Here is a 144179-nt window from a genome sequence, read left to right on the forward strand (position 1 = left end):
TCGAACTTTTGTGCACATGTGCGTATATTATTCAAAGACGTTTAAATATAATTAAATGGCGGAGCTTGGGGGCCTGGTATTATTAATAAAATGGCGCTTATTTCTCATTTGCATATGCGCTTGGAAAATAATTATGACAAGATAGTTGGTATTCAGAAAATTGTTGTATTCTTTTTTCTTGTGTGTACAGCAATATTACAATAGGTAGGGCGTTGTTGTATTTTTCGTGGTGATATAATGGCGGCCCAGCACCGACTTCGTGCCAATAGACCAGTTAGAACTTAGAAGAAGATTGTGTGTCCCTGAAGACATTACAGAAGAAAACTTAATATGAAATTACAGGCTAGGATATGACGATTTTGATGCTCTCTTCGATGTTTCTAAGAACATATACAAATATGTAAATCCTATGGTAAACAAGAGATGATACCAACTAAAAACTCCTCTTAAAAGAGGAGAACTGGTAATTGCCTCTATGTGGAATTATATCGACCGTTAGGAATTTTCAAAACGCGTTGCAAAATAAAGGCCTAGAAGGTAGTCTGATTTCCAGACCCTTGTACCGCATAGCTGTATATTTGTTGTGATAAGTAAAGACTCGATAAGTTTAATTCTGGTCGTTCTAAGAAGCAGGTCTTGATGTGTACAAATAATAATTACCCTTTACAGCTAATTTTATTTATGTTATTAACAAAATTAAAAGGTTGTCAGTCACTCAACAGTGTCTGGCAGTAAAGTCTAGGGAGTAAAAAGAATTTTTGCTATGCACAGAAAAAATTCATTTACACTTTTATGATTCATTTTGTATACTTGTTGTTTGTATGGAAATACAAATTTAAACTTGCATTTGAACTTTGATACTTTTCATAACGGACGCGGTGCCACGGGCTCAGCTGATATATTTGTATATTCCAGTGAGGACGTGTTTCTGAGATGCTCAAGAAAAACGATTGATATTACACATCTTAAACGGTGATTAGAATTTGATTAATGATTTACGTTTTTCGAGTATATTTAATGTGTTGACGATTAATAACGAGTTTGTTCGATGGACACAAATGGGCGTGAAAAAGAATCATCCTTTATTTGTAGAGGCGTTGTGGTCGAGTGGATACGTCGCCGGACTGTCGATCACAAGGTCCGCGGTTAGAGTCCCGCCGCCGCACTAATGTCCTTTGGCAAGACATTGATCTACACTTGCCACACTCCACCCAGGTGAAGTAAATGGGTACCTGGTAGGAATTCATTCCTTGAAATGCTAGAGCGCTATAATGGCAGCACAGCTAAAGCCGGGGTAATAATATCCAAGTTTGGAAGCGCTTAGAGACTTAATTGTGATTCGCGCTATATAAAAGCTGAATATTATTATTATTATTATATATACAAGTGTTGATTGCTGTGTCAGTGTACGGATCGAGTGTCGGAGGGCTTCTTTGGTGGCATCTACGAAATAGATTACTTCATACGATATAAGCGGAGGGCCGAAGTTAATTTAACGAGGAGATTTTAAGTAAAAAAACATAATATTTTGTGATTGTATTTTTTACCCCAAAAATAAATATTTTTTTACATATCAAGATTGGAGAAGTGTCTTTAGTTCGTTACTTCCCAGGAATTTGCTCATGTACAAAGACAGTATTTTGTGCGAAGGAGAGCCATATATTATTTTTCAGTGTAAAGTTATAGCAACCCAAAGTTATTGACTCGACTTCCTTATACCCATATCTGTAATAACTGCGTGCATACACATGTATCAGTGTATTATTGTAGACTTGATTTTTTGCTATGCAAAGAAAAATAACATGTTCACTAGTATAATTACTTTTGTATACTTTGTAAAACTTTGTTTGTATAGAAATAAAAATTTGAATTTGCAATTGAACTTTGATACTTTTCACAACGGATGCGTTGCCACGGGACCAGCTGATATATTTTTATATTCTCGTGAGGACGAGATTTTGAGATGCTCAAGAAAAAACGATTGATACCACATCTTAAACGGTAATTAGAATTTGATTCATGATTTATGTTTTTCGAGTATAATTATTAGGACTACACAAACTCAAGAAAGAAAGATTATCGAGAGTCCTTTTCAGGACTTCCCAATCCTCCCTCTCTTTCTTATATGGTGCAACTGCAAGCCTACTGTATTTTATGATTCATTTTGTATACTTTGTAAAATGTTGTTTGTATGGAAATACAAATTTAAACTTGCATTTGAACTTTGATACTTTTCATAACGGACGCGGTGCCACGGGCTCAGCTGATATATTTGTATATTCCAGTGAGGACGTGTTTCTGAGATGCTCAAGAAAAACGATTGATATTACACATCTTAAACGGTAATTAGAATTTGATTCATGATTTACGTTTTTCGAGTTTAATTAATATGTTGACGATTAATAACGATTCTGTATAAGGACACAAATGGGCGTGAAAAAGAATCATCCTTTATATATACAAGTGTTGATTGCTGTGTCAGTACGGATCGAGTGTCGGAGTGCTTTTTTGGTGGCAGCTACGAAATAGATTACTTCATACGATATAAGCGGAGGGCCAAAGTCAAATCTTTATTTTCTATATATCAAGATTGGAGAAGTGTCTTTATTCGTACTTCCCAGGAATTTGCTCATGTACGAAGACAGAATTTTGTCCGAAGGATCTAGCAATGTATCTTTTTCAGTGAAAAGTTACAGCAACCCAAAGTTATTGACTCGACTTCCTTAAAAACAGTTTTTTTGCCCATAATGTAATAACTGCGTGCATACACGTGTATCAGTTATTATTGTAGACTTGATTTTTTGCTATGCAAAGACAAATAACATGCACACTAGTATAATTACTTTTGTATACTTTATACAACTTTGTTTGTATAGAAATAAAAATTTGAATTTGCAATTGAACTTTGATACTTTTCACAACGGATGCGTTGCCACGGGACCAGCTGATATATTTTTATATTCTCGTGAGGACGAGATTTTGAGATGCTCAAGAAAAAACGATTGATACCACATCTTAAACGGTAATTAGAATTTGATTCATGATTTATGTTTTTCGAGTATAATTATTAGGACTACACAAACTCAAGAAAGAAAGATTATCGAGAGTCCTTTTCAGGACTTCCCAATCCTCCCTCTCTTTCTTATATGGTGCAACTGCAAGCCTACTGTATATAATTAATGTGTTGACGATTAATAACGATTCTGTATAAGGACACAAATGGGCGTGAAAAAGAATCATCCTTTATATATACAAGTGTTGATTGCTGTGTCAGTACGGATCGAGTGTCGGAGTGCTTTTTTGGTGGCAGCTACGAAATAGATTACTTCATACGATATAAGCGGAGGGCCAAAGTCAAATCTTTATTTTCTATATATCAAGATTGGAGAAGTGTCTTTATTCGTACTTCCCAGGAATTTGCTCATGTACGAAGACAGAATTTTGTCCGAAGGATCTAGCAATGTATCTTTTTCAGTGAAAAGTTACAGCAACCCAAAGTTGTTGACTCGACTTCCTTAAAAATAGCTTTTTTGCCCATAATGTATTAGCTGCGTGCATACAAGCACGCATAGGCGCCGGAAGTGGGGGGGGGGGGGGGGGGGGGGGGGGGGGCAAAACGCAATTTTGCCCCCCAAAAACGCCCCCCCCCCCCCTCCACAAAAAAAAAGCAGTTAAGGAGTAAACTTGGTTTGTATTTTTAACCCAAAAGAGCATAACAATAATAAAAAGCTGAATTAAATCACATATACAATTCCATTAAAAAAAAAGGAAAGTTCACAGGAATTAAATTTCATAAACATTGCGCATGCCACCTACACGGTATTTATCAATGTAGGTCTTTATAATAGCGATAGGCGCATATCGTGGACATATTGTGCGAGTATGGGAAAGCGTGTCTGTTTTTGTTTTTGTTATAGGGGTGAGAAGACATTAGCCCCTGAACGCTGGCGTACTGATGGGGGGGGGGGTGTATTTCTTATTCGATACCAGCAATGTTGCTGTTATGACATGATTTTCCGGTATTTTTTCTCCATTTTTTTTGTAAGTCATACCTTTTTATGCGTTTGTTGGAAAATAAGAAATTCCCAAAATTCAGTCGGGCGAAAAATACGCTTATTTGGAGCCTTTATGTCATGGTCTGCAAAGTGGCTGGGCTCGAGCCCCCCCCCTTACTTTTTGAAAAAGTATGTTAAAGAGAAAAGGAAAGAAAGACGGAGAGAAAAAAATAAGTGACCTGCCAATGTCACAAATAAGATATAAAAAATGCTCATCTGGCGTAATTAAATGCCTAAAACCCTATAGCTTACGGGGGCTCTGCCCCGGGACCGGCGCGTAGCCACGGGGGGGGGGGGGGGGGCACGTGCCCCCCCCCCACAAATTTCCAGGATCGGTTGAAATTTTGTAGACCCCTTTTTTGGACCTCGATCTTCTGTGTGCCCATGCCTTGAGCCATAATGCATGGCCGTCCAGAATTTTTTTTATGTTGGGGACCGGGGTAACATGCAATAAATTATTGAAAATTTATTGCATTTTCTGTTTTTATTTTTATTTATGGAAACTGCCCCCTACCCTAGCCCCCGCTGCGTACAGTCATGGTTCAGTGACAAAACAATGGCCTCGTAACTGTGAGGCCTCAGGATCAAAACCGTGTCGATGTGCTATATTAGTGCCCTTTTGTGGGGCATTAATCCTCATTACTGTCATTTATGACTTGAGAGCGTAAGTCCCCTAGTTAATAAGCATAGTAGCATACACATGCTTTAGCAGTCCCGCAAAACACAAATCGGCAAATTAATATTCAATAAAATCTGAGAATGTATACTATTATCTAGATCTATTATTTTAAAATAATTTTTAAAATAATTCCATAAATTGGGGTAAAACTAAAATATTCCACCTTTATGAGCGACAGTGTATATCGACCGTTATGAATTTTAAAATCGCGTTGCAAAATAAAGGCCTAGAAGGTAGTCTGATTTTCAGACCCTTGTACCGCATAGTTGGACGTTTTGTGATAGGTAAAGTCTCGATAAGTTTGATTTTGGCCGTTATAAGAAGCGGGTCATTGATGTGTTCAAATAATAATGACCCTTTACAGCTTTGTTATTAACAAAAATTATTCAGTCACTCAAAAGTGTCCAACGTTTAAATTTCACAAATAGGGCTTACGTGACAAACTCATGATTCCTGCAATTTCTACAGAATTTGATGTTAGCTGCAAAAGGGATATATACACTACCTTTCAAAATTATCTTTAGAACTCGATTTGAACACACCATATTCGTCCTCAATACGCTTAAGACAGTCATAATATACACAGGCGCGTACTCAGCGGGGGGGGGGGGGGGGGGGGGGGGGTTGGGGGTTGAACCCCCCCTCAATTTTGTTTCTACCATAGGGTGACCCCAAAAAAGTTACCTTACCCCCCCCCCCTGAGTTGTTACGAAATGTTTGGGACCACAAAAAAAAAATGTGCTCTTACCCTTATTGGTCGGCACTTATTTCAAATTTAGGGGGAAAAACGAGAATTTTTTTTTTAGTGCTTGTACACAATTATCTCGGGTTCGAAGTCCAATAGGGCGATTTTTAACCCCTTTTTTCTTTTGCTGATATTATAGTAAAGTTGACAATTGACAATGATTTTTAATGATTGCTGGTGAAACTTGGAGAAAATACAAGTCTTATAGTTTGTATATAGGAAAATATAATTCGCCGGCCGACCGACATTACACATCTCACCGAATTCGAACTTTTGCATTGATATACATGTTGTACACAACGGGTCGAGCGAGAAAACCGACACAGCTGACCAGGCGCAGATCCACGTAGCGATTTCTCCGGCCCGCCCCCGCCCCCCCCCCCACCCCTAGGCCCCCAAAACGGTAAAAAAAAATAGGATGATAACGTAAATTTAACCTTTTTTGAAACGTTTTGGGGGTTTCAGTTTCTCTTTTTATTTCCTTTTATCATGTTTTCCGTTTCTGTCTTATCTTTTCCTTTTGCCCCTCTCCTTTCTCTTTTCCCTTTTTTCTTCTCTTTTTGCTTTCTTTGCTTTCTTTTCCTTTGCAGTTTTTTAAATTTAAATTTTCCTGTCATTTTCCCCCACCCTCTTTTTTCATTTTTTTTTCTTTCCCTCTCATTTTTTTTCATCCCCCTTTTCTCATTTTTCCGACGTCAGCGCAATTTTACCGACAATATCCTGATATAAAGGTAGGCCCCACCCCCCCCCCCCCCGTCTCTAGCGATGCCCCTGACTGCAGCCCTAGTCGCATGCAGACTGATGTTGAACTTCAATTGGTGCAAGCTTTGCCTTGTATGTGAGGCCAGGAAAGAACCCATCTGGGCACCCTCAAGCACCACTTCAGGCAGGCGCGTACGCAGGGGCCGGGGGGGGGGGGGTCGAACCCCCCCTCAATTTGTGTGTGTGTGAGTGTTTTGGTTTTGGAGGGAGAAAAAAAATTGTGCTAATGGGTGACTCAAACCCCCCCCCCCCCCCCCGCTTATTCAGTTTGCGAAATGTTCGGCGCGATTTTCAAATTTTAACCCTCCCCCCCCCCCCCCTCCTTCGAAAAAAATCCTGCGTACGCGCCTGACTTCAGTTCAGGTATACAATGTCGGTGCTTCCATGGAACGTGTATCGATAGATGTGATGGGGCCATTTTATGTCCTCGATATCCTGAGCGATGTGACATCTGACTATGTGCATACCTCGATCATTTTCACATAATGGATAATGTTCTCCATTGTTTCTTCTTTTTCTCCCTAGGAATATCTGACTCGTGCATCATGTCTGAAGTAGGTAAAACAAGTGATTTCTGGATGAGATGTCCGCACTGTAATCACCAATTCAATGCAGTGGAGGACCTGAAAGACCACCTTCAACATTCCCATTCTCCTCGGAAAGAACACGCTTGCAACAAATGCTCCTATACCGCCGATCGCCAATGTGACATCACAAGACATCATGATAGAGTACATGCGGAGAAAAAGAGTCTTGATCATGAATCCTCTTCAGAGATGACAACACCCATTCGTAAAGCGGAAAAACGCAAAATTACTCCAGTGCCTGCTGGAGATGCAGAAAAGGAGAAAGGACAACTGAAAGTTCGGCCGAAGACACCCTTGTCTCCAAGTAGGCCTACTCATTCACGCAGGCGCGTACTCAGGATTTTGTCAAGGGGGGTTTTAACATTTATAAATCGGGCCGAAAATTTCGCAACGACTCAGCCGACCGCTGAATAAGCGGGGGGGGGGGGGGGGGGGGGGGGGGGGGGGGGGGGGGGGGGGGGGGGGGGGGGGGGGGGTGGGGGGGGGGGGGGGGGGGGGGGGGGGGGGGGGGGGGGGGGGGTAAGAGGACAATTTTTTTTTTTTTTTTGGTCTCGAAATTTGAAAATTTGACATCTAGCTCCATTGCGGGGGGGGGGTAAGGTCACCTTCTTAGGTCAACTATGGGAGTATTTTTTTTTTTTTTTTTTTTTTTTTTTATAATTTAAAAAAAAAAAGAAAAAAAAAAAAGGGATCCAAAGGGGGGGTTTTAGGGGGTTTTTTTTGGGGGGGGGGGTTTACACACAAAAAAATACCAAAGGGGGGGTTTAACCCCCCCCCCCCCCCCCCCCCCCCCCCCCCCCCCCCCCCCCCCCCCCCCCCCCCCTGCGTACGCGCCTGCATTCACGTTATGGTCCGTCCACTGCCACTGCCACTGCTGAGGATTTCACTGGTCCTACCGCTCGTTCAATGATAGCGGATGTGAAGAAGGAGGTTGCGCAGAAGGCTGATTTCACCGGTCCTACCGCTCGTTCACAGGTAGCGGGTGCGAAGAAGGAGGTTGCGCAAAAGGGGTTGAAACCCAACCAATCTAAGGAAAGAAAGGGTGGCTACTCTCGTGTCATTGATACAGTTGTCTTACCTGATGGCAGGGTGTACAAATCTGAGACCGAGAAGTGGGATGAATAATAAGACTGTGGACTTTGTACAGCTAGTTTTGTGAATTCGCTTTTTGTATTTTTGTGGTCTGCACGTTCCCTTGGCTGATATTTGACCATGTTTTTGTCTCTGAAAGCAGACGTTGTACATAGTGTGATCAGGCCCAACAGATTTGATTGTTTTGTTGATAAATAATGCCACCTCCCTCCCTAATATATATATATATATATATATATATATATATATATATATAAATACATTATATTTAAACAAATCAGTAATATTGAGCAAAACACACATTATGATTGACCTTATATATCCTAAATCAGTTAATCTAAAATGGTACCTCTAAAGAAATACAACTCCTCCACTTTGGAGAATGGAAGAGTTCTGGAAGCTGAGGAGAAACAAAGGAAAAGAGTGCAGGTAGTGCCATGTGTCAGTTGACATGTTGACACCACTTTCACCACAAGCAACCGTTTTCTTCTCTTCATCGGATCATTCTAGGTATCAGGCTTATTCTCGTTTCTATTTTACATCAAACTATTAGCTGTACACGTAATTTTTGTCATTAATGTCATGTATCACCCTCTTGATACTAGTATATTCCATTTCAGGAATAAATTGACTTTTATGAATGAGACATGTACAACTCTGTGACTTTAAATGTGCATCCAAATGGCTTTGCGAGTGTTTTAATGCTGATTTACTTAAGTGTTCAGATACATTATATATCGCCGGTATATTGTTATTAAACAGTATAATGAATTAATGAGTTTTTGCAAGTACATTAATGTGTACTATTTCAATGTTTTACTATTATACTTTGGAAGGTATAGAATCGGTAGAAGAATGGGACTATGCTTATGATATGAATGAACGGATCATGGAATGGTAGTTGTGTGTAGAAACCCATTTCAAAACTATAGGGTTTTCTTTTGCGGGTTTTGCTCCAGCTAGGGAGATTGTTTTTAAGTTTAAGTAAAGGAAACCTAGAGCAAGGAATTAATGCTTTCACTATGCTTTCTGTCATTTTATTGCAATTATTTATATTCGTTATTTTCAGATGATTCAAAAAATCATTACAAGCCATTTATTTAATTGTCCTTGTGGGTTTTTGAGAGAACATAAAGCTGTTATAGTTCAATATTTGCATATAGTTTTATCTCGCTTATTATGTTTTGCGGATGCACAAGTAATTTGGAATTGCTTGGTTATTGAACGTAAAGGTTATACATATAGCAGGATATATTCTATGCTTAACCTTTAGATGAAAAGATAAATAAGTGCATCATTCATTTACCAGAATTGCAACGCATGTTTTCATAGATGAGATACTTAACTATTAATTGAATCTGTTGGAACTGCAATCAAACCATTTCTATTTCCTGGGATATACTTAATTATTATGTACATAACGTGATATAGTTTACGCCAGGTAAAAAAATTGTATTTCATTGTATTATAGACATAAATTTTAAGCTGTTTATAAACTTAGAGGTTAGATTAGGTTTTATTATCAAAGAAGATCTAGCTCATGCAGATTTATATGATATAGCTTTATCGTTGCATTCGTCATTTTTATATTGATTACTTTTAAATATGGTTATTCTTGCTTATTGCGATGGTATAAGAGTAATAAAAGTCATTCTACATGCTGACACCGATTTCATCACAAGCAACTGTTTTATTCTCTTCATTTTATTATTCTAGATCCCCTGTACCGTAATAGGGGCGTTACATTTGTTTTTCATCTTTCTCTGTTCACCTGTTTCTGCTTGGGGTTGGGGTAACTTGTGGTAAATCACAAACTTTATATCTCTAACGTTGAGAGCTAGGCTTGGGGATATGATCGTTGTGGTGTATGGTGTTGCTCTGTACATACGAAGAAATCTGAAGAGTTGTTCTTTCCGGTATGGGCTGTTCTGATAACTTTGACTATATAGGCATCTCTTAAACGTTCAATGCAGTACATATCCATTGGCTCTCGGCCAGAGTGGGGTTATCTTCCGTTGTCGGAATCCTTTATTGAAGCGATGACGTTTCAGTCTTAGAAGGGGGCAGTGGCGCCTCAACATGTTGGCCGAGGAGCAGCTAAAGGGTGGCAGAGCAATGTTTAAATGGTTAAGGGGGGAGGACCAACAAAAGGGGACACTTTCTGGAGAAAAAAAGGGCACCTACAAAGGGAAACCTCAAAGCGAAAATATACAATTTGTATACATCGGTATAAAGGCCCTTATACCCCTTACATTGTGGTTTGATTATCAGGAATAATTTTATTGTTTGTTTCTCTCTTCACATGGTCCATACTTTGCAGTTTGTGTGATGGTTAAAATATTTATTTGCAAGCGAGCACAAATTTTGAAATTTGTGTGGTGGCAGTGCGAAAATTTACATTTTTTAAAGAGGAAAAATAATCCTATTCACGAAAGATTGAAAAGATCTTCAATACGAAACAAAATTTGTTAATATAAAAATGCGAGCGTACAAAATATAAGGGGCATCTCTCAAATTTGAAAAGAGTTAAAGAGGTGAAGGGGCTCCTATCAGATTTTAATAGAGGCATTTATCAGAGGCGTGAGAAGGGGCACTTATCAGAGATGAATACGGGCACTTATGAGAATTGGAAGGGGCACTTATAACAAAGGAAATGGACACTTGTTAAAGTAAAAGGGGCATCTCTCAGATTTTAATAGGGGCAATTATCATATGTGAAAGGAGCACTTAAAAGAATGTGGCACTTATTAGAAATAAAAGGGGCACTTATTTTCATATATAAAAAGGGGTCACTTTAGGGGTACTTGAAGAAAAAAAAATGGGGGGGGGCACTGTGCCAATAGAAAACATGTTTGGATTACGTAATGCGTCATAGTAATATTCGCACACTCAGAAGGTGATGGACAAGGCTGTTGGATTGCCTTAATTTATATTTTGGAAGTCTTTGCGATCATGTCCGTGGTGTTTCTTACTCTCTGATAAACTACCTAACTGACAACATGGAATCTAATATCATATTCCTACTAGATTGTATATCTCAGCATGTTTGATTCTCTTAACAATCAGGCTCTCGAATCAGATTTTTAAAAAATCAAGCAAAACATTCATCCTCATAAACATAAACTTTCAGTCTTACGATTTTCGCTAGCTCTTATCGAATAACACACAATGAAACAGTATGAAGTCATATATATCAATATTTATTCATAATTTATATAAGTACTCTGCAATTTAATGTCATCCATTAAACGAAAATGATAATTACGAGTGAAACAAAGGGGAGCTACCACAATACAATTCAAAGATAGTACTAGTGTAAAATAATGAAATATAAATCTGTATGCTACTAAGCGCATACACTAGTAGTTTTATGAGATGCGAGCAAATATAAATGCTTTTGATACAATCATTCTAATATTGAGCATTTTTAATACTGTCTATAGATGTAAATCTATTGGATTCGAATAGTTTATCCATGATGGTGCTAGATTATCATCATTCGATGCACACTGTTAGATTTAACCCACAACATCACCATAAAGGATATAAATATGAAACATATATCAGGCATTTTGACACTGAAATAGAAAATGTATTTTGCATGCTTTATTCATTGGTTGTGTGCCTCAATACATCATATACCACTTTTTTGTGGTACATATGTAATTTTCCCATTAGTTTACTGAATATAATTATCATTAATAACAGTATTTTATCTTAATTATGTCTGAGGCAGTTGTGCAAAGTGTGTATTTACACTTGGTACAAAGTGGATGTGCAATGGGTATACATCCTAAATATTACCAACCAATAGTTTCTCTTCTTGTATATGTAAACACAGTGTATGAAATGTATTACTGTAATGCTGTTGGTCAATCAAATCAAATCAGATCGCAATCTAATATTTTGGCTCAGAATGCCTGACATGAATAGAATGCATAACCTAACACAAGGTGGATCTGTAGGCAAACATATTTGTTTGTGGGTCTGCACAATAGACATACATCTTATATTGATAACAATGATATTAGCTGGTCCTACTTCATGGGGATCTTGAATACATTACCTGATACAAAATCCCATTACCCTTGTGGAGGACTCTGGGAAATACAACTCTAGCTTGGGTGATATATTCTTGTACTAAAGTGGAAGTCCATGCTGATAATTAGCTGATATTATTCAAAGCAGAAAAAACAAGAGAGACAAATAATTATTGAAAAATCGAGCAATATCCGATCAAACGTAGGAAAGTTATGAGTTTTTTAATTTGTCATCAGTGAAACACAAACGGGCAACTCTGTGACGTATCTTGCGAGGTCCTCACCAATTTGCTTAGTACAGAAAATTTCATCAACCTCATTTTCTTAGTTATTGATAGCAGAAAAAATTTGTTTCATACAGGGGTCGTACAGAAACAGATTTTGTTAAAGTACAGAGCAAATGGACGGGGACCTCGCTAGATTCGTCACAGAGTTGTCAATTTGTGTTCGATTGATCGCACCTTCAAAAATTCATAATTTTCTTATTTTTAATCAGATTTTGCTCAAACTTTCACTGACCGGTTCCTTTAATTTGTCTGCTTCTATTAAAACCAACGTAATATCATAGCGCACTTCCCCTCTAAGTCCCATGATTTGCCATCACATATTTGCTAAGTTACTGATGTAGTACATGGAGATGAGAGGGATAGTCGTACGGTTTTGATGAAGGCAAATCTACGAGGAATGAATCACTAAAAAAATTCTTTGTTCTAGCATCTAGTTAGCTTTTCTATTGTGTTTTGCCTTTGATACATCACACGATTTTTGCTACATTTTGAGCTTCAGAATAGACAATAGCTCACTACACTTACTACAGCTAATAAAATGATTGTAACACAAACAAGACAGTCTCAATTATTCTTCAATTGCACACTAACATTAAGACAATGCTTTATACTGTACCATGGAATGCTTTTCAGGACATTGAATATGAAATACTGTTTGAAAACTCTCACATTCATGTTATCTGTTTGGAGCCAGAAAAGCGTTGACTCTACTAGTACATTAACGCATGTGAGTTAAGGCCCTAATATAATGGCCCGAATTCACAAAGGAGGTTTAGGTTTAACCCACGTTTTAACGCATCATATGACGACATCACGCCAAGCTTAGACCATGGATTATTACCATGGGTTAGATTTAACCCAGGCTAAATAACCCACGATTTATAAAACCTTGGGTTAAATGTAAACCCCCTTTGTGAATTCGGGCAAATATCTTCCTCATAATTAAACATGCAAGGTTTGAATTCTTAAACACAGCAGTGGTTCTAATTAAAAAAAGAAAAATCTTTCCCAGGTCATCTCAAATACAGGCCATCTAAAACATTGTAATCTTAGGCATATATCAAATACATCTCATACCTGCTGACTCCTTTGTAACAAGAAAACAAGATTTCTGATGTTTTTATATTTGTATAAAACTTGTATGAAACACTTGTGTATTGAAACAAGCTTTAGAGAAAGGTTAGCTAATCTTTGGAAATATACTACATGTCCAATGAGAGACCATGGATTAATAATGGTCGAAAATTCAGAAATGCAACGACTAACTTGGATAATGCATGGTACATAATTGCTGAAATCCATTTTAGAGATAGCATTGCTCTCAAACAGGAACATGCACATTCCTCACATCATGGTATGACTAGATGGGTTTTTTTTGGTGACATAATGGCAAATATAGTCTCACAAAATATTACATTTCCAATGAATGTTAGAAAGTTCAAATAAAACATATCTGCTGAAATAATTTGATATAACGGCTGAGAGATATAAATAGATATACATAGGATAATGAGCCTGCCAGGAATGTAATACACTATGGTGTCCAAAATACATGTATAATTTTGTTCATTTGTCAGTGTACAATCTTTTCAGCAAATGCAGGGCAAACAGAGTCTTTTAATACTCGTGAAAGCCGTCAGTATTTTCAAAATCATCTCTCTTGCTTGCTTAATGAGCAACCTCCCTTTCCCACATGAGAAAGCTAGCAATGGATATAGTCAGAGCCAGAAGGGTGTTATATCTGTATTAAAGGGATAGTTCAGTTCTGTTTTCAGACTGCAAATGCCTTCAAAGTGCATGGTTATTGCTCTTATTCTTATCTATGACATTTCTAGTGCCCTTTTAGAACCTAAAATTGCTATGAAGGTAATTTTAGACCCCAAAATGTGTGAAATTTAGCCAATACGAGCATACCAATTCAGCTCCACTTGCAAAAAAAAATGGTGACCGTTAATTAATTATTTAATTAAAAATAACAATACATGGGCTGGCTGGTTGTGCGTAATATAAGCAACACGAAAATGCCAACAAAAAAGTCAACATCAGCATTGGCTGAAATACGACGTAAAAGGCGTCATTTAGTTTTCTCAACATTTTTTTTCAATTTTTTCCAAAATACCTAATATTTGTGATGGTACACAAGTATTAGAAATTGTTATACCAGCCGTCTCTGAACCGATTTTGATCAAACAAAGATGGTTTTGTCATTTAAATATTACGTTCTTTCAAATTTGACATTCAGTTTTTCATTATCTCACAAAAAATTTATTTTGTGTAGCGCCCTCTGCAACAGAACTCAACTATCCCTTTAAAGTACATAAGTTAATGCCCTTCTCGCTCCAAACGAACAATATGCAAATGACTGCTGGATAAACTCTGTTTCACAAATGACGATATTCTACCACAACACCCACTGAATGAAATCCTATAAACCACGTATTTTGCATTGAATCCTAAATAAAGCTATGGGTGGCATCACGCCTTTCCTAGCGCCTTCTTGATATCTTTGACCAGCATGTTACCAATCACCATCTTCTCGCAGTTAGACGTGATCCTAGCTTTGCCCTCGCTCAAGACCTGCACCGTCAACAGGGCCGACGTCCCGGCGGATACCGTCCTTCCGGAGAACCTGGTTTCACAAGACATAGAGGAAGGTCAACTGTTACTCTTTGGGGTCGTTTTCACAATTTTAAGTTGGACTAACTATGGCAGGCTGTTCATGCCACTGTTTGCTCTCACCGTTTACGGGCATCGGTCTCTCAAGGGATGTACAAATCATGGTCATTGATTATTCATTATTGTAGGAAAATATCTTATCTAAAGATCATAATGATATTTGAAAAACAATACTAATGTAGAACTTCCCCCAAAACGAAAGGGCTTGAAAATGGCTTGTAAAGGCCAAAATGAAACTGATTGAATCTTTGAGCAGCACAAAACGTACGACCATCTTTAATCTGAGGTCTTACCTGTATATGAGTTTACTGGGATCACTGGCTGGGACGATCTGAATGTTGGCCGTCTCACCCACACACCTGATCAAATCTTTCTCTTCTCTGTTGCTTGCGTCTATGTCGCACTTATCGGAGTGTTCATTCATACCCGTAAGCTTAGCTGTCAAATAAAGAAAATAACAATGACATACATACATACATCAGACAATTCAGAGATATCTGTGCATAAACAGATATAGGTTATTGTACCAAATTGGAAAACTGACTGAGAAACCTACTAGTTTGGCTATAAGACAAGGACAATAATAAAAGATAAATAAATGGAGATTAAATTGGGCGTGGGCACAGCCTCTTTGTTGTTCAGTCATACTGGGAGGCTGCTTGAAAGCTAATCTACTGTGCTATCAATCAAGGACATTTAAGCCTTCCAAACCGGTATGAGCCAGGTGGATGCTGCAACTGGAGCCCAAATGTTCGATCCTACATAACTTTCGAAATATAAGGTCAAAATTATGAATAGCACAGTGCCCCAATGTCAGTATGATCTTTCACAATGCACGTTTGTTTATTCCATTTGCTAAGATTACGGTAAATTTTGTCAATGAAGGAGAACAAGTAGTTACAGCCTATCTGCACTAGTTTGGCTAGTAGGGATTAGACCTCCCTGCATGGTCACTGACAGATGGTCATCTCATCAAATCAGCTCTCAATTAACATAAGAAAAAGGGAACCATGGGGGAACAATGGTCACTGATTAGGCATTGTTTGCTATATAGAGGGTGCAAGTATAGCTATAAGTAGTGCAGTGGGGCTTTAAAAGATTCAAGGTTGATTAAAACTGATGATGAGCTTACATTGTTGGCCTAAGAAGTCTCTTTCACTGAGTGCGATGGGTTGTAAGAGTTCTCCTATGGGTGCTTTCACCGTCACACTGAACTTCCGCGATTCAGTACTGAAAAGAAGACAAAAAAGACAAAGAAAATCATACAAACATGAAAGTAAAATGTAAAAGACTTTCCCAAAAATCAACCTTAGGCAAATTTCAATAACCTTGTCCACCATCTTTTAAAATGCTTCAACCTTGCAATGATGTACTACGTAATTGGAACATGATTTCCACGGAAAATACAATAGGGTATTGAAATTTCCCTTAAGCTGATTTTTTTAAAGTGTTTTCGATCGTGTTTGAAGAGCATATTAAATGGTATCTCATTCTTAGTACAGTTGTCTTATACCAAGGAAGTCTCAAATAAAACAAAGTACATAGATTACATTTTTTTTCTGACAGGAAGCCTGAAAATTAATTAAAGTGAACCAATTATGCTCTTAATGTAAGGGGTTCCATGTATTATATACTGCATTAAAAATCTAGCCTTTGAATACTAATTCTACAAAGTTATATTGTAGTTTAAAATACAGTGACAGTGTACACAAGTACTGTTTCTTAGGGGCAGGTGAGGTTACAGTGGAAAACACCCAAGAAGAGATCCAAGGGTTACAGTCACCAACTTTGCTTTTCACCTCCCGGACGATGCTTAAAGTATAAGTGAATAGTTGAGCTGATTAGAAAGACAAAAATCTAAAAAAAACCAATACAACTTGGTTTTGGAAAATGGTGCTCACGACTTATTTTTAATAATTTGTTTAATGAGCAAAACACAAGTAAATGATCGAGCCGGTTCTCCCCCACAATGGATTTTTTGTGACGTGGGGTCCTCACAACACAGATTCGTAGTGTAACCAAATTTAATGCATACGTCTTTGTGAAGTACCTCGATACAAACTATTTCAATCACCTGATAAGATAACAGTATTTCAACAGTCAGAATGCAAACTGCATATATTAAGTGTTGTTAGGTAGGGTAAGTCATAATGTTTGTCTTACCTGGCAGCAACTAATGTTGCAGTTTGGATTCTATTGTCTATTGAAATACTATTATTCTTATCAGGTGAATGAAATAGTTTGTATCGAGGCACATCACAAAGACGTATGCATTAAATTTGGTTACATTACAAAAATACCCTATTGTCAGAATGTATACTGCTGGCACTTTCGTTGTGAGGAGCATACGTCACGTCCGTGCGGCAATTTAAATGTTTTGCTTGAAATATCCAAAACAAAACCACTCTTAAAAATCACCTGATTGAAGTACGCCGTGATATTTGGCAGTTTTAACCTTTGATTTATTTACAACATGCTATTATTTTTGAAAATTGGAGTGGACTTGGGCTTTAATAATTATAATATTAACAATAATTATGATTATAATATTAATAATAATGATAATAATAATCGTCATCATCATCATCACCACCATCATTCCTTAATTATCGCTGAACTTACCAGATCTCAAAATTGGCAGGTTGTGTTGTGTCCCTGAAGTCAATGCCAATGATTGCCGTTGTGGACTGACTGACGGAAAGGTTGGTGATCTCTGGGAACTCGTGCAGTTTCATACCAGCTGCCAACTTGGTCTCTCCTAAAAGAAATGGACAAACAAGATGAATATAAAGGCGTCTTTCATATGCTTCTGGAGTCTGTCTGCATGTTTGTTTGTGCGTTGATGAATGATCCTGTGACCTTTAACATTTGACCATTTGATTCATTTAACCAGACTTGGGGGGGGGGGTGGACGGACGGACATACTGCTTTAAGTCCTATACTAGGGACTTGGTAACAAGAATTAATGTAATCCAACTTGGATCCAAACCTGCATTAAGTCTTTAATACTACTTTAAAGGGATTGGGTAACTTTGTCTCAGATTCTGAAACAAATTCCTGGATTTAGCTCATGCTGCAATGATAATTATAAACCTTTAGGTCAGTCAGGAACCTGTCTGATTATAAAGATATTCATGTTTCGGAATCAAAATCAAATTTTGCGTGTTCCTAACAGTTGTCATAATACTACTGTCTATTGAGTAAAACAAGTTTGGCAAAACCGGTCACTCAAAGATCTTTACTTTTTGAGGCACTTGTTGATCATTTTAAAGGGCAATTTTTTTTAAGGCGTCAATATTACACCATGTCACAGACACTGATAACACAAAGGGCCATGCATCTCAGATTTAACATTGTTAACCGATGCCTTTCAGTCCTATTCTAGGCACTTGGATTAATGAGAAATTAATGCCATCCAACTTGGATTTGAACCTGTGACCTCCTTGCCTAAAACCCCACCCACCACTGTACCATTGATCAGTGCACCTCCTCAAAATATAATTTGTAACTCATTGATGTTATCCTATCCTCCTTCGTACCTAGTCTGCAAGCTCAGACCCTATATTTGACACTTCATTACAATTAAATAATTATTGTTTCTTGAGTGAAGCCTAGCCCAGTTCCTACTTTATTTCATACTTTTATACATGTATTATTGAAAGAAATTTGTATGGCAAAAATATTCGATTCTGACTTAATGCCAAATAAAACCAAAAGAAGAAGAAGAAGATTATGTCAATGTCAGGAGCAGCAAAGGCCTATGAATGTTTGTTGTTGTTGTTTTAGTTTGTATTGGCGTGCATCATTTATTTATGAATATTTACGCCGTAAGTCTCTGTATAGTCTCCTAGCTCAGACCCTGTTTTTACATTACGGCCGACAAGGGTCTGTTCCTGCAAACTACTCCTTACCTATGCTTATGTTCTGTATCTTGGCGCTACTGTTGTTGACGAAAGTGACCTCTACAGCCACCATAGTGGTCGAGTAGATACAGGTCGATCGAGGGAATCGGTAGGTCGCTGATAAACCTCCACTGTTGACCCGATTCAGAAGCTCAAAGGTCTCCTTAGAAGGAAACATAACTCCACCAGCCTGTATGGAAGATGAAAAGTATTGACGTAACTTTTTTAATCATTAGTACTATCTCATAGCAAATTGGCAACACGTCATGATAGAAACTAAACTAGCCTAGAATTGGTTGACTGCTTTGTTTCAGAGGCGTAACAACAATTCATGAACTGCATGTACTTTCATCTAGTACATGTACATGTATCATTAAGAGAAAAAGTACAATGCAGGCGCTATGTATATCTTCGAGTTTTAGCTTAAGAGGGAATTGTGAGTATTTGTAGAAAACACAAAACAAGTTCATTTGTGCAATAAATTTGAAAATTGCAGTTTGTTCATTGTGGCATTATGTGCAAATGCAACATATTCTGCTTTTCTTTCTACCAATTTTTGTGTTGATGATCCTAATTGAAAGCTAGATCAATTTTGAACTTCTTTCAAAGAATCACATTTATTAAAGGCAATGTTACACTTACATGTACAAACTACTGATACTGCTGTTTATGTAACATAAATTTGACAGACATTTTACTTTCTTGCATGAAGGTACATGTATCTAGTACCTCGAGGTGACTTCTGAGAAGTGTTTCTATGAAATTGTAAAAGGCTGATATAATCGTAGTGAAAATCTGTATTGAACACTGGCTGAGCATCTCAAAGGGAAAAGTCATGTAGAATCATCAATCATACATGTATCTGTATATTGTTTTAACCCAAGTTATTCTTAATTATACACATCTAGACACCAATGTGCTTTATGCTACTATAAACTACACACTCTATTGGCGTTACAAGTGTAGAAAAAAGGCCACCAAAAGCATCTACATGTATCCGCTAGTCTAATTATTTATCTAAAGTTTGATAATAAATAAAAATATTATTTGAAAATTATTATTATTACTATTAGTTATCAAAATATCCACAACAATACTATATCAGCTACAAATATAAAAAACAAAAATTAATAAAAACATACAAAACTGACCAAATATATTAAATTTCTAGAAAAAAAAAACAAATAAATAAATAAATAAATTACGTATACACTAAATAAAAGTACAAAATGCAAGAATAGCATTCTCTCCACATGCCCAATCACTATTTCTAAATCTAAACACAAATTCATTCAAATGATAGTGTTTGCCACTATTTTCCTTTTTTAGTTTAGTCAAATCATGAAGATGTCTTTAAAGCAAACACAAATAAAACATTAATTACCAGTGAAGAACCAAGCAAGTTTTGACAATAACCCGATCTTCCCACATGCTTTCATTGATTTTACTATCAGGAGTACCGGTAAATAACTCTTGCTGGGCTTTATATACATTGATTTCCTTTATTGATAATTTTATAGTCAAAACAAACTTGTCAGACAACTCAGAAAATGCCAAGTTCCCTTTGATTTGGAGCACAACAAGTTCTTGAAATGAAATCAAATATGCTGCAATATAATCTCATTTGTAATATTTCCTTGCATGAAACTTTTATAATGCCTCACAACTTTTGCATAACTTTCATGGATGAAGGTTCTGGTAATATATTGTTTTATTGTTTAATTTTTCAGAATGAATATGATGATCTCCAAGAAGATGCAAATGGACATCTTCCAATATCAATTGCAAACAAAATCGCAGTAAATACCTGTAATATATGCTAAATCACACTGCCTTTTTTTGGTAAAATCCAAGGACTATTTGAGCTTTTAACAAACTTATGTGTATGTCAAATAAGCTGAACATTTAAAGGCAGAAAGGGCAGATATTTTTGGGATGTACATGTATAATTTCTGAACATGAAAGCTATAAATATGAATATTGTGAGATATCTAAGAAATATGTTTTATCACTTATTAAACAAGGTACCATTATATAATATTCAGACACATTTCATGTACCACAGGCATATTTCATCTCATAAACTACCAGTCATCACCAATTCACCACCACCATCTTCCAACGATGATACAAATGATTTTTGCTTATCAGTTCTACAAATAAATAGGAACAGCTGTCAAGATAACACATAATTGATAATTCCCTTTCATGTTTATAAATCCTTTTTCCAATGAAAATATGGCTTATATATATGCAAACAAGCATATAATGATATAATAGACATGTATAATGATGAATACATTTCCACACGTGATAGTGGAAGGTTATCAAAATGCATAATTGTGAATGTGTGAATCCCTTTGCTGATGATTCTAGTAACTACAGTGAAGCTAAATCTATTGGATTGTCGAACCTATGTAAAATGCCTTCAGCATTTGATATTTGATAGAATTCTTTTATAATTTACCTATGACATTAATCAATAATCTTTTGCTGGTCCTTTTATAATGACATACTGCAGTTGTTTGCATGACAGACAAAGACTTTGTATTTTTTGGGGGAAAAATTAATCCACTTGAATTCATGCTTAAAAATCAATATTTGATTCTGTCCGTTACCAAAGAAAATTGTATAAAAACTTTAGAAGGTTATATCCTCAAATGTAATCAAACTGACAACAAATCTTTGATATTGGGTCAGTTTTTATTTGAAAAGATAATTCCTTGATTTTTTGTTGTTGTTGGGGGGGGGGGGGGTAATCAAATGAAATAAGACACAGGTTCAACACTCCAGATCTATTCTGTTTAATAGCTAGATGAGTGAATGAGCATGATATACTGTAAAACCAGACAATTTTGCATACATGAAATGCTTCAGATTCAGAGCGATACTTTTCCGTAATTTCGCGTAAGTTTCTTGTCATATTTGCAATTCACCAAAGTTTCATCTTGCAAAGTTTCTGGTTTTACAGTTAAAGTTGTCCCTCTTGAACCCATAATTGCACACAAGTCATTTCAAGAAGCATGGGATGCAATGATTGATTAAAACCATTCTTTCTAGTTCTAGGACCGGTTCTATTTTACCTTGGCCATCTGGGACATCTGCTCTGAACTCTGGTACAAAAAAACATGAAGAAATTCAAAACTTAGGACTTGAAGAAAAAATCAACAAGAAATGGTTGGCTTAAAGGGCTCTTCTCAATCGTGAACTCGCACATGCCAAAAATTAGGTAGTTCTCAAGCCAAAAAGTAGGAATACAATTTATTTTGTTCATGTGTTTTTTTACACAAAAGTTTTGTTCAGAATAGAGAGGAATCTTTGGTTCATAACATGAACATCGAATCAAGCTAAAATAAATTCAAAATGAAGTCATTCCTCCAAAATATGAATGGTTGGCAGCTTTGTGTATTTGATGACAACCAAATGAATGAAAAAGTATTCCATATACCAGCTAAAAAAAAAAAATTAAAAAAAATTCTTTTCTGGAATCAATCATTGTCCAATCTTAACTGAGTAAAATCGTGAAGAGCCCTAACCCTCCTGTGAATACATGAAAAACTGGAAAACAAGACCACTAAGGAAAATATCATGTTAATAGGTATTGAAATTGGGCTATATTTAGATGAAATACAGCATCATGCAGTCAGACAAATAATCAAAGATGGAAAGGGACTGACGTCCAGTTAGATAACACAATAAATCATGCAGAAAGAAGAAATGCACATCAACTTTGTCTATTTTTACTTGTCCTTTCCAAGTTAAATATTTTTCCAATTAATTCAATAAACGAACATAATAAAGTATGTTAAATTTCTAAGAAATTAAACTAATATCTTGAATTCCTTGCGCAAATCCATTTTATAACTTTCTATCCTTATTTATAAGAGTAAAATTAGACTGATATATATTTCAAATTGCTGAAATTTCATATATATAGGAGAAATATTTCTTGTTTATAGATTTTTAGTTCAATATCATTCTTTGTTGACAAGAAATTGAAAGCAACATCATAACCCATAATGGATGCATTTCCTTGCAATACATATCCCAGGATAAGGAGCATTTTCTCTCAAGTTTTAACTAATATCTTCTAAAAGTACTTGGTTTATTCAACAAGAAGTCATTTTGAAATATTAAATTTAAGTGCTAGTCACGTTCAAACTTAAGTATATCATTCAGTTAATGGGAATTGAGAGAGATATTAACATTTCACATTTATATCCCTAAAATAACTGTATGGTTGACAAAGTTCTGATTTTGGTTAGCTTCTGTATGAAAATGTTATATCAGGGATAAATTGCTCGCAGAAATTACAAGTAGAAGAAACAAAAATAACTGCGTAGAGTTAGAGCTACATGCATACATGTATGAGAGATACACATGTTAAGATACAGAAAATTTAAGTTTGTTAGGGGTAATCATAACTCATAGTTTAATCTTCTACCAACCTTAACATCTAGTAGGCAAGCTTTCATCCACTCCTGTGGACTTTATACTCAAGACTGAAAGAACTCAAAAAGCCCCAAGATTGGGTAATCCCTCTCAATCAGCAGTAGTAGAACACATAATTGACCAGTGAAAAAATACATGGGGGCTCGGGGCGAATTAGCCCCCGAAATGCCCAAAAGAGCCCCCGAAAGTCATAAAAGGCCCCCAAAATTTGCATAGAGTTCAATGCAAAACAAATTAAAGAGTGTTATTTTCATGCAAGCAAGCTTGAAAAGTAGCCCCCGAAATTTTTAAAGTATTTTTTTCCCTGTCATTGACACTGGGCATGCCATTTGGATGGGATGATGTCCAAGTTGAATTTGAAATGCATTACTGGAAGGTGAAAGAATCCATGTGAATCCTAAGGATTAATCCCTAGCTGAATAGAGATTCTGGCTATTAACTTTGCCCTAACTTCGCTCAGAGATCGTGAGGCAGCAGACAGCAAACAACTGTTTGAAATAATTACTTGGGCCTGTTGTGCACAAAACTTGCCATTAATGGTAACTACCATGGAAACATTGATGTTGATTGGCTGTTGAGCCTTGTTACCATGGTAGTTGCCATTGTGAAAGTCCACAGGAGTGGATGCAACCTTGAAGACTAGATTTTAATGTTGGTAGAAGCTTAGACTAGGAGACATGTTTAAGATGTTTGAGATGTTCTTACCAAAGGTTTGTCACTAAGTGATAATCCTTGAAGATCTTTGGCTAGGGTAGGAGTTAGCATGCTGGTGGGTCCTGCAGGTGTTACAGGCTGAGATGATTCTCCTGGTGGACCAACTAGAGAAACATAGAGAACACCTTAAAGTTATGAATCAACTAGAGAAAAATAGAGAACACCTGAAAGTTATGGACCAAGTCAAACTGATGGACCTACTGGAGAAACATAGAGGCTGTTCACACCGGCAGATATAGCGCGCGCTATTCCGCGCTATCTCTGCGGTGTGGAAGGTACAACGTCGTTTCAGTCCGCCCAACAGCAAGCCACGGCGAGCCAAAACGGCGTGCCACTGGAGCACCTCTTAGGGGTGGTCCACGAGAGATAGCGCGGCTCAGCGCGCGCTTGAAGAAAGGGGGTGCTACGATAGACCGCGTTATCTCATTGCGGTGTGAACAGCCTCATAGAGAGCACCAAAAACTTATGGGTCTAGTGAAGGATATTCATGAACTTATGGACTGACCTATCTAACATAGAGAGCACCTTAAACTTATAGACCAATTGGAGAAATGTAAAGAACTCCTTAAACTTATGGACCAACTAGAGAAACGTAGAGAACTCTTTAAAATTATGGACCAACTAGAGAAATGTAGAGAACTTCTTAAGTTGATTGACCACATGCAGAAATGTAGAGATCTCCTTAAACTTATGGACTAACTAGAGAAACGTAGAGAACTTCTTAAACTTCTGGAGCAACTACAGAAATGTAGAGAACTCTTTAAAATTATGGACCAACTAGAGAAATGTACAGAACTTCTTAAGTTGATTGACCACATGCAGAAATGTAGAGATCTCCTTAAACTTATGGACCAACTAGAGAAACGTAGAGAACTTTTTAAACTTATGGACCAACTACAGAAACGTAGAGAACTCTTTAAAATTATGGACCAACTAGAGAAATGTACAGAACTTCTTAAGTTGATTGACCACATGCAGAAATGTAGAGATCTCCTTAAACTTATGGACTAACTAGAGAAACGTAGAGAACTTCTTAAACTTCTGGAGCAACTACAGAAATGTAGAGAACTCTTTAAAATTATGGACCAACTAGAGAAATGTACAGAACTTCTTAAGTTGATTGACCACATGCAGAAATGTAGAGATCTCCTTAAACTTATGGACCAACTAGAGAAACGTAGAGAACTTTTTAAACTTATGGACCAACTACAGAAACGTAGAGAACTCTTTAAAATTATGGACCAACTAGAGAAATGTACAGAACTTCTTAAGTTGATTGACCACATGCAGAAATGTAGAGATCTCCTTAAACTTATGGACCAACTAGAGAAATATAGAGAACTCCTTAAACTACTGGAGCAACTAGAGAAACATGTTATCAAAAGTAACTTTCACTCAAAAAAACAAGAAATTTTTAAAAATTGCAAAAATTTAAGTGTTGTACTTTTTATGATTCATTAATTTGTGGATTGAAACTTTCGCAAAAACTGAAATTCTCATGAAATTTGTGAATGTTTCATGACTGTGGTTTCTAGTTTTAAAGTATCAACGATTCCTACATCATTTAGACAATCCCACATGCACATAAAATGACAACAGTTAATTTCTCTCAACTGAATAAATAAATAATCAAATTTCATATAAGAACAGAGAGAGAGACTTACAGTCACCAAAATCTAAGAGTTGCATTGTTGATTCAGCTTTCTGTTTTCCTTTCTTCTGCTCCTTGGATGATTTCTGTGGTGTTTTCTGGTAAAGAAAAAACAAAGAGAATAAAAATAAATATTTACATTGGCACTAAAAGAACACAACTTGCATCAGTATGATAGAAATTGCTTGATTTTTTGTTTCTATGTACAGTCAGTACTCTATGGAGTTTTCCGGTAGAAAAATACAAAATAACAAAATAATTATATCAAAATTGGTGCTAAAAAAACAAAAACAGTATGCATCGTCATCTTAAAATCTAACTGTTCTACTTGTTTAGTAATAGGGTAAAGCAAAACAAGATCTAATGTTCATGTCGATGCTATAACGATTACAAATGAATGACCCCCTAAAAATCTTACCCAGTACCGCAATGTACATTTTGTTTCCATGTACTACTACTTTGCAGTACAGATGCCCTTTCCATTGAATTAATTACATACTTGAAATACTACTGAGGCATTCAAATATTGAAATTGGCAACAAAAAAGCTGGCAAAGGCCAGTAATTTTTCCATTCCATTTGGTAATATGTGCTCAACATTTGAATACTCTCTGACAATATCAATTACAGACACAACATATTGAACAGAAAATTAATAATAACAAATAAAAATAACTTGGCAATGATTAAGAGATATTGTTTTTGCCAATTTGAGAATGAAAAACAGATTCAATCCTTCATACAATATATGTCATTGTCAATATCTACAATCTTCTGGCTGGTTACCTTTTTCACTGGTTTGATCTCCTCTTCACTCTCTGACTCGCTCTCCTCACTGGAGGAATCTTCTGATGACTCTGACGTGCTCTTCTCAGAATCTTCCGATGACGCCGACGCATCTTCACTCTCGTCTTCCTCGTCGCTCTCCTCCTCATCACTGCTTTCATCTTTGTCGATGTCAGAACCCGACCCGCTCTCCGATCCCGAGCCTGATTCACTGGCTTCTTCTACAATATGAAAGTAAAAGGTTTATGTATCAAAGAAGAGGTTTTCCATACTGCATAGAACAAAAAGTGCTCCGTAGCGCACTTAGTCATCAGAATAAGCCAGTTCGTAAATACTATCTGGGCACGGGCTGATAGAGGTAATTTGTTCCTAAATTGTAAAACTCATCGAGACGAATACTGGTATCGTGCTCATGAAAGTTATGTAATCAGTATTCATTTATGCACCAACTGTACATTTATCTGATACACAGGTAGAAGTATTCTTCTCAAGAGGCAAACAAAAGGTATTCATGAAGCCCCTCCATCACCTCGGCAGTGATTTTATTCTAAAATGCACAAGTAGGACGTATCCATCCTGTAAAAGATCTGTGGATATCGTGGGGTCATGCGTACTGAAGCTATTTAAGAACTCGCCTATTTGGTATGTTCCTACACCTTTTGCAGGGCTTCACTCTAGCTGTTTGTGTGAGAGGTCTGGGGCTGATAATCTACAGGGTCTGAATGCAGAAGGCCATGTTAACATTTTGACATTTTGGGGGGGTCGAGGTACCTGTTAGTGTTGAACCTTGCCTTTGTTTTCTAATATACTTTATTAATCGCTTCCAATATTTGTAATAATAATAAAAATAATAATAATAGTAGTATTCATCATAATAATAATAATAATAATAGTAGTCATAATTATAATAATAATAATAATAATCATAATAATCATTAATCACAATACCAATTCATTAACACTAATTAATATTATCTCTTACCTAAAGAGGATTCTTCTTCATCATCATCTTCTTCCTCGCTCTCCTCCTCTGAGCTGGAGTAGAAAGACTTGGTTGCTTTGGCTTTCTTCTTACTCTTACTCCCGGTTCTCTTCTCCTTCTCGTTGGTCCAAGGTAGGGCTTCCTGGAACAAATGAATGGAAACAAACCGATAAGGCAAATCTTCTACGTATGATATAATATCTACTTTAAACAGAAAACATAACTCAGGTGCTCTACTGTCAATTCATTTTGATATGTTTGACATCTGTTTGCATACACACCGTAATTCTAATATTCATTCAAACACTTTGAAATCTTGCCACAATGAATATCACATCGGGCCCTGTTTCAGAAAATTATATCAATAACAAGGCTCACACTTCTATTGCAGATTTGCTCTCAGTGAAGCAAATGCAACATTTTCGATAGAGTATTACAGTTATTGCAACTTATTATTGATAACAAGTTTTATGAAACAGGGCCCTAGGTCACTCAACTCTCTCTCTCTTCCTCTCTCGCTCTCTCTCTCTCTCCATCCCCCCTTGAGTCTATTCATAATGCAGTGCTTTGTGTCATTCTTGAATTAGAGCAATTTAGTTGCAAATAATCATTGAAGTCTCTAAACTGGCAATGCAGTACAAAATATAAAATCATTATTTTTCTGGACAAATTGGCAATTTCTCAATTTAATCAATCTTACATACTTTTATATTGGTCCATTTAATTAACTTTATTTTCAAACTATGAAGGAGTGAAAAATAAGATTAATTGTTGCCAAGTTGAGGAGGGAAAACTGATTAATTAGAAAATAAGAAGACACTGAACTACTATGGGTTGAGAGAAACTCTGTTGACATACCTCCACGACTCTAGCGCTTGGATCCGGGGCCTCTTCAGGGAAGTCTGGGAGCTCGATGTAACCTATGGCCTTTGCATTGATCATGTGAGAGAGAGAACCTAACTGGAACTGGTCCCGGTCTAAACCAAACATCAGAAAAAATAATGTCAATGAATTATAGACTTGTTGGGTGTGAACAAGCAGACAAGGTGATGAAAATACATGCATATTACCATTTCTAAGCATTTGTAAGTGTTCCTTTGTGGCCCCTTTTTTCAGAAGTAAGAGTTGCAGTACATTATCATGAGAAATTTGTAAAGCATGTCTATTATCTACAAAAACAAGTTCATCAAATGAGAGACTGTGTCATGCTTTTTATTCGTACAAATTTCAAGAAAAGTTTCTGTTCAAGTATCATAAATATATTTAAACACAACACTAAATTAGACCCATAAATAATTTACAATCAAGGCATTGTAACCCACTGAATATTTCTTTTTCATTACAGTCATAAAGGAATTATGTTATGTAATAACCAGACTAAATGTATGATGGGGAGCCCAATGTCTGCACACATAACATTTGAATTGATATTGACAAAGAGTTTTTAAAGATTCCTCTTGAGCTTAATCAGATATTATTCCTTACATTCTAAAGAGTAAGTGTGCCAATTTTTTTCTTCAAAATTCAAGCAAGAACAATGTCATTTTCACCTTTTTTGGCATTGCAAAATAAAAAGGTACCCATGTCTGGGCACTCATTCATTTTACACACAGTTATTTATTGTTGATCTGAATGACAGCACTTTGAGGCCAGTGAATAAAATGATCTAACTTAGACTTTTCTCAAAAGCTGTTTCTTGTTTTTCGCATATATATATATAAATATTAAATTTTGTGTTTGTTGCGCAGCACTCATTCAGTTTACACACAGTTCGTAACTGTTGCTGTGAAAGGTAGCACTTTATGGTGTGTAAATAAAATTACCTACCTTAGACTTTCTCAAAAGCTCTTTCTTGTTGTTAGCACAAATATGTATAGAGATGAAAATTTTGTATTCGTAGCGTGTTTTGCTTTATAAGAATTGCACAGTTTCATGTACAGTGGAACCTGTCTGTAGCGACCACTCAAGGGAAACACCAAAAGCAGTCTTTCTAGATCTTTGTAAACAGGTTCCTTTAGTACAAGTTTCAATGAGAAACCATTTCAAAGGGAAACATAAAATGTGGTCCTTGTACACAGTTGGTCTTTATAGACAGGTGGTCACTAAAGCAGGTTTGACTGTATGTGCAGACATGGGTGTTCTAGACCTATCTACTTTACCCTTGAAGACGGATTCAATGACAGGGGCTGGTTTGGTGGCTAGGATGATCTTCTTAGCATGTTTGGAGAATGTGGTGGTCTTATCACCGGGGAGGAGGAGATGTCGGAAGAAACGGGCGCGGTCTCGGATGTCGTAGTTCTGGTCATACTTGGCCAGGTTGAGCACGTACTGGAGCAGGAGTTTGGTCTGTGAGGTGAGAAGGCGATTGGTTCATTTTCATTATCATTATCATCGTTTTAATATTGAAGTTAGCCTTTTCATTCTTACAGGGAGTTACTGACTTTCGAACCATGACGACACTCCCTCCCTCCACTTCTTCTCGTCTCGAGCATCCTCTTCATTTAGACCAACCTTACTGCTTTCTTTGGTCACCATATCTTTCCATTAAATGTTAGATCTTTCTTACCCTCTTATGCCTTCCTTTTTCTTTCAAGGTATTTAATTCTAAACATCATGAGACTTGTCTCTATTTATTATCTAGAGATGGGGAAGGGAAAAAACTAATATAGAAGGAAAATATTTGAAAATCAAAATACTGAAATGACAAAATAAAACGATATTGGACAACCTTTAGATTTCAATATACAAAATCCTACGTTATAGGACTATCAAATTATCAAGTTATAATACAAGAATTGAATTAAAAGGCACGTCTTGTACAGGCTTGGTAACCATACAGTTTATCATAGGCCTGTATTATTACCTCATTTTTCTACCTTCGTATACCACTGCTGTAACATGTATGTATCCATTGTAAAAGAAACTGTAATTCAGTCTATAAGCCGCAAAAATATATATTTTTTTAATCTATAAACCTTTTAAAAATAAATTAATTAATAAATAAATGAATAAATTCTGTTGATATTCAAGCTCCTAAGAAATCATGGCAGAAATCTCTAGAAATTAATGAGTGAGCTTTGCCGAATAAGATAAACTCATAGAAGACACCATACCTGTTTGGAGTTGGTCAGGTAAAGCTTAGCTGCCAGGTTCAGAATCTGAAGTTTGACGATGTCTTCCTCGTTGATGAATCCTTTGGCCATCTTACGCAGTACATCAGGAGCCATCTTAGGTACGTTGTCAGAATATTCTCCAATGAGCCATAGAATACTGGCTCTAGCCATCGGTACCTGGTTAAAAACAGTAAAACAACTCAGCTTTAAAATTATTTGTATTGACAAATGACATACTTAAATGTATTTATGCATTGTGATAATAAATGTCATAATAATAACAATATTGGTGGCTTCTTATAGAGTGCACATGTCTGTCACACCGCGATGCTCCTGTCGCTCCAACATTATTACCCCGGTCATAGCTGGCAGCCAAAAGTATAGCGCTCTGGCACACCGGGTACCCACTTACAGTCATCTAAGTGCCTATTCTAAGGCACCTAAAAAGGGCATAAAATTTGAGCAGCTATTTTGAAATTCTAACAAAACCAAATAACCACGTAACATGGTCTAATCTTTTTGTTGGATGTCAGCAACTTACATTATAAATAATATGCACTGATTTGAATTTAATCATACACTTTTGTATTTCATACTTTGCGTGCCAGTATTTAAAAAAGAAGGTCATAGTTAAAAAGAAGCTGATGCAAATATAAATCCTGCTACTCACTGTGATGGCGTCGGCAAGTTTGGTCATGTGACGTATAATCTCCTTGTGACCTGTAGGGTTCATCTGTAGTAGTTTACGAATCACCACCACACTCTCTGCTACTACAGCCTCTGTTGATTCAACAACATTGCAAATATATGAATGTCACAAGAAAATTCTGCATTTTCTGGGAGACAATAGATGTACATTTATTAAAATTTCTCAACCTTTGTAGTTTTGAAAGTCAGTATTCATCAGCTGCTCTAATGCTACTGATCAGTCATCAGCATTATTTCATGACTGGCTGGTTAATCATTCAGTCGAAATGTCAAGTTGACTCCGGATCTACAAAATTTGGGATGGGGATATTTTATCATATGACAGGGATTCTGGTCACCATTATATAAAACAAATCATACAGATCAATATGTTCTGGCATTAGTGTAATCATCACTACTAAGTACCTTCAAAACATTCCAAACACTTTTCCCAAAGTACCTAGTATAGATAATTCTTATTATAAGATGATGAAGCGAATCCTAATCAAGCTGAGAGCATACACGTGACCAGGCATTATTTTGCCTAACAGGTAATCTTGCTAATGACCAGTCATTAGTAAAATCATGTTATAAAACATCATCCTATAAAACAAAATAATACACATAATTACCCACACTCAGTACCTTTAAAACAGTCCAAACACCCTCGGGTATTGCCTCAAGCATGTTAGACTGTTTCAAAGGTACCTTGTGTGGGTAGTTCTTACTAATGCCCTCACTGCAGTGTATTATTTGTATAAACTCACCGATATACAATATTTTGCTATAATAATCTGAATCTATATAGCGCTTAATACGAAATGCCGTCTCTAAGTGCTTTACAGTTGGTCATCAGATTCATTCATGCACAATGTACACCATCTCCAATCCCTGGAGAGTATTCCTACCATATGGTCACAGTTAAGGCATATGGCAATGTCTATCACAAAGGCTTTTATCATCCTACCAAGTCCCCCATTTGTTTCCTGGGTATGGAGTGGCAAATGTAGATTAATACCTAGCCAAAGGACATTAGTGCCGGGTGTGGCATCGAACCCACGACCTTTGCATTTCAGGTCCAGTGCTTAAAGCCCATCGGCACTAGTTTGGCCAGGGGAGTAGACCTCCCTGTAAGGTCACTGACAGGTGGTTATCTCATCAAAACAGCTCTCAATTAACAAAAGAAAAAGGGGATTATGGGGGACCAACAGGCACCGATTAGGCATTGTTTGCTATATAGAGGGCGCAAGTAGATATAAGTTGTGCAGTGGGGCTTTAAACCACTCAACTCACCATCTCTGTTTGACATGAGGCCCATGAGTCCATTCATGCAAGACTCTGTCACTTCTTCTATGTTACTTGCACATCTCCCGATGGCCTGTATGGTAGCTGCTACAAACGCCTTGTCTGAACTGGTCACATAGGTCTACGCATTTGAAAAACACATTGGAAATAAAAGCGATGACAAGTGCTACAAAATGTAAGAATACATGAAGCAGTGAATAAAGACATACTGAAGGTTTTTTTTAAATCTTGCACACATCAGAATAAATGGTAAAATGAACTGGAGGCTGAAACCAGCTTCTCGTTATTTCTGGCAGCTTTTCAAAGCCGATCTAATCAATTACATACATGCATGTACAGTGTACTATGTTTTACATTTGCTTTGCCAATGCATTTTTAAAAGAAGTTTACTGCATCACATATGAAAGGGGCTTACGACTCATCAAATGTTAATCTGGTGGCGCTAATTTGAAACAATTTGTACAAAAATGATGACAATTATCTAAAAAGGTAAATGTACACACCTGCAATTCTCTGAGTATGGTTGAAATACTGGTTCCACTGGCAATGTTGGTCATGATCTCCAGCTTGAGAAGACGGATGTGGGTCGCGTCGCTGGAACGGACGAAGAAACTCTTGAGGAAAGGTTCAAACATACCCCTGCGGTTGGCGCTCATCGTGGCTACGTTGCTCAGGACGACAGATTGCACTTCCCTGTGTAGGATGAGGAAAAAAAATCATTGTAATGAAGGAAGGCACTGTGCTTTTTAGATGTGACTCGGCATAGAACAGAGCAATATCTGACGCTAATCTTAAACTATAGAGCTTAAAAGAAAAAAAATCAATGAAGATGATTTTGATGATGATGATGATGATGATGATGATGATGATGATGATGGTGATGATGATGGTGATGAGATGAGGATGAGGATGATGATGTTGATGATGATGATGATGATGATGATGAAGATGATGATGATGATGATGATGATGATGATGATGATGATGATGATGATGATGATGATGATGATGATGATGATGATGATGATGATGATGATGATGATGATGATGATGATGATGATGATGATGGTGATGATGATGGTGATGAGATGAGGATGAGGATGATGATGATGATGAAGATGATGATGATGATGATGATGATGATGATGAAGATGATTTTGATGATGATGATGATGAAGATGATGAAGAAGATGATGATGATGATGGTGATGATGATGATGATGATGGTGATGATGATGTTGATGTTGATGATGATGATGATGATGATGATGGTGATGATGATGTTGATGTTGATGATGATGATGGTGATGATGATGATGATGTTGATGATGATGATGATGGTGATGATGATGGTGATGATGATGATGATGATGATGATGATGGTGATGATGATGTTGATGTTGATGATGATGATGATGGTGATGATGATGGTGATGATGATGATGATGATGATGATGATGGTGATGATGATGATGGTGATGATAATGGTGATGATGATGGTGATGGTGATGATGATGAGATGAGGATGATGATGGTGATGATGATGGTGATGGTGATGATGATGATGATGATGGTGATGATGATGATGATGTTGATTATGACGATGATGATGGTGATGAGATGAGGATGATGATGATGATGATGATGATGATGATGGTGATGATGATGTTGATGTTGATGATGATGATGATGGTGATGATGATGTTGATGTTGATGATGATGATGATGATGATGATAATGATAATGATGTTGATGATGATGATGATGATGATGATGATGACGAAGATGATAATAATGGTAAGAATCATAATAATGATACTACTTCCACTACTCATACCAACTATGATTACTCTCTATTTATGTAGTTCTCAATACATCTACAATGTCTCTAAATGCTTTACAGATATTATGAAAATATTAAACATTAGAGCATCCTGAATATCAGATTCGTCCAGAGAATTTGCAACTTTAGACTTTCACGAGTTGTAAGTGGCCACCATATCTGCAGCAAGAAACCTTAAAGTACTGCAAAAGGTCACATTGTAATTCAATCTTTTAGGGACATGAAATGCTAAAAAAACTTGATCAAATACCAATTCATGAAAGATTCTGAGTTTATATGATCAGGTGTGAAATTTTAAGGCAAGCAGTTAGAAGAAAACTTTGACTACTTGACTACTAACAAGAAGCTTCCCGCTTATGATGTAGGCGAATATGATAAAAGTACATTATAGATTATACCTGTGGCTTCTGAGTAGTCTGACCAATGGCTTAGCAATGATTCCTACTTCATTCTTAGGAGCAATGTGATGATAGAGTTGAGCTACTGCCATTACAACCTGTAGGCAAAGAAACAGACAAGAGATCGAGTGACGGTGCATCAATAATTTCCGGAGCACACAGACATTTGGTGAATCATGAAAGAATACGTGTCTGGGATCAAAATCTTCCTCCAAACCCACGATTATGTGTGAGTAGAGAAAAATGTTGTATGGTTATATATGTGCAAGATTTATTTGAGATACTACTATGAATGTGCATTTACATTACTGGTAGGCACAATCAATCACAATATTACTCAGATATATTAAATAAGGCTGCTTACATACATGTGCAGGTTAATACAATTGAGCATAAAATCGACCTGAAATTGGAGCAGAAGAGTTTTGTAATCTGGATATCCCTAATTCTCTGTCTCCTACATAGTTATTCAACGTTCTATATTAGCTGTGCAAGACAAGTGGAAGTGGGCTCTCGTGGGAAATTTTAACAACCAATAACAGGTGTTGTCATTTGCAAGGATTTATAGCCTTCAGTTTTATGACCAACAGGCCTTATGTAATGCTCTGCATTCTCCGCCAATCTCCCCATATAGAAGAGTTCTCATATTACATTTCCCTGACTGGAAGAGTCTCCAAGAGACTAGGGGGTATATCTTGATGGGACAACGATTTGCTGTGTGCAAGACTTGTACTTCCATTAATACAAATATGACTATAATTATTATTATTGTTATTATTATAAAGAGAACTACTTGAAGCTCAACAAATTGACCTTTGACAGCGTACACTTGCACGTGGCGCAACTATAACTCTCAACATGCTATGGTGTCATGCAACCGCTTACCGAAGCATTTCTGCTCTGAAGGAGTGGCTTGACGCTGCGTAGGAGTAGCCTGTGATCAGCATCCATGATGTACGGCTTCTTGACCTCCTCCCCATCTTCCTTTGCTTCTTTCTCATCGCTATCTTCGTCGCTGTGCTCGGAGCCATAGAAAGAGCGCTCTGCTTCTTCTTGTATCATATCCTATGCACGATTGGATAAATAGAAATGAAATTAATCACATCATCTTTCAACCTGTACCCTGCAACTAGAGCTTCCTTTTAGCATTTCTTGCCACATTTCTTCCTCTCTTTCTACTTTTTTTTTCTTTCCCCTCTTTAACCCCCCCCCCCCCCCCTCTCCTCATCTCCCTTTCTCTCTCTCTCTCTCTCTCTCTCTCATCCTCTCAATTTATCTGCATCTGTCTGTCTATTCCCATCTCGACTATAACATGTTTTTCTAACACAAATTTCCATTTTAAAGCAAATGATTTATCATGAGCATCAATATTACGGCACAAAGAATGACATAAACACCATTTACAAACCCAATTTGTCAACATTATTTTATGTTCCCCAAGCACTGTTGAATAAAACTCTTTGTTTTGTTCTTGTTTTGTTTTTGTTTTTTGTGTGGATGTTTTGGGGGAGTATTTCGTTTTAGATTCAGGTAACGATGAACATCAGCGCCTCTGGACCAAAGTCTTCCAATAGCATTACACCAAACAAACGGGGTCAAAGGAACATAATGTCCATGGCTTACTAATGACGAATTACATAGGTAAAAACTATCTTTTTGTTTATGTCTGGTATTCAACAATATGGAAATCTTTTGAATTTCTACTCACGGCTTTGTTGGGGTCTAGGAACTGTGTCCTAGAGTATCTCGTAAGCATGTTGATGATGATGACCTGACCCCACTCTTCCACATCAATCAGCAGGTTGCACAGCTTGCGGAAATTCTTGTGGATGAGGTCGATTCGCTCGGGGCAAACGTCTTCAAATGCCATGACCGTACTCCCAGCTACCAACTAGAAATTATCAAAGTGAACAAGAACAAGATAATTTTATGATGATAACGGAGGTGTCGTGGTATGGTTCATTCACTCTCAACCCAAGGGTTGAGGGTTCAAGTGTATACGCATGCATTAATCAGTCTACTTAACAACAGCAATATCTCTTTGTAGAAGTAATATTTGAACTTTGTATTTTGAATTCAGTATAGCGACATAGCACCCCTTACATCAAGAGCAAAACATCGTCTTGGTGATTGTTACACCTCAATGATTTCCATCTAATAAAGAAATACACATTTTCTTTTTGGATTATATACAAGGACATGCTCTTATCAACTGCCAATCAATATCAACTCACTGTAGTCTTGTCAGCCAGGAGTTTCTCAATCACTTCCACAAGTTGATCTTTCTGTTCTGGATCCATGCTGTATGGAAAATAAACAGATAGGGATGGAGGAATTACTTTACATTACAAGACAAATGCAATTATTTATGCTGTAGCATGGGTATGTATGCCAGTACTCTCAGTGAAACTTTAAAATACAGCATGGAGTATGAAGAAAAAAATTGTTGTTTGTAAAATGCACTGCAGTACTGGTAAGGGTCATATATGTGTAGGGGCAAAAAGCCTACATGAGTGATTTCTCCATGGGAAAGAACCTGCTTTAGTAACCACCTGTCTACAATGACCACATTTTTTTGTTTCCCTTGAAAATGGTTTCTCATTGAAACATGTACCAAAGGCACCTGTCTACAAAGACCACTTTGTGTGTTTCCCTTGGATGGTTGCAATAGACAGGTTTGACTGTAGCAAGATTGATCTAAGTGAGAAGGTTGCTCAAGACATAAAGGAGTGGGGGAGGGAGTGGCATCATAGCGCAAAAGTCAATAATCCCTTATAAGTGGGAAAATGCTGACTTTAATAAAAGTTGATTATGATGATGATAAAAATAAAAATATCAAGAAATGAAGTGATATTTAACCAGCTTGTATTCATAAGTTTTGCAAACAACCTATCAATCAGAGACAATGGACAGTGATACTTACTTATACAGCTTTGGAATGGCATGAGCGGCAGTTTTGCGGACATATGGTGACATGTCATTGACACTTTCCTTGATGGCTAGCATCATGATGGGTACAATCATATGAACACGGATACTGGAGAGAACACGAAGGGCCGATGCTCTAATCAGCTGGTTGGGATCCTAGACAGATAATACAATGAAATGAAGATATGTAATTGATAGAATTAGAACAAATTTCACTTTCCCTGATGGCTTGTATCCACTAGGCAGAGATGCCAACCTTCATCAACGAAAAAAAGTATTCTTAAGAGGAAAAAACAGTATTTTTTGAAAAATCTCTCAACTTAACATATCGCCCAATCGAGTAGCTTAGAAAAAACGTATAAGACCCCGGATCGGAGCGCAACGTACAGTACACGTGGGTTGCTTGCAACGTGCACAGTTTTGGGCCCATATCACCATCGTTTGAAGATGTAGGTGCATAATACACATACGACACAAAGCCAATCATCGGGAATTAAGAAAAACAAATTAAAAAAATATTTAAAAAACGTAATAAAACATACAAAAAACGTACCGCCGTATTCATAGCAAAAAGACGGAACAAATACGGCAAAAACGGAACGGTTGGCATCTCTGGCTAGGTATATACATGTACACTGTATCTCTAATGGACATGCAAGAAGTAAAAAATTGAGAACAAATGAAAGATAGAATCCAAGATGAACAGTGGGTTCACAATACTGATTATGATTCAAAGATAAAATGAAATATTTTAGAGATGAAACCATGCTCAGAATACCATCCACGGAACTGACGTTATTTTTATCTGTTATTCTTTTATATAGTTGTATGTTGGAAGCTTGGCGATTAAAAATTAATCAATCAGGTTAAATCCTGGGTTTAAAAAACGCCCATTTTTCATGTTGCAGCATATTGGTCCTGCATAGGCAGACTGAGATCTTACCTTGAGCCCTTTCTGGAATGTACTGATAGATAACAAGGCTAGGTCTTGCTGCTCCTCGGCATATCGGACCAGGTAAACATACACCAGCTTCTTGATCTGAGGAGAGAGAAAGGAAGGAAGAGAGGTTAAGAGAGAGGGGAACGTGAGAAGGAGAGAGTGAGATTGGGAAGAAAAGAGAGAGGAAGAGGGAGAGAGGGAGGGAGGGAGGGAGGGAGTGAGGGAGAGAGAGAAAGGGGGAGTGGGATTGGGAGAGGGAGAAAGAGAGAACATTCGAGATTGGGGGAAGGAGAGAGAGAGGGGGGAATGAAATTGGGGGAGGGAGAAAGAAAAAAGGCGTGAGATTGGGGAGGGAGAAAGGGAGAGGGAAGGAGAAAGATGGAAGGGAGAGAGAGAGAGAGCAATAACTTAATTACACAGTGTGACGTTACTGCACATATATTCTAAAAATCAATGTTTAACTGAATTTTAAGTTAAAGTTTTGTAACAAATAAAGAGAGAGAGAGAGAGAGAAAGTAAAAAAGGGGTGCAGGAAAATAAACAAAATCTTACAATTTTATTTGTTACCTTCATATCAAGTAGACCCTACTGAAATAGAATGGATGACATGAACAAGCAATCTCAATCTTACCTCTATATTCTTAGAGACCACATTTTTCACCACAGCTGCGAAGAGATCTGATGCATCTTTCCCTTTAGCTATCATCTGCAAAGTCATGAAATATGGAAACATCATGAGTCAAGTAATCCATATCACGGACATGCAACTTCACACAGATTGCTAGGACACAGAAGGTGACATACTCTCAGAAAAATAGTTTTCAGTGGAGCTGGAGCATAAACATATACAAATATCTTTTGGCGAGACATTCATCTGCATTTTTTACACTCTACCCATGTGATGTAAATGGGTATATTCCTGCATGCTTTGAGCGCCTTTGCATGGAAGCTCAGCAAAAGCCTGGGTAATATAGGATGAGATTAAAGGGCCCTCAGGGAGAACAGTATTAGTTTACCCAGGGTAAACAAGACATATTATCATTAAAGTATTATTAACAACTTAGACTTGCCAAATGAGAGTAATACTATCATACTATGTTCCACTTTTCATCCATTGGCTACAAGAACCGGGAAAGGGGGTGGGGCAGGGGACGGGGGCTCCTGTATTAAGCTTATGGAAATGACATAATACAATGGATTAATGAATAGCTTGGGGATGAGAGAGAGAGAGAGAGAGAGAGAGAGAGATAGGGTGGAAGAGAGCAAAGAGACTTTGGATGAAACAAGGATATATTCTACTTTTTTGTATTTGTTAAACACACCAGAAGAATGACTTAATAATTCTGAACCCTGGGCAGTCAGATAAAAGGGTCATCTCGTTCATAATGTATTACAGCCTACAATATTTGTGTACAATGTAGTAATGATTGAAATTTCACACATGCATTCTTCATGCCATGAGCAAGTTTCCTGTACCTCTCTATGAAGAGGAAGTAGAAAGTACCAGAGTACTACAGATATTTATCATCAAGATTGGAAGGCATGGATCAAGCATTCACTCCATACTCATTCATACAATGCACATCCTCATGATTGCATTTTAAAATGTACCAATCACCAAAAAATACATTGTTTCGTGTGTTAGTAGCTCCATGGGGTAATAATATATTCAAAATATGAATTCCAAATATAACTTCTGAAAACAGATTTTGAGAGATTAAATTATAAAAAGATTAAAATAAAAGCAACTTGTGAGGAGGCTACTTCACGCATCCGTACACGCTAACATAAAACAGTGCCCAGACAATTTGATGTTATTCTTTATTTTCTTATACATATATATAAATCCATTAGCCTATACTAGTGAAGAATTTAAATCTTCCTGTCATTAACAACACACTTACGCCAATAATGCGCTTCATAGCTTCCAGTTTCAGCCCATCTTTATTCCCATCCAGCATGGCTTTCAGATCCTCATGCCTATAAATAAAAGCATAACAAATTTTAAAAGAAACAAAAGACAAATGTTATGATGTTTCATGTTACTACAACAAATATGCAGATCCACAGTACTGTAAATATCATGGTTATGGTAGTCTAAAATAGGACAAAGGCCATTGACCAACTAACTGTCTGTAATACTGCACGTCAAATGTTTAGCTGTTGTACGAACCTGTGTGAGATTGCAGTACCGGTATGTCATGTGAGGCTTACACTGTGATACTGTTAGTGGAGGTTAAGATGAAAATGGCTGATCTACATGAACCTTTGGCTCTGTCTTATGGAATTCATTTCAGACATTTCTATATCATACAATTAAAAAAATACATGTGTACAGTGTAGCATTGTGCATTGACGCGAGGAGAGGTAAGTCTGCTACTGCTAGACTCCACTTATAATTTGTATACTTCTTTGCGGGCTATAAAGTTGGCCTATTAAACTTAAGGAACTGAGGTTTTCTTATCAGTGATGCTGACACAAAGACAAAACAATATTTTAGAATGAATTCTTTTTTTTACATCAAATCAATTAACAAGGTTCTAGGAGTTTTGTTACAAATGATGCTTGTTTTCATTCATTCATCACACAATTCACAAGATCTATCCAGTACGCTCTCGTTAAGGCTGTTTATATGCATCTAGTCTAGATCTAGACCTAGAAGCCCTACACCTGGCTTCGCTTTGTACAATAGATTATTAGACCCTAGATACAGCCAGATTTACAGCCTAACTCACATAATCGCATGAATCATTTGAATTGTAATATTTTGTATATTCCATTTACTTAATGAAATAATCACATTGACATCATAGAGTTATTTAGTTAGATCTGTACATTCTACTTGCTTCATGGACCATGATGGACATGGTTTGTGATCTAAGTTTCTGACACTACCGGTGACTACACTGACTGCACGGTACGCCTACACAGAAACAGTTAAATTCCCTTACTTTTTGTAATCCGTGGCGAAAAATCCTCCACTTGCTGGATCAGCTGCGATATCAGCCTCTCCTGATCCAGTAGAAGGGGTCTTTTCGTTAGCATACGACCTGGATGAGTCCGCAGCCATTTTCTCGTAGTCCTGTGTGAAGAATGACATTAAAATAAAGGATTGTAGCTATAGGTCGTTGAATTACATTAATGATGCGAGATGCTATTATATTTATAACGTAGCGTATAATTCCACACAGAGACCGTATACAGCTAGTGTGTGCCACCCAGCGCAGCGCGAGCGAAGACTACCCAGTCAAATACCACACGTATACACGCCGCGCCCCCTAGCTACTACATGTACTCCACGCTCATACACAATTTTCTATGTTGTTATTCTTGCAGCTGCGGGCCTGAAATATAATACCACATAGAAGTAATAGAACACAAACATATGGCATGCTTACTAAATTCAGTGCAAAGCATATGACTATCCATGTCAGAAAACAAAAAGAAAACCAAATTTGTGAATAAAATATTCACGAAAATAAATTATGTTAAACAAAATACACAACTGCATTTATATAAAAAAAAAGGAAAACATAAATTCATAATAAGAAAGTAAAGAACATATAAGAAGAACGCTATATATTACCCAACGTTGCATGATGGAATCACTGGATGACTATTTGATGATATGGTTATTTTTGTATAATTTTGATAACTGCAAAGCCGGATAAATTGTTTGAACAGAACAATTGGCTTTCCGACTCAAAACCAAACCAAGCTGATCCATCCGGTGTCTACTAGGCTCGTGATGGTATGAGCCTCTAATGGAGCGATCACTAGTACAATGCCCTCTCTCACGCACTCTCTTGTTATGTGTCTTTTTATTCAACGATCAATGCATATTAAGTGATTACCAACCAAGTTACCTATTTGCATACCATAGGGTGGGTTTGGCCGGAGGCAAATCAATATTTGCGCTGTGCATGTCCATGTAGTCTAATTGATTTTCTTGTTATCTCTCTCAGGCCATCGATGGCGGAGGAGACCACGGCATGTACCCTGGTCCGAGTCCGGGGTTTAATAGAACTCTATTTTGTTGCAATTTGATTTCAGGATTAGGGTTAGGGTCAGGTTTGGCTTGGTTTTGGTTAGAGTGAGATCGACCTAGAAGCCCTATGCCCACGGCTGTATACATTCCTCCCATCATTAATAGGCTACTCCTAAATGACTGACGAGGGTAATCATGCCTACTTCCAAAGACCCTGTAAAGCGCGCGCTTTGACCATCGGTGGCGCGCCTGATATTCGGACTCAGAAGGAGTTCCTAATAAGAGGCCGCGAAAAGAATTGCAGAGCCAAACTCTTGATCGCCAAAAATTGTCAATAGGAGACAAAAGACAAAAGACAACTTCACGATTGCGATTGGACTACCAGGGATGAAATCGCGGATCATTTTTCAATCCTTTACGTGGAACAAGATACTGCTATTATTAAAGCAACATATACTAGCTGTGCAGTTGGGTGTAACAGTCTGAATTTTCGAGCGAGCGAGCAAAAATGTTAAGATTTGTGAGGTCCCACGGGGCAAAAAAATAAAGAAGGAAGAAAAAAAACCTGATGGGTATTTAGCACCATCTAATGAAGAAAGAGTGAAAAGTTCTTTCATAAGTAACATACTTATAGAGCATCTATAAATGGGAGGGAGCGTAGCGAGCGAGCTCTAGGCAAATGAAAGAAAAAGGGGCTCTAAATCACCTTGAATTAGGGGTGCATGTTATGGAAAAGTAAAAGGAGGCACTTATCAGAAGGGAAAGGACAGTTATTAGAAAAGAAAAGGTGCTCGTGTCAAAGTAAAAAGGGCAAGGTGAAAATGGCACTTCTTGCAGCTGAAAAGGGACAATCAACAGATGTTAAAAGGGGCATTTTGATAAGGGGGAGGGGCTCATATAAAAAAGGGGGGCACTGCCTAAGGAAATATACCATTAGAAAGGAAAAGGGGCACGTGTCAAAATAAAAGAGGCAATTATAAGAGGTGAAAAAGGGGCTTTTAAGAGAAAGGGAAGGGGGTTCTTCTTAAGAAGGAAAAAGCACACTAATTAAAAAGGAAAGGGGCACGAGTAAAAATAAAGAGGGCAAAAATATCGGAGGTGAAAAGGGGAATTTCTCGCACCTGAAAAGACGTACTCGCCAGAAATAAAAAGAGAGGAAAAGGACATTTATTAGAAGAGAAAAGGGGCACTTGATCTTTGTGAAATGGGCTTTTGGGGAGTACCTGAAAAAGTGGGGGCACAAGACGTGCCCCCACTGCCGAGTGCCGCCTCTGGCATAATGGGCAAAAGTGAGAGAAAAAACCCGGAAAATCATGTCATTTCAGCAACACTTGTATACCACTGGTATCGAATAAGAAATAAACCACGTTTGAATTTTATTTGGGGGGTCAACGAATTGTGTAGACCAGCGTTTTCAACCTAGGTGCCGCAAGACATAACGGGGTTGTCGCACGATAAATAATTTAGTTATATACGTACAGTTTATTTTGGAATAACGTCAATTTCGTGAAAACAAAATACCGCTATGTTTTTTCATAAGGAGATAATATTTCAAAAATGATTACTATCTTCCTCGCTTGCTTTACTCGTTCGAAACATTTAGGAACAGGATGATTTCAAGCAGCGAAATGCCTTAATACCCTCATATTTGGAGGTGCCCAAATGTTCTTCTCTACGACAGCGGGGTGCCCGAGTATCGTCATATATTCGGGCAGCAAGATGGATGCCCGAATACATCTTAGGCCTGCATCTTTTTTACCTCACAATTTCAATTTTACCACCCTCGTTCGTTCCACTGATAGCACGGCGTGGGTGAATGATTACAAAATTAACAAAAACTGATGATGATGACGATGATGGTGATGATGTTGATGACAATGATGATGAAAATGAAAATGAAAATATATTGATGTAAATGTCTGACACAGACAACTTACATAAGTAGGCCTATACGGGAGTTATAACATATAGTATGATATAATTTTGTATTCATGTATTCGGTAGCAAGGTGTATGCCCGCATGCGCAATTTTCATATATTATTTTCATGACCGTCTATTTTAGTGCATTTTCATTAAATTTCTACCAAATTAATTTCTTTTTGCTCGATCGCTTCGCTTTCTCACAAATCTTCGAAACAAAATTGCCTGTAGGTTTATGTTTACACTTGATGGGTGCCAGACTGATGCAAAATTTATCTTCTGAGATAAATTTGGGATTGGGGGGGGGGGGGAGAGAGAGAAGCATTAGGCAACGTTAGGAGAAAGAAAATTCTATGGAGGCGGGGGGGGGGGGGGGGGGGCTCGAGGAGGTGGGGATGCAATGTCTGTAGTGAGCACTAATTCTTGTTTGGCCCTCGAAAGTTTGAAAAATCGCACCCCCCCCCCCCTTGACCGCCAGGGGGAGGGGGGGCATCTCCAAAAATGGTAAAATTAACATGTTTTCCCTCCCGGGGGGGGGGGCGGGCCCCCTGGATCCGCCACTGCATAGGAGGGACAAGCATCAAATTTCGTGTCGAATTTTAGCTTGATTATTGTGGTAAGGTAAACTGAAATTGATGAAGAAAAACATGTACCATAAATTATAGTAGATGTAGCGTAAATAAGAGGACACACTGATTTTTGTTTTGTTTCTGTTTTGTGTAACGCTGTAACAGGTGTAGTATAACTATAAGGGCACATCAGATACTGATGCAGGGGTGGATCTAGGGGGGGGGGGGTTAGGGGTTTTTACCCCCCCCTACTGGTCTGGCCATTTTTGTTTTAATGTCGGGGGGGGGGGGCAATTGATTTTTTTTGTAGTGCTTTCCACCCCCCCCCCCTCCCCCGAATGTTGGTCGGCACTTTTTGAAATTCGGGGGGGGGGGGGGGCAAAATGAAGATTTTTTTCTGGTACCCCTGCCCCCTACCCCTACTGAGCGAAATATTGGTCGGCGCGTTTTTCAAATTTGCTGGGTCAACCCCCCCCCCCCCCCCTTAGCAAAAAGCTAGATCCGCCCCTCTGATGGATTGGGGAACCTGCAAGGTCACTGGCAACTATCTGTCATGCAATTATCTCAAGTTTACATTAAAAACAAGTTATAACATGTTTCATAAACCAAGGGAACAAGGACTCAAATACAGGAAAGGGGATTCTCTTTACGATGCTGATTGGTTAATGAAATACGTCTGAGGAAGAAAAAAATGACCGGGGGAAGGGGTCTATCATAAATAAAGTGTAAACAAATAAAAAAGAAGACAAGAAATATAGAAAAGAAATATACACGAAACAAAACAAATCTGAACAAAACAAAACAACATCAAATAATAATCATGAAAGGCAAAAATAAAAAAATGTAAGATTTTAAAGCAAATTGACTTGAAAGATTCAAACGTTTCCAGGGGAGGGAGGCGGGGTGCCTGGGCGAAAACAGACACATTGGCAGCATTGCATGGGTCAGTTTGATGAGAAACCCCTGAGAAACTGATTGTGGGAACAAGAAAATCAATTGGAATGGTAGAGTCGAGTAGATCTACAATGTCTTTCAAACTTGGCGATGACTAAATAATGAATTGAAATGAGGTAATTCATTTTATATGGAATCATATTTTATTCTTTTACCCACTTCAAATCACATGCCTATGATGTCATTTTCAATCTATTATCTTGTGGACACAAGATCTAGAGCGCATGCTCAAATCTATGTGACACGACCAGAGTATCCCATAATTCTCAGCACTATTTGGCTGCACTACAACTTCCGCCGCCTAATCTGTGTGTCAATTGGGAGGTGTTACCCAGCTAAACATTCGAGAATTACAGCTTATTGGAAACAGTTATTTTACATTCGTGTGATTTTTCCAGCCAACTGAGAGCAGGGGAAACACTTAAGATGTCTAACTTTGACAGCAATCCCTTCGCAGATCCTCAAGACTCCAGTCCGTTTCAGGTAAGCCGCTAAGCGGAGTAAAGTGCAGGGGTAGGCGCAGGCACAGGCCCACCACTAGTGCAAAGACGGCCGCGTCTCTGCAGACTCCAGTTTCTGGCTCTGCAGGTAGCGGCTGCTGTGCTGGGCGCTGGCTTGAAGCCTTGAGCGCTAGCTGAGCTGAGCTGAGCTGAGGCTGAGCTGCAGCCGAGGCCGAGGCGCTGTAGCCATAATTTAGCCCTTGCCTAGCTAGGCCAGGGATAGACCGAATTTTCCGTCTCTTTCGTTCGTTAGCCTCTTATTGGGGTAGGGTCGGCTCTCTCTTTAGAGACGGAAGCCGTTTAGAGTAAAGTACCCGGTAATCGGTCAGCTCCGGTTTTCGGCCAATTGGTTGGATACATGGTAAAATCACTTTAAAATACATCGCATAATAGCATAACACATATCCCACACATACCATACCATGCCAGTGTCACTGAAGAACCACATTTGCAATGAAAAATATATCCTAAAATATCACATTTTAGCGATGTAATCGGCGGTCCCGCTACCCAAATGTGAAAAATCGAGTTTCTTACGCGTGTATGTAAGAAATATGGGTACCATAAAATGAGCTTTATTTCAAGTATTTTTCAGATATAGAGCCCGATTTTGTGCTGGTCGCAAGCTCAAAAGTATCTCATCGCATGTATTAAATCAATGCAGCCGCACACCGCGACGCACACACGATATGTCTGTCTAATTTAGATTCCAACTTCCGATCACCGCTGTGCCTGTATTCGGTCAGGCGAGCACCCGGGAGCTCCGGCGTGGGATACCTGCTCCGCCCGCTTGTGCTATACATCAGCGCGGAAACGCACGGCGCGCGCGAGCGCTTCCTATTGACTTTGTACATGCGGCCGTAAACTGAAACGCTCGGCCGATAACCGGCTCCAAAACAGTGAAAATTGAAATGAATATTGTCATGGCAATTCGTGATTTTTTTGGGGGATTCTTTTTTTGTTTAAACAATAATAATATTTGCTTCATGATTTGAACAAGAAATGATAATAAATAGGAAGTAAAGAGTCCAATAAATAGGATTTTGTCTTAAGTGGCCGAAAACCGGGTACTTTACTCTATACACATGTCCTTGCTAACGCCACGGCCAGTCCTGGTCGTAGCGTTTTGCCCCCAAAATCCCCCAAAATGTCATTTTACCTCGAGCATGTTATATTGTAAATTAGGCCTAGGCTATAATAAATCAGTTCCACTTACCAACTTGACTGAAATAATCAGTTTAATAGTCCCTTTTTAGGAAATTATGGGTCAAAATCGGAATCCATGTTGAAAAAGATTTTCAAAATGGATTTCGATTTTGACCCATAATTTCCTAAAAAGGGACTATTAAACTGATTATTTCAGTCAAGTTGGTAAGTGGAACTGATTTATTATAGCCTAGGCCTAATTTACAATATAACATGCTCGAGGTAAAATGACATTTTGGGGGATTTTGGGGGCAAAACGCTACGACCAGGACTGGCCGTGGCGTTAGCAAGGACATGTGTATAAACGGCTTCCGTCTCTAAAGAGAGAGCCGGCCGACCCTACCCCAATAAGAGGCTAACGAACGAAAGAGACGGAAAATTCGGTCTATCTTTAGTCTAGAGACGGAAACAGACTATCCCGCGAAATGTGTAGGTTATCAGTGGCAAATCAGTGCACCAAACTTGCAAAACTTATCCCCGAATTACTCCTTTCACAGGATGCATATCCGCTGCATTTTATATTGTAAATTAGGTATACTGTATGCTTAACTACTTCGGTTCCACTTACCAACTGGATTGAAATATTCTGTTTAATGGTCCATTTTTAGGAAATTATGGGTCAAAATCCATGATAAAAATCTTGCAGCGGTGGTTTCAACTCTCGCTGCGCATGACGTCATCTAAATCTCATCCCTTCTAGTCTACGCACGAGGGCAAAATGATTATAATGGAAAAACTGTGCCCGAGCTACGAGTTCGTAATGACATGCACAGTTTTTCCGTTATAATCATTTTGCCTTCGGCGTAGTCGTAGACTAGATGGTACAATATGGTACAGATTTAGATCTAAATCTACTGGCAGATTTTATTAGAAAAATAAGTTAAAAAGTTAAGTCTTAAGGCCATGTAAAATTGATTTCATGTTGATCGTCCCCGCCCGCTTCCTTTTTGGGGGCCGCCTCCTATTTTTTGTTATTTGTTACTTTTTATTTATTTTTTTTATTTTTTTTGAATTTTTTTTTTTATTTTTTTTTTTATTTTTTAAAGAAAAAAAACATGAAAAACACTGCTAAAATGGCTCTATTTCTGATTTAAAAAAAAAAAAATTGTCGGCGGCCATCTTGAAAAAAAATAGCCTCGACTGTCAGGGAAAATGTACCGAGCGGCCATTTTGAAATATCAAATATCAAATAACATGGTACACCCTCCTCCTCTTTTTCAAAAAATCCGGACGATCAACATGTAATCAATTTTACATGGCCTAAAAATAGGGGTGCGCCTTATACACAGGTGCGCCTTATACACGGAGATTTACGGTACTCTAAATTTAATACCGTAAACAGATACATAAATTGGAGGAAGACTACAATAGTTGTCCAAGAAAAACCACAGAAATAGTGATATTTAAGGAGTTACTATAGGTACAATTATTATCGGAAAGGTCCTGCTGCAATGTCCGTGCAGAATTACATGTTTTAATTGAGCACGAGGCTAGAACCAATATACCGCCCTCTACGGTAAAAGCAGTATAACAATAGATTCGAGTATAGTGATTAGATATATGCAGGCCCCTTGCGATAAAAATGTACCCGGTTACTCCTCGATTATCACAATTTCAGTGGCATTTCTTGGACGACTATTGAATTCTTTGTCCAAGTTATGTATCTGATTAGGATAATTTTGAGCAGTAGTTGTCTTTCCAACTGTGCTCTAGTAGTTTTGAATGATTTCTTGTTACGATCGCGTATATTCGTTTTGGCACGCATTACAGCTAGCGAGGTGCACTGCACATTTTTTCTGTGACTAGTCTGAACTTGCCTTGCAACAGCTATCAGTATCGAAACTTGTTGTGATTACCAAGTAATTTTCCGCTTTTTAAAAAAGCATGCAGTGTTTAAAATAAGATATAAATATTTATTTTGTCTTTAAAAATTTATTCGATCGGTATGTTGTAAAGAAATTTTTTTTAGAGAGCCGTTTTATAATTCTAACATTCATATTTTTTTACCCGATTTAATCAACCTGCATGAATCAAAATGGCGGCTTGAATGTTTTCTTACTATTTTTGCCCCAGTTTTTTTACTTTTAGAGGCATGATAATGTCATTATACATCACCAACAAATGGGAGAATATACCGATCTGAGCCGAGGTATGCATGTGTTGATATATTTGATTGATAAAAAGGTCCAGTGAAAAAAATACACGGGGGCTCAGGGTGAATTTGCCCCCGAAATGCCCCAAAGAGCCCCCGAAAATCAGAAAAGAGCTCCAGTAAATTTGCATAGAGTTCAATGCAAAACAAATTTTAGAGTGTTATTTTTATGCAGGCAAGCTTGAAAAGCAGCCCCCGAAAAATAAATATTAATTTTTTCCCTGAAAAGGTCACTTTTAAGGGACTTACTGATGATATGCGCTTTTTATAGAGGCAAGTGACAAGTCCTGAGAGCTGATTTCGGGACACGGTTTATAAAAGTCCCGACATGACTCAGGCCTACTATATATAACGTGTATTCCCTTCCGGGTTTGATGTGTGATCGGCTAGCCATATCTTCATTCACTAACGTGTAATTGACTTCCCGGTTTATTCGTGCGCGGTCCGAATGCATATTTATGCGCAGATGTTACGCGATGTAACCATGGTTTGGACTGAGCGGAGCGCACACCTCCCTAATTAGCTGATCCGATAAACGGGGGGAAGGGTATTTTCAAACTGTAATCCTTTGTGATCCCTGGGAGCTAGTGAAAAAATTAAGCATATATTTCTTAGGACTGGGACTACTTATCGATCGGGGCGTCATATCTCAAAAGTGGCAAACCTCAGAGTTAGCCAGGACACAATGTTTAAATCGCTGTTTTGACCAAGATATTTTTAGAATTCCGAGATGACGCCCATTTTGAAATATGGGGATTCACCTCCAAGGCCTTAAATTTCAATATTTTCAGTGCAAGGCCATTTTGCTGTAGGTCACATTCCTATATTACAGCACAAATGGGAAAGGGCACAAAAAATCTCCAAGGCCAATGAGAGGGGCATTGAGGCCAATCAAAGGGGCATCCACGGCCATGTCCTTGGTGGCCTTGGATTAATAAGCCCTGTCTGCTCTTTCATATTACACCTCATTTATTGAGTATCACCTTCAGGATCACAAAGAATAAAGGTTTGAATCTCGATTTAAAAAAAAAAAAAAACCAATTTTGCATGATTGCGCAATGCACGTAGACTGCATAGGTGCAATCTCTATCGGAAGAATTTTAGCACACAACATCGGGTGCGCGATCAAACACCCTATTGATACTCAACATTTCAAACACAACTAAAATATAATTAATGTTTTTAGATCTCCGTACAGGCAACAAAGTCTTGCCAATAATTATTGATTTTAGACCATACAGAGATCTAAACACAAAAATTATTGCCAAGACTTCGTTGCCTGTACGAAGATCTAAACACAAGAATTATCGGCAAGACTTCCTTGCCCGTACAGAGATTTAAAAACAATAGTTATTGGCAAGACTTTGTTGCACGTACGGAGATCTGAAAACAATAATTGTCGGCAAGACTTTGTTGCCCCTATGGAGATCTAAAATCAATGATTATTGGCAAGAGTTGTCGGCAAGACTTTGTTGCCCCTATGGAGATCTAAAAACAATAATTATCGGCAAGACTTTGTTACCTGTACTGAGATCTAAAAACAATAATTATCGGTGAGACTTTGTTGCCCGTACAGAGATCTAAAAACAAGAATTATATGCAAGACTTTGTTGCCCCTATGGAGATCTAAAAACAAGAATTATCGGCATAACTTCGTTGCCCCTACAGAGATTTAAAAACAATAACTATCAGCAAGACTTCGTTGCCCCTATAGAGATCTAAAAACAAGAATTATCGGCAAGACTTTGTTGCCCCTATGGAGATCTAAAAACAAGAATTATCGGCATAACTTTGTTGCCTTTACGTAGATCTAAAAACAATAATTATTGGCAAGACTTTGTTGCCCGTACGGAGATCTTAAAACATGAATTATTGGCAAGACTTTGTTGCACGTACGGAGATCTAAAAACAATAATTGTCAGCAAGACTTTGTTGCCCCTATGGAGATCTAAAAACAATAATTATCGGCAAGACTTTGTTGCCCGTACTGAGATTTAAAAACAATAATTATCGGTAAGACTTCGTTGCCCGTACGGAGATCTAAAAACAATCATTATCGGCAAGACTTTGTTGCCCCTACGGAGATCTAAAGACGATAATTATTGGCAAGACTTTGTTGCCCCTAGGGAGATCTCAAAACAATCATTATCGGCAAGTGTCTGGATTTCTGTTTGGACTCTGAAGAAAATTAGTCTGTCATCTTTGGTTTTAAAAACACCATTGCTTTTGGTGATGCTGCCCCCAGTGTTCATTCTTCGATGATTGTAAAGGTCATATTTTTGTGGATGGTCTGTGTGCGCTCTATAAAGCCATATTTCTCTAGGGATTTTGTTCAAATTTTGAATGAAGGTGTATCTTGTTATAATCTTCAAGCCTACAGATTTTGGCAATGCTGCCTCCAGTGTTCCGTCTTTTATAGGGTCAAAGGTCATGTATTGATAGATGTCTCAGGTGCACTCTAGTGCACTCTAACTGCATCATTTCTTGACATATTTCTTTCAAATTGAGTATGTAAGTGTATGTTGGTCAAATCTACATGTATGCACCTATAGTTTTGGTGATGCTGCCACCAGTGTCCCTTGTTTTATAGGGCCAAAAGGTCATATTTTGGTGGGTGTCTACATGTAGTACATGCTCTGCAGGTCATATTTCATAGCGGATTTCTTTCAAATTTTGTATGGAGATGTATCTTGGTACATTCTACACATCTACTCTTTTGGGCGATGCTGCCCTCATAGTTTCGTCTTTTATATGGTCAAAGGTCATATATATATCTTTCATGCGCCCTAACATTTATTTATGGATTTATTTATGGATTTCTTTCAAATGTTGTACATGTATGGAGGTGTGTCTTAGTACATCTACACGTCTTTAGTGTTTGGTGATGCTGCCACATATGTGTATCATCTGTTATAGGGTCAAAGGTCATATTTTGGTGGCTGTCTTTTGTGCGCTCTAACTGCTACATTGCTTGACAGATTTCTTTCAAATTTTCTACAGAGATGCATTCTATTCTGATCTACACACATATTGTTTTGGTGATGCTGCTCCTAGTCTTGACAATAGTCTGAGCCACTAGTGGCGATCTCTACATCATCCTTTTGTTTCAAGGAGGGTAGAGGGGATCTTTGTCTCTCCTTCAAACATCAAGATGACACTAAATTGCTGCCACTGCCGGGGGATACATTCGCATTGTGCGGCAATACAGATTGCGATATTTCTAGTTTGAATATTGAAATACAGATTTTAGTTTTACATTGTAATTTATTAAGAGAAGAAAATATGGCTGTCTGCCCTAACAATAAAGAAGACGACATGCATGGCTGATCGTCAACGAAACAGACTTTGTTGGTGTTTGCTGCTATGACAGGCAGCCAGTGAAAACGAACTTGTTTAATAAAATTTTTGGAAATGCAAGCATTTCTTTAAACAAACAGAACTTTGTTATTCCTGGCTCATTTTCCCTCATTGAGGTGTCATATGAAAGGGCAGAAAATGAACGTTCTGGAAATGTGATTTTCTCTTTTAAATTCAGATACAATTCGCCAACTGACTTTTCGGTACCCTTCCTTTAAATTGTTTTTAGTCACCCGTGCATGAAATATGCATCATATGAGTTGCATCAAAAGAAAGAGGAGGATCTACATGTAAGCTTTACAAATATGTGTCATTTATCAATTATAATTGTGATTAAGTAGGCTTTTTGCCAAAAAATGAACTAATTAACATTGAACATTCTCAGTTTTGTTTTTCTGGGACGCATGTTTTGACATGTTGATGAATCAAACTTTCATGCATGTTTCAGATAATCCTTGCTACACATATTGAAAGTCTAGCAATGTCAGGCATGTGTGCCCTGCAAGTTAATTTTTAACATTGCTCTGTAGAGGGAAGCATACACTGTATCCATGTAGAGTTGTAGACTATGAACTGCTGCATATAAAATGCATGTAGATTTCATTGTACTTCTAAATTTAAAAAGACAATGATAGGCCTCATCATGATATTAGAATTAGATGATGCTGACAATGCTGCTGATGATGATGAGGATAATATTAATGGTAATAACGATGAAGATGATTTATAATAATAACTTGTGTAATAATGACTATTATGATAAAGATCATAATAATGATGATTGTGGTGATGATAATTAATGACAACTAAGGCTGCGACGGGTAGTCGAATGCTCGAGTACCCGCACGGTTGACAACTACTCCGGTACGATTTCCCGTACCCGAATATTCGGCCGCAAAAAAAAAAAAATTTAAAAATATAAAAAAATATTTAAAAAATGTCCCGGCCCACGCTTACCCGTGCCAGGGAGAGCGGCAGCTGCTGGCATGGTACCGTCGGTAAAAATGTTTCCCAACTCAAGCACTGTCAAACTCACCTTTCAGAAACTGGGACCAAATGTCCAGATTTCTGTTTGAACTTGGAGGAAAATGGATTATTCTGCCATCTTTGGTTTTTAAAACAGCATTGTTTACTGTTATTATTCTTATTAAATCGGCGCCTTCAACTGCAACTCAAAGTAAAATTGCATGAAAATTCAAAAAAATTCAAAAAAAATTATAAAAAAACATGGCGTCCGAATATTCGAGTATTCGCTTGTGAGCATGTGAGTGTACTCGGGTACCTCATTACACTGTTGTGCACAGCCTTAATGACAACAGCAACTAAAATGTTACAACCTCCACAGAAACGAATATTTATATAATATCGGCTGCCGTAATTGAGTGGTACATGTACACTGTATGTGTACAAGTCAGATATTGCATACTGCTCATGAATATTGTTCATGATACATGTTCTATGTAGTTATGTGTGTAATTTTCAAAGTACCTGTATGAAGATTTAAGAATTTTTTTTTTTACCCCCTTAACTTTTCTTACTACTGTGAATTATCCTTAATTGTACTATTTTATATTCTTTTTTTTGCTTCAGTATTGATTTGTTTTACCATTATGTTTCTGCCTACCCCCCCCCCCTCCCCATCAAGAAAAATATAAATAATGTATAATAATGTAAACAACAAACACAAATGTGTGAGGATTTATTTTGATTAACCCTGTGATGAAATAATGATTATGATTATTTAAAGTTCAACACATCAAGACTTGTGTCTAGAGCTTGCTATCAAAACATGTTTATTGTACAACATACTGTAGCATACACATGTACAGTGTACATGATGCGTTGCACACACAGGCACATAATCTTTCATTATTTCATACAACTTTGATATTACAAGGGCACGTGAAGCTGAGCTACATATGAATGCCTACATTGTAGACTGTGTACAAAGCACATGCATTCCACACACACTCACCCCCACATGTACATGTAGATGGTGTAATAATGCTCAATTCATCCTTTATTGACAATAATACTCAGTATTACAAACATGGGTCATACATGTATATTTGTAGTATTGGGAATATGTAAATTGTAGCTGTGGATAAGCTTTGCTATTGACATCTGCTTCAAGACCATTTTGCCCTTTTCATACTGCAGACGTGGCATGCAAATTAAACAGATTACAATGTTATTATTTGTACTTGATTGACAATGACGCTGTGTCCCTTGATATGAATTTCAATGACATTACATTTTTTGGACATGTTTGAATGCAATGCATGCATACAATGTGCACTTTCATGTAGGCTGACACTTTATCTATACATTACATCTATTGCACATTTTACAACACAGTTAGATAAATTATAGGAAACAATACTTGCTCACTGTGGTGTCATGTTTAAGACATACAGTCTGTCAAATATGAAAAATAAGATGAGTTAATATATGACATGTAAACAAATAATCAAAGGGGGTAAATGAATATTTTAGCTCAATGAAAAGATGAATAAATAAATACATGTAAATAAATAAGTAAATAAATGAAAAAATTGAATACAAATACTTAAAAAGAAATTACTAAATAATGGTCTCAGACAGAATGAATTGTTTGTTTGAAAATGTATTTCTTTTATTTCATTTTACAAGCATTGTATATACATGTATCACACAACAAAATGTGTTTGAATGTTACATAAATAACATAATTAAGACCGTCCGTGAAAAGGCAGTCCACGGAGTTGAAAATTTCAGTTCTCCATACATGTATATATGATTTATGTAGCCTACATGTCCCAGCAATTTGAAATGTGTAACCACTAACCGCGTTGGGTTAATTAACAAGAACAGTCGTTCAGAAAATACATAAGGTCTACATCATGTGGATTTGCAACTTTCAAGGTCCAAAGTATCTGTATTTCTGCTGAATAAATAGATTGTAACTTCTACATGTACATGTAATAGATTGCTTGTGTACTTTTATACACCTGTACATGTACATGTACATGTACCTGTAGGATTTTCTCAGCGTGTTACAATCATATGAAATTTGCTATGAAAGTGATGCTGATACAGCAATAGATGGAAATGAGTTCAAAGGAAAAGAAAAATGAGCAAATATTTCTGTGCCTGTCAGAAGGGCATGATCAAATTTCTTAATAGTTTTTGCTGAAGTAGCAATACCACTGCCAACAGTTTTAACAATGGACTGAAATGTGAGATTCCTAGATTTAGCCAAAGAGCAATCAGAATTTTTCAATTGCATTGTTCTTGCAATGTTATTATTCATATATATATTTGTTGTCTGCACATTGGTTTGCATCCCTTTTTTATGAAGTAATTTGTGAGGGAAATATTGCAATGCAGTCAGACTACAATACAAATGAATTAAAAAAAAAGAATATCATGAGAAATTGTAAATAACTTAAATTTTGAGAGTGTACAGTTGTACCTACCCTATGCATAGCTGCTTCTACCCTACCAGGTATTGCAACTACTTTCTCAGGAAGCTTTTTAATCACATCCGCCACGTGCACCGTCCCAAACTTGGCAGTAAAGGACTTGAGCATGTTGCCCCCTCTCGACTCACGAGGTTCCCCCGTCAAGTTCTTCGATCGAAACATTGCTGTGGGTTTTCTCTCAAAAACAGGCACCTTCCCTGTTGAAGTCTATTATAGTGAAGTATAGGTTTGGAGAGCTGTTCATAAGCTTCAGAGTCAAAGAGAAGAGGTGGATCAACATATATTCACTCTCTCTATCTCTCTCCCTCTCTTTCTCTTTAGTCTCTCTTTCTGTCTCGATCACACCAGAACTTGTGTCTCTTGGTACGGCTGTGTTAGCAAGCGAGGACTCAAAATAACTCTATGAGTAGCCTTCTCGTGATGAGTTGATCTGACTGTAGAGTGTGTCTTCTAATAATGAGTGTACAGACATATACACTACCTGCATTTCCCTCCCCATATGGAATCATACACCCTCATCATTCTGTACATGTTATGCTAGAAAGCCTAGAAATAGCAACTGGAAAATGATGATAGCCGCTGAGCAGTGGTGCTTGTCCTAGCCTTCATTTCAGTGATTTTCTTGTCTACTTGTGCACGCTGGAAGAGCAATTGGAACGTGGACGACCACCAGCATTTGTGCAGGGTTACCCTGGTACCATCACAAGCGTGTCTTATTACAGGAATCATCAACTTTTATGGAGATTGAGAGTGTCACAGTAGGCTGCATTTATAGCCCTGCAGTTATTTGGCCTCTGGACCTCAAACTCGTGATCCGAAACATGAGGATAATATGAAACGATACAAGGACTTTAATAATAGGAAAGTGTTTTGATGTTGGAAAGTGATTTCACTTTCTGTCTGACATGGAACCCTCGCAAGCTTTTGAATCATACTGGTGGCAGAAGGTATGTTTGTGTTAATTGTACTTTGTACTTTTTTTACTTTGTTTCGTAATCTGTATCTCAGTGTTTTGTTTCCTTTTCACTTAAAACCAAGCCGAAATTGTCAAAAGAAATATATTTTAATCCATCATGTGCAATTTGTTTCCCCCGAAGCTTTCATTTTTATGCACGGACTATTAAAGATGTAACTTTTTTAGCTTTCACAAGAATTATGTCTATTCGGTTATTAACTTATTATAAGTACCTGTACAGTATATACTGTACATGTATTGTACATCAAAACTTATAATGACAAAACTGACTTTGAATTATAAAATATTTCATATTCTTGTAGAATTAAAAAGTCCTCTATTCTATCGTGCACAAAAAGTTTGGATACATTTTGTACATATACATGTAGACCTTCATGTACAATTTGAATAATGAATTATATCCTTATTATGCTGGTACTCTACAATGTACATGTACATGTAGTGTATGTCCAGGAATTTACAGTAAGCTACATGTAGAGTGTACTTTTGAGCTTATACTTGTAGCAATTGTATGCACATCAAATGATTCATTTGGCAATTTGGCACATATCAGGGGGAAAAAATGGGGGGGGGGGGGGGGGAGGGGCTACTTTTCAAGCTTGCTTGCATGAAAATAACACTTTAATTTGTTTTGTATTGAACTCTATGCAAAATTTTGGGGCTCTGTTATGACTTTTGGGAGCTCTTTTTTAGCATATTGGGGGCTAATTTACTCGAACCCCCTTTTTTTTCTTCTTCACCGATATATATCTTGTATTTGTAATTAATAGAGGTCATTACAGTATAAAAAACTTTATTTTGAAATAACTTTCTGTTTATTAAATTTGCATTGGCATTTTCAGTATTAGAGAGAATCTGAAACTACATGTACATGTAAGAGGCACTAGTTACAAATTTAAAGTAGTATTAACAAGAATCTGAAACTACAGTAAGAGGCACTACAAATTTAAAGTAGTATTAGCACAAGCCTTCTTCATTCCATCACTCCTGCTTTTTATGCCTTTAATTCTAATCCACAAATATCCCCATCATAGACCTTGCACTCGCATAGACCAGAATCAATATTCTATATTTTTGATGCCATGCATGAGATACAGCTGCAGTGTATCATGAATATTCACAGCTGCTCAAGGCTGCCTGTTAGCACACTATTTGAAATGCTAATAAAGAGATGCGTGCAATCCCCATTGGGCATACACACGATAAGGTGCCATTCCAGTAGAGCGTGCCGCTCGATCGGTCGTGTATTGGTTGTACATGTCATGTACGATGATTTTATTTCGCTGTCGTGCTTGTTACCTTCATATAATTTGATTTGATCATTATGCAGACTTTGAAATTTTCTAGCATAAGGACTTCGCATCCGATGTCTGTATCTCAAAATTGATGGAAGGATAGATGTTGTTCTTGTGATTTTTGTTATTGATTGCACAGACTGCTATATAGTGCTACAAGCTCGTCAATGTCCCTGATGACATTTACTCTGATCAACTTTACATGTAGGCCTATATGTATACAGTGTATGAGAGCCGACTGCAGAGGAGTGCATCCTCATGATGATGCGTGATGTTTGTTGGAATTTGACCAAATTCAGAATAGAAATTGTTTGACTGACGGATATATTTATTTTCGTTTACATCAACCATCAATATGATTGGACAAGAGTATATAGTAAGTTTTGTGTTTTTGATACAGAAAAATAAGGTTTCCTTTGATTCTCATATTTTACCTGTTTCTGTGTTACTTACCGGTATACATACCGGTATACATGTACATACATTCAAACCCTGTTTTGTGACCACCTGTATAGAAAGACCACCTGTCCATATAGACTGTATTTTCCGTTTTCCTTGGAAAGTGTTTCCCATTGAAACATGGATGATTACAGGAACCTGTACATTCATGTACATACAGTATGCACACTTTAAAGGCCACCCTCTCACAAAGACAGCGCCTCTTTCCTAAGAATGGTCATGATCATTCAAGTTTCACTGTCTGATGATCAGTTTCAGTCGTGAAAAGGGAAATTGGAATGAAAAGTGTTAAATACAAATGTTCTCATATTGACCTACATGTACTGTACATGTGCCTGGTATTTTTGATACTGTGTATATATGATTTCTGATTTTTGTTTAAGAATCTTAATTAAGAACTCACAATTGAGGCTATCGGTCATGTCTTTCTGACTCTTTGATGACGTTCACAAATATGATTATGATGGTAATATATATTACAGGTACAATTGTTATTTCTTGGGGTGAGGTTTTCTTTATTGAATTCATGTCTAGTCTACAGTGTATACTAGCTGCTCATGGTGTATTGGCAATCATGTCATATGACACTCTGATCATATAGTGAGTCATACTTCTTACATACACTGTACAAAGAGTTGAGTCCTTAGTCATAATAGTGCGATTAACTATGCATGACAAACATAGCAGAATAACCAGGCAGTCGGTGTGCTACCTGTGTGCTGTATGGAATGAAGTGCGCATGAAAGCAATTGTTAAACAGTAGGCTTTGGATGTCGTCATCTTTTATGCAGGACACTATAGACCCATTTACACAACCCAAAACCATGTTGAAAACCATCATTTTTTTGTTGATTGCCATTAATTACACTACTGGAAAAGACCCATAAAAAACGTTGGTGTTTGTTCATTCTGTTTTGGGGGGTAGGTAGTGTGCATGCGCAACATGTCGCTGCTCTACATCGTACATGCAATTGCACGGAAGCAAGGAGAGTCACGTGACCAAAATCTGGAATCATTCACCGATGTTTTGACAGCTTTGTCTAACAACTTCTGACAAAACATAGGAATTTGAGAAAAAATCAATGATTTTTGCTTGCAGCTTTTGTCTACCGGTAGTCGTTCTGACCAACCCCAGTTGAGGGGATACAATGAAATTAAAATATATCTCTTAACAAATCAGCACCCCAAAAAATAATTACTGTAAAGTAGATTTAAATGAGATGATGGTTTTGATGTTTAAATGTTTGCCTACATATTCAAGTAGAGACCATTTTTTAATACATTAAAAAAAAATCTGTTGAAATTTGAGATCCGGAACGGTTGTTAACTCTGTGCTAGAATGTATTCATTTCTGAATCTGATACCCCTTTCAAACTGACCTGATTTTCATCGGATGCATCCGGACGCATCCGATGAAACGGCCACTATGAATGCTACAGAGGAGAAAAAGCCTATTAAATAGCCGATGAAAAGAAGAGAAATAGGCGATTAAATTCTCCTGCTCAAGAGCAGGAGAAATTCTCATTCTATCGGTGTGCGCTTTATTGTAACCAGCTGTGTTTGTTGACTCTTTGTTGAACGTGCTGCATGCCAGCTAGATGGGGCGTGGGCTTAATAATTACATAATAATTCTTCACTTCCGGCAAGGGCTCGCCACAGCGAGTGAATTTCACCTGCAGTATGAAAGCGACAGCAGGGAAAACGGCGGTTTCACCTTTGTTTACATAAGGAAAATTTTATCTGTATTTTCATCGGTGTGACTCTGATAGAAGCCAGTTTGAAAGCAGTATGACTCTCATCAGCTACATTCAAAGCGGAATATTATTATTAATTATTACAAGTACAAACAAAATAGATACATGTACGTGTAAAACAGATTGATAAGCAATGCAAATATTGGCTGTAGAGAACCAGAAGAGGAACAAGCAATTACATGGAAAAAATATATAAGATAATGTCCCTTTTGACTGTAAACAGATGATGTTGGTTTAGTCCATATCAGTTCAGAGATTTCTTTTGTTCTAAATCAATCAGTATTCCCTCCTCAAATTGGTTACAAGATATCTTATTTTCCACTCCATCACAGTTTGGAAGAAAGAAAACTGCAAATTGCACTGAAAATTGCCAATTTGTGCGCAAAAATAGTGATTTTGTATGTACACCGCATTGCCAACTTAAAGACTTTAATGGTTTGTTAGTTAAAATAGTTCTTATTCGTGAAGGGCACAATGCACACCACATTGCCAACTTAAAGACCTTAATGATTTGTTACAGTTGAATTACATGTAGCTCTTATTCGTGAAGGGCACAATGTACACCGCATTGCCAACTTAAAGACCTTAATGATTTGTTACAGTTGAATTACATGTAGCTCTTATTCATGAAGGGCACAATATACACCGCATTGCCAACTTAAAGACCTTAATGATTTGTTACAGTTGAATTACATGTAGCTCTTATTCGTGAAGGACACAATGTGCTGCATTCTGAATTAAAAGATGATACAAAAATATGTGTAAAAGGAGACACTGTACTTCTTTGGGTTAAAAATAAACAATGCTCAGTGAGCCTCAGTCGGTATGCATCGATGCTGTACACCAAAGCTCTCTGTCTGCTACTGAAATCCGTCCACCATCATAGAGGATTGGGAATGCTAATTCTGACATTTCAGAGTGCCTGCTTCCCAAGATAGGAATTAATGAAGTACCACAAGCTTCCTGCACAGCTTCATTATCAGATTTAGTGACATTAACAATAATGCCAAAAACAGTCAGAATTTAGCAAAAAATGTATGAACAATATACTCTAAATGGGGGTGTGGAGATTTGTTGGGGGGGGGGGGGGGGGGTAATGGATTTTTTTTAGCAGGGATACATAGCAGTATGGAGAAGGTAGATGGAGGCCTACTCATCCCATATCTCATTAAAGGGAAATCTGACCTACTCTAGAGGAAAGCAGAACAATCCATGTGGTAGAGTGATGGAAATTTGAATGAAATCAGACAAAAAATGAGAAAGTTATTATTTTTTAATCAAGTTGTACTCACAGTAGGTATGGGCTATTCATTTTGGCCGAATCACAAATGAGACGTCTCTGTGATGTAGTGACAGACAACTTTAATATACCCATTTGTTACAACCCACAAAATGACTTTAAAAAAAATTATTTCTAAAAATGTGCGACTTGGGAGGGGCTATTCTCTTTAAAGGACCTTTAATAATTTGCTGTCCATAACATATTTTGAGAAGTGCCCCAAGCCCAAGGGAGAAGGCACTTGGGAGAAAAAACAGAAATTAATTATATTTTTGTACACAACAAATAGGAGAGTTATCCAGGACTGTGTCACAATCCACTGACCAAACTGCCAGCTTGAGATTATTTTAAACTCCATAACTTTCTTATTATTGGTCAGATTTATTTCAGACTGCGTATCTTATTTTTCTGCCCTTCATACAAATAAATTTATTACAAGGGTAGGATTGCCCTTTAATAAAATGTTACGGTATGTGTACATGTACTACATGTTTCTAATTAAACACTATCAGAGGCATACAGTTCATTGCATATTTTAGCTTTTTGAAATCTCAAATTGGACAGGCTCATACATGCACATGTACTGTATAGTAACATGTTTATTATTCTTTAGTCTTTCACATTATAGTTTGAAAGCAAAATTCCATTCAAGTTAGTCGCATGACATGTACTTCTCACTATAGGACATTTCCATAGTAAAATGTATTCAAGCTTCAGGGGGAACGAAGTGTGTGTGGAATCGCTGTCAAGTGAGATAGTTTAGCTCTTGAGTGTGAAATCTATCCACAAATGTTTGTAGCTGACACCCTATCATCCATCGAATGTGGAGAGGTACAGGAAGTAACAAAAAGTGACTTCAATCCAATTATCCAAACATGAATTGGTTATTTGCTCAGCAGTGGGTTCTGGTTCTGTAAATATAGAAATATACAGATGAGAAGAAGTGTTGTACATAGTCGATTGGACATGACTTTTAATTCAAAGGTTGTGGTTCGATCCCTGACACAGCACCAATGTCCTTTGGCAAGGCATTAATCTACATTTGCCACTCAATACCCAAGAGAGAAATGGGGACCGGGTAGGATGACAAAAGCATTTGTGTTAGTAATTGCCTATGCCTTCACAGTGACCATATGGTAGGAATACACCCCAGGGAGTGGAGATGGTGCACATTGTGCATGAATAAATCCGAGTACTGGGGTAATAATATTTGCAAAGCGCTTAAAGACAGTAATTCCGTATTTAGTGCTATATGAATCCATTTTATTATTATTACACTGAATGCTTGCTTAGATTATAATGTAGAATGAGTATGGTAATGATATGAATTAAAGAGTACCATGAATGATGAATGAATGTAGTATGGGGGGGGGGGGGGGGGCTACAATGTGGTTAGAGCTTAAAATTGTATTCAAATGATAATTATTTCAATAGAAGTGAACAAAATGTAATCTGTTGCAAAATATTTGTGAAGCTTATGCCTTGTACATGTGTACGTACATGTATGTTCAATGTACTACAGTATGTCTGTGTTTTTGCCTTTTTGGTAGTTTGTAACATTGCTAATTATACATGTACGGTAGACAGTGGCTCTTATAAAGTGTAGTCATAATATTGTTTTTAGTAACCCTTAGTCATCCTTTGTGATTTCTTTGTTTCTTAACCCCCTCCTTCAGGATCCATCCGTTACCGAGGCAACGGCAAACACCCGCGGTGGACTGGAGGAATTCAACCCTTTTGAAGACACAAATAAACAGGTGTCTAACTTTCTATTACATGTTCCCCCCCTTATCCATTTTATAATGTATGATGCATGAATGTACCCTTCTTCTTCTAATACCCCATTCACAGTGGTTTTGAAATTTGTAGCGGCGTTGTAGCGGAGCGGCGACACCGCCATAACACCGCTACAAATGCATTCACAGTAGAAAAGTTATCCCGCTGCAGCAGCGGGATAAATATCATGTACCCATTCACGCTGCAGCAGGTGATTTTTATTACCTCCGTAACAAACACGTGTATGCATGGCTCATGACCCGCGAGTGACCCCGATATGACCGGAAATACTTCAGCGCGGGGTTTTCGATTGCTTGAAATTGCTTTTTGTATCCTCGATCATATTACTTTTTAAAAAACTAGCATTTTTATTGCTTCCAGTCAGAATATTTTAATTTTTTGAAGTGTGAAATATTTTTATTTGGATAATTATAATATCTACATAATAATAAAATCAATTTGAATCCACTGGTTACTTTATTTCTATTTCACTTTATGTTCCCCATTGCTGGAGAAAAGAGGTCAGTGATAGGTAAGTAAACAAATCACACGTGTTTGTCGCGGTGTTATAGCGGAGAGCCTTCACACTGAGTAAACACCGCGACAGCAGCGGGACTGTCTCGCTGCTGTAGCTAGGCGAACCTAGCGATAGTTTGTCGCGGCGTTATCGCGAGGCGGTGTTATCCCGCGATAGTTTATAACGGGTCCGAGCCTTCACACTGAAGACAACACCGCGACAGCAGCGGGACAGTCCCGCTGCTGTCGCGGTGTTTGAGGCCACTGTGAATGGGGTATTAGTCTTGGTACAAATTTGTATCTACCAGTAAATAAGTCATGCTTTCTTTGGTGTACATGATTTACATTTAAATGTGTTCTTTACCTTTTTCCAAGGAGTGTTTAATTTCAATGGAAAACTTGATTAATTCTTTGAGTGTAAAAATAAATGTACATGTCATGATACTGTGAGAAATGCTTCATATAATTATGTTTTGAAAATTAAAAGCATTACTGGTATGTTGATGTAGAACTTGCTTCTGTAATACATGTATGGGCTCAACATTGTGTGTGCATATTCCTACTACACATTCCATGCCCTTTAACTTTAATGATCTTGCTACTCTGTAATCATTTGATTAGAATTTGACTAATTGTTTACATAAATATTTTACTCGTGAATCGTTTGATTGGAATGTACCTACTGTACCATACGTATTTCTGTATGTAAATGAGATGATTAAATCTGTATTTTAAACATATTTGTTTATTTCATTTCTTTAGCAAACTCCTGGTTCAAAAACAACTCCAGTAGCAGCTCCTTTACCAGTCAAGCCTCAGCAACAGCCCGCCGTGATGGCACCTACGTCGGAGTTACCGCCGGCCTATACACAGTCAGCTGCTCAACCAGTGAGTATGATGATAATTTGACAATGACATCAACAACGATGATGATGACAGAGGGGATGATGATGATGATGATGATATTGATGATGATGATGATGATGACAATGGCGATGAAATCGATAGTGGTGATGATAGCCTTGTGATGGCACAAACATCAGAGTTACCTCCATGGTATGCACAGTCAGCTCAGGGAATAATTTTCCTGGTATCGCATCACAATTTGCTATGCATTTTTGCATGACTGCTATACAAAATATCTTTTGTGTAGCAGTTTTCTTCCATAGAAATGTACAGAATTTCATTTAAAATATTTATCCATCGGCTGAAATTGCTAATCAAAAATTTGAGGAAAATTATTCCCTGCAGCTACCTAACTAGTGAGGAAGAGCAAGAGAAGGATATAATAGTGATGATGATGATATTGATGAGGATGATGATGATAAGGATGAGGATGAGGATGAGGATGAGGATGAGGATGAGGATGATGATGATGATGATGATGATGATGATGATGGTTATGATGATGATGATGATGATGATGAGGATGATGGTGGTGGTGATGGAGATGGTGATGGTGGTGGAGATGGTGATGGTGATGATGATGATGATGATGATGATGATGATGATGATAGCTATGACGGATAGTGATAAAGACATGGGGAAAAAATTAGAAGGAAGATTTGATTGCTTGAAAGCTGAGATAACCTGTCTCAAATAGGCTAATCAGGCTTTTGTCTGAAACATTAATTTTCATTTCTGTTATGAGTAACATTTCCACTGGAGCTGTACTCGAGATGAATTGTTGGTGGCATGTCATATACCCTTCAGTAGAAAAAAAAAGATCCTACTCAACTCAGAAATTCGAAAAAAAGGAAATTTGAGTCATTTAGTTAAAGAGCAACAGGCAGAGTTGTCCGACGACAATACATCACAGTGATATTATCAATTTGTATCAGTGATCTCAAATTTCAAATATTCATACACCTGTAACTCTAAATGTTCTTCCCTGTCACCAATCCATTTCCTCTTTATCTTAATATGCCTACTTAGAGACTTCTATCAAGATTGAATTTATTTCCAATGAATAACTCTCCTTCCTTTTTGCCCTTTAATCTACCTGTACATGTAGGCTGTTACTGAAGGTGCAGCAGAGTTGCAGAGGAGACAAGAAGAGCTAGAAAGGAAGGCCGCTGAGCTCACAAGAAGAGAACAACAAATGAGAAGTGCACAATACAACAGTAAGAATTAATATTGTATTGTACTCAATCAACAATGAATTCATCATAGTAATTTCCTTAATATTAGAACAAGAAAAATCGAACTTCAAACTGTTGGAAGATTAAATGTTTCTATTCTGCATCGTTCATTGTCAGTTATTAAGAGTCGAGGAGAAGGATGATTTAATAATAATTTTGATTTTTCATTAAAGAATATTTAAAATACGCCGGCAAATCCAGACTGTTCAGTAAAAACCATTCAACATGTCTATAAAATTTAATGCGACTCCTACCCACCCCCTCCCCTCGAAAAAATTCATGTTTGACTTGTTTCACAAAGATGTGAACCTTTAATATCATATTTAGTTTGATCAATGCCAATGTGAGCTGCATTTTATTTAAGGCTGTGATGCATGATGTTGACTAGGAGAATTGTACACTGACACTGTGATACGGAAATAAATGTTATGTTATCACACTAGTTATTATGTAGAGGTGTTGTGGTCTAGTGGATAAGTCACCCGATAAATCCTAGCCCGACACTAATGTCCTTTGACAAGACGTTAATCTACATTTGCCCCTCTCCACCCAGGTGTTAAATGGGTACTCGGTAGGACGCAAAAGTTAATGTAGTTTTCTCAGCATTGTGAGCGTCTGTAACATGAAGCCTGGCTAGAATGCTTCCCAGGGAGTGGAGAATGTGCATACATCTTGTGCGGGCAAGCCTGAATCCGATGACTGGGGTAATAATATATCTGTAAAGGGCTTGGAGACATCATTGGATGTAAAAGCGGAACATTATTATTAATGAATCATGCCTTTACTTTTGTCTTAGCACGAGAGAACAACTGGCCACCGCTTCCCAAATGGTTTCCACTCCAGCCTTGCTTCTTTCAAGACTTTGCTGTTGACATTCCCTTGGAGTTCCAGAAGGTAGTCAAACTAGGCTACTATCTCTGGATTGGTGAGCATAAGTACTTCATTTTATCATGAAATATAATTAAATGATGTTCAGGGTGCTATATGAACTTTAAAAGATCTTTGTTCCCCAAGGCTTAGGTGTGTAGAGGAGTTCAGAGTTGTAATTGGCTGTGTGCAATAACTGAGTTCGTAATTAATATAATTACTGTAATAATAACCATTGAGACGAATATTCGTATCAAGCTCATGAGAGTTATGTAATCAGTATTCATTTATGCACCGACACTACATATATCTGATACACAGGTGAAAGTATTCTTCTCAAGAGGCAAACAAAAGCTATTCATGAAGGTCCTCCATCACTCGACAGTGATTATTCTAAAATGCCCAAGTGGGACGTATCCATCGTGTAAAAGATATGTGGATATTGTGGAGGAGCTATTTACGAACTGGCTTATTCATTTTCTAGAAGGTATCTACAAAAATTAGATATTAAATACTCCACTTATTAGCTTCATCCATTAGATGTCAATGTTTTAGAGCTTTGGGGAAGTATGACTGGGGTATTACTGGGTTAGATAGCATTTAATAATAATAATAATAATAGCCTAATAGTCCACTCCAAATTTTTTATTAAACCGAAACGGAAATTCTTTTTGCCCAATTGATCGTGAGCCCGGCAGCCACTGAGCAGCGCCAGATCGACGTTGCTCTATCCCTTATTGTTGAACGCCAAACAAGGTAGCAACAACTCCCATCTTTTAACGTCTTTTGGTATGACGCGGCCGGGGTTCGAACCCACGACCTCCTGGTTGTGAGGCGGACGCTCTACTGACTGAGCCAACACTCCGGTACAAATTTGCCAATACGCATGAAGATTGAAGGATTAAAAAAAGAGAGTAAATCTTTGACTCAGAGATGTTGTGGAATGAAATACCAGGATTATTTCTAGCACTAATTTGGGATAGCCTACATGTACTCATTCTTACTTGTGTAATACTCGATACCTATTTTCAGCTCTGATTAGTGATCTACGTCCAATTTCATGCTCTGTTTGCTGATTGTTTTTCTATTAGGAAAATTAAAGTTATGCTAAAACGAAATGCAGGAATAGATTAAGTAGCATTAAATAGCACCCTGTACATTTATTTGATTTGACGTAGTAACAGGTTATTGCTGAAATTTATATACATGTTTATCGATTCTTGCACTTAAAAAGAGAAAATAACTGCTTTGTGCCTAACTCACTGTTTAAAAAAAAATGTGAAAGTCTCTTTCAAAGTATACCAGTACTCAGTATGTACTTGGTCTTTATGATTTTGTCAGGAAGATTTGAAGTGGGGTATTACATGTGCAGAACAAAATACTATGAACAACAATTTATTGTAAATAGTTGCAGGGCTCTGCTTAACTGGCAACTACGACATCTACATGTATGTGCACCAGAAAATCAAAGCTGAGCAGATTATTGCTGGAACTACCAAAATCCAAGAGGAAAATGATACAAAAAGAAGTCAGGAATATATAGAAATTAATGGATCATTGTAGGAAAACGGTCATGGATTGTGTTTCAAGATGTGATTGATAACATGGTAATATCTAAAGCACAATTCAGACGAGATGATCTTTTTAAATAATGATGATTATGATAAAAAGATTATTGATAATTCTCTTTTACTTTTCGACAAATATTTCATGTTATAAGTTACTGTTCGCGATATTGTCGTTTGTTGTTATTGGAAAATTAGCTTTGATAATCAAGTAATATGTGTTGTCTTCACAACAGGCCAACATTTTTATGCCTCCGTTACGAAGTAGCCGGAGGCATTATGTTTTCGGGTTGTCCGTCCGTCCGTACGTCCGTCCGTACGTACGTCTGTACGTACGTACGTACGTCTGTACGTACGTACGTCCCGTTCTCGTGATCGCGTTATCTGAAGAACTGGTTGATGGATTCCTGCCAAACTTTGGTCATGTATGTATCTTGTAGAGCCGATGAACTGATTAGATTTTGGGGTTACGAGGTCAAAGGTCAAAGGTCACAGGGCTCATTATGTATGCAAAACGAGCTCGTGATCGCGTTATCTGAAGAACTGGTTGATGGATTGCTGCCAAACTTTGGTCATGTATGTATCTTGTAGAGCCGATGAACTGATTAGATTTTGGGGTCACGAGGTCAAAGGTCAAAGGTCACAGGGCTCATTATGTATGCAAAACGAGCTCGTGATCGCATTATCTGAAGAACCGATTGATGGATTGCTGCCAAACTTAGGTCATGTATGTTACTTGCAAAGCCAAAAAACTGATTAGATTTTGAGGTCACGAGGTCAAAGGTCAAAGGCCACAGGGCTCATTATGTATGCAAAACGAGCTTGTGATCGCGTTATCTGAAGAACCGATTGATGGATTGCTGCCAAACTTAGGTCATGTATGTTACTTGCAGAGCCGATGAACTGATTAGATGTAGGGGTCACAAGGTCAAAGTTCAAAGATCACAGGGCACATTATGTATGCAAAAACAGCTCGTGATCGCGTTATCTCAAGAACCGATTGATGGATTCCTGCCAACTTAGGTCATGTATGTTTCTTGCAGAGCCAATGAACTGAGTAGATTCTTGGTTCATAAGGTCAAAGGTCATGGGCTCATTATGTATGCAAAAATAGCTTGTAATCACAATATTCTGAAAACCTGTTAATGGATTACAATTGAACTTGAATTTGAAAAATTTCTTCTGTTTTGGTTTGTAAAATTGCTCTATGACGGAGGCATCATTTTCGACTGCGCGCAGTCGAAGTTCCATCTAGTTGTATATACAGTCAAACCTGTCTATAGCGACTACCTAAGGGAAACACAACAAGTGTTCGTTGTAGACAATGGTCTTTGTAGACAGGTACCTTTAGTACATGTTTCAATGAGAAACTATTCTCAAGGGAAACAAAAAATGTGGTCTTTGTAGACAGGTGGTCACTAAAGCAGGTTTGACTGTCCTATTAAAACCCTTTCTCAATGAAGCATGTGCCATATATTTCTCTCTCCCAGCGTATACACTGGTTTTGCTACTGAACAGTATCTTTGCTGTGGTTTACCTGGGCGTCGCAGGGGGTTCAAGTGCGGGAGTGTGCTTTGGTCTAAGTCTGGTAGCACTCTTCATATCAACCCCTTGTTCATTCGCCTGCTGGTATAGACCAATGTACAAAGCGTTTAGGTAAGGTGATGCTGCAACAGGCATTCTCACAAACACATCCCACCCATCCGCTGACCACACATGCAGGACAAAACCATCGTTTCAATCTCAACATTCTGTATTCAACGTCAAGCATCTGTGGGGTTTAGCTTGTTTCTGTTTTGTATGGAGATCATTTCTGTGCTCCTATTTTCATTTTGCAGGTACTGTCACCTTTCGTCATGTCATTGGAAATCAAAATAGCTCATGTCTGCATTACATTAAAACAATGTGAATATTCAGTCATTATCATTAATACTCTCTTTTCTCCATTTCTCCTCTCTCACTCCTCCCATCTCTTTCTCTTTCTCTCCTCCCATCTCTTTCTCTCTCTCTCTCTCTCTCTCTCCCATCTCTTTCTCTCTCTCCTCCCATCTCTTTCTCTCTCTCCTCCCATCTCTTTCTCTCTCACTCCTCCCATCTCTTTCTCTCTCTCTCTCCTTCCATCTCTTTCTCTCTCACTCCTCCCATCTCTTTCTCTCTCTCTCCTCCCATCTCTTTCTCTCTCTCCTCCCATCTCTTTCTCTCTCTCCTCCCATCTCTTTCTCTCCTCCCATCTCTTTCTCTCTCTCCTCCCATCTCTCTCTCTCTCCCATCTCATTCTCTCTATCCTTCCATCTCTTTCTCTCTCTCCTCCCATCTCTTTCTCTCTCTCCTCCCATCTCTTTCTCTCTCTCCTCCCATCTCTTCCTCTCTCTCCCCTCCCATCTCTCTCTCTCTCTCTCTCTCTCTCTTTCTCACTCCCATCTCTCCCATCTCTCTCTCATCCATCCCCGCCCCCATCTCCATCCCATATTCTTCACCTCCTCCAGCCTATTGGCTAGTACTGTTCATCAACCTGTGGATGAGCCTCGCCTACTTTGCCGGTATTGGGGGATCAGGAGCGGGGCTCTGTTTTGGATTGGCCATCCTCTTTATGGTCCTACATACTCCATTTTCCTTCGTCTGTTGGTTCCGGCCATTATACAAAGCTTTCAGGTATTGTTCATTAACGTTACACCTTCACAATTCAAATGCATTATCAAACTTCAAACCCATCGCCATTTGTCATTGATTTTTTTAAAGCTTTGTAAAGTGAAAAATGTAGTTGATTACTTCATACCTATCAATTTTGAAATTTTGGAGTACAGAAGCTTGAAAATGCTGTAAAAAGGAAAACTTTGTTAGATTGATTTTGATTAGATTGATGTCTACTGAGAAAATATGTCTAGGTTACAAGACACAGGATCTTGTCAAGTTTATTTTTTATTTGTTATAATACACAAGGAGGAGCACCCAGACCTTCATCTTGTTTTAATCTTGTCCTTCACCAAGGACCTTTCTTGTAAAGAGGTGATTCCATCTGAACCAATCTTTAATCCTCCATTTGCTGAAATGTGCATTGACTTGGGAAGAGTGGGACCAAAACCTGGGAGCACTACACTATCAGACTGTGATCCGATTTTTGAAAAATTTGCAATAGCACCTGACGTGAACTTCAAACTTGTAAAAATCTTACTTATTGAGGATCTCAATGGTCACCTCACTAATAAATTCTAAATTTCGATTGATTTCAAGCTTTATTGGAGGAGGAAGAGCTAAATTAGCTCAGAATCCTAGTTGCGTGAGACCAGGAGTGCGATTGTCTTCGATTAGTAGCGGCTTTGGGTCTTTATTCTGAATAGAAAGCTTAAATGCACAAGAATTCTGGTTGTTAATGGTACCATTCAATTCATGAATACTAAGTTTGTTTAGATTTCTGTATCAATTTCTTCAAAAATCGGATCGCAGGAGGAGGGTAAAGTGTGCATTAGGCATATGATTGAAGGTTTGGATCAATCCAGCTCTTTGTAATATAGGCCCCTGGTCATTATTATCTCTAAACAAAGTTGAAACTCAGAAATCCTCTACAGTGTGAGTCAAAAAAAAGTTTACACCTAGAAAATTGCTAATTATTTTTTAAATCATCTATGAATAGTTAATTATTATACGTCTTATGAAAGCGTGTTTTATCCCAAATCATTTGGTATCATTTTTGTGTGGTATGTGTTCACGCTTGGATGAACAGGAGGCATTGTTTGCGAGAGTGCAAAAATCGACTTGCGCCAAAGGTGATTATGTGATGTTTAAATAAAACAATTGGGATTTGCGTGTTAATTTGTTCTTTGCAGATTCACATAACATCCCTAGCAAAATTAATCATGCCACACATGTGTGACTTTGCTTCAAAAAGCATATGCAATGCATTTCATTTGATACATTCAATTAATTCTCTCACTCCGCTAATCCCAACATAATACATAGTGTAGGCATCACTTTGGTGCAAGTCGATTTTTGCACTCTTGCAAACAATGCCTCCTGTTCATCCAAGCGTGAACACATATCACACAAAAATGGTACCAAATGATTTGGGATAAAACACTCTTTCATAAGATGTATAATAATTAACTGTTCATATATGATTTTAGAAATAATTAGCAATTTTCTAGGTGTAAACTTTTTTTGACTCACACTGTATATTGTAATCTTTCAGTCCCAGTGGTACTCTGTACTTTTAAGCATCCTTACCCATTGCATAGGAGGCCTAAAATGAATTGAATACCTGGTAGAAAAAAAAAAATCATTAATTTATTTCAGTGTGATTTAATTGCTTGTGATGTGATTAAATAGTTATATGCACTGTGCGTGTACATGAACATTATACATCTACATCTAAATCCACATGTATGATCTGTCATGAAATTACGTATCATTTCATTATTTGTAATATGAAAAATAAAGAAAATCACATTCATGGCTTTTAAGGTATCATTAGAGGTTTGTTCATGGACCATGAGGCAGCATCTATATATCAACTTCATTATCACTACGATTTGAATGAACCAGTATAATTTCATAACTGTTATTATTATTTGATAAGGAAGATATACCCTTTTGATTGATACAAAGAAAATGAATGTCCTACATTGCATGCAAAACGAAATCTGTCTACATGGACAAAATATGTACATGTACCTGTAATTAAAATGATAAAAAATATACAAATATGAAAAATAAGAAAAAAAAAAGCTCCAAGAGATCTGTAAAGGAAAATGAAATAAGAAAAATTGAGATGCCTTATTGACATACAGGTAAAATTGATGTGAAATTGGAGGTTAATAGAGTTCCAAAAATGATGAAAAGAAAAATGATGAAGTTTTTGAATGATTACTGTAACTGATGTTATTTTTATAGAGTTGATTTATATGCCTTTATTTAAATAGTGAGAAGCAAAGGGGATTTACATGTAGATTTTAATCCGTCCTGATCTTTTGTTCAGCTTGTAAAATTATTTGATATTTATCCTCCCTTTAACTAAGCTTCTTTTATCCATTTCTCTTTTCGTCGTTACAGGAGTGACAGCTCCTTCAACTTCTTTCTGTTTTTCTTCATTTTTTTCTTCCAATTTATGGTTACTGTTGTGCAAGCAATAGGCATTGATCAGTTTGGAACAGTGTGAGTATAACTCTTTTTTTCTCTTCTTTTTAAAAACCGATAATGAACTATTAATGTTCTTCATATTGTCCAGACAGAGCCAGAAGAGGCAAAATGTGTTTTCTTTTAAACTTGTTAACTCCTTGGAATGCCATAAAATTGAGGAAAACGTCATTTGTATCTGTTTTCAATTTACACTAAGATAGTGAGACCTTGAAATGGAAATATGTATTCAACCCCTTCCCCCCCCCCCCCAAAAAAAAAAACCTCTAGAAAACATGTTAAATGTTATGTCTTGTTCTTCAAAACTGATAACCTTGAACTATTACCCATCAGCTCAACTTTGCTTGAAATGAATCTACATGTATCTACAGCTGAATTGATGTATCTGAAAATTCGTATTTTGGAATGGTACTGCGTTAAAACAAGAATAACCTCTCAGTATATTTAAGATGTGATATTTATCTCATTATGATCTGATGAAAGGAGGATATACTCCTGTGCATATATACAGGGTCCCCCCCCCCCCCCAAACAGACTATCATACTTTCAATGAAATTGATAATACCAGTAGATGGGAAATATTTTTAGAAGAAAAAAGAATGCCTAAATTGGTTGTAGAATTTGCGTCAAACAATTTTAAAGATGTCCACTAACAGTGCTCTTTGCAGGAAACAATATATTGTTGTGTAGTTCCAGAAATGATAAGTCTGAGCATTGGGCAAGTTATAAGAAATGCCAGATTGAACACGAACATAACATTCCGCACCCATGTTTCTGTTTTCAGGCAATTTTAATTACTCGTTAAACACAGACATCAAATTATATGAATTGGTCGAAACACAGTTTTAGTCATACTGGACAAATTTGAACATCTACCTTGCATCACAAAAACCTTCTAAAACAAAAACCCCTCTACCTAATTTGTCAATCTTGGTTATAGTTTTCATGTGTAAAGACTCTCCTTCCGCTGGGACCAGTGAATATGACCCCATGCTATTGGGAGTATGCCAGTCTTTTTTTATTGTGGGGGGGGGGGCACCCCGTATTTATTATATATTTTTTCTGTTTTTCTTGTTTTCCTTGTTTTTCTGTTTAATAATAACTTTTGTAACAACATTTCTTTTTTCAGGTTGGGACACTTCAGGATTTCTACACAGCATCTATGACACTAGTACAAAGTTCTCTCGCTTCCTGTTAATACATTTTTCCTCCATTTTCTCTGACATCTTGATTTTATCTGATATTATTCGTTACTTTTATCTATTAATCATGTTTGTTTATATGATGTTTGAACTTTCTCTTTATCAGTGGTATATTCAATGGTTTTGAAGCTATTAGAGGTGACTCCCCTGATATTAGTAAATCCCAAATGGCTATTGGCGGTATCATGATCATGATAGGCGTCTTCTTTGGTGTCTTAGCCACGCTTGATTTGTTCTTTCTAATCAAGGTATAAGACTACTTGACTGATTTTACCACATAATCTGCATTTGTGCTACCACTTCCTATATCCATTCATCGTTGGCTTGAACTATAAAAAAAAAGAAAATGATAATTAGCTGCACACTTTCTTTTTGGCACATGTAGTTAAACCTGTCTAGAAAGGCTGCCCAAGCTAAATAGTTGGCCACTCTAGACAGGTCCAACCACATGTTGTTTGCCTGGTGGCTCGGTGCACCACTGTACCCGTAAACAAAAATTGGCAGTAAAAATAAAGAGAACAATCGTGAATATTTATTGGGCCTTTTTTAAAGTTTTCTTTTTTCTCTCTGTATACAAAAATAACTCACCTCTTCTGCCAGCCGTTATGAAAAATTTGTATATGTTACGAAAATCCGAAGGGAATACGAAAATGCCTTCCAAAAATCCGAATTCATGAGAAATATCGTCTGCTAACTTTAGCATGTAGTAATTCAACTATGTTCGCTGCTACCGAATTCTACAAGTTTCTACGAGAATTCTACGAGATGTGCACTACGCGCACATTATTTGGTGTCGTTTTCAAATCCTCCCTTTTTCTGATTTTCAAAAGTTGGCATCTCTGGTGTTGGTATGTCTGATTTATTCCACAGTTTGCAACAGTATTTATCCTCTTTCTTTCTTCTGGGTTAATTTTTGTTGTGTTATTTGGCATGTTTCACATCAAATGTATCAGTAAAATATGGTCTTTACGGTATGCATTTGCGCTGCGTTATAATAGGTGAAAGGAAGGCCGGTTGAAAAATACTAATTTTGATGGTAAGATGGTAAAATACTAATTTTGGAGGTGCTGAGTACTAATTTATACTTCCAAAGGTTGGCAGCTCTGTGACGTCAAGATTTAGTGTCACTCTGTTAACAGTTGTCATCTTGAAGTGAAATATTTCATATCATAGTTTATATATGTACACAGAAACTTTGGTTCAACGTAGATCTGATCTATTTACCTCAGCGGGATTCTTACCGCTCCTCCCGAAGAAAGCTTTCATCTGCTTTTCATCCAACTGCGTGACAGAAACTTCTTGAATTTTCTTCCCATTAACAACCTCCACCCTTTAAATTTTTTTTACCTTTCTCTCTACTTTAGTGGTATCATTAATGGTCTATCAATGATAGGCGCTGGTAGCAAAGGAGACAGCAATTCAGGAATGGTTGTTGGTGGTCTTATGCTTATGATTGGTATCATGTTTGGCATTGTGGCTGTCTTAGACCTCCTCTACCTGTTCAAGGTATATATATATATATATATATCTCTCCATTCATCATCCACCTCTAGAAACTCACTACAGTGGACACATCTTCATCATCAGTCAGTGTGTGATGTTCATGTGTTATCGTCATCTGCTGTCTTCATCCGCCAATATCAGTCTATTTGAACACGATTGCAAAGACTTGCAAGGAATCAGCATCAGCATAGTTTCACTATTAGGCCAACTACAAAAATGAAGTGTTTCTCGTCCTCACCCGCCTCCTTTTATTTACTATTTACTATTCAGAAGAAAAAAAGCCCCCCCCCCCAAAAAAAAAGCCTGTGATATGCATTTTGTTTAAATAGCTTCTAAAGTGATACAAATCATTTGTTTTGTCATACATTCATCAGTATAACCACATAGCACAATTTCTGTGAATACATAGGCTCGGCCAGCTAAAATTAGAATGGCAGCCATCTTGGAAGAAAATTGCACTATTTCATTATTTACTATTCAGAAAAAAAAGCAAAAAAAAAAGAAGCCTCTGATAAACATTTTGTTTAAATAGCTTCTAAAGTGATATAAATCATTTGTTTTGTCATACATTTCATCAGTATACTCACATAGCACAATATCTGTGAATACATAGGCTCGGCCAGCTAAAATTAGAATGGCAGCCATCTTGGAAGAAAATTGCAAAATTTGCAAAATAGTAAATAGTAATGCCCTGCCTCGTCCTTTTTTTTTAAAAGTCCAGACAAGAAACACATTATTTTTGTTATTTGGCCTTGTGATGTGTATGGAAATCATGTTCGGGGACCCATTGCATAAAACTTACTACTGATGGTGACTTTGCCGTCAATATAAACTATTATATCCTGTATCAAAAATTTGTTGGCTTTTGATTGGTTGAGAGCTCGTTACATGACCAGAAATATTTGACCTATTTTTAGAAAGTACTATATGAGAGTACTATTTTGGTTTACTATTTGGGAGTTGAAAAAAAAATGTGAATTTTTTTTTCTTCAATTGAATCAATTTTTTTTCTTCAAATCTTAATTTAATGAAAACAAAATATTTTAATTTTTTTTTTTGTTCTAAATTTTTTTTCTCCAAAAAATGTTTTTTTTTAAATATTTTTTTTTAAATAAATTTTTGATGCAGGATATAAAACAAATATACCATGCCTTCTATTCGAGGTACTGGTTAAACTATGGGCCTCGGTGACTCCAAAAGTACCATTTGCTATTGGAGTCACCTCTTGCGCATAATTTTAACCAGAACCTCTCAAGGCAGTGTATATTTGTATACTATGATGGCAACATCACTCCACAGCCAATCAATCAAGGTTTTGATGGAAATTACCTTTCGTGGTAAAATGACCATCAACGGTATTGTTTTATGCAACGAGGCCCAGAATTTGAAAGATCGTCTTGTTTAGTCTTGTATCTCTTCTTGTGCTTTTTGAAAGAAATATGTGTTTCTTTTTTTATTGACTCACACTGTACAGTCCATATCTTCTTCTTCTTCTTCTTCTTCTTCTTCTTCAAGATAATCTCCCTCCTTCAATACTTAACATTCTTGCAACTATGTGCTTTGAAAAATCAACCATCATATATATATATATGTGTTTTGCTCATTCTCATTAATTGTATTTAGTGGCTGGGTTAATGGCTTGCAGGCAATGGGAAGAGCTGACAATATCTCTGGAAAGGCCATCGCAGGATGTATGTTAATAATTGCAGCACTTTTTACCGCCATGGCTGTCCTAGATGTCATCTATTTGCAAAAGGTTAACGACAATCAAACACGTACTTGTTCAAAAAGTCGAAGAATGGCTTTAAAAGACGGACATACTGAAGCTGTTTCTCTTGCACTCATGAGTATAATACAGAAAAGAACAGAAATTGTCTTATTCATATGTGCATTCATACAAAGCCTATACATCTATCTACAAGTCATGATGCTCTCGTACAAATCAATGTGAAGGATTTTGTGAAGTTCATCAGGCAGTGTCTCTGTTTGTAGCTTCCATGAATATAAAACCCATACATCTTCCACAAATCAGTCAAACGCTTGTATACAAATCATTATGAAAGAGTTTGTAAATTCAGATTCAATACAAAGCCATTATCTATTGTCAAAGCATTGAAATGTTTTTGTTCAAATTGCTGTGGTGAAATTGCATATGTATTGCATATATGATACAGGATGGTCCACAAGCAAAAATATGCAAAGTAGGAAGTCCCTTGTTGCTGATTCCATGGGCTTAGTTGAGGACTGTAAGGTTCTGAGACACACTCTTGTGCAATCTGAGCTATTTCTTGAAACATTTCCAAATAGATATTATGACTAAAATTTTATAGATAATCTTCAAATCTGTACAATAAAAATTCAAACCTGTCACTGTTACACGTTTCAAGCTTATCTTGAGCTCTGGTATGGTAATCGTATGTTGAGAGAACACGCTATAATTAATTCTGGATTGTTTATCCCATTGTAGATTGATTGTTTGAACCAGTAAAGTAAAAAATAAACTCACACAAACTTGCTGGAAATCATCTTTCATAAAAACCACAACTCTCATTTGCACATAGTGACCTGTGTTAAGCACATGGTGTCGGGCCTACCTTAATAGCTTGATTTCCATATCTTTCTATGCTCATAACTTGGCCCTTACCGAAATCGTTTTGGACATGTCATTTATTTGTAATCTTGAACATTCAGTGTCAATTTTGTTGGATTTTGTGAGAATTTATTTTCTATCATTACCAGAACTCAAGCTTATTTTTAAACCCCTTTTGGACCACACTGTATGATAGATGTATATTGCAAATATCTATTACCGTAATTAACGTTGTATAAACCGCCCTTGTGTATTAACCGCACCCCTCTTTTTCGCCCTAAAAAAAAAAAAAAAAAAAATTGCTGACTTTTTTTTTTGCCAATTTACTGATTTGCCGACAAATTTAAGTGTTGTTCTAGTTTCCAAGTGGTGAGTCAACACACCAATTACTGAGCTGGGAGACATTGTCAGGCATAGCGCCAGGTGGAGGGGCATAAATCGAAAATTATTTATTTTTTTTTTTTTTTTTTTTTTTTGTTGGTGTACCGTATATAAGCCGCACCCCAACTTTTTCGGCGGCAAAAAGGTGCGGTTAATACACCGTTAATTACGGTAAATTTTTGTATGAAGATTATGAATTTGTTCTTTTGCACTCAAACCAAAATATGAATCTGTGCCTCTTTGTCGTCTTTTAAAGGTAGTGTATCCCTTTTGCAGCTAACATTAAATTCGGTAGAACTTTGCAGAAATTAGGAATATGTCTTATTTGTGAAATTCAAACGTTAGCAGTGTACTAGTATTTAACTTATTCAAGGAAAACCTGTCTACTTTCTAGACTTCACTGTCAGACAGTATTAAGCGACTGACTGACTTCTTTTTTTCTTTGGTAATAACATACATAAAATGAGCTGTACACGAGCATTTGTCCAAATCAATAACCCACTTGTAATGACCAAAATTAAACTGATTGATTTGGTACAAGGGTCTGAAAATCAAACTATTTAATTAACAGACCGCGATTGCTAAATTCGATTTGACAACAAACGGTTGTTAACTTTCCCACAAAAAGACATTTTCAATCCCTTTGGGGGAAGTTCTAAATTAGTATTAAATGTTGTTGGAATCTAACCTTTTCATTTTATTAGCCTGCAAATGGGACATAGTACCTTTAAGCTGTTTTTTATTGCCATATTGGGAGAAGGCAAAATTAGTACATGAATTTGCTATAAACAACATGAATGTAGAAGACAACCACTATGTTGCCAATAAGCCTGAAACATTTGTAGTTAATACGTTTGACATGAACATTTCATAGAACAATCTAATTAAAGGGATCATTATTACACTCTGGAAATATATTTCTACTACATGTACATAAGCACTCATTTCATTTTTGTTACATGGAACTAATCCTCCCTTTCATTGTTCAACGAACCCCGCAGGTTCATGCATTGTACCGAGGAACCGGCGCCAGCTTTTCAAAGGCCCAGGAAGAGTTTGCAAAGGGCGTCGTCACCAACCCCGGTGTGCAAACCGCCACGAGACAAGCTGCGGCTAGTGCTGTGAGCGGCGCCACGACGTCCATGTTCAGCTCGGGCGGAGGAGGAGCAGCAGCAGGAAACAATAGGATGTGAGCAGGAGACGTTTAATAGCGGAGAGATTGACATTTCTATCAAAGGACTGTGTAATTGACTAAATCTGGAGTAATTTTTAGTTTCATGTATAGAGGTTAGAAGTTGGAGTTGACAGGGAAAGACTTGTATATCCTGATTAAATCCTGCAGTGACATCATGGAAGAATGATATTCTGTATCAAGCAGAGGTTTTTTTTTATATGAAGAAGCTACTTCTGCCCTTTCATCAAACATATGATACATCAATCACAACTATAATTAACAATAACAGTCATACCGAGCAGGGAGAAATGGGCTTGGCATGTTTTATTTCACTCTTTCTTATTTTCTTTGTTTAAGATTAACATGCTCAAAATGTTCATATGAAAAGTTCTTTGAACACACAGTGTATGTCTTTATATATATTTATCTTATCAGCTTTGTCGTCGTACTCGCTCCTTGTGTAATTGTCATTCTTTGTGTGTCAAAGGTCATTGCTGAGATTCACAAGGTATTTCTAATGTAATGGTGTGCCGATAGAGGAGACATTAGCCTTGACCAATGTGAAGTAAACTGTATTTTTTCAGTCGAGTTGACCTAGTGAAGAAATGGCTTGATTTTGGTGGTTTGGAAATATATCAAGATCTCCTATCGCCTATATTCCAAAATTGTCTGTTCAAACCCAGAAGGGCGTTCACTCTATGTTTAAGTATCTTCTTTCTGGCTGCGATCACTTTTCACTCCAATTGGCCACATTAATTGGTTAATATGTCAGAGCCTCATTACTTTTATGCCATCATTTGGAACACTTTAATGCGAAACATTATGAAGTTGTCACATACATCACGGGGGCGAGAACCAAAGTGAGAGGAAATGTTTAATATGAGCTTGTTTACGTTTTTTAAGTGCAAGAAATGATACAACCTATCGATCTTCCTGATTCAATGACAGTCAAGAGGAAACATGTTCTGTAATAAGTGCAACAATGATCTTTGTCACCTTTAATTAGGTTTATTTTCATTTTTATTTATTTATAATTTTCTTTTTATAATGTGGTCAGCTACTCATTACTTCAGCTGAGACTACATTTATTTTCCCATTCCATTCCATTTATATGTTCAGGGACTGTGACCTGTGAGGGTAACGTCAACCCAATAATCTGTCATATTTTGTAAACCACTAACTACTATATTCGTTCACGTGGCAATTGTGGACACTCTTTCTGAATGGCAGCATATTTCAGACCTGTCTGGTTCAATTTTCACATTCAAAGGAAAATCTTGTTTAAAATCAAGTTTTGTGATGAAGAGATCAGATGCTGGCAGAAAATGTGCTGTTGGGTGCTCTCTTACATTTTCTGTACCTCTTGATGGGTAATTTCTATTTTGTATAGTACCAGAAATGTATTTGAGTATTGGTTTTGACCCAGATTGATAATGAACCCCACCCCACCCCCCTTTAAACACATTCATGGAATGTTGTGATTATAGGGAACATGAAGTTGGCACCAAGCATTGAAAAATTGATGGATTTTATATGAATTGGTTGTCTGTGTATAACACTTGGAAGTTGTGTTCAGCCAAATGTTTTATATGATGTATTTTTGTCGCAAAAAAGTTATGTATTAAAGTTATGAATTATACTATATCTTGTGATTGATTTACTAAAAATGTCTATCCATACATATATATGATAATGGCCTATCAGATAGAGACAAATTAAATGAAAATGTATTGTATAAAGTTTGATATTATATGTTATTGGTGGGTGGAGGATCAGTGAATTATGCATAAATGTACATTTCTGCATTCAAGTTCTAACTTATAGAATGTCAAGGTCATGAGATGTTCTTCAAAAGATCAATGTCATGAAGTATTCTGTATATAACCTGGTAAGAGGTCAACAGAGAGGGAGTCCTCTCGTTGCTTTCTATATTATTTTAAGATATCTCATTAAATAGGACTTATTTTTTTCTCATTATATTCCTTTCAAAGCTACATGTACATGCATCATAGAAAGAAAAATGAATGCATTGTTCAGTCATTGTGAAAAGAAATATATGTATTCTATGATGTTTCTTTCACTGTGGGTACTCAACATAATTATACTCTAAACATATACTCTACGCATTGCTTGAGATATGCCTGACATTGCAAGATCATAATCTTAAACTTGCCCTGAGACTCAAATTAGTTGCAGAATTCAGTAGACAATCTTTTCCATTGGTTGTCTGTTATAAAATGTTATCAATTATAAATCCCCACTTAAAACAGAGCATAACCAATTTTGCAATTGATGAACTTAGCTTTGAAATACCATCTAAGTCACTTTGCATTAAAAAGAGCATACAGCGTGCAGATATTATTGTATGGATTATTGGTATGGTATCCTTCGTTAATTCACTGTCATGGTTTTCATTTTGTAGATACATTTCCATACATTTTTGTTTGTAATTGTAGAAAAAAAAGCAATTTATAGTACTATTGTTGTAATAAAGGAACACTGCAATGGATGGATAAAATGTATTTTTCAGTAAGCTAGGTCTGTACTTGTGCTTGTTCCCTTGTCGTAATAGAGATTATGTAGATAGTTATGCTATACTTTGATGAATACAGTTAGTCATATTGATCGAGACTGCATTAAGATATGTAAAACATACAAGTTGAATGGGAGAGTGGCCATGCAAGGCAAAGTTGGTGACCTGTTTACCATATGCCCACATACATGTAGCCATGGTTTCACGTAATCTATTTTAGGGAGTGGGATGGGTCCTGATTGAGGTTTTGGAGGTCTGTATGTGTGATCTCTGTTCTAACATTTGGAAATTTGGGTGTTGGGATGTAGCTTTTGTGTTGCAGTCGCCTTTTAGTGTTGAGTCCTAAATGTAGCATTCATTTCTAGTTTACCCTTCAGTAAAGCTAGGCTGCAGACAGATTAAAGTCAGTGGTGACATACCTGTAGATTGGGTTCTAGTTTGGCGAAACCCCCCTTTTTTGTATTAACAAAATAAATATTTCTACAGGAAAATTGTAAAGGGATCTGAAAAACAAGCATTATAATGTGTATGACATAATCAGAATGATTTATTTGTACAAATTTAATTCTTCATACTTGAAGACTGAATGAAGTTATTAGGTTTGTATACATATATGCAGAAAAACATATGGGGAAACATTTCATACATAATTGCTGTCCATGTCATGTTTAACTTTTTTTCTACACTGTATTCTTGATTTGTTTCCCATTAAAGACTTGCATAGACCTATCTGATATTAAATGATCATTGTGACCTGTTGTCTTATTTTTCTCTTTAATATATACCAACTGTAATGATACATGTTACATGTATATCTCTTAAATCTAAACGTTTTTAGTCATACATGTTTTATATTTTATATAAAAGTAAGCTAAAATTATACTGAATATGAAGAATTGTTTTAAGATTAAACTGTGCATGGATTGATGCAACTTACAGAAACCAGGGCCAGTATTCATAAAGCCCCAGTTATAAGTGTATTGCAGCCTAAAGTTGACAACTAGCTTAGTACGGCTTTATTGCATATGAGCCCAGGCTTCTCTATGCAGAGGGTGTCTTGATATGATGTGGATGTGTATGTACATCAGTGGTTAAGTGATTGAGGAATATGTGAATTTCAATTCAATTCATTCATTTTTCCTCTTTCAATTGTTCATATTTACAATGATGGTACGTTTTAACATATTCACATATTTATATACATATAGATCAATTTGCACAATACAATACATTAAAAAAGTAAACATGAAATTGAAAGGGAAGGAGGGCCGACTAAAAAGCTGAGCTTGTAGGGTGTTGGCCCCCCTGTAAAAGTAATTATCGTGAATTATTATTTTATGAGAAAAGAACCACAATAATAGTAACTGATTCAGTAATACTACAAAAAAATCACTTTTAAACGCAAAACATTGATAAATACATGTTTATAAAAAGAAACAATAAAAGTTGCATAAAGTCACACTACAAATTATATTTGATTGAGGAATGCAATAGCCTAGTAAATATTCAGAAGAAAACTTTTAAGTCTCCTTTTGAAAATTTGTATCAAATTACACTGTATAATATCATTTGAAAGAGAATTCCACAGTTTTGGACCTGTAAAATCAAATGTCTTTTGTGCAAAAGATGTTCTATTTAATGGTAGATGTAAAGAGCTCGCCTGAAAGAAAGTGGATTTTCTCATTATTTTCATCACCTCATGATTTACCAAAGAAATATTGGTACAATCTCAAATTTTGACAAACGAGACAAGGGGGAAAACACGGAAAGGAGAAAGAGAGAGACACAAGTATAGCCAGGAAGAGAGAGGGTGGTGGAGATTATTGTGCTCCCGAATAATAGATTGCTACAAACTTTGTAATAATGTGAGGCTCCCTTGACCCCCCTCCCCATAAAATAGCAGGCTACGGCAATGGTTGATAAATGGTGAAGGGAATAATTGGAATATTACATTCAAATAATTATTGAGTTTACTTCCCCCCCCCCCCCCCCCCCCCCCCCGCAATAAGAACAGAGATGTAAAATCACTGCACTCCTGTTCTTCAGTAAGAAAGTAGCTAGCATGGGGCCATGCCATAAGCTATAAGGTACAATAGGGGAAGGCGGTTCTGGTCATATAGTAGACAAATTAATTGATGCAAATGAACAAAGAGTTATTAAGTTGATGGATGAGTATAGCAAAGAATTTACATATTTCCATGTTCCATCCTACCCTTCCCCTTTCTTTCCTTTTCTCTTTATTTTGTAATATAGGCCTACAGTTCTTTCTATTCTTATGATTTTCCTTCTTTACTGTTTTTCTCTCCTGTATTAATAAATTGTTAAAGTTCTCCTTTCTTCTTTTGCTTTGTTTGTTTCCTTGTTTGCTTGCGTTTTACTTCTGTTTTGTGCCCTGCGGCTATTTCAGAATTTGCCGAAGCTCAGTAGCTAACCTAATCTGGAGGAATTCAATACCCAGCAGCGGAAGAAACTAAATAGAGAGATTTTTGCTCTAGAATGCCCCCGAAGAGCTCTCGTATGAGAATTTTGAAATGGAAATAAACAATAAAAATTGAAGCTAGAAAGTTTCAAATATAATAGCAGGAAATAAAAGGAGTTCCCCCGGAGACATGGAATACTTTTGCCCTAATCCAACCCCACGTAAAGCTGCATGACTCCCACGCCCCGCTAAATATTATTTCCTTTTTCTTATTTTCGTTAGAGATACCTTACGTCAATTTCTTCACTTTTCACTTCCGTGTTTGTTTACATCCTGAAATTGAACGTAATTTGGTTTATTCCTTGTGTTTATAGGAAAATTACACTCTATAATAAAGATGTCGACCCCTTCTAGACCTGCACCACCAAGACCTCAGCCGAAACCAGGTAAATTTACAATGTAAAATAAGTTATTACGAGGTATAGACCTAGACCTAGGTTTATAATGTTCCGCGGTTTGCGATATCGATGTGAAGCGTCGCACCATGCACCACCGACGTGTCTCCCCAAAACTTCCCGGCTTGACTCTGGCTTCGCGGCCTTGGCCCAGGCTCAGCTGAGCTGAGCTGGTATGCACACCCAATCTGAAGACGAACCGCGAAGCTTGACTCCATCCTTGCATTGTCACCTCAATTTTAGGGCTGTGGAAAAAAACCGATTGTTGTCATCTGAAATGATATTCATTTATTTGTCAGCATAAATCAATAAGCTTGTGTATTGATATTTTTTAAAGTTTTGTGTTGCAAAATGTCAGTGTGAAATTTAGTTTTGAAATGCTTGAAATCAAATTCACCATTCAATTTTTCATTCTTCTTCTTTCTCTCTATCTGTTTCAGGTCAAGTAAAGGTTTTCAGATCGCTCTATGCCTACACAGCCCTGCAGGTAAGTTTTACAGGAACACCAATCCATTCATAGCCTTTATGGAAGAAATAGGAAGGATTTAGAAATGAGAAAGATCTATATGTAGATCTAGACCAGTGATTTTTTTTGTCATTGCAAAAGCTTTTTATCTTCAACATCTCTGTTGAACATTAGAACTTAGAAGTGCCTATTTTCCAGATTACCCCAATACCAGTAATACAATTTTGATGAGTTGCGCAGGACAAAGGCTTTTAATCATGTTTGGTTAAATTTTTAATTTTTATTCTGTCTCTCTGAAAAAGAAAAAATAGCAATCCTTTAGAATTAGAATCCCAAATTTTTGGTCACAATTTTTTAAAGTTACTGTGAACAATAAAGTATACTGCCATGTTTCATAATCCAGTATAAAATGTGTTTTATTTAGTTGATTCATGATGTTGAAAACTTGTTTAGGCTCTAGTACAGGATGTAGGCCCTTCAATATACGTATCTTGATTTTCTATTTCTATTTTAAAATTTACACATTTTTTCTTGTCTTTATCATATATATTTCCAGAGTGATGAATTGACCTTTGAAGAAGGTGACCTACTTTATGTGACTGAAATGGTAAGTAGTATACTACAAAGCAAAAGGGGGACACTAGTGAACTGGGCAGCATTAAAAAAACCTAACAGTGTCTAAACTGTGAGCCTACATGCACATGTATGTAGACTGTATGGTATACTGGGGGCCGTTTCTCGAAACCGTCATAACTACAAGATCAACGACATCTCACCACTGTCACACAACTTGTCAGCTAAGTGTTTCACGAAGCCGTCTTTGCCAAGATGAGCGACAACTTCCGCGACAAGCGAGTTGTCACTGCTCCGAACCCGTCATATCTTTTTAATTGCTGTAAAGCGCCATCACAAGTCAGTTTGTTGCCATTCCATGGGCCGCGAAATGTACGATTAGTTTCACTATCATTTTGAGAAAAATATAGACGAGTTTGGTACGTAATTCTCTGGGATGCGAAATGCAAATGTAAAAAAGTGATAATACAAATTATACAGAAATTTTAAAAAGCTGAATATAAACATTAAATCACAAATCATTAAACTATAACATAAAATAAGAGAGATAAGAATGTTACAAACCGTTTTCCATAGTCGATCCATAGTCTTTTCTTAGGATACCGTCATACCTTTGGGGCCTATGTGCATTATTATTCCCTCTCTAATTACTTGTTCCAAATTACATTTTCAATATCAAATCAATTATATAACGAGTATTTATGAGACTCTAGAATAAAAACTGGCTGAGAAAAGGTATTATGCCTAAAATTCCTCGTCACAATAAACAAAAAAGTACGTATTGATAAACTATCACATTACGGTATCCTTCAACTACCTTTTCATTCGACTGTCAAAAAAACACTCACCGGTTTTTCTTCAATTTAAGAATCTTTACAGAAATATGCAAATCGTTTGGTGATCTACATTTGATAATGACACTATTCATTATTTATTTTAGGAGAATTTATATGTATATATTTCTTTTTGAACAATTTTAGCCCCAAAACTTGTTTTGGGTTATGCTTGATAAATCAAATGGATCGTGACAAAGACTATGTTCTTGAGCTGCTAGTATCGCAATATATCGATATCATGTCTATCATGGCTTTGTGAATCGGTTTATCCGCTTCATGACATCTCCGTAGGTCACCGACAAAGATGTGACTGTCATGGAGTTGGTTTCGAGAAACGGCCCCCTGTACACCATAGGATCTGTACTTTAGCTGCTAACAACCAGACACTGTCACTCAAGGCTTTATGGAATAAAGTCAGAACTGCAAAATAAAATAGATTAAATATACATGTACCTCAACGTAAAGCTTATAAGCCATAGATTACAATGATATCAATTATATGCTATTTTAGTTTCTGTCAGAGGAGTAACGGTTCTTTGAAACTCAAAATCTAAAGCTTTGTAAATCAGAATTTGTTGGGCTAAAAACTTGACTCGACTTGATGACATCATCTTATGCAGAGTACGCATATTCACAATGACTTTGAATTATTTATTCTTGGCCCATTGCCTCAGCTATACAGACGAGCCGATTGAGTCCACATGTTATGTCGTCACCATAAAAACAGCAAATTTGACCCCTGTTGACCCTTAATTTGGAGGGGTGTGGAAAATGAGGTTTTAATTTGCTATTGTGCAATTCTGAGAGGGAAAATATTTATTATTCCATCATATTTGTATTCTAGGTTGAGTATGTTCATTCAGCTCTCTGTTGAAAGAAAGTTGTATCTTCATCGGATAGAGTCTATATGAGTACTACTTATTAATTATTACAAGGCCACCAAGACACATTTGTAAATGAGAACATTTTTAGATTATTTTTGCCTTTAATGAATATACCTGGATTCAAAATGCCAGTATTCTGTAATGTCTAAACGCAGAATTCATGAACCCATGTTCACTTTCAAGAACAATTTCTTGCACAGTAGCACCATAATTTATAATACCATAACTATTTATAGATATTGCAGATATCAAGAGGCAATAGAAACCCTTCTAGTGGCGTAATTTTTCAAAAAACTGGATAATGTGCCATAGAAACAGGACGTTTGGGTCCAAATACAAAGAACTTCAAGAAAGATTATTATTATTCTTATAAATACAACACCAGTATTTGTTGATACTTCTTAAAGTTTTAGAGTTACTGTGTGATACAATATTTTTTCTCCATTCATCTTTTTTTCTTCTTCTTCTTCTTATTCATACAGTGTATATAAAGTATAATTTGCAAATTACAAGTAAAGAGCAGAAATGCTTGAAGATATACCCAAATCATTTGAAGTATTAAGAGTAGAAAAATAACGGTTTTAATTGTGTCAAAAATTGAAATAATTGATTAAGACCCCACCCCCCCCCCCCCCTCCCCTCCCCCCTTTAACTGGAAGAAAAAAGGGGAAAAAACCTTGCAAATGTCTGTTTTCAGAGGTTTAAACAGTTTGGGTACTGTTGTAAACCATTCCAAACAAAATTACATTTTGTACAGGTCTGAAAAAGACAAAGTGTGACTAGGTTGCTGGAGTTTAACGTATCTTGGAAGTTTCAGTCAGAGGCAACTGCATATCAGAGGGCTAATTGTGCCACCACGGAGATTGCCATATTGTTTTATTGGCAACTGCATCGGATGGCTTGTGCCACAATGGAGGTTGCCATATTGTTTTAATAATTCCTCCTTACTGTACAGTGATCTTTCCTAATCATACTTTCAAAACATTGGTGGTGGTTTTCTCAAAATGGATGTCTTGCAAATAGACTACTTAACTCCTTCCGCACTGTCTTATTGCAATATCTGGAAGAAGAAAAAAGAGAAAGATATTTCATTGTTGCCCCAACAGAGTCTAAGCTATTGAACAGATGTAGATAGATAGATCATAGATGAATATCTTCACTCTTGGTGTCCTTATGTGTGGTGCTGACTGTCAGTGATGGGATTTTTTTTCAGACAAAAGGACTGATTGATGAGACTATGATCGTTTCCTCTGTGTCGTTTATACTGTCGTCCATACATGTGTCATATCCCCCTCTACTCTATGTCATCTTAAGTCCGTACCGTTTCATAGTCCATGATATGCTGTCCAGGGTCTTCTTAATAAATTGGGTCGATTACTATTTCAGTTGCTTACAATGCATGTATGATTTCCTTTTCCATTGTTTACTCTCTCAGTATAACATCAGCAAATATCTGTTTCCTTGGAAAGTTATGACAATATTTCCTTGAATTGCGTTTCAAAAAACGAAATGATCTTAACTGTTTCCTTGCCTTACGATTTTTAATGCCGTATTAATTTACTGGGGCTTAATTGATTGCTGGAAGAAAAAAAATCAAACAATTAGAATTCAGATTAATGTTTAAATTCTAAAATGCATTCAATATTACATTCTACATATGTGGATGCAACACCAAGAAATTCACTTTCTTCATTTCATAAATATTGATTTTAACTTTGGGTTTTATATATACATTTCACTGAATTTTATAATTAATGATATTCCAACCCCAGAAGACAAACTTTAAAAATTATTTTGCTTTTCAGGAAAAGAATATATTTTATAAAGAAGTAAGAATATTTGTGTCTATATTGCAGTCCCTTACATTTTCACAGAAAATTATTAATTTCTAGTCTTAGATGAAACCATTTCAGTATTTAAAAAAATGTAATTTGCAATTCATTTTTCAATTTCATTTCTTCAAGAACGTTTGTTATTTACTTTTATGTTATGTTAAGAAATTCAATGTCTACTATGATGCTAAATCAATCATAGTACAACATGCCCATTGAAATAAAAATGTGCAGTCAGTGATATTAAAATCATGATTATCTTTTCTGTTTGCAGACAAATGATGGCTGGTGGAAGGGGAGATGCGGAACTAAATCGGGTCTTATTCCTGGAAACTATGGTAGGCACGAACATTATCACTTTAATAACATGTATGTCTGGAAAATAGAACCAGTGTGATTGCTTAAATGCAGGATATTTTACCAACATCACTACTGCTACTGTAAATTTGCACCACCTTTCGATGAAGGCATACATATTGCAATTTCCAGTTCCTGTATCCAAGCATCATAACACGTGCGTCGTGTAGTTGGTGATGCATTGTGGGACATGGCTGACGACATACCATTACATTATGAGCAGCAGATGGCAGTATACAGTACTGTACATAAATCTGAAGTACCAGTAGTTTCAGTAGAATATTCTGCTCTTAAGACCCAAATCACAGGATTTTATGACTGTCACAGCTAATCCAGCCTTGAAGAATATCCATTCAGAAATTAAGCTTTGTTGAATAATTATCTCTCAGAAAACCATCCCTCACCTTAGATTTTAACCTCCTAAAACAACCCTTATGGGTTCTTTTTCAAATATTCAGGAAAGGATCTGTGCATGAGATAGAAATGGAGGTCTTGTTTTAGGCTAATAGAACTTAACATTTCAATTTTCCAATATTTCAATAGTGCCATGGGATAACTCACACATACTGTACATGTATTAATTCTAACACAATAATTTTTGTGGAATTTCCCATTCTTACAACTACCTGCACAATTCAATAACTTTTTAGAGATGTATCGTCTGTTCCCGGCCAGAAGGGCGTTCACTCTGTATTACAGTATGAGTTAAAGATAAACTTGAGTACTGGTAAAAAAAAGAAAATGAATTCTCACAGAATCTAACAAAACTTACACTGAATGTTCAAGATTACAAATAAATGTCATGTGCCAAACAATTTTGGAAGAAAATGTATACTGGCTGAGTAATGAGCATAGAAAGATAAGGAAATCAGGGTAGTAATTGCCCCGACACCATGTGTATTGTCCCATATACATCTTTCTGTGTACACTGTAAGTGATTGTTACTTTACCAAGACTCTGCCAAATTTATGATGATTTTGATGACTCCAGAACCTTGCATTACACACCATTACTTACATGCTATATGATCAACTTTTCTGATCCATTCCACACCTTTTCTTTCACAATGCAATCGCATATCCAGGGGGGTGTTTCACAAAGATCCTAACTAGAACTTAACTCTAAGTTGGACTTAAAAATTATGGACAGCCATCGGAGTCTTAAAATGAAATATATTCAAAAGCAGAAATTCAAGTATTTTAGAATTTTTATAAATTCCACATCCAGAACATGAAATCTCCTTGATGATAGAAAATATGAATGATTTGAATAAACAATTAATGCCTTTCAAAATAACTTTTACAAAATATTTTCAAAGATGCTAATGGCTTTCCATAATTTTTAAGTCCAACTTAGAGATAAGTTCAACTTAGGATCTTAGTGAAACACCCCCCTGGGCAACCAATATCAGCTGTTTCCAACCAGATTTGTTTTTGAAAAGAACAAATAATACATCAATTGGTTTTAAATAAAACTAAATTGTTGGATCATCCAGACTGCCCCCTTGTAGTATTATGCTACATTTTGAATTGGTTGGCTACCGTGTTATGTATGCTTGCGGGAACAGATGTGATATAAATAAGGCCTAACAAAAAAGATGTTGTATTGCTCTTTGCGACCGACCCAAAAATCTACGGTCGGCTTAAAAAAAAAGAGATTTTTAGAGGAAAAAAATATTAAAGCATTCAAAACTCAGAAATATCAGCCCAAAGAGGGAGAAAAAAAGAAGAAGAAAAATTAGTTAAAACAAAAAGATTTCCGACCGACCGACCCATGTTTTGGCACCTAAAGGGCAATACAACATTTTTTGGTTTAGGCCTAAGGCATGCGTCTGTTTCTGAATGAACCCTCTCTCTAACCAATCCATCATATTTCAAGTAATTTGGCAAGTATTAGAAATAGAAACCCCACCCTATACTCAGCATGTAGAACCTGATGAGCTTGCCTGATGAGCTGTACACTTTGAGAAAGACCTCCTTTGTGAAATCTAGCCTTAGAGTTAGAAGTTTCTGTTCACTTTGGTGTGTTTCCCATTTATTTCCCTGCTTTGAACCTGTAGTTGAAGAAAGCACGGAGTCTGTTGATTTTCCCCTTCACGAAGCAGCTAAACGTGGCAATCTTTCCTTCCTTCAAGAATGCATCTCAAATAAGGTAAGGCAATGATAGACCAGTTTGATAACAAAATAAATTTATATTTATTCAAATTTGATGCATACTTTTAAACAAAGGTTGTTCCTGACAACCTGATTGTGAGGTGATTTAGACCCCCCCCCCCAAAAAAAAAGGAAGAGAGGAGGAGGAGGAGGAGGAGGAGGGAGGGAGGGGGAGGGAGGGAGGAGGGAGGGAGGGAGGGAGGGAGGGAGGAGAGAGAGGAGAGGGAGGGAGGGAGAGGAGAGAGAGAGAGAGAGAGGGGAGGAGGAGGAGGGGGGGGGGGGGGGGGGGGGGGGGGGGGGGGGGGGGGGGGAGGGGAGGAGGAGGAGGAGGAAAAGCGGAGGAGGAGGAGAACTACAGTTGCATGGAAATTGGTACCCTTTCTGCCTGTTCTAGTCGCTTTTCCTACTTATTATTATAATTACATGTACATTATGTATGTGTAGCAAGAACTGCATGATTTTATACTGTCTTTAATGTTTCTTCAACATTTTTAATACATGTATATTGGATTACTAGACAACAATCAATTTCGTACTTGTTTATGGAACCATCTATGGAAATGATAACAGCTACTTCTTCAACTTTCGCCTCTTACAATTAATACATTTGATGACCGAACGAAACAAAAAACATGATACACAGCAAAATGACAAAATGAACTTGAAGGACTTTCAGAACGTTTGCATTGGTTTACAATTACATTGATCAGAACACAAGATTATTTTTAATAGTCTTCACAATGGATGTAAGTTTACTCTTTAATTACTTTACAATGTAGAGTATAGTACAGATATCATCAACAATTCAACACTTAATATTCTAGAATTAGACTTTCACTCCTCTCTCTCTCTCTCTCTCTCTTTCTCTGTCTGTCTGTCTCTATCTGTCTCTCTCTCTTTCTCTCCCTTTGTCTGTCTCTCTCTCTTTGTCTGTCTCCTTGTCTTTTTTCCCCTTTTTCTTTTCAGTTCTGTCTGTCTTTCATTCTTCCTCTCTTCCCCTCTCTTAACTGTATTCCTTTTTTCCCTCAAGTTCAATGTTAGGAAGTTATATCAAGTATGTTTTTTTTCTCTTTTTTCTTTCACATTTTCTTTCTCTCTGTCTTCAATTATCTATTTCTTTCTTTCTCTCTCGCTTCCCGGTCTCTTTACCTATATTCCTCTTTTCCCTCCAAGTTCAATGTTAGGAAGTTATATCAACCACGTTTCTTTCTCTTTTTCTGTCTGTCTCTCATTATCTATTTCTTTCTTTCTCTCTCGATTCCCGGTCTCTTACCTATATTCCTATTTTCCTTCATTTGTAATGTTACGAAGTTATACGAAGCATGTTTCTTTCTCTTTTTTTCTCTCTCTCCATCACCCAGTATCTATTTCTTTTTTTCTCACCCCCCCCCCCTCTCACCTACATTCTTATTTCCTCCTTCAAGCTCAATGTTAAAGGTAAAGACCAGTTATGGTCATGCGATTGCATTGTAAAAGAAACGTTGTGGAATCGATCAGAAAAGGTTGATCATCTAGCATCTAGCATCTACAAGGTTCTGGAATCATCAAAATGATAAGAAATTTGGCCCATTCTTCGTAAAGTTACAAGCACTATACACAGAAAGATGTATATGGGACTACCCTATATCTCTCACAGACCATGAGAGAAACAAATTTACCAAATATATGAATTAGTAGGCGGTTTCCCAGCAAATTTTTTATCATCATGTATTAGTCAAAACATATTCTTTCACATGATTGGTTATGAGAGCTTCCACTTCTTTTTTGAAATTGGGGCGTTTCCAATACTGGTCTTTACCTTTAAGAAGTTATATCAACCATATTTCTTTCTATTTTCTTGCTCAGGTTTCGGTCAATAGTCTTGACAAGGCCGGAGCCACCCCCCTCTACTGGGCAGCTCATGGAGGACATATTGATTGCATGAAGGCATTACTAGCAATACCAAACTGTCAAGTAGATGCTCAGGTAAGTAAATTCATCATCTGGGGGTGTTTTACAAAGATTCTAAGTCAAACCTAACTCTAAGTTGGACTTAAATATTATGGAGAGCCATTTGTAGCCATATAATGAAATACATTCGAAAGCAAAATTCAAGTATTTTAGACTTTTCATAAATTCCACATCAAGAAAATTAAATCTCCAAAGATAATAGAAAATCTGGATGATTTGAATCAACATTTTATGCCTTTTAAAATAATTTTTACAAAATATTTTCAATGATGCTAACGGCTTTCAATAATTGTTAAGTCCAACTTTAATAGAGATATGTTCAACTTAGGATCTTTGTGTAACATAGTAACAGTGAAATTGATAGTGAAACATATATTTCAAGCTTGAAAGTTTCCTGAGTTGAGTTTACCGAAGCATAGAATCGCTTAGTACAATGACATCGGTCGATTCTTTTCAATTTTTGAATCTTTTTGTCGTGTTTGACGATATTGACGTAGTTGAGATTTGAGACTTTCCGTCATATGATCATCAGGTAATGAGGAAGTTCTTACACGAGCTGGAGAGCACTTGAGATGTTGATTAGGCAGTTGAAGTTCATGGATCACATTACACGTAAAGAAGGCCTAGAGAATCTTGCTTTGAAAGGGAAAATTGTAGGAAGAAGGAGGATACATTGGATGGACAGTCTGCAGAAATTGTTGAAAGAGAGAGGAGTGAAAGAACTGGGCAGGCGTGGATCCAGGGGGGGGGGGGGCCGAGCGGGCCTTGGACCCCCCCCCCCCCCCCCCGCCAAAAAAAAAAGGAGAGAGAGAGAGAAGGAAAAGAAGGGAAAGGGAAAGAGGAGAGAAAGGGAAAAAAGAAGAGGAAGAAGAAAATAAAAGAGGGAAAAAGGAGATCGGGGGGGGGGAGGACTTGCCTCCCAGGCTGTTGCCTCCCCCCCCCCCCCAATCAAACAATAAAAGAGAAGGAATGAAAGGGAAAGAAAAAAGGAAAAGATGAGATAAAGGGAAGGAAAAAAGAGGAAGAAGAAAAGAAAAGAAGGGAGATATCAGTTGCAATTTTCCCGCCAACAAGTTGTGGATCGGGGGGGGGGGGGGGGGGGGGCAAAAGGCCCTTGCTCCCCCCCCCCATCCCCGCTAAAAAAAGAGAGAAGGAATGAAAAGGAAAACGGGAGAGCTAAAAGGGAACAAAAAAGAGGAAGAAGAAAAGAAGGGGAGATCAGTTGCGGTTAATCCCGCCAACAATGTGTGCAGCGGGGTGGGGGTCAAAATGACTTTGCCCCCCACCCCAGCAAACCTAAAAGAGAGAGAGAAGGAAGGGAAGGGAAAGGGAAAGAGGAGAGAAAGGGAAAGAAGAAAAAAAGAGAATGAAGAAAGGTAAGAGATATCAGTTGCAATTTTCCCGCCAACAAGGTGTAGATCGGGGGGGGGGGGGGGGGGGGGGGCTTTGGGGAAATAAAATTCAAACGTGGTTTATTTCTAATTCCATAACGGTGGTTTACAAATAATGCTGAAATGACATAATTTTCCGAGATTTTTCCTCTCTTTTAAGTAAATTATACTTTTTTATGCGTTTGTTGGGAAATGACAAATTCCTAAATTTACAGCCAGGCAAGAAAATGCTTCTTGAGATGCCTACATGTCAGGGCCCCCCACTTTTTTGAAAAATATATTAAAGAGAAATAGAAAGAAAGAGAGCAAGAAAGAAAAAAAAAATTAACTGCCAGTGTCACATTATAATGAGGTATCAAAATATGCTCATCTGACCATGATTAAATGCCTAAAACCCCGAGGGCTCTGCCCCCTGGATTCCACCTAGGGCCCTGAGGCGGGCCCTTAGATGCTCATATGACCCTAATTTAATGCCTAAAACCCCTGATTTCTGGGGGCTCTGCCCCCTGGACCCCATGCCAAATATTGTCCTGCCAGTGTCACAAAATAATAAGGTATCAAAAAATGCTCATCTGACCATAATTAAACGCCTAAAACCCTTGAGCTTCTGGGGGCTCTGCCCCCTAGACCCAACCAAGAGCCCCAAGGCGGGCCCCTTGATACTCATCTGACCGTAATTGAGTGCCTAAAACCCTTGAGCTTCCGGGGGCTCTGCCCCCTGAACCCCATGCCAATTAGTGACCTGCCAGTGTCACAATTAGGTATCAAAATAATGGTCATCTGACTGTAACTAAATGCCCCAAAACCCTGAACTTCCGGGGCTGTGCCCCCTGGACCCCACCTTGGGCCATAAGGCGGACCCCTGAATGCTAATCTGACCATAAATTATTGCCTTAAATCCCTGAGCTTCCGGGGCGGACAAGGTATCAACATTTGTTCATCTGACCGCAGGCGCGTAGCCAGGGGGGGGGGTGAGGTGGTCCCCCCAAAAAAGAGAGGAGTGAAAAGGAAGAGGACGTAGGAAGAAAAGGGAGTAGACAGAACATTTTTGAGATTCAGACAGAATTAAGAGTCGAGAACGGTACAACGAATCGTCTTCTTTCTCTAATAATTTAATAAAACGTCAAAGCTTCCGCGCTTCGAGCAGGAAGGTGGGGGTGGAACTTAATTCAGACAAGGATTGAGAGCTGAGAACGGTAATGAACGGTTGTCGGTTAATGACTTCAGCTTGAGTTCCAGAGCTAATAATCTGTTGGAGTTGCTACACAACTTTCACATATATACGCTTGTTGTAATCACTATCCTCAGGTGAGCCACACCAAATGCGTAGTGTAGCAACTGTGGCATCTCCCTCAATCAGACATTCTTTTATCTTGGGTTCACGCAGGCCTTCAACAAGCACTATGAACATGACAGACAAAGAAAGCGGACAAAATATACAGTTCCTCAGGTAGACAAAGGAACATCCCTTCACTGCTATTATGTACAAATGTGTAGAACAGGTGTCACATGCATATTTACCTGTTCTACACATTTTTACATAATAGCAGTGAAGGGATGTTCCTTTGTCTACTTGAGGAACTGTATATTTTGTCCGCTTTCTTTGTCCGTCATGTTCATAGTGAAGGCTATCATCGTTGTCAACATGGCTTCATTCCTTCATCTTCTTCATTTTCAGTGTTCATATCAGATGCTGGGTAATCGCTCATATCTATTGTAAGAGCAAAATGCTTGCAAATGTTTTTATGTAGATTTGGCAGGATTCTAGATAGCTTATTTTTGATGAAATCAGATTCAGTTATTACTTGCTGATGATAAACACATGATAGATGGAGGTGAAATATAGCCACATTCACACTTGAATTTGTGATATTTTAGGCAACTTACAGTATACACATTTGACCAAAATCAATTATAGCTCCATCATGATATGTGACAGCGCCATCTCTTGCTAAGAGCATTATACTCACTGGCCAGTCTGAAACCGTTGCTTTGCCCAGGAATGATATACTGTATACCTGAAATAAATGTAGGAATGTTGACTATAGGGAAGCTAGTACAAGTACATCACATGTGCGAATTATGTAAATTAAACCTGTTCCAATTTGTTTTGGTTATTTTGTTGATTCTTTTGATTTTGTTTTTGTCTTTGTCTTTGTTCTATTGGGGGTTATCTATTTCTTGTAAATACAAGTTAAATGTATGTATGGATATGTGCATGACTACATGTATATCATTTGTACCACCAAGTTTTAATACAAATAATGTAACTAAAGACTAAAGAATTAAATGGTTATCTCTATAGCTTATTTGTTTTTTGATGGACTGATTTACTAACAATTCAATTCAATTCAAATCATTTTATTCTTGAACATCAAATAAAACATCAGATTGTATATTCGTAAATAATTACATTTGAACAAGAAAAGGAGGACAACAAAAAGCAGACACTTGAAAACAGGAAGCCTCCAGATTATATTCACAGTTACATACATGCCAACTGTTCAGATTAAAGAGGAACATTCCTCTTTTGGGAGAAGATAATTATCATTTTAATGCAGGTGTTCCTCTTCCTGTACAAATTTGTCTGTAGTATTGAATAGGAGAGTTAGGATTGTTCCTCTTTTTTTTAAAAATAGCATAATTTGTACAGATTTCTGATTTTCAAATGTTGGCATGTATGCAGTTATCAATGGTTCTTTCCTGGAGACCTAGTGATTAGTTATTCCATTGACCTGTTATTAATGAATGAACTACAATACTTGGAATCCAATCTGTATTACTTGTTGCTATCTCGAGCAAGCTTCAGGCAAGCATTCAGTTGTCAGGAACAACCTTCGTTTAAAAAGTATGCATAAAATTGGAATATTGTAGTAAACCGGTCTATTGAGCATGAATTACCGTGGGGATAAGCCATCATGAAGGTTTCATGTGTTCTATCCCATCATGTATTCCATCTGCATTGTCCATATCATTATCCTTATAATTTTTATTTTTAATTACCTATCCACTCTGCTGAATAAACGTGTAAATCTATTTCATGAGTTTTGTCTGGGGCTGTCATATTTTCAAGCAATCTGCTTACAACGACAGTCCTCCTTCCGCAAAAAATTGTATAATGTTTGATTACATTTTATTTATGAGAGTTTATCATTTCGTTTTTGAAAATAACCATTGTTATATATATTTGCTTAGATATGATTCACTGTCAGAAAAATGCTTATTGTACTTTATATTATTATTGTTATAAAAAAAACTCTGTAATTATATGAATGTAGAAGAAAATCAAATCAAATCAAATCAAATCTCTTGTATCTCTTTTCAGAACAAGATTGGAGACACAGCGTTACATGCAGCAGCGTGGAAAGGACACAAGGAAGGAGTACAGATTCTCTTAGAAAAAGGTAAAACAATGTAGAATTAAAGTTCTTTATAGTTTTGCATGGTAGAGGTGTTGTGGTCTAATGGATAAGTCACCCAACTGCAGATCACAAGGTACAGGGTTCAAGTCCCGCCGCAGCACTTATGTCCTTTGGCAAGATGTTAATCTACATTTGTCACTCTCCACCCAGGTGTAAATGGGTACCTGATAAGCTTGATCGCTAGTTACTTTGGCAGTTCGGCTACAACCAGGGTAATATGTGTCAAGTGCCATGAGCTTCAGAGCGTGGCGGATACCTGCACTATATAAATATCCATGTTATTGTTATTATCATAATGGTGAGGTAGACGAGGAAGAAAACTTGACCACTGTGTGTAGTCCTTATAAGGACTGGATTATTCTTTCTTGGAGAGATGTGTTAGAACTTAGAAAGAATAACCCAGTCCCGATACTCACACTATGTACCCCTTTCAGTTTTCCTCACCAATGTAGAATTATGGAATAATGGAATAATAATGATAATAGTAATAATAGCACATTTCTTATATTTCTGTTAGAACATCACCTTATTAATGTCACAAAAACTTAGATGACACATTCAAGAACAATTGTGTTTTCAGCTTGGATTTAGATTGATCCAACTGAGTGATATATTCCTTCAATTGTTTGGGAGTCACTTCTAAAGCTCTGGTGCTACCTTTCAAAATGCCCTACCCCCACATGATGTAGTCTGCACTGAAATTTGATATAAGTACCAAAGAAGTCTTCAAATCAGCTTTGTAAGATTTGATTGAAGCTACTAATATATATAAACAGTACATGTAGGTGATTTTTGTATGAGCACAGCAAGTTGTGTTTAATTGTTTTCTTCATCACATGATTTTGACTCAACAGACCAATATAACAACACTGGTGTAGGAGAGATGGATGCATATCAGTCTACCTTGTTATTTTATATAAAAGGATAAGAGAATATATGTATTTTGATGTCTTACAAAATCTGTTCATGCAGTTTAAACAAACTTATAATTTTTAAATGTTATACATGGCTACAAGATAACTATCCCTCTGAAAAGGAATTTACTTTTGCTATTGACAATCTTGTTTTAGTTTTTGTTTGTCTGTTTGTTCACTTTTCTATTTTGTTTCAGATGCATGACCAATTACCCAGACCTCAGTTTATAGCGTGCATGGTTTGAGTGATCATTTTGTTTCATTATTCCCAACAGGAGCACGGACAGACTTGCCAAACAATGATGGTAAAATTCCTCAACAACTTGCTTCAAAAGATCCCGCTACTGCAGCACTTCTTCTACCTCAGAGAAGTGAGTAGTATTTTTCTTTTTTATTCCTCCGCTACAAAGTAGCTGGAGGCATTATGTTTTCTGATTGTCCATCCGTCCTTAAGCAGCCTTTATTAGGACTTATGATATAAATGTGACTAATGGTGAAGTTGAGTGGTTTGAATTTGGAATGGTGCTCATATTCTTGGGCAAGGCATTCATCTGTATTTGCCACTCTACAACCAGGGATGGAATGGAGCTTTGGTACATGTTATGATGCCAAAAGCAACTATGATTTACCTTAATGGTAGGAATATCCTTCAGAGAGTGGACATGGTGTAGACATTCTATGTACAGTATGTGTGTGGATAACTTTATTGACTTGGGTTATGATCAACCATCACATCCGTAAAGATCACCGCACCATATACTTGAAATTGTTTTCAACTGCTTTTACTAAGAGAGAGAGCCTACCGTAATTTCCTTGAATCGGATGGAATTGTTTACTCTGCCTTGTGTCACCTGTATAATAAGACTGTGGTGACATTAATATAAGAGTGTGGTGACAGAAATCTTGTGTTACCACATCAGTACCTTCAAATATTGGTATCATTTTGATGGTTGATGAACAAAGTATTTGGAATTTAATATGAGTATTGCAATAATCTTTACATATATTATATATCAACTTTCCAATATTGTTAAATATATACCCTCGGAACATATTTGAAAACGTGTATCCATTGGCAAAGGTAGTTCATTTGAGAGAGAGAGAAAGAGAGAGAGAAATTACTGATTGATGTAAACTGGGGATATATGCAGAGGAGTTGAAAATATACATTTTTAGGAGTCATATTAGTGATCCCTTCTTTTTGAGCTGAGTCCAAATTATAGAGGAATCCACTCAAAGTAGTGCCCCCGCCCCCCCCCCCCCCCAAAAAAGAGCATTTTACATTCCGAGCGAAGAGATCTCTAATGTGACTCCCCAGAAGTGGATTTCCACTCTTCTATGTTTAAATAATAATAATAATAATAAAAAACAGAACTTAAAGTGCTTTCCATCGAAGTCTCTAAGCGCATCAGTTTAGAAAAATGCATAAGTATAATTCTGTGCTCAGTAAAACATTGAAACTCATAAGCAGATGGATAAATGTGTTGATAAATTGGCCTTTCGGGATTCTAGATCAGTGGACGAGAAAGAACAAGGAGACCAATTGTTTTTGACATTGCTAGTGATCATGTACCTATGGTCACACAGTGGGGAGAGGGGAGAGGGAATTAAATACAGGAAATACATGCAGTAATTGGTGCACACTTCATCAGAAGTCCTTGGTTAGAAATTGATATAGTAACGAGCTCACTCAACAGGCTGGCTGTCAGGTTACATTCAAAGAAAAACCCATAACCATCACTATTGTGAGATTTGTGTGGTTTCGTGATAGAAAGCTAATGGTGACCCTGAAAGCATTCCCAATTTAATCACAGTGTCCACAAAAGGGATGGAGAAAGAGAGGGAGAGAGAGAGAGAGAAAGAGAGAGAGATAGAGAGACATAGAGACATAAAGACAGAGAGACAGACTGACAGAGAGAGACAGACAGACAGACAGACATACAGGTAGAGAGACTGTGACTTGGAGAGGCGCAGAGGAAGAGAGACAGAGAGAGAGAGAGAGAGAGAGAGAAAGGGGGAGGAAGAGAGAGAGAGATAGAGGCAGACAGACAGAGACAAACACACAGAGACAGACAGAAAGAGAGAGAGAGAGAAATCGAGAGGAAGGGAGGGAGGAAGAAAGGGAGAGGGAGAGACAGACAGAGACACAGAGACAGAAAGAGATAGACAGACAGACAGAGACACAGAGACTCAAAGAGACAGAGAGAGAGAGAGAGAGAGAGAGTGAGAGAAAGGCAAATTTCAATCAATGGGAGGGGGATGAATAGTACGTGAATTAATTTTCTGGTCCAGATAAATACAAAGGGCCGTCGGGGATGGGAATATTACACAAGTATCAATCCCTCGTCTATTCGCCGCACAGATGAAGAATTCATGACCCATTCTCATTATTCATGGAAAGCCACAAGTCTATGATTATTTTGAATCGAACCCACCCACCCCCCTCCTTCCGTTTACGCTCTAGTTGGCGTAGCCACCACCACATGTCATCCCATGCCTTGGGATTTGAGCCCCTTCAGTATTTGTTTACATTCCCTTTAATCACTTATGACTGCCAATTGAAGATTAATCCAGAATATATCTCCCTTCCTATCATTCAAAGTGCATTCTCATATTAAGCGACGTTTTGCTTGAGTATGACACGTTTTAATGTGATGAAAAATTACAACTCGTCTGTTTGCACACCCTCTGGAGGGCCCTGCTTCTCAATGTCGCAGCAATCATGTTTGAATAATTCATCCACAACTAAAATGTATTAATAACAAGCAATCATCGAGCAACCCAGTTCTATAGACTATAACCCACATTTAAACAACAGATACTCGTAAGTGTGAAGGATGCAGGCTACAATTAATTCAATTTAATTTTTCATCCCCGATTCAAGCTTGTAAATTGGGAATGAAAAATGTATCTTCCGTTGATGGGAACAGTTATCATTCTGATTCATTGATCAGGGAATTAAACTTCTGACTACAAAGCAACATTGATGGCCTTACATATGACGATGAATACGAGAAAGAGAAATAGAAATAGGAATTGAATCAGACTCTGTATTATGCTCCTATTTCTCTTTTTTTGTAAATAGTTTATAACACTGAATCATTAAGTAGTCATAAATAGTTGTCTTTACGATGATTGGATAGGGAATGGATATAGGCCTACAAGGTAAAAAAAGAGCAAATAAAGTTTTTTTTTATAGTTTATAACACTGAATCATTAAGTAGTCATAAATGCTTGCCTTTATGATGATTGGATAAAAATGGATGTAGGCCTACAAGCTAAAAAGAGCAGATAAAGTTGGCGATGGATGACCGGATATTTGTTCTGTGACATTTGCTCCAGGCTCCATTTTTCATCATGGATTTAGGGTCAAGATAATGGTTGCCATTGGGTTTTAGGTTGATAATTTCAGGTTTAAACATAGTATTTGGTCCAGGGTTGAAGTTAGGAGTTTGGTTTTTGCAGGATATTGGCCAAGAATTACCAGCTGTTGTATTTGATTCATGGACTGAGATGCCATGTGTACAGAAAGTTTTTTTTTTTTTAATTTGGGAAGGGTGTGGAAAAGTTCAAAACATGTAATCGTTTATGAAAACTGTATATTTTTTTCTTTCTTAAAATAAATGACAACTAGAATTCTCTTTTTTTAAAGTTGTTGCGTAGCATGGGTCCAAAAACTGAGTGGGGCGGGGGGGGGGGGCAGTGTCTAAATGTCATGCATGTTGTAGATGGGGGACTGGTGTGTGCTAAAAAAAAAAATTAAATATTGTTGTTGTTTTTTTACATAGCATTCAGAGCATTCTGAGATATTTTAATTGACAACACTTTGAGAACTGTCTGTGTTTAACATGAGCAAATGCTTGTCAAAGGGGGATTTTAACATTGCACTTCTTTGCACTTGTACAAGGTGTGCACTCATGTTCTCTATATGATATACATGTACTTTGAAGCAGTGGTGGAGGGCGAGAAAGAGAAATAGTGAGAAATAAGAGTGCAAGGGGGAAGGAAATGTGAAAAAAGATGCAAAGACCCACCCCCCCCCCTCCCACCCTCTCCACTGCTAGTCCCCAAATCTTTGGCCATGGTTATATGCATTATGCCCTCCTCCTCAGTGTTCTGACCTTGGAAGGCAGATAATTCTAGTTGTGCCATTTGATCTTAATGCATTAACAGTCTGTAGATTGTAAATTCTTGATACACCTTTGTAAAGTACATTAAGCGAAATATGCTCTGGACAAATTTTTTTAAAACTTTTTTTTTTTTAATACATTTTTTTTCTCCATGACTCACTCATCATTTTACAACCAATTTGATATCATTTGTGCCAGACCATTGGTTATGATATTACAAAAAAAATACATATGCGATGATGAACTTTGCATGCTGCACAAATAAATAATTGATGAATAATCGATGAATAACCAGTCGTTGATGCCAGTTATTATTTGAAGCCTGCCGCCGCTATCAAATTAACAAATGTCAAATTAGTATTAATGAGGGAACTTTGCCTCCTATGTTCAGCTTAAATAATGCAATCATCAAATGGAAATTGTGAAATTAATCTCTCCTTCATGACTTTTCATCTGTTTATTTAAAGCCTCTATTGTTGGTAAGTCGGACTCATTATTAATATGACAATTGGGTCAGGTACGGATCACTGGTTGATTTTGTTGATTCCTATGTGTTTCATATTGGTTTGGTGGTGTTTTTTTCCTTCTCTCTCTTTTCATTCATGCAATGGAGTTATTACTTCTCTCGCTTAAGTTTCTACAGTTAATCCAAACTGTTTTATTTATAAAATAGATGGAGAATCGACTAGTCTAGAAACAAAGTTCTTTAATTCTGTCTTAATATTTCATGATTTTAGAGAGATATGTAGTACAAAAGACTGGGTAATATCTGTTTTGTTTTATACTTTAATTGACAATTATTTTTCTTGTTCTTTTTTCATTGCAAAGTGAACAATTCGGACAGACCTACCTTCTCCTATCATATTTCATTGTATCAATGCAATGAGGATTTTTGCCTGAAATTCAGCAAATTAGATTGCTTTATTTATTGAACATAATTCTATTAATGATTTTTTTTCTTCTTCAGTTCAATACTTCATTGAGTTTTCAAAGTTTTATCATTATATCAATATTTGATATGTCACAAAATACTAAAAAAGGACATGGTGTCGGCGGGCCCAGTTACCCGGATTTCCTTATCTTTCTATGCTCATCAATCGGCCACTACACATTTTTTACCAATAATTGTTCGGCACATGTCATATTGTCATTTATCTTGAACATTCAGTGTAAGTTTGATTGGATTCTGTGAGAATTTATTTCTACATTTACCAGAACTCAAGTTTATCTTGAATTCACAGGTGTGATAATTTTGAACAGTTTAAAACTGTTCGAAATTTGTTATCTTATTCATCACGATCGACATTGATATGGCTTGAACTATATTATTTACTTTATTCTCTCCACTTCATATTGCAAAAAATTCACAATATTCATATTTTTTCATTGAAAACATGGAATTTGTTTTTGTAGGGTCTGCATGGTAGAAATACCTTTTTGCGTTAATACCATTTGTTATTTTCATATATTATTAAAGCTTCTTTAGCACCTTGTGTAGTGGATATGCGTGCTATAAAAATATCCAATGTTATTATTATCATTGTTGCATTTTGATTCAAAGGTGTAAAGTCATTTCAAGTTCTTCTTTTTTCACCCTTTAAAAAAATCATGCTGTCTCCTGTCTTGCAGCTGTCTCTCTCTCTCTCTCTTTCTCTCTGTCTTTCTCTCTGTCTCTCTTTCCCTCTTTCTCCCTCACTATCACTCTCTCTCTCTCACTCTCACTCTCTCTCTCTCTCTCTCTCTCTCCCTCCCCTCACTCTGTCTCAACTGCTTTCTCATTCTCTCTTACTATCTCTCTATATCTTTCTCCTTTTCTCTTCTTTTTCTCTTTCTCTCTTTCTTTTTCTCTCTTTATTCATCTTTCTCTTTCTCTCTCCAACTCTCTTTCCCTTCTCACTTTCTTCCTCTCTTCCTCTTTTTCTCCTGTGAGTCTCTCTCCTCCCATCTTTCCTCCCATCTCTCTCTCTCTCTCTCTTCATCACCCTTTTGCCTCATATACACAATATTTTGTTGTTGTTTCAATTATTAGATGCATGGGAGGTAGTGTGTACTTTTCATGATATCGTGGCAGACGTTGTTTATTTCTGTCCATTTTTCAACTTGGAGCAGTAGGGTTACTTTTTAATACTGATGATTAATTGATATGTTAGTGTTTAAGGGATGCGGTAACTTTGTCTAAGATTCTGAAACAAAATTCTGGATTTAGCTCATGATGCAATGATAATTATAAACCTTTAGGTCACTCAGGAACCCCATGACTTTTACAAGCCGATCGCTTGTCTGATTATCAAGATATTTATGATTGGAATTACAAATTTTGAAAACCGTTCGCCTGACGGTTTTCATAACACTACAGTCTATTGGGGGAAAAGAGTATGGTAAAACCGGTCACTCAAAGATTTTTACTTTTTTGAGGCACTTCTTAATCATTTTGAAGCACAATTTTTTTAGGGCTTCAATATTACACCATATCACAGACACTGATAATGCGTAGGGCCGAGTATCTCAGATTTAACATTGTTAAACGATCCCTTTAAGCTGCAAGCATTGTTCCCTGTCATTTCTGAGAAGTGTTTAGCAAACACCCACCCACTGCCTATCGCAGGGTTCAAAGTAATATTGATAATTGTTTATTTCTGAACCTGTATTCCAGTAAGTAGGATGAATGCATTGAACCAGTCAGAATTGTAATGATTATAATGATAGTCGTTTAGATGACCTGGATCACCTAGTCCAGGGTTTGCGTGGTAAAAAAAACAAATGCGACCAGCTCAGGCAGCTGACTAAAGGAGAACCAATCAGCGACAATTATTTTGCTTTGTTCATTTGGGGTTCCATGCTACTATATTAAATTCAAAATATGAGCTTCGCACATTCCCTCCAAATATAAATTGATATGGCAAGTTAAAAAAGTTTTAACAGTTAACCCATAGCATTCAGGGAAACATTCATAGGTTGATTATATACTTACTAGCCGTACACAAATAATTTGTTAGTTGATTAGTATCCTTGAAGCCTGGTTGAATTATGCCCATCCCTTGGTTGTAAGATGCAGGAGCCATCAAAAGGCACTGTGCTCCTTGGATAGGATGTAAATTGGAGGTACAGTGGTAGGAAAGCAAGGAAAATCGCTCAGAGCACATCTTGTTAAGAGTCAGTGAAATCGGGTGTATATACATGTAGGGCCTAAAAAAAGACCGACCCCAAAATCTTGAAATCTACGGTCGTCTTTTTTAAATTTTATTTTTTTACCATTTTGTTTTGAAAAAAATATTAGCGCATTCAAAACTGAGAAATATCAGTTTAAAATAAAAAACAATTCTGACCAACTGACCCATGTTTTGGCACCTAAAGGGCAATACAACATCTTTTTTTAAGGCCTAGTGGTACACCTATACAACCTGATCAGTGCAGAGGATTGGCCGTTTATCTCCCACAAGTATTCATAGCAATGATGAAACTTACTGCATATACAATGAAGCAAGTAATTGTGGGTAATTGTGTAGCTGGGGAATACTCCCCAGGGAGTAGAGCATGTACACTATCATGTGAGGATAACTAATTTAGTCCAACGACCAGGGTAATGATAATTAAATGCAAACTTGTAAAGCGCTTAAAAGTGTGGTATTAGGTGCTATACAAAATGTGACTGTTATTATCATTGTGATAGAGCTAATAAATATGATATTGAAAATTAATGACAAGAATAATGTTGATGAATACATTGAAGAAGAAGGAGAAGAGGGAGAAGAAGAAGAAGGTGGAGGAGGAGGAGGAGGAGGAGGAGAGGAGGAGGAGGAGGAGGAGGAGGAGAGGAAGAGAGAGAGAGAGAGGGGAGGGAAGGAGAGGGAGGGAGAAGGAGACGGAGAAGAAGAAGAAGAAGAAGAAGAAGGGTAAAAAAGAGTAGAGGAAAAGGAGGAGGAGGAGGCACTTTATCCTTTTAATGAATTTGAATAAAAATACATAACATAATGTTGATTATTATTGCAGAATGCTACCTGAGATTAGTCTCAGGGAATTTAGAGCTATCTGCTATCATTCCACTTTTGAAACATTAAATATAAGAAAATGTATAAACCAGTATATATATATTCATAGTAACTGTACCTCAATTTTAGTATTTAAAACAACTCATATATAAGTACAATAATCTTCCCTCATTAAATGATTAACATTGGATTTTTTTCTACAAAATTAAAAGTGATTAATCCCCCCCCCCCCAAAAAAAAAAAAAATAAATAAATAAATAATAATAATGATCATGACATCTAACTTTCCATGAAATGTCACTGTTGAGTAGGTACACAGTCCTCAAATTATTTTTTGATTGTGGGACATTAAACAATTGTTTAATTTATTGTATCGTCAGTGGGGTAGGATCACTGAGACAATTAGTTAAAAGAGGCAATGGGGTATCCCTCAAATGATTTGTCATTGTTTGGTGATGTTCAACTCATCTGTCATCCTGTTCTGCTTGATTTAAAACGGCTCTAAAGGCTTGTTCAAATACAGCGTGGTAAACCACTGCAAAACAGCCGCCATTAAACAAAAAAAATCTAAATGAAAGGCAAGTGCGGGTGACAATAGATTCATTTGATTTCTTCTTTGATGTATTGTTGTTACATGGATATGTCATTTTAACTCATGTGTCCTTGAAGAAATTCAAGCTAGTATAAGGCCAAAAACATTCACAGATACAAAGAAGTGGCATTCATTGAAATTCCCAACTCATATATTCTCCTATATGAGAATGCATGGTGTGCCTTCAATTGTTTGCTCATTTCTTCTTTTCAGCTATGATATATATTTTAATACCATTATTTACTAGGCAGATATTTGTAATTTTGTAGTTTTTAGCATTCAATTTGATTCAATTTTATTCCTGTCATGTCAAGGGCAGCGTTTCACAAAGTTTCACAAGTTCGCCGACAACCCACTGATATGTGTGTATTGAATTTACCACACATTTCGATGGGACATCGGTGAACTTGTACTTTTTATGGTTTCTTAAAAGATGATACCCTGAACTCAAAGTGACCTTGATTTCTATTGTTGCTATACGAGGGAAATTGTTTATCAGTACATCAAGTCAAACTGACACTCTTTTCCCCATTTTTGTTTGTTTTCTCCCTAGGATACGACGACGACGATGAATATCTTGATGAGGACGATTCAGACTAGTGACACACAGTAGTCTAGGCAGCGGTTTCTTGTGTGATGTAAATATTTATTTTTTTGTACAAAAACAACAACAATACACAGTAAACCAGGTTCAAATAGGGTTTATATAATATATCATATTTTATATAAATTGTTCTTTTGCAATCATGGTTTCTACAGTGACATATATGCGGAATAAGAAGAGCAAGTTGAACATTGCAGTTTGCACTAAAGTTACTCCCATGTTTAATCTTGAATTGCACCACACATTATTTTACAGTAAAGTCACACAGATAAGACGAAATCAATGAGACAAAGCATTAGTTTGATATAATAGGTGGGAATTCAAGACAAGGTACTGGTCGTATAAGAACAAAAGATACATTTGGTAAGAACTGGTTCTGCGTTGACCGTAACACACTATATCATCATTCGGAGCAACTCATATACTTAAACACAAAGCTAACCCTCATCTTGCTCCAAAAAAACAATATTATCATGGTATGTTATCTATTAAAAATCATTGATAAATGGTATTGAGTCTATTGACTGTTGTATTAAGTCAGATACATGACTATTTAGTATTTTACATCATCATAAAAATGTAATATACATGTGTTAATAGAAATATATATTTCAAATTATTTTATTTGGATAAGGTACAACAATTACAGGAAATATTTTGAAAAATTTGGTGAGAGACATAGAGTATATGACATAGTCTGCTTGGAGCCAGGAAAGGGTTAACTCTGTCTTAGAGTATATGAGAAATACCCTTCTCCTGCTCCAAACAGACGATACTATATATGCCCTTAATATGTTGTACAGCATATCACACCTTTGTATTATCGTAGAATGTCAAAATTATGGACCAAATTTTGATTTATTTTTTTGTCATTTTTGAAAATATGATTTTCAGCCATTGTATGATCACAGGGGTTTGCTTTGAAGGGTCCTCTGGGTAATAACCTTTTGGGGGATTATTATGAACTTTTGTGATTTATTCTTGGGGACTGGGTAAAAACATATTGATGGTATTTGTTCATTTAGAGTAGATATAGGAATTCTGAAAATTATCCTTTGGAACCCTTGAAACATTTGGATAGGCTTATCAGGTACGGAAAGTGTTCATAGCATTGTAACCATCAAAAAGAAAAAAAAAAGCATCTGTTTGGAGCAAGAATGGCATTAACTTGTATACTTTAACACAGTGCTAACGCCCCTCTGCCTCTGAACGATACGTTTTGGCAATATCAGTACTGGATCTGTGAATATATTATGGCATTGTGGATGACTGATATGAGCAAGATAATCTTGAGAATGAATTAGTTTTAATTGTATTACATTACCCTGCATTCAATTCCTGTTTCGTAAATGTGTTACATGCAATTGATCAATGTTAATAATTATTCATTATTTTATTGACATACATGTAACTGACCATAAATATTAAATTAAGATTATGTAAAGAAATACATAAAATATGTGATCAATGTTAATAATCATGCACTGTTTTATTGACATAACTGACCAAAATATTGAATTGAGATTTGTGTTAAGAAATACATGAAATATGTGAAATGGAAATGTTCCGTCTTTCATTACATAGTTAACAATTGGAGCGCCTAATATGCTTTTCACACTCGTTATTCTCAGGCCGTTACTATCCTTAGCCCTGTACTACCCTTAGCCCCGTACTATCTTCTTTGTTTGGGGGGGGGGGGGATTTTTACACTTGGTTTAACTTTTCTTAGCTCCGTACTATTTGCCTTACCCAGGCTAAGGAAATCCATTTTGTTCTCACTCAAAACCATTAACCCGGACTACCTTTGATTGGATACACCTTCACAGGTTAGCACCGCTTTTCCTTAGCCCCAGACTATTTTGAGTTCTGTTCTCACTTGAGCTGTTAGCACCCAATTCCAAGAGATAGCACTGCAATGGCGGTGATGACTCTGCTTTTATCCGGGGCCAAATAATCCTGTACTATCGGTTGGGCTAGCCCACTTTGGTAAAACCCGAGTGTGAATATAAAGTGGGCTATTGAAAGCTTAGCCCCATACTATAGGTGAGACTAAGACTGATAGTAAGGGGCTTAAGACAATTTTGCCAGTGTGAAAAGCATATTAGATTGCAGATAACTTTTAGAAATAGACATTATTTACAACTCATTTTAATCTTTACCTATATTTTGAATAATTTTTTTTTATAGGAGTGTTCTACCGATTTTGTAATCAAACAAGCACATGATATAAACAACTATGTTATTAAAAGAAACTGGTTCATTCATTTCTGTTTACTATGATATTATGATTACTATTTCAATTCCACTGCACTTCAAATGCTGTGACTTTATCCTTAGATTGGATAATTAAATTAATACATACAGTATGGTAGAGAGAATGGTTAAAGAGAATGGATTAGGACATCAATACTTCACAAAAATAACCAGCCAGCCAGCCAAATTGAGCACTATATAGCATGTCAGTCATCTCTAGTATTGCACTTTACAATTGTCAAGTTTGTGCATATTTTTACAAGAATTATCTATGTACTGTTGTATAAATAATGATTGCAAATATTTAGCACACATATATGACATAAAGACATATGTACAATTTATACAATATGTATATGAATATCTTTTTGAAATCTTTAAACAAAACACAAGTATGGAAAATGAGTCTGTGTATGGCATTAATACCAGTATTATATCCAAATTCACATCTTTACATCATTTATCAATCACATTATCATAAGCTGTTCTAAAAATCTAATATATTGTACAGCTCTTCAAATTACACATAATTATACAATACTATACATTTTACAAATTATATAATATTTTTGTGCATTTAGAACAAAAGTCAAACCAATCAGCAACATGTTGCTGGGTATGTATTTTATTGTTACACATGAAATACAAGTATATTGTACCCTGATCTGTGCTGACTGAAGATTTGTTTAATTCTTAATTTGTTGTTGTTGGGGGGAGTTAATTTTTTAGGAAAGATAAGAATTCCCTTAATTGTGCAGATCTTTTGTACATTTAAGACCTTTCTTTTGAGAGGTTTTTGTTTGTTTTGTTCTCTCCCTACTTTATTTCTGGTATGCAATCATGTCCAAAATAAAGTCTGTATTTATGAACAAAGAGAATATTTCATTTTACAAAAAAGGGAATAATGTGGCAAGAATATGTAGTCTTTCCTGAAGTTTGAGGTATAATCAAAAAGAGTTTATATTACTGCTCTAAATTGCATATTTTGCTATTCCATTTTACATTAATTTCAACAAGGATAACTTTCAAAATGATGTCATGAGCCTTATCAGTGAGTCTCTATGTGCTGATGATTGTTATGAATGTTTAATCCAATTAATATGGCGATCCACTCTTTTTTGTCTCTCAAGGTCCAAACCTACACGTTTACCTTGAACCTTGAAATGTTATGATAGCAGAAAAAAAAATGTTGGTGCTCACTAGCAAATGGAACTGTATATCATCAAACTGAGCATGTTGAAATGCTCTTTAATAAAGTAAATGTATGTTTAACTAAGCAAAAAGTTATTTTAGAGGATTAAAGTATGCAATCAATATAATCAAGCCCCTCATTGATCAGAGGACCCTCAAGCCAAGTTTGTCATTGAAATTTTTTTTTAAATGCCCTTTAAAAAAAAATGCTATTATTTATGGAGATAATATTATTTGCCAGAGTACATATAAGTTTTAAAGTAATATGTTGTTGTTGTTGTCTGTTGTTATTTTTCTAGGTTATTTATTTATTTGAGCCGTTCAACCAAATCCATCAATGCTTGATCAAAGTGCTATTGTGATTTTAATACTTGGGGGAAGTGTCTGATGCATGATTATGTAAACGAATTCATGAATTTTGTTCAAAAGCAGATCAATTAAGGTTTGTCATAAAAAGTAAAATGAAATAATTTCTTAGATTGAGAAGATACATATTAAGAAAGTGAAATGACATAGCACTGAAAATAATTAATGTATATTATGAATCTACAAGAACAAAAAAATATGTTGATTTCTAATATTAATAGGTTTTTGTATGGGCGGTACTATTTTTGGCATGAGCGGCACTATTTTTACCTTATTGAAGGCAAGCTAAAGAGGTTCCGAATTCGTCAAATTAATTACCTCTTTCAATTTCCAAAGTGCGAAACCAATTCACACTGTGAACATTACATTTGATAATTGTTTATAAATCATCATTTTAATGAAATGGAATTGTCTCTCTACACACTATTTAAGTGGTCCATTTTGAGCTATGATATGGAGCGGTGCTTTTACATCCTTGTAATTCATGCATATCGTTCATGTCATTTCACGGGCTCATGTAAGGCTGACTTAGTTTTCCCGCCGTGCAAGCAGGCACGCGAGAAATCGTCTGTAACGCTCTGATCATAAAAGTATTAGGTGTTATCAACATGATCATGGCTGTCACAGGAGAGGTGCCTTAATAAACGGAGACACAATATTCTAATTGTATTTTGCTTTTAATCTCAAAATGATTTTGTGTTGCTTTTGTTTTTCTTTGTATGACACAAACAGTTTGTATCAACACTAAGTGCCTTAGGTTTAATGAACTCTACTTCTTGTGCGTGTTCAATGCTTAGGGTTGATTTTTAGGACTTTAGCACGTTCGGCTTTAAAAGGGATCTATACCATATTCCGGCGTAGTTCGGAATTTAAAAAGGGCCGTTTTTTGCGAAACTAGGAAACGGTTTGACATGGCCTTAGATGCACGACTCTATTTTTGTTTTGATATGTCTGGTGTGTAATCCGCGAAGAAAGCTAGCCATTTCATAATATGATAATCTTGATTAATTGATGGTGTAAGGTTGAGGCTTTTGACTCATAAGGTCACGATCCTGTATATGCATTAATTATATCAATCATAGTAAGATTGATATTTAGCACGAGGATGGGAAAATACTAACCTTTCCCCGATGAATCTTTCTTATCATATGAAATAAATATTTTGAACTACACTTAAGAAGATTAAAACGTGTTCAGATTTCTTTATTGTCTCACGTTTTGAGCTTTTCTTATTTGCGAGCCATTGACTAAGAGTGTCGAAAGAAAGATTCTTGTTTCTGTTTTTGCTTCTTTTTTAGGTGAAGGTTTCTTGATGCAAGCTAGTCGCTGTAGTCATCCTTACTTTCTCAGATGTATAACTTTTTAGTGATACATTACTCGGTAACACTTTTCGGTGAAAGCCCCACTGTACTACTTGCTCCCTCTCTATAGAAAACGATGCCTAATCGGTGACCATTGGTCCCACATGATCCTCTTTTTATTATGTTAATTGAGAGCTGAGTTGATGAGATAGCCACCTGTCAGTGAAAAACCTGGGTGGTCTAATCCCTCCTAGCCAAACTAGTACAGATGGCCTTTAAAGTACATTATAGAGTGGGTGGATTTACATGGCATGAGTAAAACGCGATCGCAAAGACTTCGAAAAAAACAAAGGTATTGTCAGTAGCTTTGTGCATATTCATTCAAAAGAGCAAACAGCACAATGAAATATGAAATCATCAGTATATGATTTCTATTTATATGCCCAGACAAAACAGCATTATTTTGATTACTTGAAACTTTGAATAATTCCATCATCAAAATGACGAGAAATTTTCCGGGAAGAGCTTACATGTAGGAATTTCATTTCCAAAATGTCGAGGTGTAGAGGTGTCGTGGACGAGTGGATATGTCACCGGACTGTGGATCACAAGGTTCGCGGTTCAAGTCCCACCGCGGCACTAATGTCCTTTGGCAAGACATTGATCTACATTTGCCACTCTCCACCCAGGTGTTAATTGGGTACCCGGTAGGATGCGAAAGCTAATGTGGTTAGATTAGCAAGTGTGCGCTTGTAAAAAAGACGCCTGGCTGGAATGCTCCCCAGGGAGTGGAGAATGTGCATACATTGTGTGCGGGTAAGCCTGAATCCTATGACCGGGGTAATAATATAACTATCTGTAAAAGCGCTTTGAGAGGGCCTTCGGTCCTGAAAAGCGCTATATAAGAACTAGCTATTATTATTATTATGTCAAAGTATTGATAGGTCTGTCGAACAAGACTCGGTTATCATTTGATCATTAACATTTTATTAACGTGTCGTGCCAGTATTTTACTCAAATTAAAAGGTACAAATTGGTCGAGGTGATTATACTAACGGCCTCCACCAAGTAATGAAATTTTAGATTATACATTTGTAATGATCATGCGATTAAACGATCTGTGAATGTGAATGCTATCATTGTAGAGAGCTATCAATTGCTAATAATCACCGCTGGTATAGTGAGAGGGCAATTAAAATACATCAAATGAGCTATAGAGCGAAGAAAAGTAATAAATGACTTAAACGGTATATCTGTCAAAAATAAAAGTTCTATGTAATTTGCTTTACCGGGAGGCAATCTTCTAAATGAAATGGATGCATGCATTTTAAGGCCGAAAATATATGAATGATACATGCAGCAAAAAATAGTGTCGTCGATATAAGGTAATTTCACATCCCATGAGATTAAGCAAAGCCATTACTGCTGATCAGGGTTTTTATTACCTTTAGAAGTCATCAATATTTAATAATAATAATAGTAATGATATTAATAATTGTAATGATAATAATACTTAAGATAATAATAATAATATTAATAGTAATATCAACATTGGGTTGCAAAATGTTCTTGACACAAACAGTCGCATAACATCACCCTAAAAACATGAATTCCTAACAGTACAGTTGAATGAATATAAATGGGAAATAATTATAAGAGGCCTAGTTTGGTAAACCGAGGAAGATAATAGGTCCAAAGTTTTTTAAACATATCGTCTAATATAGGACATTAAAGATGAATCATAGGCTTCAGAATTAAGATATCTTGAGCACATACCATACGATGTTCTTTCTTGACACAGTGTATTCAATCATTATTAGGTATAGATTATTTTGTTAGGTTGCACTTTTGCCCCGGGATAATCCAATTTCTCTTCTCTTTGAACATAATAATCTAATCGATCTTACATTTTGTCAACGTTTCAGGGTTTTTTTAACACGAGTTATTTGTTTACGACCTTCGTCAGAATAACATGAACATTGTCTTTAAGACCATTTCCATTTCCATTTCACATGTTGAGTGTTTCAGAACGTGCGATTAATCAAAGTCGTGCTAGTTTCGGGTTCTGAAACTTATCTTGCCATAATTCATTTTGCTCTAATCTTAAACTTTTCACAGTAAAAATGCATAACAATTTGAATTCAAGTCAACATAGTCTTAAAAACGTTCACAAGTTTGATAATTCTTATGACAACGTTTAAGAAATAGTACAATTCTACAGTCAACAAAATTCATAACAAAAAACATCTATAGAAAACAATATTTTATGCAAGAATTATCTAGAGAGACGATAGTCCAGTTTCCCATGTCCTTGGATTGCGCTAAGTGAAGTCCCTCTCCATAACGCCATTTCTAGTTCAAATCATTGAATTGCGAAATAGAGGTGAAAAGAATTACCAAAGTTTGATGTGGACATCACCATGGCATCACAGTGAAGGCATGACTGTCTGGTCGATGATGAAAGTGGTCTGCCTTCTAAGGCGAGAAGCCCTCTTTCTCGGGCATGTACGGTCGTGTGGTGCAGCTGCAGCCTTGGCTGTTCCGTTGGATATCAGCTGAATGGGTAGGTTCGAGAATATACTAATGATAGTACGCGATTATATGCCCCATTGCTCTTTTGCTGGGTTATACAATGAAAACTTTCACGGACCCTCTTTTTCCATACCGTCTGGACTGTTCGCGCCGAAAAGTCGTCCTAAATTTAGATCTGGATGGGAAAGAGAGAGAGAGAGAAAGATTTAGTAAGACAGGCAACTAAGGGCACAAGTCAACATGGTCTCCCTAATTTAACATTAAAACAAAATTATGTCTCCGATGATGGGGTCAAAATGACAATCTTGAGATTAAAGAATAAACAAACAAACAAACATACGAAAACATCAACAATATTAGCCCCTTTTGTGACCTTAAGGTAGTTTTTCAAACTTGGCCATCCCACACACAGTGTAATTATGCATAGTAAGTTTAGCTGATAAGTCTATCCTACTTATAATGATATAACTTCTTCTTTCTAGAGCTAGCCTATATAAATTATAAAGCTAAATTACATCAGTACAACAGCAAAAATCAAAGATCCTAAATTTTCATACTGTATAGTGGCGATAGTGCATGAAATAAAACACCAAGGCAATGAACGCAGTGGAGGCCCATTGGTATAGTGGCTCATTCACTTTTTAACTTTCAATCCAAAAGTTGAGGCTTCGAATCTCAGCCCTTCACTAACATCGTCAACATAATGGCAAGACTTTAATCCATTTTTGCCACCCTCCGCCCAGGTGTAAATGGTATCAGGGACAGAAAGAGACGGATAAAATGTGAAATTTACCTTCAGATGGAATGCTTGTCGTTGGCATAACTTCTTTGTGAATGATATCGACGTCGACATCCGGTGATGGAGATCGATTTACTGCGGGGGAAAAACAACATTTATCATAATTTTATAGGTCAAATAAATTCATTCATGAATAATAAAAATATGCACAGAGTGAAAGGTGAAAGGCCTAAAGTAGTGAAATGATCAAGCAATTTGATCTTGTAACCACCCCCCCCCCCCACCACCACCACTACCACCACCACCAACACCGAAAAGGAGGTAACTAGCTTCAATATACTTGATAAAGAAGGAAGAAATGGTATATTTGAAGGGGAAAGAGTAGACTAGATCATTTCTAAATTCGAACAGGGATATTTTAACAATAATAATTGCAAGCCTATACATTTCCTTGTCGTCCAAAATTAACTATTGATTTTGTTATGGGTTAAACATGAAGTATTATTAGAGTATGTTAAAATGCGCTAAAATGTTTCCGAACCGCCATTAACAGCTCAAGGGTGAATCACGTCTCATTATCTCACATCCCTGGGCAATAATGAATATAGATTTTCTTTTTCTTTATAATCTCAAAATTTCATCAACAAATTCGAACAAGGCGGCAGTTTTAGTTTTTTTTTCATTTACATAATCAATTTGTACATATCCTTCTTTCATAATAATCATTTTACATCTCTCTGATCAAACAGATCGTAATTATTTTCTTAAGGTATACCTACCGTTGTGCATCGCGTGTAAATATAGCACACGCCTTTTTTGGTTATTAATTTGTAGTGATTTTATTTTGATTTGATATATTCGTTCATTGCACAAGTTGCGTAACCTAAATCATAATCCTGTGAGGCGAAAGACAAGAACAATCACCAATTGCCGCAAATTCATAACAAAATTAATGATTTTCAGTAATAGTCCGAATAGGGGTTAAGAGCAAAGCTTGTTGGGTAAATTAAGGTCGAAGAAAAGTAACTGATTAGTGATTTCAGGAAACGTAAACCCTAAAATAGAATGAAATAAATGTTTCGTCATTAAATTTTAACACCCTCAAGTTATCTAGACTAAATCAGAACTCTATTTCATCAACTTTTGTTGGTGGGGAAAAACCCAAGTTTTTATACATCCCTTAGGATAGTTTTTGCAGTGATAAATAGAAACCTTCTAGTTTGATAAATTCGATTTCGATGTGTGGATGCAAAGGTGACGTAACGAGGGGGCAGGGGCGTTCTTACGCTTCCGAGAGATTTTTGTTAAACCTTTGACTGGTTTGGTTTAGAAATATATATATATGTACATATCAACTTTTAAGATAATGATTTTTTACATATATTTTTTTAAGAAAACAGCTGGATCGCTTTTTTTCAGAGCCATTCATTTAATGGCTCTGTTCTTCTTAGAGGTCCAGTAAGAAAGAGAGAAATGATTGAAAGAAATAAAACAACACAAAATATGGAATAAACATGTATACATATATCACAAACTATTATAAATGCAATGTACTCCCTTTTACTATAAGAACATATGAACACCTCCCTCCCCCACTACCCGATTATAATTCACTTTTAGGACAGCACCTCTTCCACCCTCGCAACCCTTCCTGGTTTACACTAAAAATTCATATATCAAAACCTTTTGAAGAAAGTGTATGTACTTTACGATATACTCTGCCGCCCTTGTGTTAATGCTAATAATTATCAATCTTGAAAATAGTCTCCAAACTCTAACATAGAAAGAAAATATCGAAGCCCGAATGAACGAAGTAGAAATTTGATCTTCCTCCTGAAGAAGGTGTCTTGTTGACGGACAATACCTTAGTCACGCAAAATAAGTCTAGTTGTACACCAGTCACAGCAACAAGACCGACAACAGACCACCAGCAGACCGACAACAGACCGACAACAGACCGACAGCAGACCTACAACAGACCTACAACAGACGAAAACAGACTGCAGGAAAACAGACCAACAACAGACCAACATCAGACAGACAACAGACCGACAACAGACGAAAACAGACCGACAACAGACGAAAACAGACCGACAACAGACGAAAACAGACCGACAACAGACCGACAACAGACCGACAGCAGACCAACAGCAGACCGACAACAGACCGACAACAGACCGACAACAGACCAACAACAGACCAACAGCAGACCGACAACAGACCTACAACAGACCGACAGCAGACCAACAGCAGACCGACAACAGACCGACAACAGACCGACAACAGACCAACAACAGACCAACAGCAGACCAACATCAGACGACAACAGACTGCAGGACAACAGACTGACAACAGACCGACAACAAACCGACTGACTTTTAGCCATTCGGGATAATGCAATTGTTTGAGCGGTCTTTCGACGATCTATTGTTGGTCTGCTGTCGGTTTGTTGTTGGTCTGTTGCCGGTCTGTTGTCGGTCTGTTGTCGGTCTGCTGTTGGTCTGTTGTCGGTCTGTTGTCGGTCTGTTGTTGGTCTGTTGCCGGTCTGTTGTCGGTCTGGTGTCGGTCTGTTGTCGGTCTGTTGTCGGTCTGTTGTTGGTCTGTTGCCGGTCTTTTGTCGGTCTGGTGTCGGTCTCGTTGGTGCGACTGAGGTATAACTGGACTTTATTTGTGGACAATCGATGAAAATGGATGCTTTGTATGGGCAGCAACAGCATATGAGCGAAGGCAAGGACATGTCTGTGATACAAGAATGCATTATAAGCAATTATTGTATTGACATCATTAATAACAAGGGGCTCTAAAGCTAATAATGATGGAATAATACGTTCAGTCTCATTATTAACAGTTTTTTAGTTTTTATGTTGAATATCCTAGTGGTTTTCCTAGAATTGTAATGATTCTCTCTTCGAGTCTCTGCAATAAGTTCTTGCTCGGAGCAAGGTAGTTCATTTTCTCGCCGTTTCAAAAGTGGGTTTTTCTTTGCCGTTGTTTTGTATTGCATGCTTGGCGGTCTATACGTCTCCTCTTTGGCGGGGTAATTAATCATTTTCCTACCTTTTTTATCCTGGAATATTTCGTATGACAAGTCTCAAACCTATCTTGCCCTACAGCGATTTGTGCCGTGGACCTTGGGCCAGAATACCCTCGTGCTAAACAAGTTATCCAATCATGTACCTCTACAACGACCCGTAATAACATGACCACGGGGTACAAAAGTGAATTAAGGGACGGTGAGTCTAATCACAGAGTAGTGGTCAGTATAATTCACTAATTAATTCATTTCTGGCTCATCTTAATCCATGGGATTTCTCCGAAGACTAAACAATTGGATAGTTGGTGGGTTTTTTCCCCTTCTTTTATTGGTCTGTTTGGTAGTATTACTGAAGAATTGTATGGGATAGAAATGTCTGCTAATGTATTTCAATTCATGCACGTTTATTTCCAGAACTTCTGGTTACCAACTACTTAATTAAAATGTGTTTGTTTGCTTTACCTGGCGGCCAATAAGGCAAATGCCTGTAAGAACGCAACTAGTAGACCGACGGCCTCAAGACCTATCCGAGGGACTTGGTAATGAGGATTTAATGCCTCACCTATACTGGCACTAGCGCATCAACTGGTTTCGAACCCAGGACCTCCCGCTGACGATACCAGTGCTGAACCACTGAGCCTTCGCGCCTCTTAATGCTACCTAAAATGGCATCTGTACGGAAGAAATTCACTATGCATATATTAGTGGATTCGAACCCACGATATCTGCCTATTGTACCAAGGATCGAGGATTTAAATTCAACCCATGCAGGCAGATGACTGAAGCTTGCATTGAGTGTTAAAGTGCCCCTCCCCTTTCATAGACGCAGGCTATCACTCGAATAGGACATAGTGGTCCACCTGCACACCCCCAGTAAGTTATACCAGGAGATGAGACCCGAGGGTTACAGTGATTCAGTTCGCTTTCCCCTCCCGGGAGGACCCCCCCCCCCCCCCCCCCCCCCCCCCCCCCCCCTCAATGCAAGCCTCTGTTCTCTCTTATGAGTTATCACGGGATAATTTTCAAGAAGTATGCATAAACAAGGTCTTTTGTTAAGAATACTCACCATTTGTCACGTGACCCTCTGCGGAGGAGCAATTTCTAGGCCGCATGTCGTCTGCTTTCCCGCCTTCCATCTCTGCCATTCCACCGCTGATATCTGCATTCTATAAGACAAGACAACAAGACATCACTGAACATGAGCATAAGATGAGCACTATAACTCATGCATTTAGTCACATTAATGAGGACGCATTTTGGTAAAGGCGATCTATAACTTTGAGCATAGTGATACACATATTCATACTTTTTTCCATTTTTTTCCTTTTTTTTCATTTGTTTTCCTTTTTTTTTTTTTTTTTTTTTTTTTTGGGGGGGGGGGGGGGGGAAGCAGACGATTACTTCTTATATCACACCACGTGTCGATTATAGGACAGCTACCATAGGACCGCCCTACCCGTGTTCACTACCTCTCCGAAAAGTACCCCTTGCACCACTTTATTTGATATTATTTATATTGTTTTCCGGAGATACTTTTGGGATGATAGTCCTGGGACAATCATCCCGAAACTATCATCCCGATGAAGTTGCTCCAGGGAATCGTTGTCCGGGAATATTATTATCCGGGATATTGTCCGGGGTGATATTCCGTCTGTCTGTCTGTTTGTTCGTCCGTCCATCTATCTGTCTGCATGTATGTCGATCTGTCTGTCTCTCTCTATCTGTCTGGGTTTTTATTTTCTGTGGAGGTCATGTTAAGTGAATCTCAGGCGTGACAGCCAGTACAATTAGGTTTAGGAAATGGTGCATTCTCATAACCAATTAATTGAGTTACCTGTATCAGGCTCCTGAATTCAAAGAAATAATTTTGCGTGTGCGCCCATGTATGACAACCATTCTGCACTAGTAACTAGATTCGGAGAACAAGTTAAGATCTTAAAATGGTATATTAAAATAAATCGATTGATTGAATTGAGATGACAAAGGCTTTAGAATTAACACGTGAGAGAGAGAGAGTGTGTGTGTGTGTGTGTTCTTGAAGCTACCCTATTCAATTAACTCAATGAAAAGTGAGTAAAATAACATGAAGAGTAGGACATTAACAATTAAAACTTCAATTTTGGCTGAATTTTTATGGCATTTTTTCAAGTGTCAATTGTATTGCACGAGTTACTAAATGAATGAAGTATGTATTAAACGATAACAAATTTTGTTGACTGATTTTATTTCATTTATATATATTTTTGGGGGTAGGGAGGGGGGAATCATGATGGTTATCACTAAATTATTTAAAACGTTTATATCATGGATTGATTGATGATACATGCATTATGATCACCACATAACCCTTACCAGCTACGACCACATACCATCTCTCCCTCTTTTCCTCTCATAAGCATACTATTTGCATAAAGTATACTACAGGTAATGGTATTTTTAAATGTCAAAATAAGATTTTCGTTTTCACGAAGTGATAGAGCTTATTTTTGCTCCTTTGCTTCCTATGAATACTCCCTCACTCAGATCTAAGAAATTATAATTTTATATTCGGACAAGTCAGTGACATGTCATTTTGTATACGCCTGTTGTCGTCTCTGAACAAAATCACACCTAAAAAAAGACCTTAACGTGTTTTTAAGGTCGGTTGTTCTATAGTCATATACTTGAAGCATACGAAAACGCAACAGGCCGTTTAGACACCAAAACCGTCATTTTAATCAACTTAAAGTGCTCTCCGTCATTTACCGAACACGACGCTAAATTTGTCAATATTTAGTCGGATGGTGTTTCCGCGAGAGTAAGAGATAACTAACGTTACCGAGTATGGTTGGCCAGGTCGGCCACCGCTGCTCGACCGCACATACGCCCCCGAGGTTCCGGCCGAGTAAACCCTTCACACTCGGCTAAATTTACATTAATCTATCGTCCGCCATCGTTCAAGAAAGATTCACCAAAAAAACACCGAAAGCAAGTCGCCCTTTGATTAATTTTCCGCCTCACTTCATTTTCATCTCAAAAAAAGCTTTTTAATACCTGCATCGCGAGTAAGATTCAGGTAATAAGGAACCAATTCTCTTGTCCCCATTCCATACTCCATTTTCAATTCTTTGCGGATTATAATTATTATCTATGGGCAATGAGGTTTGACCTGAATGGTATTTTATACATCACTAGTTTTCATTCCATTTTCAGAAGCCCGTGTAAGATTGGATCCGACCTCGTCAGTTAATACTGATACCATGACTACACACGGTTATAATTATATTGAGTAGTCGGATTAAAAAGGAATACCTTTCCAGTTCATTTTTTCTGAGGGGGATGAGAGGGGGGGGGGCTATTAGAAATGACAGATCCAATTACAACTGATCTTTTGATCATTCATGTTAATTCATGATTCGATCGTACCATCACAGTGTTATATCTGCAACTATACTTGTAATCTCCTGTCGCTGGTATATCTGTGATAAATATGAATACCCAGTGTTTGATCGGTTTAGTGATAGAAAGATTTGAGCTGGGCCCCGTCTTACAAAGAGTTGATATCAATAGCAACTTATTTGCGATTGATATCAATCGCAACTATGTACATTAGAGATAGGAGACTGCAAACTTGCGATTGATTGGAGGACTTACGATTGATTTGGATCAATCGCAAGTCTTTGTAAGACGGGGCCCAGGTCTAGCGGTAAACGTTCACTTGGTCTGCTCTCTGTCTTCGCCTGCAAACTGGCTAAGGCGGCCGGACACCGGTTCAAAACTGAGTCACGTCTTTCTGATGGTGACGTTAAAAAAACCCAAGGCGTAAATAATCATATCCGATTGATACACGTCTGTAAAAATCCATGCTATTACACATCTTGTACGTCTAATATTAACTGAGAAATTATGGCAATCTAATTTCATTATCTCTCAACATAATCCTTCAATACTACAACTCATTACGTAACAATTTAACACAATCATCATGATCATTTTAATTTATTCATCAGTGGAGGATAGTGGGTCATTCACTCGACCCTCAATGCTATAGGTTTGAGGGTTCGAATCCCAACCCGGCACCAACGTCCTTTGGCAAGATACTAATCCACATTTACCATTCTCCATCCAGTTGTAAAAGGATACCTGGCGATTGCTGGGCGGTAATAATGATAATAATGACAGGGCCGTCAGGAAGAACGGGACTAACGCTGATGAGGATTCTCTAGGTAAAAATAATTATTGTTAAATACTATAATAGTCCCTCCGTAACTAACCAATCGGTCTCTTCTTAGAAATGAACTGATCGAGTTTAATAATGTCGTTTCTAGAGCAAATCGAATTGATAGGTTTGTTTATGGACATAAATACCTGGAAATGGCCAGCATTAAATAGGTTTATATCCAGGCAATATAATATTTTTGATGAAGACAGAAGGAGGCGGACATACAGGCTTACACTGAAGTTGTGATAAAGCATTAGCGCGTATAGGGGACGGAGTGGTCACAATATGCCCGTGCCCAACTTTGGAACCCTCAATTTTGATATGCTTACCATTTTGATATACAGTCAAACCTGCTTTAGTGACCACCTGTCTACAACAACCACATGCTTTGTTTCCCTTGAAAATGGTTTATCATTGAAACATGTACTAAAGGAATCTGTCTACAAAGACCACTTTTTGTGTTTTCATTGGGCGGTCGCTGTAGACAGGTTTGACTGTACTTACTACTTACAATGTTGATATACTTACATTATTACACAACAAAAAAGCCCACTTGATTTTGTCATTTTTTTGGTTACATTGTGCCCCCATGCACTATACAAAATTCCGGATCCTTCCCTGATAAAATGCATCATTGGTTATAGAATGGTCTATTTGGAAAACAAATCGGCCGCCCCTCTCTAATTTGGAATAAAAAGTGCGTAGCCTTTACCCATTCAAAGATCACAAAGTTTTAAGCTCTAAAGATTTCACCCCTTCTGCAATACCGCATGATCCGCCTCTGATTTGCGATATTTATCAATAAACAGCAGTGGCGGATCCAGGGGGGGGGCCGAAACGGCCGCGGCCCCCCCTATTGGCGGCGCAAAAAAAAAGAAGAAAAAAAGAGGAAGAAAAGAAGAAAAAAAAGGGAGAAGAGGAGAAGAAAAAAAGGAGAAGAGAAAAGAAAGGAGAAGGGAAAAGAAAAAGGAAGAGAAGAGAAAAGAGAAAAGAAAAGATAAAGAAGAAAGCCCAACTCCCCCCCCCCCCTCCCCCTCCCTCCCACTCCGGGGTCGGAGGGACCGAATTTGTGTTCCCAAAATTTCCGATAAAGAGTTACTTTTCACGCAACAAAGTCCGGCCCGTAATACACAAAAATCCGGCCCGTACTGACTTACACCGGAGATAGAGGGGTGCTTTCAAAGAGAGGGAACATACATGTGCGTACCCTATAGTAAGTGGGTGGGGGGGGGGGGGGATTCGGTGAGAAAGGGGGAAAGACAAGGAAATGGCACTAAGTGACAGTAACGACGAATAACGGAGAACTGTAATCGGGAGATTTGGGGTCATTCCAGAAGGTTTGGCAAACGTTATTAAATAGAGGGGGCCGGGCCGGCCGCATAAAATCTCGAGCCGCAGATTCAAAGTTAAACGTAAAAAACAGCCCCCTGCGCTACAAAGGTCATCACTCTTTAGTGAGAAATTTGAAAAGGGCACAATATTTTGGATGTCTTTTGAATAGAAGCTATATTTTAAATAAACGGTTGGGCCGCTTCATTACTCTTATTTTGCCCTTCATTTGAATTCAGCTCATACCAACTCGCTCGTGTTTGTATTTGAACTCATGTTGGTAGTAATCATGGACAGGGGCGGCAATCCTGGGCCCGATAGGGAGACACGTCCCCCAGGAAATTTAGAAATATAGCTAGAAAGAAATATAGCGGAATTTTCTAGAATGCATAATTTCAACATTGCAAAATCTTGCTTGGTTGCTACGCCCCGGCCCTCGCCCGATAACACAAAACTATGATATGAAGCTCCCGGCCGTGATTTATCCATGGTTAGTGTAATAGATCTTTTCTCCCTTTCATTTCTACTAACCTAATTGTGTGCTATCACAATCATGATTGTTTTATTTTCCCTTTAAAGCAGGCGCGTAGCCAGGGGCGGTAGGGGCAGGAAGAGGACATAGGACGAAAAAGGAGCAGACAAAGAAAAAAAAACGAATCGTCTTCTTTCTCTAATAATTATATGTAATGTCAAAGCTTCCGCGCTTCGCTCGGGAGGGGGGCAACTGAAATCAGACAAGGAATGGTAAAACGAATCGTCTTCTTTCTCTAATAATTCAATGAAACGTCAAAGCTTCCGCGCTTCGCGCGGGAGGGGGAAAACTGAATTCAAACAAGGATAAGAGACGATAATGGTACAACGATTAGTCTTCTTCCTCTAATAATGTAATGAACCGTCAAAGCTTACGAGCTATGCGCGGGCGGGGAAAAAATGAATTCAGACAAGGATTAAGAGTCGAGAATGATACAAAGAATCGTCTCTTTTCCCCTTATAATTTAATGAAACGACAAAGCTTCCGCGCTTCGCGCGGGAGGGGGGGCGGAACTCAATTCAGACAAGGATTAAGAGTTACGAATCGTCTTCTTTCTCTAATAATTTAATGAAACGTCAAAGCTTCCGCGCTTCGCGCGGGAGGGGGGGGGGGGCACTCAATTCAGACAAGGATAAAGAGTCGAGGACGGTACAAAGAATCGTCTTCTTTCTCTAATAATTTACTGAAACGTCAAAGCTTCCGCGGTTCGCACGGAAGGGGGGGGGGGAACTCAATTCAGAGAAGGATTAAGAGTCGAAAATGGAACAACGAATCATCTTTCTCTAATAATTTCATTAAACTATGAAAGGCCGAAGTTTCCGTGCTTCGCGCGGGAGGCGGGGGCTGGGGGCTGAATTCAGTCAAGTAATAAGAGTCGAGAATGGTACAACAAATCTTCTTCTTTCTCTAATAATTAATGAAACGTCAAAGCTTCCGCGCTTCGCGCGGGAGGGGGAAAACTGAATTCAAACAAGAATTAAGAGACGAGAATGGTACAACGATTCGTCTTCTTCCTCTAATAATTTAATAAACCGTCAAAGCTTACGCGCTACGCGCGGGCGGGGGAAAACTGAATTCAGACAAGGATAAAGAGTCGAGAATAGTACAAAGAATCGTCTCCTTTCCCTTATAATTTAATGAAACGCCAAAGCTTCCGCGCTTCGCGCAGGAGGGGGGGGGGGGAAACTTAATTCAGAGAAGGATTAAGGGTCGAAAATGGAACAACGAATCATCTTTCTCAAATAATTTCATTAAACTATCAAAAGCCTAAGTTTCCGTGCTTCGCGCGGGAGGCGGGGGCTTGGGGCTGAATTCAGTCAAGTAATAAGAGTCGAGAATGGTACAACAAATCTTCTTCTTTCTCTAATAATAAATGAAACGTCAAAGCTTCCGCGCTTCGCGCGGGAGGGGGAAAACTGAATTCAAACAAGAATTAAGAGACGAGAATGGTACAACGATTCGTCTTCTTCCTCTAATAATTTAATAAACCGTCAAAGCTTACGCGCTACGCGCGGGCGGGGGAAAACTGAATTCAGACAAGGATAAAGAGTCGAGAATAGTACAAAGAATCGTCTCCTTTCCCTTATAATTTAATGAAACGCAAAAGCTTGCGCGCTTCGCGCAGGAGGGGGGGGGGAACTTAATTCAGAGAAGGATTAAGGGTCGAAAATGGAACAACGAATCATCGTTCTCAAATAATTTCATTAAACTATGAAAAGCCTAAGTTTCCGTGCTTCGCGCGGGAAGGGGGGGGGGCTGAATTCAGTCAAGTAATAAGAGTCGAGAATGGTACAACAAATCTTCTTCTTTCCCTAATAATTAATGAAAGGCCAAAGCTTTGAAAAGCCAAAGCTTCCGCGCTTCGCGCGGGCGGGAGGAAACTGAATTCAGACAAGGATTAAGAGTCGAGAATGGTACAACAAATCTTCTTCTTTCTCTAATAATTAATGAAAGGCCAAAGCTTTGAAAAGCCAAAGCTTCCGCGCTTCGCGCGGGCGGGAGGAAACTGAATTCAGACAAGGATTAAGAGTCGATAATGGAACAACGAATCATCGTTCTCAAAAAATATTATTAAACTATGAAAAGCCAAAGTTTCCGTGCTTCGCGCGGGAGGCGGGGGTGGGGGGCTGAATTCAGTCAAGTAATAAGAGTCGAGAATGGTACAACAAATCTTCTTCTTTTTCTAATAATTAATGAAACGTCAAAGCTTCCGCGCTTCGCGCGGGAGGGGGAAAACTGAATTCAAACAAGAATTAAGAGACGAGAATGGTACAACGATTCGTCTTCTTCCTCTAATAATTTAATAAACCGTCAAAGCTTACGCGCTACGCGCGGGCGGGGGAAAACTGAATTCAGACAAGGATAAAGAGTCGAGAATAGTACAAAGAATCGTCTCCTTTCCCTTATAATTTAATGAAACGCAAAAGCTTGCGCGCTTCGCGCGGGAGGGGGGGAAACTTAGTTCAGAGAAGGATTAAGGGTCGAAAATGGAACAAGGAATCATCGTTCTCAAATAATTTCATTAAACTATGAAAAGCCAAAGTTTCCGTGCTTCGCGCGGGAGGCGGGGGTGGGGGGCTGAATTCAGTCAAGTAATAAGAGTCGAGAATGGTACAACAAATCTTCTTCTTTCTCTAATAATTAATGAAACGTCAAAGCTTCCGCGCTTCGCGCTAGAGGGGGAAAACTGAATTCAAACAAGAATTAAGAGACGAGAATGGTACAACGATTCGTCTTCTTCCTCTAATAATTTAATAAACCGTCAAAGCTTACGCGCTACGCGCGGGCGGTGGAAAACTGAATTCAAACAAGAATTAAGAGACGAGAATGGTACAACGATTCGTCTTCTTCCTCTAATAATTTAATAAACCGTCAAAGCTTACGCGCTACGCGCGGGCGGGGGAAAACTGAATTCAGACAAGGATAAAGAGTCGAGAATAGTACAAAGAATCGTCTCCTTTCCCTTATAATTTAATGAAACGCCAAAGCTTCCGCGCTTCGCGCAGGAGGGGGGGGGGAAACTTAATTCAGAGAAGGATTAAGGGTCGAAAATGGAACAACGAATCATCGTTCTCAAATAATTTCTTTAAACTATGAAAAGCCTAAGTTTCCGTGCTTCGCGCGGGAAGGGGGGGGGGCTGAATTCAGTCAAGTAATAAGAGTCGAGAATGGTACAACAAATCTTCTTCTTTCTCTAATAATTAATGAAAGGCCAAAGCTTTGAAAAGCCAAAGCTTCCGCGCTTCGCGCGGGCGGGAGGAAACTGAATTCAGACAAGGATTAAGAGTCGAGAATGGTACAACAAATCGTCTTCCTTCTCTAGTAACAATTAATGAAGGGTCAAAGCTTCCGCGCTTCGCGCGTAATGGAGGGGGGGGGGGACAGCGAGCTGCCCGAATATGAGTTTTGATATCTTTTCTCGTTTATTTTGGTGATAAATAACACTTTCACAAATTATTGTTGCTCGCTCGCTTCGCTCACTATTTCGAATTGTGAAACCAGAAAATTACTTTCCGGGCAAGAGGCTATAGCCCCCCCCCCCCCCGATGAAAATGTCAAAAATTCTACCGGTATCGTGCTTCTAATATGACCTTGTCAGTATTGGTATGTTGAGTTGAAAAAATGGTCTGCGCAATTTTCAAATTTCCGGCCCCCCCTATTGGAAAATCCTGGATCCGCGCCTGAACAGTACCTTTTTAACAGAGTGCCTGTGAACATCGAAACATAATCATTTTAAGTGAACTTTATCTCATATATCTTTGACTATTCGTTTCATATTATTCTACCATCTAAATCACATTATTTTCATCTCAAACTCCACAAGTTGTATACGATGATACGGGCTGTGAACGCCGGTGTCATCCTCGCTGAGCAAACATGAAGATGAGGATTGTCACATACGGATCGCGTAGTCGCTCTTCTGTGACGGAACTTTAATAAACTTGATTAATCCATTCCTCTCTCCCCCCGAAAAAAAAAATCGTCGTATACTGACACGTCGTAGGTAATCAGTTTGATTAACGCTGCACCCAGAGGCACACACAATGCCCTGCAATACCCCCACGTCTCTACGCATGCCATTGCCGCGATTCCCGGCCTACGAGCGGCGGCGGCGGCTGATGAACGCTACCCGCTGATTTACATAATGGTTTCGCGTGAGCTCGGAGAGAGAGAGCGTGTTATATTAATAGCATGGAATCATAATTATGCACAAAAGAAGCAGGATTCATAACGGAAAATTAAACACTTTACCGAGAAAAGAGAATGCTCGCCCATGATTGCGATTCAGTCATGCTTACAGTGCATTATTTTGTAGAAATGTTGCTTTATAGGCATAATTAACTTACATCGTAAACCAGATTGTGTGTTACATGCTGCTTCAATTAATTTCAATTCAAAATGACATTAATTCCTCTCCTCTCCCCCGCCCGCCACCCAACATAAACATAGTCATGTATGTAAGCTTACATAAACTGAACATTTTCCATCAATATGACTATGCCTGAATAAAACAAAGAGTTTCATATAAAGCTGGAGCTCTAAAATTGGAATGTCGCAAATAAAGACAGACAATAATGATAATAAATATGATCTGATATAATTTAAATTCATACAAATCTAGTATTATGAAGCTTGATTTTGGTCAGAAACAAGAAAATCATTAATATTTAAGTTAGAGATCAAGTTTGATAATGATTTTTTAATGAACAAATTAAATCGTCATTAATAAAAATTAAAAAAATGTTTTGCAGCTATCGGATGAATTGTAAATGTTTAGGTCTATATTACACAGAAATACATGCATCACATTGCATCTCATGTTGTTCGTAGCCAGAAGGGCGTTAACTCAATAGGACATATCGTTACATACAGAGTTAACTCCCTTCTGGCTCTATACAGACCTTAATGTATGCACTATTCTTCATATTTTGTCTGGTAAGATAATTATGAGGGATAATTTGTCCTTTAGAAAGAAAGGGCTTAATAAGGTATAATAAATTATTGATGGCCTTCATTTTTTCCAGGTCATGATATAATGTATTTTCTTTCGCCTCTCACTTAATAAACAAAGAAAATAAGTTCGAAATACAAATACGGTTGAATCATAACTCCTATTTAAGTCTGAATATGATTGTATTTACAGATTTCCATTTCATCTCGGTATATCTCATTCCTACGTTCTCGACAATTCCCAGCCGACAACAAGCCTCATCGCTACCCGTCGCCGGACTGTCGTAAACGCCCCTGCAATTACAGTTGAATAACAGTTATCGTTCAAATTGTTATCTTTAATTCGCAATCTTCCGAGTTCCTTGGTCCACTGGGGGTACAATTCGCTTGAAGCTATTCGGTGATATATCGTTCAATTATTATCAAACTCGTTTTGGAGGCGAATTAGCAAGCTCGAATAGAGGGCAATGAAATTGGATTAACAAATATGCCTAGACACTGTTGCATTTACTGTGACATTTATAACGATAGCACGATGTTTGCATACTTCATCATTTTGGGGCTGTTTTTAACTCCTTTTTTTTTTAGCGATATTGAATGCCACTTTTTATTGGTTTGATGGTTTGTTTAACCTGACTGCTAAGAAAGCATGTGTATATGCTTGTATAAAGCAACCAGGGGACCGACGGCTTTAAGTCCTCTCCAAGGTACTTGGTGATGAGGATTAATGCCTTACCAAGGGGCACCATCATTATAGTGCATCGACTTGGTTTCGAACCTGGGACCCCCCGGTTTCGAGTCCACTGCTCTTCCACTGAGCCATCGCGTCTCCTTATTGCATTTATTGTGAAAATAACTCTTTAACTGTTATCAATCAACACATACGTTTGATGAAAATATCAATACTTGGTTAAATGTTTGGCCATTCGAATGATTTATTTTACTGGACTTTCATTCAAATCGTTCAAATTTTAAAGAGAAGGTTGAGTTCTGGGAAGAGGTGAAAAATAATTTGTGAGCATTACTCATTCTTATTATGCAAGTGTGGAAGAAAATCAGTTAAGACATGTTCCCTGAAAAGCATGGCTCTTCAAATGCCTTCATATTCTAAATATGCATGTAACATCGTAAAAATCGGGGGCCGGCTTTTTACGCCACGTGTTCGTGTAGTCCCATATACATCTTTCTGTGCAAGTGTTTGTAACTTTACCAAGACTTGGCCAAATTTCTTATCATTTTGATGATTCCAGAACCTTGCAATACACACAAATTATTATATGCTAGATGATCAACCTTTTCTGGTCGGTTCCACACCGTTTCTCTCACAATGCAATCGCATGACCAGAACTCAACTTCATCTTTAATACGTTAAACACGCAAACCACAGAAGGTCAATCATTCTTGAAATTCAATCTTTATAGTTTAAATGGCCGCAGTACAATAAATGTTTTGTCCTTTTCTGTATTTGAGATAAAAGTGTATTACCATCTACTAAAGATTTGAATTCTTGCTTGCAAGGTGATGATTTTTATTTCTATTTATCTGATCATTAATTATGTTTATATTTCTCATTTTTTGTCTCTTTCAGTTGACCAAGTAATAGATGAGAATGATACAAAAGGCGACTTGCTTAAAAAAAACCCACATCTATAACTAATATAATTACCTTACTGACAAACATTTAATAGTTTAAATGTTCACAATAACATTGTGCTCTTAAAGGGGGGGGGGGTCGTCACTCTTTCATTAGTAACCGACAGTCTGTCTTGTTTAGTCTAGACATGATGTGTACATCAGCATCATGCATGATTTGTCATTAAGTTGATATTATATTATGTTTCATTTGAAATGCAAATTATCGATAAAGTACGAAATACTTATAGAAATGATATTAATAATGATTAAAGTGCTTATGGTAATAATAAAATAATAAATGATATCAAAAAAAATATTAACATCGAGAAAAAAAATTGTATTTACAGGAAGGGTATTAATCAACATCACCTTGATGTGTGGTATAGATTGATTTATTGAAAATGACAGAAACATGATTAAATTCATTAATTGGAATTGTCTATCATTATGAAACGGTCATGTGATTACCAAAATATTAAACATTTTATGTGATGGTAGTGTATAAAGCATATTCATCGATAACATTACGAGAACAAGCATTCAACTATGGCATGATGCCAGAGTTACGCGAGCAAGCTGTCGTCAGAAAACGCCCGAAAGCGTAAAGAAAGAAAGAAAAAAAAAATCCTCTCATCAATGATTATGTTTTGTGCGCCCGGGCATCCATTTTTGATTAAGAATCTATTCCCGTATATCATTATTTCATCATCAGTGATTCCTTGTTTGCTATCAATCTGAGGGGAGGTAATCACCGGTATATCTTGAGGGGTTTTGTTTGTACGCATGGCAGCTGACGTTATACTGCCAGTCATACCGGCGGGAAAGTTACCCGGGAATAGAGCTGGTTTACACTATATGGGGTGTGAAGGGGCACCCCTCCCTCTCCCCCACACACACATTATCGAAGTACTAAATGTACCTTCTGAGACATGAGTGGTACTAATATTTCATCGAATTAATTCTGAGGTGATTTCAAAAAATATATTTTTAGTTTGATTAAACAAAGGTTAAAGTAAATAAGACTCAACTTGATGATAATCATGAATAAAAAGGAGCCGTTATTAAGGTCTGTGCATATTAACAGATTTGAATATTTCCAGAGATGAAACGCAAGAAAGGAGATATTTGTAAGGACAGTAAATCAATGGCAAGTTTTAAATTATCTTTTAATCCTTCCTTACAGTGTTATTCCATCAATATCTAAAAGCAATTAGGTGAAACTATTATTAGGCCTCGAGAACAAAATAACCGTTTACGTATACTTCAAGTATGTATGCTTCGAAATCAATGTTGTCGAGATTTTATAGATTTACGTGGGAGGGGGCGTCGACGCATTGTTTCGGTGTACGTTTGATGGGAGAATCCCGGCGTTTTTAATCACCCTCAACCCGATGTTTTCTTGCTTTTGATTTCTATTGATGGTGTTTCATTAACGTAATTTGAAAAGAAAGACACGTTATTTATCAGGAGATGAAAAATGAAAGTACGAGGAAGAACAGTAGATATTTGCTGTAATCCTATTTTACACCCCCCCCCCCCTGTAAAGAAAATTGGCCTGGGGGCAAATTCGAACTTTCTTTCTAATTAGGTGGAATTAAATAACCCATGTTTGTTCACTGAGTATTCAGAGTTAACGTGATTTGAAAAGAAAGACATGTTATATATTAGAAGATGAACAATAAAAGTACGAGGAGAACAATAGTTATTTGCTGTAATCCTATTTTACATCCCCTGTAAAGCCAACAGTGCTGGGGGCAAATTCGAACTTTCCTTCTAATTAGGTGGAATTAAATAACCCAGGTTCGTTCACTGATTATGCAGAGTTCGAGATACGCGTATGCTCAGGAAAAAAAAATTCATGAATATTCTAGTGGTCGTTTGTATCTAGAACTACAAGAACTGAGTATTTTTCATGACCTAGATTCACACTTTTTACTTCTTCCAATTTGTCGTCTGATTGGAAGTTCTTCTTTCTTTACCCTATTCATTAAGTAATTTCTCGATGTCAGTACAATACCATCCGTAAATATCATTCCATTTTTTTTACTTAGTAATATAATAATAATTGTTATTACCCAGGGAAGCCTCACTAATGTTGGTGTTCCTGAGGGCGCTGCAATTGTTATTCTCCTAGCAATTTCCAAGTACCTATTTACTCCAGAGCCCAGAGTGGTAAGGGTAGACTAATGTCTTGCCAAATGACATTAGTGCCGTGCTGAGATTCGAACCCTCAACCCTTGTATTAAGAGTCAAGTGACTAAACCACTATGTCACGACACCTACATGGGCAAGGGTTATAACAAAAATGCTTACTCGAAATCCTCCATTTCCTTAGGATGATATTTTGCTTAATTCAAACATTTTATACCATTACTATACTTCAAACTCATGTACAGTAATTCACGATCCATTTAGGAGATCGTATACCTCATATAGGTGAAGAACAACGAAAAATCCAGTCCAGCAAAATTCAAGCGCTTATGGAACTTTTTTGTTATTAAGCGCTTTAGAAATATTTGTTTATTGTTATTATTGTGATGGGGTATGCAGGGACGTAGCCAGAATTTGATGTTTGGGGGGGGGGGGGGGACACATATATGTAATCCATCGACGTCCTGAGGAGGGGTCTAAAAAAGTTCAACCGATCTTGAAAATGTTTGGGGGCACGTGCCCCCCCACCCCCGTGGCTACGTGCTTGGAGGTATGAATGATTGAGAACACATAGCCGAATCGTCGTATATTAGCCTTTGTTTTCTCGATGCCTTTGGAAGTCTTCTAAAATATATAAACAGTGAAATTCAAGTAAATGATCTCTTACAAGATGTTTCTATTCTATAGATTAACAAGGTAACTTTGTATTTCGTTTGGCTTTTCTACGTGATCATTAACACTTGGTACAACTGAAGGTCTGTAAGTAGTGCTTACCTCAAGTTTCGAATCCGGTGACTCACAAGATGTACTGGCCTCTGCATCCTGGATGACAGAAGAATGATCCGTCTTTCCTTCTCCCGCTTCTCCATTCTTTGATTTGCGTTCGCACTCTTTCCTTGCTACTCGAAAGAGAAGATCATCCAGTCTTTTCTCTCTCTGCTGTCTCCAAAGAAAAGCGTTCCCCTCCCTTGCTTCGCGACCCCAAGGCTTGTCGTCAAGGAAATACCTGGCGAAGTCGGCGGGTCTAGTTGAACAGCCACCTGATGCGGGGTGATCTCGGGTAGGAAAGGATTCCTTTATGCGAAAGATATCCGCTGGACTTTGGTCGTGGGACTGGGAGGATTGTTTTGCGATGTGGTGAATGAACGAGGACGCGTCGCCGCGAAGTGAAGAATCTCCTGACTGCGACCGGAGAGACATGGCTGAGTCGGACATCTCAACCCCGTTAGCCATGACCGGGCGGAAAGCCGATCCATAGTGAAATTCCGGTTTACCAGGGATCTTAATGTCTCTGAGATTAAAATGGCGTTCAGCAAGAGAGAAACGAGCCTTCTCCCAATTCTCAAGATCGCGGAGTGCCTCATCATCTCTGGAATTGCCTTCGATGTCCGCAAGAGCTAAAGAGTCTTTGCTTAAAGAATGAACACGCTGATCAGCTAAGCCTTTCAAGTCGAACGGGGGAAGATCTCTCGGGAAATGGGACGCCATTGGAGGCATTAGACTTGGTGTCTTCGGCCAGAATGATGCGGCTAGTGGGTACGGGAGCTTTCCACCGTTAGATAGATATTCTGCATATAAGTTTCTGTTCGCAAACGCGTGCGCTGAGAACTGCTGACGGAGTTTTGCGGTACTGTTGGCGTAGAGCTGGGCCGCTGTCATCGAAGTGTCTTCCACCGATGGGGTAGATGGTCGGTTCGCCTGTGGTGTGTGGATGTTGCTACCACCAAGCGTTGTTGTAGATAGAAAGTAGTCAAGTCTGGGATCAATTGAATTTGACCTGAGCTGAACAACAGGATCTGAATCTTGGTAGTTTAATGATTGTCTTTTGCGTTTTGTCATAGGTGGACTTGACGAGATAGGATCACTAGATTGGAGGGATGGAGCTTGAGATGGCGAGGACGGTGGGTTAGATCGTTTGCGACTTCCACCATTAAACATTGCTTTGACGTCCTCCCAAGCTTGCAGGAGATCTTCGTCTGGGCTTCTATCAATCAGATGGATGTGTCGTCTCCAGGAATTAAAATTCGCTGCATCGGGAGGACGATACTTGGATTCGGCGATGCGATGGGTGTGAAAGATAAACTTATTCGGAGAGAAGTACAAGCCACAATAGCAACACTTTATACACTTTGCTCTTGAGCTGTTGTACCGTGATGGCACAAAGTCCCCTCGGCACCCCCAAGCGCATTCATGGTAGACATCGAAGGCAAAGTTCTCAGGGAGCTTCGGCGGCCGGCTTTCGCACAGGAACGACTTGCACAGTCGTTCAGCCTCACGTTTGGTTATCATCCCGCATCGGCGGGAGCTGACGGGCATGGCGCCGGCACGACGCAACATCTCCAGCTGGACTGGAGTACACTGGACGCAGGTGACACCAAGGGCCACTCTGCGATTATGGATCTCATTGTAGCTGAACTTCCTGAGGAGTGTGTTGGAGATCTGGGCGAGGCATAACCGCTCCTTGCCGTCGATGTAGATGGCTGCGATAGGTGTGCTGAAGAGAATCACGGTGTGACATTGGTTTGGTGACATCATATGGCGTGGTGTCGACCCTGGTGAAAGAGGTGAGGAAGGTGACCCAGGGCTTTCAGGGTGGCTCAGGGTATCCAGCATGGTGTTACTACTTCCCGACAGATGGGAGGATGTGAACGACTCGTCCATAGGACTCTGTAATGTTGTAACAAAGAAAGATAAACAGATCATCTAAGGTTATTCTGATTATAGATATAACTTCAAGAATAACTGCAACAGTACCTAATGACATCGGATTCTTGACCGAATGAGGCTGCGTCACAATTCTGACATAGTTTACCACCTCGTGAATAAAGGGGCACGTTTTCACAAAATGTTGTTTAACCCGACAACCCGACGCGACGCGAAGACCCGAAGGAACCAAGGAGCATAAAATGCTCTTAAGTCCTTGATGGAACGAATGGAACGAAGTACGCCGTCGTGATCTCTGGTCACTTGTAAACTTTTATGACGACGCCACAGAAATACCAGATGACATCAATTGTCAAGGAGAGGAGAGAGAGGAAGAGAGAAAAACAGAGGTAGAAGAAGAGGGAGGGAGTGGGAGAGGGAGAGAGAGAGAGAGAGAGAGAGAGAAAGAGAGAGAGAGAGAGCAAAATACTTTTGCGTAAATGTGGTGTCGCAGACAACAGACTGTTAATTCCATTTAGATTATTTGAACATAGACCCTACACCACTCTTAAAGGTCTAACGATACGCGCGTAATTAATGGGTTTTGAAGCTTATGTTTACCAATCTAAAGTGTCAACATTAGTTTCCATTTCCTGCATTCTGTAATATATACCTGGAGGGATGGCTTTTTGTCAAACGGGTTAGCATGCATTTAATGATTGGACAATACTGGAAAAAATATCGTAGACCTATATATTGATTGAAAAAAGTGATGGTGTGAGAGTATCCTCATAGTGCCAACATCAAGTATTCTTTCTTTACTCAGGGGTATAGCTTGAAATGACATCAATATTTAAGTGCTCGGGGGCTTATGGCATTAGTCGATGTCAAAATGCACTTAAGACTATTTTGTCTTACCAAGAAAAACAGAACACTTTTTTTTTCTTCTCCAAATTATACTTGTTGTGCTTTAAGTCAATAAGGCAAATTGAGGTCTATTTACGAAAACCTGATTTTGCACCGTTACCTAAACAACTTTCAGTAAAACAATTGTTTCAGAATTCTAGGGCGTTTTTGTACATAAAAGTTTATTCGATTATTTGGGTGAATACATCAGGTAGACCTAAAGACAATTTGACGCGAAATATAAATCATTTGGCTTTATTTTATCTTAACATAATAACAGAACATACATGTTGCGTAGCAGGATTATGCGTAATTATAGTAATACAATGGGACAGGTTGTTGTCGAGTTTTTGTAAAAATCAGAATGAGCTTTTAATGGGAATCTTATAGAAATCGTTAAATTTGAATAATTGAAATAGCATGTTTTTCGATAGTAGTTAGATTGCCGTCACTTATGATAATGAATACATTATGTTCTCATTAATCATTCGAAGTCATCGTGTTATTAATCAGTCCATGTTTGCCGCCCATCGAACCAACAAACGTTTAACAAAAAATGATAAGCATTTCATGTTGATAACAGGTGGTTTATAAATGGGCCCATCGATAACAACAAGTGTAAAATCACTGATGCATCTTTATATTGAGCAATAATCACAATCGAATGTTGCCGGTGTGCCTGCATGCGTGCGTGTGTGTGCGTGTAAGTGTGTGTTGAGGGGGGGGGGGCGTTTGCGAAAGCCTGTGTGTGTATATAGAGTCTAATTGTCTTTCAGCATTTTCTGGGCACATGCACTTGGGCCGGTCGCGACCTTGAAAATGTTGCCTGAATGAGCATAGGCAGTATAAATGATAGATCGTTGTAGATTAATGATCCGCAGCCACAGAAGGTTGCACAGATCGTCATGAGCACATGTAAATAGGACAATCAGTGGTTAGTAATCACTGAGACGTTTGGCACGGTACCCTCGTCATCATTTAGATTGTCATTAAAAAAACTAGATGATTAAAATCCATTGTTATCTCGCTCACCCTACCATCTCCCGCTCCATTCTCTCTACCTTCATATATCCCTACCGGCTATCCCCTCTTCCTCTCTCCCTCTATCCCTCTACTATTTCTCTCTCTCTCTCTCTCTCTCTCTCTCTCTCCTTCTCCATCCATGTTCTCCTTCCTTCCTTTCTTCCCCTGCCCTTTATTTTCCCTTTTATCTCCTTCACCCTTTCTCCCCCTCTGTCATCCTTTCTCGATATTATGTGAGATGTTCTTTTAAACAGGACGGTTTACCCCTCTCCCCCCCCCCCCCCCCCCCCCCCCCACTGACAAATACTCCTTATGAATAATAATAATAATAACAATGATAATAACTGATTATAATGATGGTAATAATATTAATGCTAGCGCTTAATACTACATTTCTAAGCGCATTACATTGTAATTATTATTATGCCGGTCAGTGGGTACAATTTGGGTTCAATTGCTAGTCCGCACATGGTAACGCACACATGCCAATCCAAACGACACCATTATTTGCATCCTACTAGGTACCCATTTACTACACCCGGGTGGAAAGTGGCAAATGCAGATTTGTGTGTTCTAAAAGGACATTGGTGCCGCTGCGGGACTCGAACCGCGAACCACGCGATCCATACTCCGATGATGACGTACCCACGAGACCACGACACCTATACGCGAACGCTCTCTTGCTGATTAGCGTTAGTCCAGCGAGTAATTTTTCTTGGGTTTTAAAACAATCAAAGCAGTTTATTTCTTAAGGATAATTCGACCAAAAAACATTTTCCCATATCATATACAATCTTAATTTCTCTATGATCTTTAATTTTGTGTCTATCACTTCAATCGATAACGTTAATAATTAACGTGTCATGTATCTAATTGATTACAAAATTATGAATATCATTTCATAATTCAAACGCGTCAAAATGCGTGATTGCCAATCGCCTTATGTTAAAAATCACAATTTACTTTGATACTAGTTGCTGTTGTTAAACCATTTAGAGAATCTTTGGGAATAGGTTAACTCACTGCATCACTCACTACAAGAATAATTACCGTGAGAGACATTTGTTTGATGAACTGACTTAACAGTATTCATTTTTTTTTGTTAGGGGGGGGGGGGCTGTCGGGTGAATTAGAGCAACAGGCACGCATCAAAAAATCCCCCTCTTTAACAATCGTCAACCCGCTTGATACACGTGGCGCCGCCCACGCCGAAATGTTACAAAATAGATCTACAAAATTCGCACTCATCATGAATTACAATCAAGCTCATTCTAGCATCGAAATGACTACAAAGTGTGTGCGTTTTTGTTTTGTTGTTACGCCCTAGTATGCCGGGTGCACGCTGGATATTAATGGTTACATATGCTGATTGTGATCATCGAAAAGACTAGATTCAGGGAGAGAGAGAGTGTGTACATTGATCAGAAAGATTTAGTTCCTTTCATGAAAATCCCATTTAATAATAAAAATAATAATCTTTTAAAGTCCACTCCAATTTTATTAAGTTAAACCGAAAATGGAAATTCTTTTTGCCCAATTGATCGTGAGCCCGGCAGCCACTGAGCAGCGCCAGATCGACGTTGCTCTATCCCTTATTGTTGAACGCCAAACAAGGTAGCAGCAACTCCCTTCTTTTAATGTCTTTTGGTATGACCGGCCCGGGTTCGAACCCACGACCTCCCGGTTGTGAGGCGGACGCTCTATACTGACTGAGCCAACACACCTACAACATCACTAGATACCCCACAATGAAGAAGTTTATGTCCGGACAGTTATAATAACAGCACCATAAAAATTGCACCTGTGAACTTGACGGAAACTTTCGATAGATTTGATCCAATATTTGGTCTATCAACAATAGTAATATTAAAGGTTTTACGAACGGATAAAGTTTGAACGAAAGAGAGGGGAAAACAAACAACAAGATTTGAGGAGAGACAGAGAGAGAGAGAGAGAGAAAGGAAGAGAGAAAGAGAGAGAGAGAGAGAGAGAAAGAGAGAGAGAGAGAGAGAGAGAGAGAGAGAGAGAGAGAGAGAGAGAGAGAGAGAGGGGGTAGAGAGGGGTAGGAGTGGGGCCCATAGAAAGTCAGACGGTGGAAGAGTCAGAGAGAAAGAAAAATGCAAAGGGGCGAGGAAAAAAGATAGATAAAAATAAATATGGAGAGAAAGAGAAGAAAAGCGAAGGAAGATAAGAGAGAGAGAGAGAGAGAGAGAGAGAGAGAGAGAGAGCGAGACAGAGAGACAGAGAGAGAGAGAGAGTGAGAGAGACTGTAAAAAGATTAGGCATAATTTGTCAAGTAATAAATCTGTGGTTTTCGGCGTTACTTTGTCCGACTCTGTACGTGATCAGTGAAAGGAACGGATAGGAGTCGGGTGTAAATCGAAATTCATCAGCTTACTTTACAGCATATAAAACAATAAAACCAAAAATTAAAAAATTTACGCATTTTAAATCTTCTAATATCTTCAAAATAAAGGGGAAATCTGGTCAATTATTGGTGTAATTCCCAAACAACTGACAGAGGAAGCAGCTGACAGCCTAAATAGCCGAA

The 144179-nt window shown here is 37.5% G+C and overlaps 4 protein-coding genes across 11 annotated transcripts; 2 read left to right on the forward strand and 2 right to left on the reverse strand.

Moving 5' to 3' along the window:
- Window positions 1-14616: 14616 nt before the first annotated feature.
- LOC115920654 (AP-3 complex subunit beta-2-like) lies at window positions 14617-57338 on the reverse strand. Of its 3 annotated transcripts, none has more exons than XM_030976962.1 (26): window positions 56729-57338; window positions 41575-41705; window positions 40528-40603; window positions 39255-39329; window positions 38627-38722; window positions 37679-37839; window positions 36990-37056; window positions 36464-36646; window positions 35641-35820; window positions 34756-34853; window positions 33018-33207; window positions 32503-32635; window positions 31193-31302; window positions 30523-30699; window positions 29569-29755; window positions 28268-28386; window positions 27410-27551; window positions 26428-26648; window positions 25656-25740; window positions 23983-24095; window positions 21909-21938; window positions 18835-19015; window positions 17546-17681; window positions 16056-16153; window positions 15217-15361; window positions 14617-14876 (listed from the first exon to the last, which is right to left on the reverse strand). In XM_030976962.1, the coding sequence occupies exons 1-26, from the start codon at window positions 56894-56896 to the stop codon at window positions 14723-14725; spliced, it is 3456 nt and encodes a 1151-aa protein (XP_030832822.1). In that variant the 5' UTR covers window positions 56897-57338; the 3' UTR covers window positions 14617-14722. The 3 variants fall into 3 exon arrangements, with proteins under 3 accessions (XP_030832822.1, XP_030832823.1, XP_030832825.1); XM_030976965.1 differs by lacking the exon at window positions 56729-57338 and adding an exon at window positions 42210-42452 and having other exon boundaries at window positions 14618-14876; XM_030976963.1 differs by lacking the exon at window positions 21909-21938.
- On the forward strand, window positions 46322-84616 carry LOC105436756 (secretory carrier-associated membrane protein 1). 6 transcript variants are annotated; one of them, XM_030976967.1, is made up of 9 exons: window positions 46322-46538; window positions 64174-64254; window positions 65552-65677; window positions 66804-66912; window positions 67727-67855; window positions 70853-71018; window positions 74409-74510; window positions 77059-77200; window positions 81170-84616. In XM_030976967.1, the coding sequence occupies exons 1-9, from the start codon at window positions 46482-46484 to the stop codon at window positions 81359-81361; spliced, it is 1104 nt and encodes a 367-aa protein (XP_030832827.1). In that variant the 5' UTR covers window positions 46322-46481; the 3' UTR covers window positions 81362-84616. The 6 variants fall into 6 exon arrangements, with proteins under 6 accessions (XP_030832827.1, XP_030832826.1, XP_030832830.1 ...); XM_030976966.1 differs by lacking the exon at window positions 70853-71018 and adding an exon at window positions 71849-72014 and having other exon boundaries at window positions 46325-46538; XM_030976968.1 differs by lacking the exons at window positions 70853-71018; window positions 77059-77200 and adding exons at window positions 71849-72014; window positions 78821-78953 and having other exon boundaries at window positions 46326-46538.
- A 1949-nt stretch (window positions 84617-86565) lies between these two features.
- Window positions 86566-111841, forward strand: LOC586483 (osteoclast-stimulating factor 1). The gene is made up of 9 exons (XM_030976620.1): window positions 86566-86740; window positions 87190-87236; window positions 87772-87822; window positions 91615-91678; window positions 93757-93848; window positions 95696-95815; window positions 100517-100595; window positions 101803-101898; window positions 110792-111841. Exons 1-9 carry the CDS (start codon window positions 86692-86694, stop codon window positions 110836-110838), a joined length of 645 nt encoding a protein of 214 aa, XP_030832480.1. The 5' UTR covers window positions 86566-86691; the 3' UTR covers window positions 110839-111841.
- A 6587-nt stretch (window positions 111842-118428) lies between these two features.
- Window positions 118429-139759, reverse strand: LOC585580. Its single transcript, XM_030976337.1, has 4 exons — window positions 137831-139759; window positions 123325-123424; window positions 119279-119359; window positions 118429-118508 (listed from the first exon to the last, which is right to left on the reverse strand). Exons 1-4 carry the CDS (start codon window positions 139757-139759, stop codon window positions 118429-118431), a joined length of 2190 nt encoding a protein of 729 aa, XP_030832197.1.
- Window positions 139760-144179: the final 4420 nt, after the last annotated feature.

This window comes from Strongylocentrotus purpuratus, unplaced genomic scaffold (genome assembly GCF_000002235.5).
Source record: "Strongylocentrotus purpuratus isolate Spur 01 unplaced genomic scaffold, Spur_5.0 spur5_scaffold_9, whole genome shotgun sequence".
Taxonomy (NCBI): domain Eukaryota; kingdom Metazoa; phylum Echinodermata; class Echinoidea; order Camarodonta; family Strongylocentrotidae; genus Strongylocentrotus; species Strongylocentrotus purpuratus.

What these genes read in the sequence shown, in the direction of transcription:
- LOC105436756 (XM_030976967.1), top strand. Translation starts at nt 46,482, where the DNA reads ATGTCTAACTTTGACAGCAATCCCTTCGCAGATCCTCAAGACTCCAGT. An exon ending in GAGAAGTGCACAATACAACA is followed by an intron (nt 66,913 to 67,726) that starts GTAAGAATTAAT and finishes CTTTTGTCTTAG; the next exon opens with CACGAGAGAACAACTGGCCA. An exon ending in ACCTCCTCTACCTGTTCAAG is followed by an intron (nt 77,201 to 81,169) that starts GTATATATATAT and finishes CGAACCCCGCAG; the next exon opens with GTTCATGCATTGTACCGAGG.
- LOC115920654 (XM_030976962.1), bottom strand. Translation starts at nt 56,896, where the DNA reads ATGTTTCGATCGAAGAACTTGACGGGGGAACCTCGTGAGTCGAGAGGG. An exon ending in CACTTAGTGACAAACCTTTG is followed by an intron (nt 21,939 to 23,982) that starts GTAAGAACATCT and finishes TTTTTGTACCAG; the next exon opens with AGTTCAGAGCAGATGTCCCA. An exon ending in CCTGCCAATTTTGAGATCTG is followed by an intron (nt 16,154 to 17,545) that starts GTAAGTTCAGCG and finishes TCTTCTTTTCAG; the next exon opens with TACTGAATCGCGGAAGTTCA.
- LOC586483 (XM_030976620.1), top strand. Translation starts at nt 86,692, where the DNA reads ATGTCGACCCCTTCTAGACCTGCACCACCAAGACCTCAGCCGAAACCA. An exon ending in TACTTTATGTGACTGAAATG is followed by an intron (nt 87,823 to 91,614) that starts GTAAGTAGTATA and finishes TTCTGTTTGCAG; the next exon opens with ACAAATGATGGCTGGTGGAA. An exon ending in ACTGTCAAGTAGATGCTCAG is followed by an intron (nt 95,816 to 100,516) that starts GTAAGTAAATTC and finishes ATCTCTTTTCAG; the next exon opens with AACAAGATTGGAGACACAGC.
- LOC585580 (XM_030976337.1), bottom strand. Translation starts at nt 139,759, where the DNA reads ATGATCTGTTTATCTTTCTTTGTTACAACATTACAGAGTCCTATGGAC. An exon ending in CACCGGATTCGAAACTTGAG is followed by an intron (nt 123,425 to 137,830) that starts GTAAGCACTACT and finishes CTTGTCTTATAG; the next exon opens with AATGCAGATATCAGCGGTGG. An exon ending in AGAGGGTCACGTGACAAATG is followed by an intron (nt 119,360 to 123,324) that starts GTGAGTATTCTT and finishes TTTCCCCCGCAG; the next exon opens with TAAATCGATCTCCATCACCG.